The sequence below is a fragment of the Corvus moneduloides genome, chromosome 2 (genome assembly GCF_009650955.1).
Source record: "Corvus moneduloides isolate bCorMon1 chromosome 2, bCorMon1.pri, whole genome shotgun sequence".
In the NCBI taxonomy this organism is placed as follows: Eukaryota; Metazoa; Chordata; class Aves; order Passeriformes; family Corvidae; genus Corvus; species Corvus moneduloides.
The window spans coordinates 56,413,348-56,557,060 of NC_045477.1; the positions used below are offsets into that span (position 1 = coordinate 56,413,348).

Here is a 143,713-nt window from a genome sequence, read left to right on the forward strand (position 1 = left end):
CAAAAGCTTTGTGCTTGGTGTTCTTTCTTTTGTCTGTGGTTTGTAGCGGCAGTAGAATAACACAAAGGCTGAGATGACAAAGTGATTTGTCAATATGAAAATGTCCAAAATGTATTTTATTGTCTCGTACATGGACGATATCAATATGAGCAGCACCTCCCCAGGGAGCTCTGTCATATTGACTTAGCCACCAGGAGCTTGGGGTTGAAGTGAGAGGCAGTATTAAATTTTAACTACTCTTTAAATAACATTTTAAAAATCAATAATGAGGGTCCTGAACCCTCGGCTTTCCTATTACATTTGGTTTTGTTGTGGATGCCACGAAGATGAAGTTTTACCTGCTCTTTTTTACCCTTTTTATCTTGGTTCAAGAGAAGCATGTCTTCACTATTCCAAGGTAAATATCTACTGATGCTACTGGGCTTTTAGTGTGTGGTGCGTGGGACAGGGAAAGTATTGATGCAAAATAATTCTGAGTTGCATGAGAAAACATTTGTCAAAGGCTGACATATATTTATTGCCCTTGTAATTGGATACGTGGTTCAATTTAACATAAAGATGGTGGGGAAAATGAAATTATTTTAAGTCTTCTTTGCATCCATAAATCCTACATTTTTAATCATATTAAGACTACTCTTTTTGGTCTAAGTGCAAATCAATTCTGTTCATTCAGTACTTTTGAATGCCAATAAAGGGCATTTTGAAACTTAATGGGAAGAAATAATTTGCTTCATTTGCCTTAAAACAAGATCTTAAATGAATTACTTCTTGAGGTAGAAAGAGAAACCATTTCAGAAAGTGCTAACAATCTGTTTTCCTTCCAAAGCAGATTTTATGATGGTTTTCCAGGCATAAATCATTTTTGAATAACCATTTGGTATTTGCACAATGTTTCAGAAGCAGCTTTATTGTTACCTATCGATAAACTTCAGAAATGCCCTGAAACCAAATGCTTTCTTAAAATATGAGAACATATGTCAGAGATGAAGACAGGCAAAGTGCTTTTATTTTCTGCATCTACAACTCATTTAAAAACCTGAAATACTTTAATAAGTAGAACTAAAAGGGTAAGTTCCTCATGTAGTGATTTTAAGCAAGGCTGAGCAACCTAGGATTAACTACAACCTGCTCCCAGAACTAAAATACCTACACAAATAAAATGTGAATTATTTCTCATAGCTCTTCTGTGATTTTGCACCACTCTGCAGACTTATGAGAGGTGAACACCATTGAGTTCATGCCTTAAAAAAAGGGTATTTCCTCTCCCTTTGTGTTGCAATCATATTTTATTGTGGGTTGCTATGGAGGTGGGAGGGCTAAAGTAGGGGGAAACAAGCATGGTCTTAGGTGAATTCAGTGAAACAATATTGTTCTGTGCTACTTGAAGGTTTATTTATTTCATGTTTAAATAGAACACGGAGTATCTGACTCTCCAACAAGAATATGGCGTTTCCCACTGGAAAGCAGGAGCCCAACCCTCCCAGCCCAGTTATGAAAATGGCTAAAATAATGAGATTCATCTGACTATACGGAATTTTTACACAGCTCTGCATGGGAACAAGTCCCCTTCACCTTTCTGTACAGATAGTGGGGAAAAATATGTGTATTTAGAAGGCAATTCATTCCAGGTTAGCACACACATTTAAATTAGCTCAGGTTAACCAGACCCCTAAAGTGCCTGTTTCTTTATTATGAAAGTGCCTAGCTCAGACGAAGATATCAAACCAATCTAAAATAAACTGAAATGTATCTTACTCCCCTACAGGGTAAGACCTGAGTATTGTAGTGTGGGGATGGCAGCTGGACTTCTATTTACCAAGAAGTAAAAGGGAAAGGAAAAAGAGATGGGAAACAGTGACAGAGCCCAGTAAGACTCTGGCAGAAATTTGGAGGAAGGGAATGAGAAGGATCTTTTCAAGGACAAACTCAAAGAGCAATCAGGGAAGGAGGGTGTGAGAACAGAAAGAAAAGGGTGTGTTTAACATGACCTTGTCCAGCTGTACAGAGTCAGCAGGCAGGGCAAGAAAGCTGGGAGTAGAGCGTAGTTTCTGAGCTTGGTATAAGGGTAATAATTGAAGCTTTTGTCCGGGTGTTTCCTACAAAGAGTAGGGCAGAAGACAGATGAAAGAGGATATAACGCCAAATCAAAGCAAAGCAACTGAGAAGGGCAACAACTACAGTTTTGGCTATTAATACTCACCACACAGAAGTGCAGGGGCAGAATTTTGATCAGCTTATTCAGTGTATTCAGGTCCTATCACAAGAGCTAGAGAGGAATCTAACACTTGCTCAGTACTTACCCCACTCGGATGAAATATTTGTGCGACAAATGGTGGGGTACAAATACACATCAGCTTCCTCATTATGGTGCTCTCAGGCTGTGGGAATCATGCAATTAAATCAGATGCAGCAGGCCTTTTCTTGGCTTCTGTGTAAAAAGACTCCCTCAGCTATGGGAAGACAAATTCATTTACAAAGCAGCCTCAAACACACACCTCGGGGTGCACCTACCTAAAGAAATAGGCAAACTGCCAACCTTGCCTAGCCCTGATTGTTTTTTGATATTCTGTCAAATGATGGTGGTGGGAAAAATAGGGATGGCATGCTGTTGGTTCTGCATGAAAAACAACAGTGATTGCTTGGAGCCTGGCTAAAAGTAAAGATGAATCACCTGGTTGCCAGATGTTGTCAGGTTTCTGCTTGAAATCAGTCACAGCAACAAGCTGTGACAATCATGTTAGGATGCTTGAAAACCCTAGTTTTGAGAGCCCTGCCTGTTTTCTTTTCAGGACAGTCTTTGCAGACATGGCTGGCAGGGACTGACTTTGTGCCTGGTTTTTACAGTGCCACCAGTTCCACGTGATTAGATGGCTGAGAGACACCCCAGCCCAGGAAATGGAAATACGGGTCTGACATTCCCCGGAGTCTCCTTCTTCTACACACACAAGTTATTTTAATTTTCTATCTAATGCAATTTTTAACTACATGACTTGCAGGACACTGATGATCAGGGCTCAATGCAGAGTGCTACATTTTTCTTTCCAGAAAGTGAATTTCCCTTCTGTCACCCACAGTGGGGTCAGGCATGGAGTTGCTGGGAAGCACCATGTCATGTACAGCATGTCTGGACCATGGTTTTCGAACAGAAAGGGAATACAAGTTACTGGGCAAAGATGGGGAGGACAGTGGTGAAGACCATCTGAAACAATAGCTGGCAGAAGGACACAAAGAGGAGACCAGAAAAACTTGACTGAAGTAGGAATACACATCTACAAAACATCATGTTTGGCTTTTGCCAACCTGGGAGGGCTTTTGGCAGACTGGGAGGGCCGATGTCTCTGCTGAATGGTGACTGAGACTGAGAAACTCAGGGGACAGCAGGAGAGACGTCTTCCTGTTCTAGGCTAGTTTTCAACTGGTGCTGCTGCACTGTGGATTAGCTGGAGCTGGTGGCTGTGGTGCAGGTGCCAGCTCCCAGGAGTGATCTCAATGTCCTGCAGTAAATATTGGCTGCCAAATCCCTGCACCACCTCTTTCATGGATTTTACTGATTGGCAGATGCAGAGGCTGGAATTGGATTCAGCATCTTCACTATTGGATCGTCTTTGAGTTCATGGCAGCCAAGTCAGGGAAGATGAGATAGGTCAAGCCTGCTTCTTCACTTTTGCATGAACTGGAGCTGTTCCAAGTACCTGTGCTTTACCTAAATACCCTTGTTTTTCAGGGATGAAGTTCTATGGGCTCTCCCACAAACCGATGAACAAGTTGAAGCTCTTCAGGATTTACTGAACACCACTGAGGTAAACAGACTATTCTGTCTCCCCGAACTCTAGGCCAAATTTTCCCCCCAAGTTCCCTAACACTGCTTCTCCCTCCCAAGAAAGATCCAGCCCATTTCCATTCATTTGTTCTAATACATGAGCTCAGGAAACGCTTGGTTTTCATTTCTCTAATACCTTCTGATTTACATGACGAGACCCCTCCATAATGTTTCAGTGATTAATTATATCAGAGCTCACATTTCTGCAATTGGTTTTGTGTATTAAGGCACTGCAAAACTGGCAAACCACCAACACACAGTAAGTAGAAATATATTTGCTAGGGAACCTCAGCACTTTTGACCAGTGTGATCTTGACCTATACAGCTTGCACACCTTTGAAGATCAGAGCAGGATTTTTGTGGCATTTTTCTAAAAGTAGCATCTAGAAGATGTATTATTATTACTTCTGTGTTTCATTAGATTAAAGGGTTTTTAATTAAATTGAGACACTTGCCCAATCACACCCTCACAGTTTGAAGTCAACACTGCAACAAAAGTGTAGCCATTCCCTCAATCAACATAATTTACAGGATGATTGAGGATATGTTTCATATAACTGAAAGATTTTAAAGGTGTCTATGCCCAGTCTTCCTCTGTCTTTCTTGGCTCCTATTCATTTTATGCCCACCCCAAAATCCTTCTGCTGTCCCTACTAGCATCTTCTAATCATTCCCTTAAGTTCTTAGAAACATTTTGGTAACTTTCCTTGCTCTTTTCCACCTTCACAAGTTAACTCACAAATCCATTTCTTTTTCTGTACCAATATAAACCTATGCTCCTCCATTTTTTTTTTCTTTTTTTTACTACTGTAGTTATTCACTTTCTTGTACAGAGGATCCCAAGAAGTCAGGAAGAAGAACTCCAGCACATTCAGTGCAGAGAGGGCTTGTGGTGGTTTCTTCCAAGTCATTTATGGGAATATGCAAACCAAATATTTTTCATGGGTTATAAACCAGATAATTTGTTTCCATGACTATAAATTGGGCAAGCTATAAGAAGACAACAGAATGGGAATGGAAAGGGGAAGGGAAAAAGGAGGGGGAAGGGAAGACACAAACAGTATCTCCCAGCAAATTTTAATGGTTACCATTTATTGCTCAAACAATATTCCTCATGCAACTGCACCATAAAGGAAAAAAATAAGCCCTATTGTCTGGTGACTTCATGCTGTATGATACCCTAAAAATGCATCCAAGAATTACGTTGACTTTTTTCACACCCTAAATTTATGCCCAATTTACTGCTAACTGTCACCCCTAGATCTTTTTGTACTATTGGTTCTGAAGTTTCAGTCTTTTATTGAATATGTTGGCTTCTGATTTTATTACTGTAAAATATTTAATTTTACCAAGAAGAATCTCATTTTCTTATTTTTCTCCAATTTCTAATTTCTGTATTGCTTCTTCAACTTGACTTATATTCAAACCCCTTCTGGCACTTATTTCCTCCCTGATCAAAGTAATCAGAGAACACAACAACTACAAAAACTGGTCTGATCTTCATTAATTCTCCAAATACCCTCAGGGAATATAACTCTCAGCAGACTTGAAAGCATGTAACATAATAACCAGCTAAATATATCTATTATACTAGAAATACTATCTCAGAAAAGGTTATGTTCTTGCCTTTGTTCTTGATTTATGAATTTATGTGCAGAAGTCATTATAAACATTTCTTAAATACACACATTTCATTTCCAGAAGTAGCTGAATGCTACACATCACAAGGAACATTAAACTGCTTGTTATGAGTGGCCTCTTAAATTGGAAACATATGCTTTGGTTATTTTCAAAATGCTTATTAAATGTTAGTAAGAATATTTTTTCTGTCCTCAGTAAAAAAAAATTAAAATGTTTTTTGAAACTTTGTAGGTCATTCTCTGGCAACCTGTTGTGGTTGAAAACATCAAGAAGGACAGAGAAGTCCATTTCTATGTCAGGGCATCCAACATAAATAGCATAAAAGCTCAGTTAAGGCAACTGACCATCCAACACAAGTATGTATTTTTTAATCTGTTGTCATGAATGATTCTGTAAAGTTGTTTGTCATTTATTTAACAGGAGGTTGTGCTCTTCCTTTATTATTCAGAGTCTTGATAGAAGATGTTCAAGGAATTATTGAAAAACAGATTGTCAATGACACAGTCAATGCTCGCGGATCTTCTTCATACTATGAAAACTACCATTCAATGAAAGAAGTAAGCTGTTTTTGTTGTAAACATCTGTAGATGCAAAGAGTGAAATTTGTCTCATGGTTGGGAATGGAGATAAAGGGAGAGAAATCATCAATGGGTAATAATTACCACTGTATTGCTCAACAATTGAGTTCTATTTATTGTAATGCTTCCATAGAGAGAGAAAGAAGCAGCAGACAAAATCTCTCATACATGTATTGCTTCAAACTGTCATTCAAAGGCAGTCAACACAGAAGCAAAATGAAGTTTCAAAATAAACATGTAGATATTTGAAATGTGAAATCAATAATTTAAACAAATAGAACTGAAGAGGAATTTTAGGGCTACACTTGGACTGTGTTGTGACTGTATCTTACTGTTTGTTTTAGGAGAAATTAGAGTCAGGCAAGTAGTAAGTGGGTTGAATTATTAGTTTTTCTTACCCATCAGGTAAAGATTTTGGGAGGTAGAATGAATTTAAGTGTAGACCACTTTCAGGGATTAAGAAAAACAATAGAGAGAAGATCTACCTACTAACTTCACCCTTGCAGATATATCACTGGATGGAGCAAGTAGTGAAAGTCCACTCTGATCTCCTACAGAAAATATATATTGGATCATCCTATGAAAAGCGACCACTTTATGTTCTGAAGGTACAGCTGTGACTTACTGTAAAAACTTTCCAAGTAAGCAAATGATGGGTTTTGCTCAGGACACTTCCTTAAATCTATACCTACATTCCTATTTTTTGTGGTTTTTAGAAGTTTCCTAAGTCATTCTAGTATGATGCATTACCATTGCAAACAAATTTGACCAGATTACGTTCACTTTTCGGGTCACAAGGAAGTTATCACATCTAGGCCATTATCTAAAGGCATGCAATACTGGCACAGTGGATACCCATCTCTGTTGAAGATTAAGCCAATCTAGTTTGTTGCCCTGCATAGCTGAGGACAGGCTCACTTGACCTCAGGTCTTGCTGTTGTCTTGGTGTCTTTGTTAGGACTTTGCAAGCAGCCTGAATGTGGCTCTCTGACTGTATGCAAACAACCAATCCTGGCCCAGAATCAGTCTGATCTCTACCTACAAGACAGATGGTGCTTCTTCCATCTTGGTTACCTTTTTACTTCCACTTTTATGTTGTACCCTTTACAATGGTGACATTTGAATGCAATTTCTCTTTTGTCAGATTTCTAAAAGCAAGGAAAAATCAAAAAATGCCATATGGATTGACTGTGGTATCCACGCTAGAGAATGGATTTCTCCTGCTTTTTGCCTGTGGTTCATAGGGCATGTGAGTACATAATCACATCTGATTACTGTTTTCAAAGCAAAGCAAAAAATCTTGATGCCATTTACCTTCGTCCAGTTGTGTTCTAGGATCCATAAAGCCTTAATCCATTTACTCCCACAACACCAATACATGATATTTGTGTCTACACTGCAAGCATAGCAGTGTGTGTGTGTGTGTGTCAGTAGATAGGGAGAGTGTGTAGGAGAGAAACAGAAAGTCATAAGGAGTGAATGCAAAGGAGCTCAAATGTATTATCAAGTATGAAAGAAATTTCAAAGTATGTGCAGGAAATTCAACAGAGACATTTATCATTATGAATGGTCAGGGATAGAGAGGGCATGCCAGAAAAAGCACGTGTTTGGTGATCTACTAGGGCCACGTCCGTACTGCCACGTGGATTCCAGGAGTGGTCTTGGCTCTGAGTCACGCAGCACATGGTGACTTGTGTCCATATTACTGCATCTGGCACTGCCTGGAGCAGATCAGAACACACACAGAGTGAGCTCAAGCTGTCCTACAACCCTTGGCTCTTCCCTACATGCCTTCCTAGAGCAATTGGTATCCCACACTTGCCTGCTCCAGACATGGCATTGCGCCACACCAGCAATCCACTTGCTGTGATGCATCACCTACTCCTGTGTCTGTTGCTACTGCTCCTACTGACTCCATGTTTTTCATTTGTGCTCCTGTTTTTTTTCTGGATCTGCAGAGAATAAAGCCACATAAGCCCCCTTCTTCTGAAGGTACTATGCCTGCTAGTGACACCCTCATGTCAGACCTCCAGAACACGACCAAGAACATCCAGCCATAGTACCAGCTCCTGGAAACTAGAAAATCACTGATGGGATGAGCCTTTTGATTAATCACTGATGGGATGGGCTTAGAGTAACCAGCCTTGACATGTGGCTGCAGACAAACAGTCACATCTATTTTTAGTATCTTTAATATCTACACTGCTCAGGAGAGTGAACAAGGTGCACCCAAAGATACAACATCCACAGTTTGTACCTGGATTTTAAAATACAATGCCTTGGTCTTTTTGAACTTAAGGCATCTCTGCTCAACTCCTTATGCTGAGCTGCTGGCCCTGTCCCTGGTATGGACCAGGAAAAGGCTTCTAAGGCCTTTCTGGCCCAGACAGGGTTGCCCATCTTGCTCAGTTAATGTTCTGAGATATTATTTATTATTACTTTTTCACAAAAGCAAAGTTCACAGTAAAAATAAACTAGATGACACTGAGACTTCACAGTCACCAGTACTGTAGTAAGAGAAATAACATAGACAAGTCCTTGAAATACGAATTATGATTTGGGCATGATGGAACTAAATAATGATGACGTTGATAATAATAATTTAAAAATTAATAAATTTATTTATTTCTGTCATCAGTCACAACTATAAAAGCTCAATGCCTAAAAAATTTGAAAGGATATTGCAGGAGTTAAGGACAGATACAGCCAAAGGTACCTTGTGACCCACTGATAATCCCAGCTTTCAAGATTCCACTGGAAAGAAATGCATTTGCCCTTTTCATGCTGCTCCAAACAATTACTAGCTGTGCTGTCATTTTTCCAGTGACATGTCCCTGCAGCATTTTGCACAAGTAACAAGCTGAACATTTAGGTTCTCCATCCCTTTGATCTAATTTATATGGTTTAAATTCAAATTTTGTATCTATATCACTTCATGAAATAACATTTTAAAATCTGACATCAATACACATCTGCACATGTGCACTAAAATCATCAGCTCTCCCTAGCAAATCCTAGGCATTCTTTATAATGGGTCCACTTTTTATAATTAAATTTTATCGTTAAGAAAGATTGACATTTCTCATTTAGTCAAAGGAGGTCCATTGCCTGAGGAAAACCAGGAAGGATTTAAAATGAAAGAAGGTGATTTAAGTAAGGCATAAAGAAAAAAAAAGATGATTAAGGACTTAAGTCTATTCTAATAGTAACAAACCCACTTATCTAGATTAAAATTTATTTCTTTGTCCTGGACCAACAACGAGGTTACGTATCACTAAAGCCTTCAAAATAAGCTGTGAGGCGAAATTAGCAATGTAGATCTTACTGACTCTTGTCATACAGTTGCATTAAACTCACAATGCAATCAGAATAAATAATGTTATGTAAGGCAGCCATTTGAAATATTACTTGTAATTTTGGGGCTTGCTGTATTTTGGGCAGGAAGGAGGGTTCCTATTACTTATAAAAGGAGCAAAAGCTCAAACCTTCCTATTAATAGGCTTCAGTTCTATCTTATGACCACCCACTAACACTAAAGGACTGCAGTGTATCTGACTGACCATATCAATTTCTCCCTTTGGCACTCCTAAGCAGAGAGCTACTTTGTTATTTGGCAATTTCCATGGTGTGATGAGCCTTATCAGACTCATCAGACTTATCAGGTAGACTGCTCTGAAAATTTCACAATTATTTTACACATGCCACCAGGTACCTTTGTAGGAAGGTAAGAAAATCACAATTACAAATGCTTTTAGTAAGTCTCCTCCCCTGTGCTTTATAGGCAATCCATGTGCGTGAGAGAGATCAGACCATGACAACCCTTCTGGAGCACTTTGATTTCTACATCATGCCTGTGATAAACGTGGATGGCTATGAGTACACATGGAGCCACCCATCTGTATGTAGACCTTTTTTGACAGGTTGTGCAATGTACTGATTTGCTACTTCTGGGAACTATCACTGTGCATGGTTAGAGCATCGTCTTCATCCTGGAACTGCACACCACAAACTCTTATTCTGTCCTTGGAATTTCCGCATCTTTGCCCACAGAAAGTTGGATTTGGGCCCCTAAACTCACATACCAGGCCAAACTGTATGTCTTCTGCCCTCCTTCCACAGCCCAAATTCCACTGAAATCAGATGTGATCACTTCTTATCCTACCCAACACTTCATTTTATCATCCAGCCTTGATGGCAAGAAGATCGTGGTTTTAGAATCTTCCTTGGTCTCCACTAGCACATGACTGTAGAGGCACAAGTGAGAAGTCACATTTAACTAACCAGTGAGGTTAGTTGTGGACTTTTTCAGCATTTTTCTCTGAACAAGGCTTGTGTGTCTCTTTCCATAGAATCGTCTGTGGAGGAAAAGCCGCTCCGCGCACGGTAACAGCAAGTGCATTGGTACTGACATGAACAGGAATTTTGATGCACACTGGTGTGGTAGGACATAATTTTCTTCCTACTGTACCCCCGCCTCAATTTTGGCCTTTAAAATTCTTTATTTTGAAAACATTTTCATCTACCATTCCTCAAAGTTAATACAAAGACAAATGCAGCTGAGTATCTGTTATGAGCCAGTGAAAACTTTCCCAGCTTTAGATAATTCTTTTTGGGACTCAGGATTTTTCCTCCCCAGATGACACACCAATAACGTCTTCCCAGTGCAACAGAGCCCCTTGCACCACCCCATGACACACCTGGGGGAGGCTGTTGGTGGGAAGGAGGAAAGAGGGAAGAGATGGCCCTTGCCATGTCACCCAAGGCCTATTGCACTATCCAGCTGAGTAGATGCTCCACTGTGGTGTACAAATTGATCATCTCAGTCATCCTTCCATAATGCCTAGCTGAACAAGATTTTTTGGCCCTTAGTGTTTCATATGAAGACTATATCATATTTAATTACTGCAGGCACTTTAGTACTTGACAAGTTTTTTCAGTCTGCAGAATAGCTGCCTTAAAATGTTACCCTATAGATCAGATCTGACTTCACTCAGCGCTGACACTAAAGTCCTATATGGCTTTCAGTCATTCTAGACCATTGCTAAACCATCCACAGCTGTTTTTGCATTTTTTCCCTTAAACACTAAAGATCCTGACTGCTTCCAGAAAGTTGTTTGGTCTTATTCTGAAGACAGCAGAGTGGTGAATCCTATTTATCTTCTTGATAACTTGTTCCAGTGTCAAGTTAGACCTTAATTTTGATTTGTTTCCTTGGCTTCCCATTGGGACCTTGCTTTCCCACAAGATTAAATAATCATGTAGAATTGCCTTTTTCCTGTAGTACTTCTAGATTTGAAGATGTGATCTCAAAATCATGCGATGATTTTAAATGAAGCATATTCATGCTCTCCTCTAAGACTTTTTTATCCAGTCTTTGAATACTTTTTTTCTACACCTTCTCCTTGATTGTTTTTAGGCGTATCATAGGTGAGAAATCCTGGTAGGCTCTCAAAGATTTCTACGAGCATGCGAGTTCTTTCCATAGCATGGTGGAGTCCATGATTTCATGTGTATTAGCACCATACTCTGCTCTTTCATTAGATGAACAGAGATGAAGAAGGGAAGAAATAAAGGAGTAAAATTGTGCACTTTTTTTTGTTGTTAAAGGTACAGGAGCATCTCACTATGAATGCCATGAGACATACTGTGGACCCTACCCAGAGTCTGAGCCTGAAGTGAAAGCAGTGGCTCGCTTTGTCAGAGACCACAAAGACACCATTAAAGCCTACATAACCATGCACTCCTACTCCCAGTTGGTGTTGTTTCCATATTCTTACACTATGAACAAAAGCAAAGACCACGAGGAGCTGGTAAGTCTTCCCACCTCCTGCAGTTTCCCACTTATTTCAGAACTACTCACCCAGCTTGGTTAGTCTTGTGATGAGGGAGTCACTGCGCTGTGACAATCAAGATTTAGGAAATGACATTTTTCTTGATGTTCTTAACAACTTCAAAAAGTCTGGGCTCGTCTAGTGTGTTAAGTCAGCAAGCTGCTTCTAAAGACTATGGAAAAATGAAAATATTTATTCTGGATTGATTATACATCAACAGCACCTAATATGTTGCAGCTGCTGCTAAAAGAGCAGAATCCTGCTGTTCTGGACACCTTGAAAAGATATATATGTGCAAATTCCTCATTATGTTGTATGGTTTATACAAACTCTAAAATTAACTGGATGTGTGACTTGAAAACACCCTTCACATACCTAAGCAATGAGGTATTCTGGTGAACAGTTGCTACTTTTATTAAGGATTTTGCTAGGGATACTTATTTAAATTGGTCTTAATAGTAGGATGGAAAATATATCCTGCATATATAGAATTTTACATTCTTGAGCCACCAAACAACACAGTAAAAACTCTCACTGAAAACAGCAGAGTTCAAAATGGCACAGTTACTCTTTCCCTGTAAAGCAGAAAGAGGTGCACCGAGTCTGGGCATTTTAGTCTTCTTCATGGCTTAATAGTAGGGTTCTCTCAATTAAAATATTTCCCTGCCATATTTGTCAGTATTACTTAAATAAAGAGTGACTTGAATACTGCAGCAGAACAGAAAAAATATGAGACAAATGAGAACAAATGGTTTGACAATGGTTTACTGCCAGTAGTGAGGGTAAGGTCCCATCTATACTTTTTATCTGTCTACAGCAGAAATGCAATCTGTAGCATGGGCATATGCTGAAAACTTTTACCACATTCAGTGAGTTTTCTAGAAACTTTTATATGATTATTTAACTAATGTGAAATCCTGAGCACAGTGTAAGTAAATTCTAACTGTGTACAAATTAACTACTTTCACAAGGCCTTAAAGGTAATAATGTTTTGTTTAATTTCAGGAAAGTCTGGCACAGAAAGCAGCTAAAGCTATAAAGAGGACAACTTGGAAAACTTATAGACCTGGTGCTGGTGCACAAACAATCTGTAAGTATGACTTTACTGCAATGAAAGGCATGTCAGTGTATCCCTGCTGGCATCAGAAGACAGCTTTTGAACAGAAAAAGTTCTGGTTTCAGGCAATTTTTCTGTTTTCCCTTCCTCACACAGATTTAGCTCCTGGAGGGTCCGACGACTGGGCTTACGATCTTGGCATTAAATATTCTTTCACCTTTGAGCTTCGTGACACAGGAACTTATGGATTTTTGCTTCCTTCTCGAGAAATCAAGCCAACTTGCTTAGAAGCACTTTCTGCTGTCAAAGTGATAGCTCAACACGTTCTTCAAAATTTGTGATGTTGAGTAAATAATTTATTCCAGCATGACTGCACTTAGTTACTTACAAAAATGTAATTAAAAAGCTTGCACCTTTATTAAAATTCTTTCTATATAGGCAAAACCCCAGAATGACTGCATCCCCCTGTATCTGAGAACACATCAGTTTTTTTCAGCCATACTTATATGTATATATCTACAATGGTAGCTCACTGCACCACAAGTACAAAGAGAGAGCACAGTGTAAGGGGAAAATAGCACAGAGGTCCCACTAGATGGTGGGATCTCCAGGTGAATGAGTCTCCGACTGACACAGGGCATACTGGGCAGACTACATCCATAGAAGAGATTCCCACATTTAGGTAATTTGCATCATTATAGGATTTCGGTACAAGAAAACAACCCTACTTATCGCATCCACTGTGAAACAGGAAGGGTGGTCACAGCAAGGTGAGGACACGTAAGTGGCCAAACCACCAAGTGGGAGCTGCCCACAGGCTCCTCCACTACAGGCAGCCAAGTCCATTCACCCTCCAGCCAAGTGTTTGCTGCAGCACAACACTAGCCTGAAAACTTTGTAAGACCTTTGTAAGATGACACGACAAGGGACAATGCTTTTAAACCAAAATAGGGCAGGTTTAGATTAAGAAAGAAGGTTGTTTTACAATAAGGGTGGTGTGGCACTGGCACAGGTTGCCCAGAGAGGTGGTGGATGCCCCATCCCCGGAAACATTTATGGACAGGTTGGATGGGGCTCTGAGCAACCTAGTCTAGTTGAAGATCACAGAATAACAGAATCATTGAGGTTGGAAAAGACCTCTGAGATCACTCAGTCCAAGCTACAATCCAACATCACCCTGTCAATTAGAACAGGGCACTGAATGTTACGTACAATATTTCCTTAAACACCTGCAGCTACGGTGATTCCACCACCTCCCTAGCCATCCATCCCAATGTTTAATCCTCCTTTCCGCGAAGAATTTCTTTCTAATGCTCAACTTGAATCTCCCCTAGTGCAGCTTAAGACTATGTCTTCTCGTCCTCTCACTTGTTGCCAGAGAGACGAGACCGCCCCCACCTGGCTAAACCTTCTTTCAGGTGGTTGTAGAGTGGGAAAAGGTCACTTCCGAGCACCCTCCAGGCCAAACACCTCCAACTCCCTCCGCCACTCCCCATCGAACTGCTGCTCCAGAGCCTCCGCCAGCCACACTGCCACGCCCGTGAGGCGGAGCCGGGCGCCCTCCCCGCCCTCCCCCAAGATGGCGGCGCTGCCGCTTCCGCCCTTCCCGCCGTCGCCCTCCCAACTTCGACGTCACCGCCGTCGTCATCGTCGTCATCATCGGCGGCGGCGCGGGCGGCGCGAGGGCCGCCGGGAAGGGCGCGCGGAGGCGGTGGCGGCGGCGGCGCTCCCACGGCGGCTGTCCCGGCGCGCGGGGCGGGAGCGGCGGGTCCGCGGGGGCGCGCGCCGCTCCGCGCGCTCCTCCCCCTCCTGCCCGCGCCGCTCCGCGCTCAGGCCCGGGAGGACGGACCCCCCCCTCGCCCCCTCCCACCCTCTCCGCCCCGGGCGGCGGCGGAGGAGGCGGCGGGGAGCGGCGCGGCAGCGCAAGGAGCAGGTGAGTGCGGCGGGGCGGCCGCGGGCGCGGAGGGAGGGGCGGGGCGGGCCCCTGCGTCCCCTTCCCCCCCCCGGCCCTGGCCCGGGGCCGCCGGGCCTCGGGCGTGCTCGGCCTGCGGGGCGCCGCAGCGGGGAAGGGCCGCGCTCCCGCCCAGCGCGGGGCGCGGCTGGGGCGCACGGGGGCTCCCCGAGGAGGGGCGGGTGAACGCCCGGAGGCGCCATCCCGCCGTGTGCCCGGGGTGCCGTTCCCGTCGGTCCGTGGTCGTGCTGGAGTCTGCTTCCCATATACTCGGATATTGCCTGTTCGTGGGGGTTTTTCGGTTTGTTTTTGGTTTTGTTGGGGTTTTTTTCCCACTTTAGTAGTGCTCTTCTCCCACTTCCTGGCAGTAAAATAGCTTCTGCTTTATGTGCTCAAGAGGGTCTACTAATTTCGCTTGTATAAATTGACTCATCACCATTCCTTCAGGTAGCGGCTACAGCTAACTCTCATCCCTTCCAGAACTTGTAGCCGGGCATGTTGGGTTAGTGTGTTATGGATGGTCTACTTAGGGCCTCGCCTTTGACTTCTCGATGGACTCTCACTCCACCGTTGATTGCTTGTCAGCGTTCTGCAAGACTGTTTGAAGATCAGGTGTTTGGTTCTTAGTGGGTTAGCAACCAGGGCTTTGAGGGATCTTGGGCCGGTGATGAAACACTCACGGTTCCTCTGTGCAGACGGGGGTGGACAGACTCAGCCAATGTACCTGAAAACTAAAGAAGTGTAGCTTTATGCGGCTGTGCCCGAGATAATACACCTTGTTTCTCAGCATGTTTGCTGAGAGTGACAGCATGCTAATGTGCTGATCCAGCTCGCAGGCTGGAGGCAATGTGTATCCAACAAGCTGGATACTAAGGCAGAGTGAACTTGGACCCGTCTACGCCAGTCTGCACAGACTGTCCCTTAGTCTGGGGAAACATCTTCTTTGAGCATGAAGACTTTGTTAGACAAGGCATGGAATACTCTGTACTTCCTGATGTGGTACTGGGGCCTGATGTTTTTATTCACTTGTAGAAAGCCAACCATGATTTTATACTTGTGCAAACATAATTAGCAGTTGCTTATTGCTACTAATGGAGAAGTGTCATATGTTAAATTAGGGGGATAGGTTCAAGTTAGTATGGTGATGGGTTACCAACAAGGAGTTGTAAAAGTAAACTTGGATTAATTTCTAGTTTTGTGTCAAACAGGCTTCTTTGTGTGAGTATTTGATTGCTTTTTTGCACGGTTCATTGTGAATGTATTTTACCATTTTTAGTAATATTTTTAGGTAGTAAACCCATGGAACTCCTTCAAATATCACTGTTTTATTAGTGATGTGACATGGAAGTATTAACATTGAAATAAGACCCAAAATATTTTCAGGTAAAAGCTCTTCGTTGTAAAAAGTGCAGGGAACCATTCTCAAAGCTGTTAGTTAGTTTTCAACACATACTTAGTTTATCAAAGAGTGTTATAATGAGTTTGTATCTGAACTTCTGTAGGACTTGAAAGTAATTTCACTTGTTATTTGAAATGGCATATTATTTATTCCTTCACAGGTAGGATTTTCTGAAGTGATGCAATGCTTGTGTGTGGTGTGCGTGTGCAGACAGTGACATGCTTATGAGTGATGTCTTGGACTTCTTAAAGAGATTTTTATCTCCTTAAATGTTTTTTGGTTTTGAACTTTGCCTTTGTTCTGTTACATCTCAGTTTCTAGTTTTCCTGTAGAATCCTTCAGGATTCATTTTTTCAGGGGGCTGGATTAGGTTTTTCTAACAGAAAACCAGGTGTTTCAGATATCTCTTGATTATGACTTATGTAATACCATACTAATTTTGAAGAAAAATGTTAAGCATGCTTGACACCAAAATATAGGAGTACTGGTAATAAAAAATACAGAATTTCAGTGAATGCTGTGTCAGTCATATCATGCCTCATTGACTTCAGTTCATTGGTTAGTGCCCACTAGGTGCACTTACTTCTCTCAAGTTTGTCCACATTCTAGATGATTCATGTAAATAACACTCTGTGGTATGTTCTCCTTCAGATGGTAGTGTAATTAATGCCATTAACAGATTGTCTCTCACCCTGGGAAAGTTACTCCAGTTAAAGAATAGCATAGATGCATCTGTGAACGAGTTGTGCTAGTGTTACAATATTTCTAATTTATTGTAAAGGTTGTCATGGGTCTTACGCATGGAAAAGTGATAATTTACAGTTAAAATTTTAGGTATAGAATTTATTTTAGGAGGATAAAGTTAATTTTACTTGGTTTCAGAAATTTCATTCTGTTTCAGAAGTAGCAGAAAGTTCAGTGCCCCCAGGTAGAGTCAGCAATGTGATGTCATGTACCTGAAATAGAAAAGTGCTTCTACTTAGAAATTTTTTTTTTTTTTTTTTTTTTTTAATCCTGGTAGTAATTATTTGAAATGTATTGAATGATCTTGGCTCAGTCCACACTGGGACTCACTGCTGTCTAATCCCACATTAGTGTTTGATAAGGAGATGGCAATTCAGAGGCACAGACATCTGATGGAAAGTCACTGCACTGGCCATCAGAGTGGGATTGATAGCAGGACTGTGATCTTCAGTGGTAAAACAGTGGAAGGTGAAAATGTGTGGGAAGGGGAATCTTTATGGGATGTTCTATTTAAATTATTCTTGGTTGTCCATTAATGTGCAGTCTGAGAAATTTGGGAATTAAACACGTAATTTTTTCACCTCACAGTACTCGTTTATGAGCAAGGAACCTTCTCAGAAACACAAAACCTGTCATTATGCATCTGAGATTTTCAATACTGTTTTAGTAGTTTCTTTATTTTTCCAACTCACTTGGTCCTCGAAAAATGGAAATGGAACTGACTGCATTTTCAAATACAGTCTCTCAAATGCAATGTTTGACAAAGTGAAATTCCTCAGTTTACCTCAGAATAATGTGTCTGGACTCTAATCCCGCAGCCTTTGGTAACATCTACATTCACTTAGCAGTGGAATGTCTTGCAGTTCTCGTTGCATGAGTGAGGCCCTCATGTGATAATATGTGCATACAGAAAGTAATATGCTGTGCACTCACAGCATGCTGGGTTTGTTTCCTTAGAGTAATCGATCATGAAATATCTCTTCTGGTAATAAAGGATCTGTTGTTAATTGCAAACTGGTAGGTATGGGCCAGACTGTGAGGATAGAATTGACAGATTGCTACCTGAAATAGTGCAGGTTTTTGTTTCTTGGTTGAAGTATTGTTTTGGTTTTGTTTTGTTGGGGTTTTTTTTTTTTTTTTTTAAATAGGGGGTTTTACAAGGTTAGAAGATTCAGAGTTATTCTTAAGAATTCTTCTTAATTTCCTTATGCCAAAATACAGGGAAAAAGGCAGTTGGAATTAAATTATCTGTTCAGTTATGATGATGTTTCCCCCTTCATCCTCTCTATGTTTATAACTATGCTTAAGCGTAGTCATCATCGTAACTTCCTATACAAGTTAATTACAAAAAGGTACTATACACTGGGTAAAAATTACCATTTAAAATGAATGTTTTGCCTCTGTTTCTTAGAAAATAAAAGTACACTGGAATTGAGGCAAAATTAATGTAATTTTTCTGTATGGTGCTACGATGTCAGTGTGTACTGTACTTGCATATTAGATAGACTCATCTGTCCTTCATGTGTTGAACCCTCTCCCTATGCCATTGCCAGTGTCATTTATCTAACCCTTTTTATTTCAGATATGGCTCTTCTAACTGTAAATATTTAATCCAGATTAGTCATTTGTTATATGATTGTCTTACTAAAACCAGTTTTGCATGTGTCAGTTGATTTTTATATCCTCTATTAAAAGGGTGTGGCTGCGTGAAACTGTAGAAATTTAGTAGTATTTTTCTGAAATTCTGTGAGAATCCTGAAATGGAAGTATGCTCAGTTAGGTGAGATACAGTATATTTTTGCTTTCTAACTTTAATGGTTTATCCTGTCAGACTTTTTAACTATTGCTGCACATTGAGCTGTCCACAATGACTCCTAATTATTTTTCTCAGAAGACTGGACTAATTTGATCTCATCAAATATTTAGACAAAATCATTTCTCCTTGTGTGCATTGCATTATATTTCTTTGCATTTCATCTGCTGTTGTATTACTCAATTCTCTAACTCAGATCTTTCTGGAAATCGCTGTTCTCCACAGTTTTTACTAACCCAAATAATTTTATACTACTGGAAATTCTACTGTTTAACTGTCTGCTTCCACTAATTGACGTTAACCATTGTTTTTAATGTTTGGTGTACACCATATGGTTAACTTCTACCCTCCCTGAACATCTTGGTTAACGTCTTGATTATCTGAACCGTATTTATGAGATAAAATTCTTCAGATAATCAGAGGCTTGGAGAAGAAGTCAGTAGAGCAGAGCTCTACTGAGAAATCTCAAATACACAGTGTAAGCTTTCTTTCTTCCATTGTTTATAAAGGAGCTAAAGTGCTTCACAAGAGCTTCAGCACAGCATTTTGTTTGTAGAAAATGAACAGGTCTCAGACTCCTAGGGAAGTCTTGTCATGGAAATAACTGTAGGGTTCAGATAATGAAGTGTCCACGTTTATACATTATAATATTTTGTTTCTGTGAAATCTAACCTTACAATCTGGATACTGTGGGAGCATATTGCTGATCAGATGGTGAAAATGTGTATTAATCCTCTCTGGTGGATGTTTAAATGTGTATTCTTCTGGCTTTATGGATGAACTTTGTCATTTGTAACCTGTTTGTGTATGAGATAATAATTTAAGTGTGTGTGTGTGTGTGTGTTCTAAATGCGGTGACACGTGCTTAGGAGCAGAAGAGACAGCAATAGAGGAGTAGGAAATTAGTTTCTGGCTAATCATGATCTACTGATTAATGAGGGTGATGGCACATTGCAGCACAACAAAGAGGTGTTTTTTGAGCTGTATATAAATTATTGAGCACCTGGCAGATGTTCCCAAATTGATCTTATTTCTGTGTAGATCAAGTAGCATGTAAAGAATGGACAGTAGTTTTTGAGGCCCATTTTGCCCTTTTTGTACAATCTGTCTCTAGTGCTAAATATGTATGTTCCTTTTTTTTATTTAAATATGTTTGGTTTTTTTCTGTAACTCCTTCCTTTCTCAGGTAAGATAAATTATGGCTTCTTGTTTATCAAAGTTATACTGTGCTTCCTTTAAAATATATTTCTCTTAATGAGATGGAGCTACTTCTTGAGCAGCTTTGTGTATCATTGTTATGGAGTTGGAGGTTTTTTTTCTTAAACTCATATGAGTCCAAATAGTTGTAGGAATAAGACTGGTAACAAACACAGACTGTGGGTGATAGCAAGATGGTTTTCAGTAGGTTGTCATACGCAACAAAGGGGAAAAAAACGAAGCTTTCATTTTTTGAAATTTGTTTCAAAAACGGGAGCCATTTTTAGTGGTTGGAACTGGTTTCTGAGAGGTTGGTGAAATAACATTAAAGGTTCTATTCACTTTAAGTCACTTGAGTTCATGCACCAAAAATACATGATGAAAGAAAGCATCTGTCCTGTGTGGTGTTTACTGCCTAAATGAATAACATGTCATATCATCTTTCCCAAGGGGAAGCTGAAGAATCCAAAGCAGGTCATGAAATAAAATGAAAAATTATCATTATTGGTGTTCAGCTGACTAGTTCAAGTCAGAAGAATTCTTTGTTATTAGATACATTTCACTCATTTATGACTTCTTTTTCTTTCTTCATCGCCTCTGCAGCAACTCTTGCAATGTATATCATACTATTTTATTCATGTGAGTTCAGTGTCAATAGCCCCAAACTGAAGGATTTTACAGTTTTGCTTTTTTTTTTGGTTGAAGTAGTACAAAATGTCAAAAATTAGAAGGAAGGTCACAGTGGAAAATACCAAGACCATATCCGATAGCACATCCCGAAGACCCAGTGTGTTTGAAAGGCTTGGACCCAGCACTGGAAGTACTGCAGAGGTGAGTTGTAAAAGCATTCTTCTTTTCCTCCCCACCCCAGCATCTTCTTTTCCAGGCTTTATGTGGTGGGAAAGAGTAGCTCACAAGCACCAAATGCTCAGATGTTACTGATTGTTAAGTAAGGGTGAAAAGAACTCCTTAACGCATGGATATTCAACATGCTAATACTAGAATTTTCAAATACCGTGTGTTTCGCCAGCTTCTGGATAGAGCAGTAGTACTGTACATATTAATAATATTTCCACCAACCTAAATTTTTCTCTGCCAGACCTGATGCTCATTGTTGATTTTTTTTTTTTTTTAATCAATTATATTACTGGTGGACAGAAATTACAGATAAATGGGACTTAATGTGGAGTCATTTGTTTGTTCTGCCACACTCACACCAATGGTATTTCCAGAAAGGAGTGTGAAATTCACCCAGTAATGTCTGTCTCTTAGACACAGTGCCGTAACTGGCTGAAGACTGGCAACTGCCTCTATGGGAACACATGTAGATTCGTACATGGCCCTTCACCACGAGGTAAAGGCTATAGCAGCAGTTATAGAAGGTAAATCAAGAACTCACTTTGAATTCTTCACATGCTGTAGGAAAATAGCTTTTGCAACTCTGTCTTTTGTTGTTGTTTTTTTTTTTTTTTTTAAGTGAAATGCTGTGGTGTGCCTAATTGTATGTTACATCAATAACCAATTGCCTTATGAAGCTGCTTAAAACAATTATTTTGGCAATGTGCAGGATTTTTGTGTGTATACAGCTTTAAAAAAAATGAATGGAGTCCACTGGATGCAGATTAACTACTTATATTACTTGAAGTGGGAAGTTCAAGTACCTTAATACTTTTTTGTTTTGGTGTAGTGTCACTGCAGCTTTCTGGTGTACTTTTCTGTCCTGTACTAAAATGCTGGTTTGCAATTACTTACAGCAGTGCTCACACTCACAGCCCTTCTGCCTTTGCTATGTTGTGTGATGAATGTCTATCCTTTCTCTCCTGTTGTGAGAAAACGCTTCTCTTCAAAACATAGCTTTGTGACTTTATCTACCGGATATAGAAAAATATCCTGTATTGTAGGGGGAGATCCAAAAAGTTACCTCATTTTTCAAAAGAGAGTATTTTTTATTATGTCTTTTCATATGTTACTAAAATTAAATTTTTTTTTTCAACTGTCCTTCGTGTGGCATAACACCTAACTTAACTGAAACCAAGTATGGCAGTGAGCTTGTAACAGTCCTGCAGTAAAAGACAGAAAGATGTTATGGTTTTAGCATAGCACCTCTTTCTGTGAAGGCTTCACAGTTTACAAACAGCTGTCCTTCATAATGCCAGTATTACCTTTAGATTATGGATGGGTGCACTGAAGCATGAAAGGGTAAAGCAACAACAGGAAGGTTGGCATGAGGTTAGGGTTCTGTGTCTGGTTCTTTTTCCTATTCCTGTGGCATGCTCTTGGAATGATCTTGACTTTGCTTGTTTGGTCTTCCATTGCTTCTAAGGTGGTAGCAGCTGGGATACAAAGTACATCACTGAGTTTAATGTTTCTTTTGGTGTCTGAAAGATTTTACTCTGTTCTGCACTCAGTGTTCCAGATGAATAAAAGTAAGTGATTTACTGGTAGAGATTAAATTTTGAAACTGTTATAATGTCACTTTCTCCTTGCTTCCAGTGTTTGGAACGCTCAGTGCGTAGTTCTGCTTGGTCATTTGAAGAAAAGTGACATTTCTTTTAATGATTAAAGCTGTGTTTCTGCTTCACTGCCACCACTGACATTTAAGAAAAAATGTTGATTTCCTTCTTCTTATTGCTAGCTTTTTTATTAGGACTATATGGAAAAGTCAAAGGACAAATCTTCCTCCTTATTTGCTTGGCACATTCAGCATTTAATAGAGGTGGTTTTGAAACTAAAAAGGGGAAGGAAGCCCACCACCCCCACACACCCCCCAAAACAGACAAATGACAGAACTGTGCCTGTCTTCAAAAATTTCCACTAATAGCTTTTGGCCAGGCGTAGAAAAAGCTGGTACGTAATATGTACATAATGAAATGTTGGCATTTTCATGCCATTTAACGTTACAGAGATTTTCACAAATGTTATCCAGGCACTTCAAATGCAATTTTATTGGCTTCATGCAAGCCAAACTAATGCTGCTTCTGCATCAGTTCAGTTAAAGCAATACTCTTGTTCAGGTATCTGGGATAGCAAAATGGCAGCGTGTCTGCATGTGTTAGATGCAAACCTGCCATGGAAGTCTTGTCTGCTTTGCAAGTTGGGTAGGACAAAGCATGTCTTGCTGCCCTTCTGTCTTCATACATTCTGCTTCCAGTTCCCTACCTGTCTGCAGTAAATCCCATTGTTAATGGTTTTATCTGACCATAATGTCTCCCATAGTTAAAAACATCACCAGACAGTAGGAAAAGACTCTAAAGTGCAAAAAAGATTGTTCCATTTTATCATCAATGCTGCTTCTCACAGCATGAATTTTAATCTTGCTATAAAAATAAAACCTTGCATGTTTTTTACATAAAGCTTACCTGATGATAGTATTAAGAGTTCAGTATTAGACCTGCCAGTCTTCAAGACACCAGAAGTAAGGAGAAGCTCCTTACTAACTAAGAGCTGTGTGTAAACATGCTATCCCATGAGCAATTTTGCTCTCTTTCTGCACTTGTAGATTGTTGGTTAGTTGCTTGGCAGTTTCCTGGCTGGCTCCTTCATGCTCTGGTCAGGATCTGTGCCATTGTAGGATATTTTTCTTAGTCTTACTGATTCTCTTTATTTGGGATCATCACACTGCATTTAAAAACCAAACCAAGCCAGCAGTCATATTAGGAAATAATGTATGGATTTTGAAAGTTTCAAATACTGTAGTATGGAAAACTGGAAAACGGGACAATGTTTCTTGAGCAATTACGATATGTACATGATACACCGATAATGATCATCTGCCTCAATGCACACGTATGCTCTCACACAGCTACACAGAGATATCCTCAGGTAGGTGTGTTGCAAGGTGTGCCTGTTGCTGGATACTTGTTCCTGATACTGTAAGAAGTACAGGAGCAAATGGAGGCACTGTTATGAATGTACATTTCCTCAATGCTGTTGAACATGGGGAATGGAACTGTTGCAGGAAGTAATGCTGTTTAAAATCACTTAACTTCACTGCTTAGAATTTGAAATGAAGAAATTCTGCATTTTAGGCCTTATTTAAAAGATGGGCCCAGCTCAAAATATTAAAAAGGAATTGCATAATGCCTTTTGTTTGAGAGGTGCTGGCAGTTGCAGTCTAGCCACATCATCTTAAATTGCAGAGGTAAATTGTCTTGATCTGTTGAAGTTCAGCAGTGAGCATTACCTGGAATAACCAAAGATCCCTTTTGGAGTGGGCTGCGTGAAAGTTATGTAGAAAAGAATCTATGGTACACATAAAAAAAAAAAAAATCAGCTAATAGACCAGCTTGTTTTTCTGTGCATTTAGCCAAAGCATCTGAAAACAGTCACACCTTCTTGAGTAATTATTTCTTAAAATTCTACTAATTTTCAGTCCTATTTTATTGGAGTTATTGGAGGATTATGATGTCTTTGGGGGAAGAGAGATAGGGTGATTACCATGGCTTTGCTTTGGTGTTCTCCTAAAGCTGAAAAAAACTGACTCAGTATCAGCAAAAACAAACAAAAAACTGACCGACCAACCCCAGCCCTGAATGTGTACCTTTTTAATTTCTGTGTAGTTTTTCGTAATTTTTGTAATGTTTAAGTAGATTTGAATAATGTTTTAGCAAAATACCTTTTTTCAGCATGGGAGGGAAGAAGAAATTTATTCATTGAGGGTGCAATGGTTTGGATAGTTCTTTTTTTTTTTTTTTACTCCAGCCTATAATTTAAAAAAAAAAAAAGTATTAAAATATCAGATGTCAGTCTATAAGGTAAATGAGCTGCATTCAGTGCAAGTTCTCTTGCTTTTACTTTCAGCTAATGGAATTTTTTCCTGAAAGTGTTCCTCTTGAGGAACAGTATTACAAGTACATTATTGATAATCTTTCTGCCTCAACTTAATTTTCAGTTTCACTAATCCAAATCCTTTGTATTGTAGCTTAAATATTATTAAAAGTTAAGGTGTTGAATTGCACTTTAATGCTGAAAGACAGTTTATTTGTTGAGGTAGCCGATGGTTGGAATGCTTCAGAGTGCTTTGGTAATGGAAAGAATTACGTTTTTAATATGGGGGGAGGGGAAAAATACTTTGAATCATAACCTTTACGTAAACCCAGACACTTTCAAGATCATATAGTCTTGCATGCAAAGAAGGTAACTTGTTTATATTTGTATGCTGGATATTATTTGATCCTTAGTGATAAAAAAAGATCTCTACTCTTCTGTACATTTCCTCTGATCTAGATTGACCTGTACTTACAATTTCATGGACAATTAAATGCATTTAAAAATGAAGGCAGTCACTGGTCTTTTTCTCTGTAGGTCCTCATACATTTAACCTTATGGTGCAGTTTAAAGAATTAAATGTAGGAAACAGTGCAGAGGAGGAAATGGAAAAAATTACTTTTTCAAATATGTGCAGATTGAAAATGAAATGGTATTAATTTAAATTTTTGTATGCGTTGACTCTGAAAGACAGTTTACCCTTTATGTATTATGTGACAGGAAGAGTGGGAGAAATTACTTTTTCAATGGAAACTGATTCAGTCTGAAAAAAAAGAAATGCAAATTTCATTACTCATGTATTACATATAACTTTCCTAATCAAATAAGACAGCATTAATATCTCTTTATGATTCTTTAGTGTAAATTGATAGGCACAGATGTAGTACTTCTATACAACCATTTCACAAAAGACTCTATAATTACAGCTAACAGCCATCACAGAAGTACTAAACTCAGTATCAAGCCAAATGTATATGAAGAGAAAATTTGTTTTCTTGAACTGAAAGATCGTCTGAAACAGCTTCTGCATTCCCTTAGCTTGGGAATTTGTTTGAATCATAGAATCATGGAATGGTTTGGGTTGGAAGGGACCTTAAGGATCATCCAGTTCCAGCCCCCCCTGCCATGGGCAGGACACCTTCCATTAGACCGACCAGGTTGCTCAGGGCCCCGACCAATCTGGCCTTGAGCACTGCCAGGGATGGGGCATCCACAGCCTTTCCGGACAACCTGTGCCAGTGCCTCTCCAGTGCAATGGTTGTTCTCTTTTAACCCATAAGGGGTAAATGAACTCATGAATCCATACTAAGAGGTGACAAAATTATAGTAGTGTAGGATGTTCCTCTTCCCATTCCACATCACAGTAATATCTTTTACAGAAAATGTATCATAAAGGTGCATGACTAGTAGAGTTCATCCAGTACTTTGTAATTAAATAATGAAATAATTACATTGCTGCGAGATGGAAAATGGGAGAGGCCTCCAAGAGTTAAATTCTGGTTCATGGTCTTGCAATAGTGTTTTCCTGTGTGGCAGCCTCACCTAGACTATGGGAGGATGGTGCTTAGGTTCTGTTATCTCCACTTGCAGACTTCGTCTGCATTCAGAATTGTGCTTCTCTGTGACTGTCATGGCTAGTCTATAGTAGTTTGATTCTGCATTAATTGTGGTTTTAAATATATATATATGTAATATATATAGAGAGACACATAATATCTATAAAAATTGTTGCAGCTCAGATTATGGAGAAGGCTGAATCTTGAAATACTTGGTAGGAGCAGTTGTGAAACACATTTGCATGATGGTCAGAAAAAGGTTATTTATTCTGGATAGGATCACCTGACGCTGATCTAGAGTAGTAACTGAGTCATGCCACATATATATATATACAAGTAATTTTTTTCTTAGAGTCAAGTCTTCCTTGACTTTGTGAAAGAGTTGGGGTTTTTAGAATGCTTAAGCCCTTTAGAATGGAATGTTTTCTTACTCATCCACTTTGCCTCTGGGTGGGAGGTTTAGATCTTTCTGGATATACTAATAAAATATTAATTAAAAGACAGATCATATTCCTTTAAAAATAGTCCCATAGAACTGGTTATATTATGTTTCTGTATTATACAGGTCGCCAGAAAGACCCACTGGAGATCTTCGGGAAAGAATGAAGAACAAACGTCAAGATGTTGAGGCAGAGCCACAGAAACGAAGTACAGAGGAATCATCCTCTCCTGTTAGGGTAAGAGTGGAGTTTGCAGAACTCCAGAATCCCTCAGTAGCAATTGGGCAGTGTGTCCTACAAACCTTATTGTTGTGACTTGTAATATTGAAAATGTTTTAAGGACCTGGTCATTTTGTACATAGCAGATCACATTTTTTGTTATGAAGTGTCTTAACAATTGTACTGTTTTGCAATTTTATAGTGCTTTCTGGTCTTTTGGTTCCCAAAGATTTTATAAATCCCACAGATTTAAAATGTGTTATAAATACTGATAAACAGATATTTAATCACAGTGCAGACTCATTGATTATTACCAAGAAAGTGTATTAACCATTGTTTCAGTCGTCCACCATTTTTTCACCAACACTTATTCATATCCATTGTATACATGCATCTCGACTTAAGTTGTTCATCCCAAATTTGCTTTTGATGAAACCATGCAGTTACTATTGTGCTGGTTCCTTTTGCCTTCCTCCTCACATACTCATCAGGCACCTCAACTGCTCACTTAATAGATTTTGCAAAAAATTCATTATTGTTTTCATTTTGTAAACATCTTTCTGCAACCCTGTGGCCCTCAAATATAAAAATTTAATTATTTTTTGTGTTATCCATTCCTGATGTTGCAAACAAATAGGGATAGAGTTTGTAGTGTGACCCTGTACTTGTGTAGCAATAGCATCACTGTGTTCCTGCATCATGTTTAAGACCATCTTCATATGAATAATTTTTAAAAAATTTTATTTGTAAAAAATCAGTTTTGCTTCTGCAGGTATTAACAATATTCTATCATTTCCTCTTGGTCTGTTCCTACTTGCTGTGTAAAATGAATTTTTTATGTCAGCTGTAAATAAATCAGCAGCAGCTGCTATCATTAAATTTAACAGAATGGCTTACCTTCCAATCATGTTTTCAGTTGCTGTTAATTTGTGTAAACTCTCAATCTTTTTAATGAAATGTGTTTCTTTTATTTTCTATTAGTTTGAATAAACTGTTCAGTTATTGAGTACATGGTTGGTGGGAAATTTTTATTTTTTTCCAACCGTCATTAAAATTTGCTGTAACTTCTGTCCTGGTGCAACTCTGATTTTGATGTAATTCTTACTTTTGGTTAGTTAACCTTCTTGCTTTTTATAGTGTTCTAATAATGTGGTAATAAAATACTCTTAAACAACTAAAACCCAAGTGAAAGCAAACTGGAAGCAAGAATCTAAAGGAATTGGAGAATTAGTGGGTCTGTTAAAGTATCAAAGCATTATTTATAGATTAAGCACACGGCAGAGGAAAAAATGCTCTGCTTCAACCTCATAAAATGGAAGGTTGAGGAAACAGCTGCACTTTGTTTTAGTTCCATGGAGGCAACTCTCAAAATACAGGATATCAAAGAAAATATTCTGGAACAAATAGAAGGACAGTCGTCAAGAGTTGCTTTGCAGAGAACCAGGATATCTAAAAGGACAGAAGACTCGAGTGACTGAACTGCTAAGAAAAATCTTGCTCCATTGGTAGAGCTACTGTTATGGTGGAGATCTAATACGTGATGTTTCCATATTAAAGCTTTTGGGGTAGCAGCGGAGCTGGATAAGAAGACTTTGAAATGATGAAAGGTAGCTTGTTCCATAAGAAGTTTAATGATTTTGGTTAAAAAGAAAAAAAAGAGACTGATCAGAACGGTTCTTGCTGACAAAATCTGTACTTCACCAAGGCTACTAGACTGAAACTTCGATGAAGAGTAGTGGTTAAGAGAGAACTGCCTGACACAGGTCAAACCTGTTTAAAACAAGGCTTTTGAGGCATATGTATAGATAGTTAAAGAATAGCAGGTGTAATATTTTAGGTTTAGAAACTAGCTAAGGGGAAAATTTTAGATTAATTTGAAATTGAATTACACAGAGTGCTATGGTAATTCTTTTAAAGAACTATAACTTTAAAGGATGTAGAGAAAGTATTGGACATCCCAAATGTCAAACTTTGCAGAAGATTTGAAAACAGGACTTGAGATTACTGAAGTCTGAGGAATGCCACGGGGGTTGGAAAAGCTAGTTTTTGGCAGTACAATGGCAGATGAAACTTGGTGCAAGGTAACGCACAATGAAGAAAGCATTTAAAACAAAAAATGGATGAATTTTTTAAAAGTAACTGAAACCATGCAGTAGAAAAATAAGTTATTGTGGACAGCTCAATGAAACCATGTGTTCAAAGTGAAGTCACAGTTGTAGAAGCAAACACGCAGGTATATGAAAATGGAATAGAAAACGATAATACACTGTAGAAATTCGCGGTCCAATTTTATTTGAAGTGCTGTTTGGTTGTCGTCACCTGTATGAAAGAAAATACAGTCAAAGGTCTTCTTGAAGTGGGCAAAGAGGTGAGAAATAAACTGGAGAGACAAAAGGACATGGAACGAATGCATATAACGTATGTTTGAGGGAATGTGAGTTAGATGCGTCATATTCATACTTTATCCCAGTAGAAGGAGTGGCAAATTTGGAAATGACAAGGGGAAGTGCTATGTAAGTTATATATGATGATCCTACCTGATTCCTAGAAGATAGAGACACAAAGTTGAAGAGGTTCCACAAGTAGCTAAGACAGTATAACTAGTACAAAATCTTTTCAGAAGAGATTTTTTTATTCTTTGGAGACGTAAGATAACTAGTGCGATCTGTATGTATTTAGGAAGAAACTTCCTATATGGGCAGTTTATAGACTATATGCCTTTTTATTTCTTCATGCTTTGTACTATTATTTGCAGAGACAATATGCTGTGTTATGTGGACACCTACATTGAACTCAGTTTTTCTGTGTTTCTTGGATTTGTGTTTGGAATTACTTCAGCACTGTACGTTAGTGTATTAATTATTATACAAATAATTAGATAAGGTTCCTGCTGTTACTGTATTTAGTTGGAAATTTATATATTGAATTTTTCTCTGTGTTATGAGAAGACAGTTAAACTGGTGTGTATGAAGTCTTACCTAAAGTGTTAACCTCGAAGGTGTGTGTGATTTGGGAGAAGCAGTGGGAGGAACTTAATGTACATTTAGGAAGGTTTTCGTAAGGAATGTGTATCGCTTGTTTTATATCTGTGTTTTTTGTCACTGTAGCTTTTAACTATTTCCACTGGAAGTGGGACTCAGCATTGTCTTCCATCTCTTGAAATGGCAACAATACCTCCTAATGCCAGGGGAACTTCAGATTCATTTTCTTACATGTTTCTGTAGTGTGGTAGTAGTTTACACTGTAAAGGAATTATACCTAGAGCAAAGTAGTACTGTGCTTGCCCAAAAGGTTCTAGCTATAATATGTGTAGGTTACTGTAGGTTTAAAGGAATCTGTGCTTTGGAATGAGTTTATTTTGCTGCTGCATGTACTGTGCAACCTGATAAAGTTGAAACTGAGATTTCTGCAATGCAAGAATTGTAGGTTGTATGAGTCTTCGCTTCTTTCCATCGGTGTTGGCAAAATAACACTTCTTGGCTAGAAGCATGTTTTACAGATTAGATGAGTCCTTTTGTGCTTGGCCAGGATTTTCTGGCAGTAGTGGGAAATTTATTCAAGTAGACATCAAGTCTTATGCTGTAGAGTGCGATCACATGGGACATGGACCTTCAACTTAATTAGATATTAAATTAAATCTCACAGAAGTCAGCCATAACGTCATCTGTTTTTTCCCTTCCTTATGTGGCATCTCTCCTGAATATCACCATGAAACTGTAAACATCTATCCAACACCTGTTATGTTTAGTTGTGAGCGTGTACCTGAAAACAGCGTAGACAAATCTACTAAACTGTTGTTTCCTCTTAGGATAAGCTACAATACTTTTTTTTAGTAAATAAATACATAATGAGAGTCTGTTGGTTCTCGTCTAGTAAATGGCATTTTTTTCAGAGACTGCAGAGAAATAGTTAACAAATGTGACTGAAGTGGATATGCAGCATCTTGAAGTACAAGTGAAAGACATACTTTTGGCCTTTAGGAGCTTAACTTACTTTATTCTTGACTTGTTGAGGGAGAGACAAAAACCATGTAAAGAAGGTCTATAGGGATGTGAAGGAAGTATTTCATCCCCATAGTATGAAGGAATCAAATGTGTTATAACTGTAACAAGTAAAATAAAAGGAATATGTTGAGGATTTTTCAGTGAGAAAAATTAAGTATGTGTTTTAAACCATCATAACTTAAATTCTTGATTTGCATGTCCCAGGAAAAATATACTCAGTTTCTAAACTGATACTTGATTTTCAAGATGCAATGTTGTCAGAATATTTCTTCTTGACAACTAAACAACATTTAATGTAAAATACTATGCTTCCCCTATGTTCAGTATTTCAGTTTGATAGCTGTTTTTGTTCTCAGTTCTTCTGTAGAAATATGGTTGTGCCACTACTGAATCTTTCCACTGAAAGGAGAAAATACAGGCTCTTTCAAGATCCTTGTATTGGCTTGTAAGTTTGAAGAGGTAGGCATGAAACATACAGGTTGTGTAGTATTTTTAACAAGGGTTATTAAATTGGACTTGAAGCATGGACTTGCTGCACGTTCTTTGATGACAAGTTATTTGACGAATTGGCTTTGGGAAGTTTTTTTAAATCGGTATAGAAAGGTTGTCCTAATGTTCATGTTCCAGTTTGCTAGTAAGAGGTAGTGTTGAATTAATAGAAACTAGTACTCATATTTAAGAAATTATGGGTTTGTTAGTTTATATTGTAGGAATCAGTTGAAGTATATAGCAGAAGTACAAGTTTAGTAGAACAGGTGTGGCCTTCATGGAGGAGGGTAGGCTAGAAAAGTAAGAATAGTCTTAAGAAAAGAAAAGAATGGTTGCAGGGAAGGCTTGTTATACTTACAGATTTTTAGATCTCATCAGAGTCGTTTTCTTTTAAAGTAATTTGCTTTGGGGCGTAGTACATTTCTGGCCCTTAGACTGAAATGCCTTTAGTACATGTTGAGACGATGGCTTAGTGGATGTAGACTGGTCTGCAGCTGATGTCAGCAACCAACATGACTCAGTAAGTTATGACCTTCTGCATCATTTTAGAGATCTACATCATTAAACTAGAGATAAGTTTTTAACATTGTCGGTGAATAAAAAGGAATAGTTGAATTTTACTAGTTTTTGAGTGACTATCTGCAATTTTATGTTGTTTCCTTAATGTGTTTCTAAGGTGATGTTAAGTTTTTAAATTAAGTCAAGATGTAAGTCCCAATACGGAATAGCTAGTGAAATTCTCAGGCATCTCCTTTTCTTGGTGTAACTATCTCCCACATATCAACATGAAAGAATCCCCCAATAAAACAAAAGAAGGCACTATGAGAGGTGAGAACAACAGGGCTGTTCTGGTTTCCTATTTAATAAATTAACCTGAGATACTTCTAAGCTTGAATTTTCTTCTTTTGCTACAGTAGTGAAGAAACTTTGTCCTGTATTCCACTTGAGCCCAGGCAGATCATTTAGAGGCTGTTGCTTCAGCAGATGCAGAGGTGCAACTATATAGCTTTATACGGGAATTTAGCAGGGGGACAAGAGCGGCAGAGCATCAGTTGACTTGAAATTATCTTTTTTCGTGTAAGGATAGGCTCTGTCTTTCTTAGGTGTTCACAGGACCGTCTGCCACACAGAAAATAGGTGCCAATGCAGTAGTTAGACTTGTCTTGGAGACAGTGAAAGTCAAACGCAAAACTATCAATGGAACTTGATTCCATTGTGTTGCTTTAGAATTTTTCCCCCTTCTGCCAAGGGTCTCTGGGTTTTTTTTATTTTATTATCTCCTCCCCCTCCACATTCTTTATGTTCTGAAGAGTTAAATGGTTCCACTTCTGAGGCTCATCTGCCTTGCGTATAAATATTCTTATTTACAGCTGAGAATTCTTGCTCAAGCTGTTAAAATGGTACTCTTAAAAGTGTTCACGAAACTTCTGGTCTTTAGAACTTTATCTGTTCTTTCAGTGCCTATTTTAAATTTTATTCTCTGATGTGTGCTTGACTCTTGCCCTGCCTTTAAGCCTTCTTATTTTATGAATCCTTTCTTCTCTTTTCCACATCTGCTATTTGCATTCTGATTATATGAAATTGCGTTAAAACATGTAGCCTGTGGAGTCTCTGCTTGTTTAAGAAGGTATTTGTTCAACAGGCTAAAGGGGAAAATGTTTTTTGTACTATGAAAAAACCCCTGCCAAAATACCATGTAAAATACACCTGCTTCTTCAGGCTTCTTGTAAAATAAAGTTGTTTACTCTAATGCAGCATTTTTCCCTTTATAGAAAGAGTCGTCACGAGGAAGACATAGAGAAAAGGAGGATATCAAAATTACAAAGGAGCGAACGCCAGAAAGTGAAGAAGAAAATGGGGGTTGGGAAACAAATAGAGAAGGTATGTATAAGGTATTGAACTCAGTCCCCTAACGCCTCAAAGAACTGTGAGATTTCTAGGCTGTGTGTTAAGTGGAATGCTTCAAGATTTGGTTTCTAAGCAGAATATTTTCATGCAGTAGCCATTAATTTAATTTTTTTTTTGAGGAGAACAAACAAGTTTTCTGAGTTGGACTGCTACAGTGGTTAAATCAACTAGCTTTTAAAACACAGGGTTTTGGGGGTTTTTTCCTCTTTTGACTACTGAGGCAACAAGGAATTTAGGTGTAGTCTACTCCATGGTGAATCTTTCACATTAAGGTCACTAGATGAATCGAAGTTGCATATAAAGGAATTTTGGAACTGGTCAGTCTGAGAAGAAAGTGTAATTCCTTGGAATTCAAAAGTTAGCCGTTTTTGTTGCGTAATTTGTGATGGTCTAAACTGTCATTAACAAGGGCTCCATCTGAATGAGTATAATTACAGTTGAAGGTGGACATCAGTGAAATATTTATATTCTAAAAATACCTGAAAAATGCTAAGTGTCTTCCATTACCTTCTGTAGTCACTTTGGTATGAGTTGGTGGGTGGGAGTTTTTGGGTTTGAAAATTTTTTTAGTACTTACAAGGTGGTTTCATTGTTGATGTGGGCAGTTTTCTTCTCTCCTAAGTTCTGCTTTTGTTAGAGTCCAAGTTCACCTGCTAGTGATGTTACAGGAGCTTCTATTGAGCTGTGGTATTCCTTTAGTTTTTTCTAAGTGTCTGTGTTTCAGAAGTAGTTACAGTGTTGCAAGAAAAAAAAGGGCAATTCTCATCCCTTCTGAGGGAATTCAGGTATAATGAATGTATTTGCAATGAAGTGCACTGCAAGTTTTAGGATGGAGCTCCTTGGAAATGTCATTAACTAGGGAGCTTTTCAATATTGTGTGCTAGAAATGTTGCAGGTCCTGTTTTGCTGTGTCTTAAGCACAATACATGAATGGAAAAGTAGCCATAATATGTATTCACTCCTTAGTAGACTTTTTTTTGCACACTTTAAGAAAAATTGATCTATGACATGTATATATGGAAATAAAACCTGACTCAAAAATGTTTGAAACATAGAAACCATGAATTCTATATAAATATATAGTATTAATGTCTTAAGTCTTAGACACTGAGACTTTCATCTTGAGAATTCAGCTTTTTTTTCAAAATAGTGTCAATTTTTGGTACATGGATGAAGTAGAATTACTATCTGTTAAGTTCTAGGGAGTGCTATATAAGTAGGTGGATAGACTGGGAAAGAACCTATGTTATTAGGAACTGCACCTTTCTCTAAACTGCTCCCATGCATTCATGACAAATGAAGGCAATTTGTAGACTGAGTTTAATTCTTGCAAAACCTTTTATATAGTTCCTGTATGTAGGAAGGGAGCGAAAGCTAATAACTTTTTAATGAAGTCATCTTTTTGCTGACAGATATTTTCCCAAAATGCTTTTTGAGCATTAGACTTAAATAGCCATAAACAACATTAATGTAAACAGAGTGAGTAAATTAAATTTTCAATACGATTTCAGTTGCCAGGTTGGAAGCATATGATACTAATTGTGCATGATTTAATGAAAAAATGAGAGAAATAGCACTTTTTCTAATGTGAAAACCAAACAGTGATAATGTTTGGTTACAGTTTACATCTGGTTTTACAACCAGATGTAAACTCTTGAAGTGTGTGTTTATCTGATAAAAGGGTTCATACTGAACTCTTCTCTTATTTTAAAATCAATGTCTTCATGTAATTAAGTAAGTGTATCAATTGATTTGTAAGACATTGTATTAAATAAAACCTTCTAGTACCATGCATCACTATATAAATCTGTTTCATGTGATTTTCCCAGTTAAATAGTGCTCTTCATATTTTCAGTCTTTGTGAAGACACACAGTTTTAATTTTTTTTGTTATTTAAATATAACTAAGTGGTTTCCTATGTTTCTCTTCCTGATGAATGTCCGTGGAAGAAGTTAAGGTGTTTTTTTTAACGAAGTTTAAGAGTCTTAACTTCAGGTTGTATGGAACTAACTGGAGTTACTTCAGGTTTGCACACATAATTGGAGAAGAAATTTGACATTCATTCCTTGATCCATTCATGCAGTACTTAAAAGTCATGAAAATATTTATGCTTGGCATCCAGTATGCTAAATGTTATTGTTACCTTTTTCATAAGAAATTGTTTACTAATCTATTTACTTTTTTTTTTCTTTAAATAAAGACTCTGATAATGGAGATGTTAATTACGATTATGATCATGAGCTGTCTTTGGAAATGAAGCGCCAAAAGATTCAGAGAGAACTCATGAAATTGGAACAGGAAAACATGGAGAAACGAGAGGAAATAGTAATTAAAAAAGAGGTTTGTATTATGTAAATGTGAAATAGAAAAGACAAGTCATCAGCCACTTCATAGACTTCTAATTGTTTCCCATAAGACTTAAGGTGTTTGGGCTACAAATATACTATTGTGTTACATAATTGTAAGTAACTGGCACCTATATAATTAGTATGTGACTTGAGTATTAGAAGTGAGTATCTCATCAGTCATCCAGCACAATAACCGAGTTTTCTCCTTTGTGAAGTCAGCTATTAAATGACTAGGATTTAATGCATTTTAGTGATACAAAACAAATAAGATTTGTAACAGAGAGGACATAAAAAAGAAAACACAAGGCATTTGCCAATCTCATTTTCCAGCTTGCCTTGTAGTAACAAGTAAAGTAGAGTGACAAAGTTATAAGTGTTAGAAACCCTAAAATTTTGGGGAAGATTAAAAAAAATCTTCTAAGGATGTTTTTCTTTTTCAGACAAATATGAGTGTTAGTCGTGAGCATACTGATTTTAAACTTTCAGTTACAGTTTTTGTAATGTATTACAGAGTGCATCACCTTCTCTTCCTCCATGCTTTATCTGTTGTCTTCCTTTTATGGTGTTCTTTGCGAACAATGTGATTAGGTTGAAGTAGAGATGTATATGGTTAAGATCTCATACTCTCTCACTTGCTGAATTTACATATTTGACACATATATCGGCATACACTTACACATTTGAGCATCAATATCTTATTGGTTAACTGTATTCTTTCCCTCAAGATCTCTCCAGAGGTGGTTAGATCTAAATTATCACCATCGCCATCACCACGAAAGTCTAGCAAATCTCCAAAACGAAGGTCCAGTCCCAAATCATCATCTTCAGCTAGTAAGAAGGACAAGAAAGCATCTACTGTCTCTTCACCACTTTTGGATCAGCAGAGGTCAGTATGTAGATGCGTCTTGCAAGAGAATGAGAACAGAGAACCGCACTTATATTTATTACTGGAGTTTTCATAATTAATGTTTTCCATTTTCCTTGCTTTCAGTACCCTTGATTATATAACTTTGGGGGAAGGTCTCTAAATTGTGGATTGTGAATCATACAGAAAATGGTTATATGCATGTAGTTGTCAGTCGATTATTTTCATGGTTTACAAGCAGATCTTTTCCCTTTGAATGTCCAGAGTCTTTGGGAGGTGATGAGAAAATATAAAGCATTGAAAAGTGGGAAGCACTTTTGTTTGAAATGTTGTAGCCTGTGAAGCAGCCAGATCTCTAAACTGAAGTGGTTAAAATTTGACCAACTGCACATTCTGTTGGTATTGCATATTACTGTTCAAGAAATAATGTGTGACTTTCAAGGCGGGGAATTTCTCAGAATTCAGGATAGATAAACGAGGCATGGGGGAGGGCAGGGAAGAATTAAGGCTAAAATACGTAAAAATCACAGGATTTTAACTGAGTGCTGTGCCACCAAAGTCACTCTCCAAAACCTGTTTCTAAAGTTCTTGCTGGCCGCAAGACGTTCTGAATTGTTGTTTGCAGCTTTTAGATAGGAAAGAAATTACTGCAGCAGTGTAACCAGACACATCTGTATCTGCTAAGTGAAAATCCCCTTTAAAATAGGGGCAAAACAACATTGTTTCTGCTACCGGAATGGTATAGCGTGTGCTGGTGTGCTACTGATACTCCGTATGCAGTGATACCTAGTTGGCAGGGTTTATCTTAGTGGTAAATTATGTGGAAAAGATATACTACTTCATATTGTGAGTTGCATATTCAGGAGTATTTAGATGCTTCATCCTTCGTCTTTCAATTTAACGTTAACTTCCATCGGGTAGGTAACATTAAATTGAAAACATGAGTAGTTCAAGTGTGTATATGGTTGGGGGTATTTCATTGCAGAAGTGGGAGTCTAAACAGACAAGGTACTCTAGTGTTTGTCTTCTGTTGTATACAGTTCATATAAGGGCATTTTATATTTGAAAACTGGTTCTGTCTGAACAAGAGTAATTCCTGATTTTGTTCACTTCCTTCAGAAAAAAAGGCTATAAATCAAAGAGCTCAACATAAATTTTTACCATCTCTATTCACCCTTTGGTCAAGTTCAGCTACTGAATGGTGCTTGCTAATGGAGTTGGTGAATCCTGTCCTAAAAGCTTCAAGGCCTTTTATGTTATAATTTCCTGTCAACGTCTGAGAAATTACTGTTTGAAATAGTTGTCAGCTCTTCATTTTTACACCCACCCCGCACCCTGTTAATTTCTCTCTAGGAGTTCTAAAAGTAACCAGAGTAAAAAGAAAGGTCCTCGTACCCCTAGCCCTCCTCCTCCAGTACAAGAGGATACTCCCCTGGGGAAAAAACACAAAGAAAAACATAAAGCAAAAGAACGTTCAGAGGAAAAGGCAAGGGAGGTGAAAGAAAGAGGGCGTGACTTTGAAAGGCACAAGGAGAAAAAAGAGAAGCAGAGGTAAGTTACATTGCATTATCAGCTTTCAACTGTAAAGTAACCTTGCTTTTAAAGTTATCTTTTATAGAACACTGAATAATAAGGGTGGTTTTACCTGCTTTGCCAACAATCTTTTTGGTACTCATGAAGTATTTTCAGTGTGTTGTATAGATGGGTTGATAAACTATAACAGATTGGTAGGTTTTAATTACGTAACTTAGTAGGTCTGTAAAAGTGCCCCTTTTAAAGATTCATTACTTCTCAGGAATCTGGACCTTCCCCAGCGAAACAGGTTGTTCACCAAAATCCTTATCAAAGTCATTCACGTCTGATTGCCTGCTTTTCTGAAATCTTAAAGAGTACTAATATCTTTATAAGTTGGCAGTGTGCATTTAAACTCTCCCTAATCTTCAGTAGGTTAAACTATTTTTGAAGTAGTCAAAGACTACTGACACTTTAGAATTGCTTTTGCATATATGCGTATTTATATACTAAAATAAAAGGTGGACTACTATGACTATTCCATTATTTCCTGGAGCATACATGTCCACTTAAGCTGAAAGATATGCGATCTGCATTTTTATGGCATGTGTTTTCTTGATGAAAGTAGGGTACATGTTCTTAAGTCTTACTTTGTAAACTGGCATATCAAAGACTAAGGATTGGAAGAGCAGTGAATCGTGTATTTATAATTGATTAAATAAATTACATCATACTTACTTGAAAGTATTTTATTTCCCTCATGATTGCCCACTCCACTACTGGAAAGAAGTTGCAAGCAGTAGAAAAGGGTATTCTAGGTAGTGCTGAAAGGATTAAGACAGTACTTGTTTTATCATTGTACTATAATCAGGTATTGCTGTGGTGACTACTGCCTTATATTTCACTGTTGGATTTTAGTCTTTTTTTTTCAGTACATAATAAAAATGAAGTTGTAATGTCAAATCTCTCTGAGGTACAGTCAGTGAAATAGTTGAAGGTTTTGACAGATTACTTTCATTCACTTGTTACTGGGATTAGCCCTTAAGAATGTGTCTGAGCTCAAAACTGCTGAAATAAAGTTCTGATGTTACAGAAATTTTTAAATAAGGTAACAAAGTATTTCTAGTTGGTAAGAATTCTGTTTCACCACCACATGAAATATTAGGTAAAATTACAAGAAGATTTTTTTTGGTTTTACCATGTTCTAATTTTTACAGTTCAGTGTAGCAAGAAATTTAGTCCATATCTTGCATTTTTGAGTTGTGCTATCTTGAGGTAATTTCATATGTGAAATTATAGATGGAACAAATGATTGTGTAACATAGCTTTTGATAACGTAATCACAGGTTCTGTCTTGGAGGTGTTTGTAGTTTCTTAGAAATGTGCTAACGCCATCTTATCCCTGTTACACAAGCTGCTGTTTATGTTTTCCAGGGATCCCTCTGAAAGCTCCCGTAGACAGAAACGTTCTCCTAGTCCTGCGGATCACTCTGGCAGTAATTCTTCCCCTTCCAGGGAGTACTCACCACCCGCTGCAAGGCGAAGGCAAACCTCCCGAGCTCCAGCCAAGTCAACCACTCACAAACATAACTTCTCACCCTCTCGCAGGTGGGAGGTCAATTCTAGTTTGGAAACTTCCTCTGTTAGTTTGACTGCTTGTTTACGTGTCTGTTGTGAATATATTTGTGCTTCAAACTCTTCAACTCTGAGACTGTTTTTTTTTTTGCCTAGTTAATACATTGAGGGTACTTGTCATGTCAGGAACAGAAGTCACAGTGAAAGTTTCCATTTAGCACTTGCTCTCAAATGTTTTGTCCTCAGATAGAACTTCAGAAGTCTGATATGAGATATAGTCAGTCTGATCCTTCAGGAACTTTCTTCCTCCCTAACCTTCCCCTTCTTAAAAAGTAGAACATGGGAAAATCTTTAACCTTGGAGATGGGAAAGGAGCAGAGTTTCTCCATTCTAAAATGGGTAAAGTGATACTAAGGTCCTGGTCCTGGTTCTTTCTTGAGAAGCAGGCATAACTGGCTAAACAGTGATATGCAAAGCTTCTTGCAGGAAGCTTTAGGGAAGGTATCATATCTTTAGTTCTTGGGGCTTTAGAAAAAAATGTTTTACCACCCATTAAAAATGGAGTAGGCTCCTTATTTTGGTCTGAAAGAATGTAAGCTCAGGTTTAGAATGGCAGTGCTAAATACTACTGTAGTCCCATATTTGTATAATGGAAAGTGAGGCATTCTTATTTTCTGCACCTCTGGTTGAAGGGTGGGGGAAGCCCCAGACGTCATATATATTTCTGCATGCTGATGAAACAACCAAAATAAAACCCATTCATTCAGCAATCCAAAGAGTTGTAAGCAAACTGTTTGGCTTCTGTGGTGACTCAGTTCAGCTGGAACGCTGTTGGATTGTTTTATGGTAGATGTCACTGATGGACATTTTTACTATATTGGATTCTTCATAGGGAAGTGAGTTCCTCCTGGAGCAATAGGACAGACTCTGCAAAATACCTCTTGTTTTAACTTATTCCAGTGTCCTGGTTTCAGCTGGTATAGAGTTAATTTTCTTCCGAGGAGCTGCTGCAGTGCTGTGTTTTGGATTTAGCATGAGAATAATACTGATAAGACACAGATGTTTTAGTTGTTGCTAAGTAAAGCTTACCACAGTTTCCCACACCCTGCCAGTGAGCAGGTGCACAAGATGGTGGGAGGGAGCGTGGCCAGGACAGCTGACCTGGACCGGCCAAAAAGATACTCTGTACCATAGAACATCATGTTCAGTGTATAAACTGGGGGAGTTGGCCAGGAGCTGCCAGTTGCCCACAGGGACAGGCTGGGTATCAGTCGAGGTGAGCAACTGTGTTGTGCATCACTGTTTCTCTTGGTTTTCTTCTTTTTCTCTCTCTTTTTGTTATCTCCCTTTTCATTGCTGTTATTCTTGCAATCATTATTATATTTTATTTTATTTTACTTTTTAAACTGTTCTTATCTCGACCCACAGGCTTTACCTTTTTGCCATTCTCCTCCCCATCCTGCTGGAGGTGGGCAGGGGAGTGAGTGAGCAGCTGCCTGGTACTTAGTTGCTGGCTGGGTTTAAAGCATGACATCCAGTAGTTTGTTCATCACTGCCTGCTTGTATCAAGTGTTGTGCAAGGGAATATTAAGTAAGGAAGATAAATGGGCCTTCTGCTAGAAGCAGGGAAGGATATTTGAAATATTTTGTCTCCATACCATTGAAAGCCTTCCATGCAAGCCAATTTTGGTAACCCTGTGAAAATAGTGGTTTCACAGGGAAAAATAAATGTAGTCTTACTTTAAAGACAGTAAGTCATGAAAGTGTTTTGGATTCTGTCAGTCATATCTAGCCCTGACAGAATTTTACCTTGAGTGCTTTGGAAATTTTACTACTAATTCCTGGTCATCTGTTTCATTTGCATATGAATTGTCGTCTTAGAGGTATGCAGGCTACTTGTTTCCTCAGGAATAGTGAGATTTTTGAAGATATGTTGTCCAAGTGTGATTAAAAAGTGGCTTTTTAACTACTGCTCTTCTTGTCATCTCTGGAGTTTTGTGAAGTAGAAGGGAGTTGGGAGTTAAGGACAATATATATTTCATGAGAAAAGATACTTGCAAGTTACTTTGATCCTGATAATGGGAAAAAACCCCCACTACTGAGCCTAAAGACTTGAAGTGTGTTTTTGTCCATGTTGGTCATATTATGAGGAAATTTTTTACTGTTGTGTAAATTATCTTTAGTTAGTGATGGGATTTCAAAGATCAGAGATATTTAGTATACATTTTCTTATTCTATCAGATGTGAGTTTTCCACGTTTGTGTAAACATTCACATTTGCTCACATTTTAAGCAGCTATGCATATGGTTTTTCTGGATCTTAAGAACTGTTTAAAGATCAATCCTTACAATAAAACATGTTAGAAGTGTATAAGAAGGAGACGTTGTTGCTTTGTAAAAAAATTCAATGCTGTTGTAAACAAAAAATCCAAGTTACACATCATAAAAATTATCTCTGTAATTTTATTATGAACTCCAAAAAGGATTTTATATTGAAGAAAGCAATAGTCTTATTTGGGGATGGGAGAGAAGATAATGATTTTTTTTCTGACTCCTCCCTCCCTTCCCCTACATTCTGGTAGCTATGTAATACAATTTTGATTGGACAGATTTTTCCTGGGTTTTAAATAAATAATAATCATTTAAAGACAAGCATATTTTGAAAGCATATACTTGGCACCCTGGAGGGCAGCCAAGTTTGATGTTTTATAGAAACAGCATGTATTTTCAGCAGACAGAGGGTAGGGAATACACAACTTATTTTAATTGCTTTTTTGTACGGTGTGTTAAGAACCTTTCAAGTCAAATTGTTACACGTGTGCCTGTTTTAACTCTTCCTTGCAGGTCTGCTTCTCCATCAGGTCAGCATCATTCTCCCATATCCTCCAGACATCACTCCTCTTCCTCACAGTCAGGCTCCTCTGTTCAAAGACATTCTCCTTCCCCACACCGCAAAAGAACTCCTTCTCCATCCTATCAAAGGACAGCTTCCCCGCCTGCAAGGCGGTCATCTTCCCCCTATCCCCCCCACTCCTCCTCTCCACCTCAGAGGAAGCGAAGCCCTTCGAGACACCGATCTCCTGGAAGAGACAAGGGAAGACACGATCGTGATCGGACTTCACAGTCTCATGACAGGCGCCATGAAAGGCGGGATGGTATGAATGAAAAATAGCTCTTCAGAATCGTTTTTATTTGTTTGCAAATTGCATTTTGAAACTTGATTTTTCAAATTGTGGCATTGTCTGCACCAATCCCAGGGGATAGGGGGTGAAGAAAATACTGGCTGTGTTTTTTCTTCCTGTGCTGGTTGTGCTGATTGTGCTGTTTGCAGGTACTGTATATTAAAGTACCCCGGTAGAACTGCTTATGTAGGCTCAACTGGTTGTAAAGGTGCTGTAGGTATCTACAGAGGTGTTCCTTGTATCATGCAATGGTGGTGTCAGTAGGTGATTTTCACGGCAGGGTACTCCTAAGTAACTATTATTCTTTTCTATGAGGTGCCCAAATCCCGTCCCCACTGATTGCTGTCTACTGTCTTTGTAATTGACATTAAGTGAGGTGTGTGCAAAGAAACGGCCATTCCCTCTGGAAATCTGTAGAGCTGTTTCAATAATATGTGATGAGTAAGAATGCTGTTTGCCTTGACAGACGGATTACAAAGAGTACATATGTCAGCTCTATTTTTGACTGGCTGTAAACTTACCTTACTGTAGCACTAATATTACAAATATGTAATAAAAAAAGCCCCAGAACAACAAAAAAATAAAAACCCCAAACTCAAACCAGCAGATTTTAGCAGGTCATTGAGGCTTTACAGGTGGTCCAGATATACCACAAATTTTCTGGAAGTGTGTGTGTGTATAGAAAATAAGAGGAATTTATGATTGGAGGAGTAATAACCCTACCTTAACATTATTGAAGTGCGCTTGCTCTTTAGTATGTTTGACATTTATTGTTATTATACTTAATGTCTTTTGAATGGGTAAATATTTGTAGAGATCCATATTTACAATAAGATCTTTAAAGCTTACTAGATGTATAGATAGATAACCCAGCATGATCTTTACATATTAATTTTGATTCGCTAAGTGTATTTTGACTATGTTATTTTAGTCTTATTTGTGTGTTAAGTGTATGCTTGCTCTGATTAAGCTGGGTATATAACGTTCTTTTGAACATTTTACAGAAACAAGAGGGAAAAGAGAAAAAGAAAGAGAAACAAGAGACGATCGTGATTATGACCAAGAGCAGAGTACCTCCAGGGACCATAGAGATGACAGAGAGTCTCGTGATGGAAGAGATCGGAGGGACACAAGAGACACCAGAGATCGGCGGGAGCCACGGGAATCCAGAGATACTCGAGACTCCAGAGACACGCGGGATTATAGCAGGGATACCAAAGACAGTCGTGACCAGAGAGACTCGCGCTCCACACGAGACTCCCATGACTACAGAGACAGAGAGAGTCGTGATGCCCATAAAAAGGATGATCAGTATCAAGATGACTTGCGCAGCTATGGAAGATCCCATGGCAGAGAGGAGAGCTCTCGTGCTGAAACAAGGAATGACTCCAGGAGTGACTCCAGAAATGAGAGCAGAAGTGATAGGACTGGCAGAAGTCGAGGCAGAGGTCCAGAACTATCTGACAAAGGTATTGTGTAATTTAAAAAATTCATGTGTCTCCATCATTGAAGTTGGAATATTTGCATTCATACTGCCTTGTTTGATATTTGGGATGCAAGTACTGCCAAATAGTTCATGCTTTTAAAACTGTGTTCAATTCTGTTGTCATTAGATTAAAAGTGTTATTGAAATTTATAGCACTTCTATGTTCTCCATTCATTAAAGTGGCATATCACTGGTATTCTGCCATCTCATTTTGAAACAAAGCCTAACCCTTACATCACTCTATTTAATGTTTCTGCAGCCCTTGGTTTTCCCATTGGCTACAAACACAAGTAAGAGGCTGATGTGTACTGGAAAATTCGTAGGGGGTAGTGCGTTTCAAAGCCCCAGGCAACAGATTTTTTGTGCTCTTTCAAAAACAATTGCATGTCTTAGGTGTCTGAAAACCATCTTTCACACACACCCACCTCTCCCTGCCTCACCACCTTGCTTCATCCGATTTCCAAAATGTGTGACTTTAAAATGGTTTCTGAAGTCTGATGCATTTTAAATAATAATAATAATACTACTAACAACTTATAATAATCTATTTTTTATTTTGCTTTTTCAGGCTTGTGACATTTTCATTAGGGGAGTGATACACAGTTTTTACAGGGAGGATGATCTCTGCTTTCTCTGCCTATTCTTGCTGCACTGTCTGCTAGCTTACAGCCTACTCAGAAAAAATGTGAATTGGCTTTTGGACTGATATTTCTAGTCAGGAGACCTTGTACTATGACCACGGGATGATGATGTAGAAAGTCTTGATGTTGCAGTTTGGAAATAATGACTTTACAGTTAAAACATGTGAAATTTGAGTTGTTGGTTAAGTAGAGTTTGATGTTACAATCTTTATGTCTATGAGCAGCTAAGTCAAATTTATTAGATGTTGATACATCAGTTGATATAAGATATCAGCGGATTTCCTTACATGCGGAAGCTCATGTTTTGTGTTGCTACATCTCCATTAGGAAGTCGGGGGACTAGAGGATCCCAGGTTGATGGGCACAGCAGTAGCGGAAACTACCATGACAGCTGGGAATCGAGGAGTAGCTACGCTGATCGGGATCGCTATGACAGTCGGGATCAAGCACGAGATTCCTCCTTTGAAAGAAGACATGGTGAACGGGATAGACGTGACAACAGAGAAAGAGGTATTTTAATGTCTGGTTTTACACATCCATCTGTAGTCAAATGTGCGTCTGCATGAATGTGTGTGTTTCTCTTTCCTTCGTTTTTCTTCCTTGTTTCCCCCCACACCAATTCATAAGTAGCTCATCTGACACCACACGCTGACACTAGTCCTATTCTTGATACAACTTCTGTTACATATGTTCATTCATTGGCCTTGTATACATGAATACTGTTGCCTTTCCCCAGCCCTTTGGCTAGATTTTGGCATCTTCTGTGTTTATTCATCCAAGTAGTATTCAAACAAACTCAACTTCAAGGCAAGGGCTTTCATTGTACAACTTCATTGTAAAATGTTTTTGCCTCCTCCTCCACTTCATGTGCATAAGCACGTTAAGCTGAGAGTCCATGTAAGCTTGGAGTCATGATTGCGTTTCGTTACTGGTTCTGTTTGTTGGTATATAAACACTGTGCTTTTGTGCTGTAAATTGCTTGAGTGTGTTTTGGGGAAGGCCTAAACTAGACTGACAGTTATGGACTGCTTACTACTAAAGTAAGTGACAGTTTAAATTTATTATGAATTCAAAAATTTATTGTCTGGAGAGTTTAATAGTGATGAGTGCTTTGCTGTTGTCAATGATAGGTAGTAAGTGTTGATACCAGTGATCATGAAGAGAGCATGCATGACTTTTTTTTTTTACATAGTCAAATATTTTTTACATAGCAAGATGTCAGATTTCTGTACCAGCAAGTATACTGTGTTTGAAGGGTTGAAGGAACTTAGTAGCAGCTTACACTCTGGAATATATTTGTATTGCTCACCAATTAAGAGAACTGGAGGAGTCAGGGAAATAAAAATAGCATGAAAATTAAAAGAAGAGCTGTGAAGACTAAACATAAAATTATAGTGGGTTATTCTCTGTCTTGAGTTTTGATTTATGGGTGACAGATACATTCTAGCTGCTCTGTAATTTCAGTTTTTCAAAGAGATATTTTGCATGCCACTGTGAAAGATACTTTTTAGCCTATTGAAACTGTTGTTGCTTGTTCTTGTGAAAGGCTCTGCTTCAGTTTCTCATTTTCAAGGCAAGATTTCAACAAACCTAAGCTCCAGGCTTCCTTTTTCGTGTCAGCTGAAAAATCCTGAACACTGAATGTGTCCTGGGGGTTGGCTTTTGCAGTCTAGCTTTCATCTCTTTCATCTCCCCAGCCCAAATAAATCCTACATATATATAATGTAATTTTGTGCCCTCATATCCTAGCAAGTTCTTAATTTATTAAGAAAAACAAACATCCACCCCAAAAAAACCAAACCAAAACCCCAAGCCAAGAGGAAAACCTTGGAAATAAAAGCATGTAATCACAACAAAATAAATTTCTAGGAGAGAAGTTGCTTTGAATGGGTTGTATTTCCCATTGGGGGGGTGGGAAATATAAAGAGCATGAATTCAAAATATATAGTCTTCTTCCTTAAAAATTTAGATCACTTTTTGTAATAGTAAATCCTCAGAATTACAATTCAAGACGCTTTCCCTAATTAGACTACAGTTTTAATATCTGTCATTCTGAGAAAAATTGAGATATATTTTGGTTGGTACTTAGTTCTGTGATATGCAAGGGGTATGATTTTAAAATGCAAGCTTGCAAATTTGAGCTGTCTGTATTCAACTAAGGCAAACATGGGAGTGTTCCAAACAACCACTGGAACAGTACTTCAAAAAATGAAGTCACATAAGAAGTGCTGACTTACCTGCATTTAATTGTCTAATACATTTGCACTATTTGATTCACATAAGACTTTCATGTGGATGTTTTGTCACCAAAACTGACACAACAAATAGGAGTTACAGAACTTCTTTATAAAAATCTAATATTTAGTGTGCACAGTAAATCATATTACAGTGTTATAGGCCCATTAAAAGAATGTGAAACCTGTTCACGGAACCGATCATATGGATTGATGGTTTTACCTTTTACCTTTTTAAAGAGGCAGAAATGTCACTCAACTTTGCTTTTACTTTTACCTGGTAACAGGGGAGCACTAAATCATTGTTAATTCACTCAAGAGATGAAAATTGATTAAACTGATGGAAATGCATGTTTTATTGATTTAGTTCTGTCCAAACTCTGCCTGCTCACACCTAGTGGACATTGTCTCAATTTGTAGTGAGGTGCACTCTCAGCCTCAGAGTAATGGACTGAGAAATACCAACCTCTATTCATGCAATCTTTTTCCTCTTTTGTATGGTGCTTTTATATATATATTGTAGGAAAAAAGTTTTATTGATTTGTTGTGGCTCAAATACTACTAAGATGAGCATAGAAATTGGTATGAAGTAGTCAAAACCTATAGAAATACTCAAAAAATATCCACAGTACAATGAACAGTATGTAGATAAGTCTATGGAGAGTAAGTATAATTGGATAAATCAGATTTCACTGTCCTTCTGGGTCAGTCATTTTCTACGTGTTTAGTTTTTCCTCTGTCTCTAATCCACTGTCTGAACAACAACAAACTCAGATTCTAAGCTGTAAGACTCTGCAGTGAACACAAATAAAAATTTTTAGCAATTCTGCTTCCCCTATCTCATCCTTGCCTCTCCATGTCTTGTGGATTTGGTTGTGTTTCTGTGCAGGGATCTCTTCTGTGATGAGACAGCCCAGTATTTCTAATTTTGCAGAAACTTCTACTCTATGTTGTAAACAGCTTGAGTCCTTGTAAAGCACTTGACTCCTAATAGACTTAGGAAGTAAAATCTTTGTACAGAAGTCTAAACATACCTTATGCATGCCATTCCCTGCTTTTTAAGATCTTATACCAGATTTGGAAAGATTGGGTAATGCCATACTAATAGCTATACTGTGAGGCATACATTTGTCTTTTGAGGCCATTCAGAAAAATCTGGTAGAAAATTAAATATTTTTTTTGCAACTTTTGGTTAAATAAGTAAAGCCCACCTCCTAAATGTTGAAAAATTCTTTCAGAATTAGTTCTGCTTTTTGTCTTCCTTCCTCCCTAAAGGGAGTATTCAAATTTCTGCAGGGAGTTGCTTTTCATTTAATGCAAACCAAGATCTAGATTGTCAAGGCTCTTTTAGCGGAAGCAGTCTATATCTGTTCAGCACTTAGTAATCAAATCTGCTTCTGTTTGCAGATCAGAGAGCAGGCTCACCGGTACGACACCAAGGACGGAGTGATGATCTCGAGCGGGATGAGAGGAGAGAGGAGCGAAGGGTGGATCGGTCTGATGACAGGAGAGATGAAAGGGCCCGGGAGAGAGAGCGGGAAAGGGAGAGGGACCGAGAGAGGGAAAGAGAAAGAGACCGGGAAAGAGAGAGGGAGAAAGAAAGAGAGTTGGAAAGAGATCGTGCTCGGGAACGGGAGAGGGACAGAGAACGGGACAAAGACAGGGACCGTGAGCGGGACCGAGACAGAGATCATGACAGGGAGAGGGAACGAGAGAGGGAGAGGGAGAAGGAGCGGGAGCGAGAGCGGGAGGAACGCGAAAGGGAGCGAGAACGAGAGAGGGAACGGGAGCGGGAGCGTGAAAGGGAGAGAGGTCGAGACAGAGACAAAGAGAGAGACCGCCAGAGAGACTGGGATGACAAAGAAAAAGGAAGGGAAGACCGCAGGGATAAGAGAGAAGATATTCGAGAAGAAAGAGGCTCAAGAGATGTCCACGATGAAAGAAAATCCAAGTGAGTGGATCTAAATGTTTCTTCAGTCAAAGAAAGAAAAAAAAGGCAGTCTTTTACTGTTGAATTTGGTAAGTTAGTAGACAGGGGAGTATCTTAAGGAAGCAGACACCCTGTTTATGCCTAGGCTTGGTCTGGAGCTGTGTCTCCCCTGCATCTGTGTGGCACATGCTGGTAACCCCCAAATTCGTTCTATGCTGGTGTAGTCCAATGTTTTGTTAATGCTGAATCATGGATCTACTTGTGAGCTAAGAGTTGAGTCAGACAATGTAATTTTCCCTTCTAAGTATGCTTGCACTGTCTTGCCTTTAATAATACAGGCATTCATGGAAACAAAGTAGAAAACAGTGGTACATTTTGAAGCCTGAAATTCAAATAGCAGTTAACTAGGTCAGGGTTTGTGACTTTGTTAGTTAAATTTCTTTGGAGCATGCATTACCCTTTGCACTACTAAATTTCCAATACCAGAAGGCTACCAGTGAAGGCATGAACAATATCCCAAGTATATGTGTTGTGCTTCCTTTAAGTGCATAGCTATTACTTGGAATGACAACTTAGAAAATTACAGAACTTCATGGCATCTTTAAATATCTTCCGTTTGAGGTGCTTAGACGTCAGGGATTTGTATTGATGATAAACTCAAAGAATCCTGAAGAAATTTGATGGTGCATGTTCCTTCTGCAGGAAGCGTCACAGAAACGAAAGCAGTCCAAGTCCCCGTCAGTCACCCAAACGTCGCCGTGATCATTCTCCTGATAGTGATGCTTACAACAGTGGAGATGATAAAAGTAAGTGGGAGTGGGCTCTCTCTGCAGCTGGACCCAGCTTATCCTCTGTCCATGGAAAATAACTTGCAATTTTAAATAGAAAAAACATGGGGAAAGTTTTGTAAGTGTTCCCCATATTTTTATGAGCACTACCATTTTTCTTCATCTTTGTCATTTATCTTCATTTTGTCACTATATATTATGTCTGCCAGGTGATAGTGACTTCCACATCTGTTTAAGATGCATGTTTACCAAATTGGAAATTGTCTGTTGCTGCTGCAGCAGTGGAAAAGCATAAGAAATCTAACTGAAGTAATGGGTTATGTGTTTTACTGGACACTTTCTTTGGCATGGAGAAGACAGCAAATGCTCACACGTTCTCCTTCCTACACAATAAAAGCACATTCTTTTTCACATTTTGCAGATGAAAAGCACAGGCTCCTGAGCCAGGTTGTGCGGCCACAGGAATCCCGGTCACTGAGTCCCTCTCACGTCACAGAGGAGCGGCAGAGCCGCTGGAAAGAAGAAGAGCGAAAATCGGACAGAAAGGAAAGTTCCCGACGCTATGAAGAACCAGAGTTTAAAGAGAGGATTTCTTCAGCAGATAAGCAAAGAGAGCAGCCGGATGCTTCAGAAGGCTCCCGGTCCAGGGTTCAGGAAAGTCTTGGACACCGTCCTTCTGAGGAAAGAGATGCTTCTGATAGAATGCATGATGACAGCAAGAAGAAGTCTAAGATACAGAAAAAGGCCACAAAGAAGAAGAAAGATGATGACAGTGGGGTGGAAAGGTATGCTAATGAATCAACAACTGAGGAAAGCCAGGTCTTTTCCCCTAAGAAAGGTCAGAAAAGGAAAAATGTGGAGAAAAAGCGGAAGAGATCCAAGGGTGATTCTGAAGTTTCTGACGAAGAAATTGTTCCACATCATAAAAAGAAAAAAGGCCCAAGAACCCCGCCTGTAACTAAAGAAGAATTGGTTGAAGAACCACCTGAGAAAGCTGTAGCAGAAGTCCCCACAAAAAGAGAAGATACCACATTTAGTGACTGGTCAGATGAAGATGTTCCTGAACGTGGTGACATTGTTGTTCCAGAAAGAAGCACTGAGGATTCCCATAGGAAAAGTCACAGGACAAGGGGAGAAAAGGTGGAAGCCCCTCATGTTACTATAGAGGATGGACCACACCGTAAGCCTGTGGACCAGAAGCGCAGCAGCAGCCTCGGTAGCAATCGGAGCCATGCCTCAAGCAGGCTTAGATCCCCCTCCAATGAGTCAGCGCATCGCAGTGGAGATGATCAGACTGGACGGAAGAGGATCCTGCACAGTAGCTCTAGGGATAGGGATAGGGACAGGGAGAGGGAGAAGAAAAGCTTAGAAATCACTGAAAGAAAGTCCAGAATTGACCAGTTGAAACGAGGGGAACCCAGTCGCAGCACATCTTCAGGTAATGAGATGCATTTTAGTGAGACTGACCTATCATTCTGTGTACAAATCCTAAATTGTTCTTGGATGGCTCTAATTAGTGTAACAGGAGAGGGAGGTGCTGTCTGCCTTTCACTGTAAAACGAGAAGGAATTAAGATTCCTGCAAGTGTTAACATATTTGAAAAGCTGATTCTCAGTGGGCAGGATTACCATTTTGTTTACACCAAAACATTCAGTTGGATTTGGTTCATGCTGTCTGGGGAATAAAGTAATTTGTAGGACAAAAAAAACTCATAGAGGAAATGCTTGTGCTAACAGAACATTGAGGTAGTTTTATCATCTAAATAATGTTCTTTAATTCATTATTTGCATTGATTTTGGTATGGAAATTCCTGAAATTATGCAAAATTAGGTAAATTTTTCATGGTTCCTGTTAGGCATACTTTCAATGCACATGGAAATCATCTTTGTTGCAAATCAAAATAGTCACTTTTTTAAAATGTGTGTAGTTGCTGTGAAAAAAAAAATAGGTAAAATGTTTTAAAACTGAAACAGCATCAATACAAAAATGTCTTCTTCCAAAAACATTTTGGCTCTCTGTTCTCCTCATTGCTACATGCCTGAAATTATTTTTCTGAATTCATCATTTGTTAACTAAGGCATTCTTAGCTTTTAGAAGACATGTTTTAAAAATTTTGAATTTTGAGACAATTCTTTTTTCTTTTTTTTCCCCCCAAGCCTAAATTTCTGAGTTAAGATTGTGTACTTTCTGTTGGTTTCCATCATAGTAGAAACAGCCACTAAAGTTCTTTTTTGGAAGTGGGAGAAGTTACCCCGTTTCTAAGTAAGGTTAAATCTTCTAAGGCAATCTGAAAGCTTTATTAATTGGAAGATGATGCTTTTGGGAAGTGTATTTTCATACCCAAATCTTTAAAATGCTTTGGTCTGGTAAAGTAGTGTTGTATTTATGTGTCACAGTCATGCTTATATTTATGATCTTTCGTGCAGATCGTCAGGATTCAAGAAGCCACAGTTCAAGAAGAAGTTCCCCTGAGTCAGATCGTCAGGTTCATTCCAGATCCGGGTCCTTTGACAGCAGGGAAAGGCTTCAGGAGCGAGATCGGCATGAACATGATCGAGAACGAGAGCGAGATAGGAGAGAGGGGAGACAGAGAGACTGGGACCGAGATGTGGACAAAGAGTGGCCAAGGAGCCGGGAACGAGAGAGACTCAGGGAGCGAGAGAGGGATAGGGACAAAAGACGGGAGCTGGAGAGGGAGAGAGACCGACAGCTGCCTGATACTGCTGAGAGAACTCTTGACATCTCCTCTCAAAAGGAGTCAACAAAGCACAGTGAAACAAAACTGGACAGAGATCACGAAAAAGAGTTTGATGGTATTTGCCGGGATTCAGCAGCTTCAGAGAAGGAAAAAACAGACAAAGATTTAGGACCTTTACAAGGCTTTGAAGATGGAAATGAGGCTGAAAAGGTAGAGAGTTTAGAAGGTGAGCTATTCTGGGAAAGAACCTGGACTAACAAATACTTTATTTTTTCTCTTTTAGCATAGTGCTGAACTGAGCTATATTAGAATAATTTTCTACTGAAAGCCTTATTGGCTTCAACTTCTCTACTGTGGAAGCAGACAATGAGAGAGATATCTGATGAGCATCTTCCTTAGTGTTAATTGTGTTAGTGCTGTTTCTTAATTTCTAAAGAAGTCTTGAGGCAAAGAAGCATAAATTATCTGAGATATAATTTCACCAAAATGTAATGTTTCTGAATAGGCAAGTTACTAAAAGATAACACCAACATTTGATTGGCTTGTTACATCATTGTAAGACCTATTTCTTACTTTGGAAGTGACAGTTAATGAGTGGGGGGGGAAAAAAAAGTGTGGACTCGGAACAGGTTTTTGGGTTTTTTTTCTGCCAGAGCCCAATTACCATAGAAATGGTTGTCTAATTAGTAGGTGAAACATATGTATGGCTTAGCACAATAGTCCAAAAATAGCTTTCCTGAGGTAATCTTAAGAAGTGCAGCTTCAGTTTGCTGGTCTTAATGGTACTGGGGAAAGCATGCTTAGAATTGATAAATAAAGTCAGCAAGGGGCAAACACTGACAAACTCCTAAGAGTTTGTCACATGAATTAGAAACTTGAACTTTGCAAGAATAGGGAGTTGGGGAGTGCTTTTATATGAACAACATAAAAGAAACAAGGGTCTAAATCCAGAGTAACTGGTGTATGTTACAGTTATGCTCATTGTGTTTGCCATTCTTAGTACCTGTAGTGTTCATTGTTAATTTGGGCAGTTAAATGCTGTCTCAAGAGGATGGTGAGGAATATTTAGTACTTATGTCTCCTACCTGATTACTCACAAAGTGGTCTTTAGGTTTGAGAGACCCTATTGAGAAAGTTTCATTTAAGGAGATTATCTGTGGAGTGGAAGCACTTGACAAAAATAGTATTTGAAGTGAGCCTGGAAAAGTCTGCTTTTGCTACAATAGACAGAATTAACAATTTTTAAACTAGAGGAAAAGCATGGTACGATAAATCTTAGAGTACAATGTGGTATCTGCAGAAAAGAGGTAATAAAAGGCCATTTTTGGATACATTACCAGTTTCCAAGAGGGCACCTGTAACCAAACAGGCTGTGCAGGTTAAATGTGTTCTTAGTTCCAGCCTTTCAGCATACTTGTTTTAATGTGTATTCTTTTGTCTGTTTTTCAGAGGTTGTGTTCTAAATTCTCTGCAGGTTATCATCTGTAGGGAGTTATGGTATATTTAGGATTTTAAAATTTTTTTTAGAAAAATCTATTTTGTAAAATATAAGATGGCATTCCATTTTATTAAAGTGTACTGTTAACAGCATGGTTATGATTTTCTAAGGTTTAGTGTACTTCATTGTCTTTCATTACTTTGTAACTCCTGTTTACATTGCTCCGTTCAGCTGGTGTGTTGAGTTTTTCATGCAGAATTAATATAAAAACACATTTCCACAAAAGAGTGGTAAAAGTAATGATTGGATTATACTCTAGAAATTATCAAACTTTGTCTTGAAATTCAGAATGTAAAGTATTTTTTAAAAAAATTATATATTGAGAGCTATGAATTATGATTTTATATTTTTTAATACAGTTAATTGTTAATGGGTCCAGTCATGTAGTACTGGAGGACTAGTGTATCTGGTAAATCAGTATGGATGCAGAAGATGGATCTTACAGGCCATGAATATTTGAAGTACTAAGTACCATTTCCAAATCTGATGATATTAGGGAGGTATCTGGTATTTAGTTGGCCAAATTACTGTAGTGTATTGTCTAACAAAATGTGTCAGAATATCATTAAATTATCTTAGTGTTTTGAACCTTAATGTGTTTTCTTTAGGAGTGGGCTTAAATAATGCCTCAGATGCTATATGCTTCCTCCAAAGCATTGCCACATGGTCTGAGTAGTTTGTTTATGCTCTGCTGGCACATCTTTCACTTGGTTTTTCCTTGCTGATTTTTAGGTTAGTTGAGGTGGCTATTTTTTTCTTCCCCTGCAAAAGCAAACTTAAAAAAAAAACCCCAAAGAATAGGGGAAAACTTAAAATGGAAGCAGCTTCACTTCTGGCTTAAGGGAGCTGGAAGATACCAGAATAGTCATCCACACAGGAGGATCCCTGTAAATTCTGTCCTGTTTGTGTGGCACGACTCATTGCTAGTACCCATGTTGGAGAACCATAAGCCTGAGTTTAGAGCAATAGGATTTTTAAGTGCTTGAGTCAGATCTTTCAATCTTGGAGATGAGAGAATGTTCCTTTTGTGAACTGCAAAATTCAGTGTTTGTCTTGTGTTCACAGGTCCTAAGGAGTATGTTTCCACATACAGCACAGGTATTTGTGTATGCAGATAGTATGTGGATGGATAGGAGGGGTAACAACTAAAAGAAGTTTGGCATGGCTTTCTAAAAACTCTTCTTGTGACTGCCACAAAGAATCTAAAATTTTGTACATAATTGTTTCATTCAGGATACCTGTTGCCTTTTTGTATTTTGGAGTTTTGTTACTTCTTTTAGGAGTTTGGACTGAATCCTGATTTTGGATTAGTGTGCTAAAGCATCTGAAAGATTTGTGGCACTAACTTAGATTTTTATAAACTATTTATTATTATAAACTACATGTCAGATATCAGATAATCAACATGTATGTTGTGAAAATGGCCTTATCTGAGCAGTTTGACTAATACTGCACCAAAAAAGTGACCAGTGTATATAAAATTCAAACTACCACATTGTGTATGGGAGGAATAACTTCACTGTTTCTGTGGGTTAATACCAGCTTTTATGTTGAATCATACTTGTTCCTAAAAGCTAACAGTTTAGTTTGCTAAACCTTTGTCTTCAGGCAGTGTACAACATGTTTAGAAAACAAATACGATTGCTTTAAAGCTACCGTGTCTGTGTCTGTAGGAGGAGAGGATGAAGCCAAGACTAACGATGTGCAGTCACTGGGGTCTGGTGCTGGAGAATACGAGCCAATCAGTGATGATGAACTGGATGAAATTCTGGCAGGTGATGCTGAAAAGCGTGAGGATCAACAGGAAGATGAGAAGATGCCTGGTAAAAGTATATCAACCCCCCTTTGTGATTATTTGAATAGAAGGATTAGATCAGTGTACATATAATGCTGTTGTGATGTTGACAGTATTTCTGAATTAGGAGTGCAGTCTATGAGCAGATTCTGTCTGTGCTTGAATGCTTTCCAAGTGCTCTGGGAAGAATGGAGTTGTCTCGTTGTCCTAAGTTCAGCTGAGTATCCTGGGCTGTGTGAACTAGCTTTCTAAAGCATTTAATTTGAATCTGCCTTAGTATGTTCAGTTGTACTGTGACTTTTGTGAATGTATAAGTAATATGTCCAAACCTGCTGGCTAAACAGGGTCTGAGCAACTTTTCACAAAGGGATTGCAGTAAAAATGAAGCAGAGTATTAGGCAGGGGTTGGGGTTTTTTAATCCATTCAGCTTTGCGTTTCTATTTCTTTTTGTATTTCTCCTATTTTCCACCCATCCAAGTGAGTTTTGACATTCTTACCTGAAGGGTCCAAGAGGACAACAGAACAATGTTCATCTAATATATGTATTGCTTTCAGGAGACAGCTGTGTGCGCAGCATGTGAAATTAATCAACTGTGGTAAGGGGTGATGATGTGATAACTCATTCTCTGTCAATGTTTTTGCAGATCCAGTGGATGTTATAGATGTAGACTGGTCCAGTCTTATGCCAAAGCAGCCGAAAGAACCACGTGAGCCTGGGGCTGCACTCTTAAAATTCACACCAGGTGCTGTTATGTTGAGAGTTGGCATTTCCAAGCGATTGGCAGGACCAGAGCTCTTCACCAAAATAAAAGAGACTTGCCAGAGAGTCTTAGAAAAACCTAAAGGTAATTTCTGCAGGGATTAAACTGTCTTTTGTGTATAGTGAAAAAGTCCTTATGAAATGTGCATCAGTTCGTTATTTTAGGTTTCAAAGACCACAGAAAGTATATAATGAGTATTGTGTGAAAATTACAGAAATATGATACAGCAGCATGTTAGTCAGATTAGTGTTTTAATTCCAGCAATGGTGAGGAGGTCTAAATTAAAAAAACAAAACAAAATTGTTTTTATCTTGGGGTAATATTCTTTTTGGGAGACCATTCACACTTTCCTAGCCTTATGTGAACAACATAAAAGAAACAAGAGTCTAAATCCAGAGTAACTGGTGTGTGTTATGGTTATGCTTATTATGTTTGTCATTCTGAGTAAGAATTACCTGTAGTGTTCATTGTTAATTTGGGCAGTTAAATCAAATGCTGTCTCAAGAGGATGGTATCACCAATTTCTTAGAGAGCAAAGTATCTTTTCCAGTGAACTAGTAGTAGTATTTCAAGAAAGAAATAAGATTTCTTATTTTCATTCTGAGGATCCTTCCTAGAATTCATAGATAGGAGTTTTGGATCAGAATGAAGGCACTAAGTGGAATCTGTATGTTATACCTCTACTAAAAATGGGAAATTCAACAATTTTTACAGGTTTGGAATTTGGATAAAGTATGTGTCACAAGACCTGCATGATAAATGGGATGGGCCTGAATTGTACTGGTGCTGCTTACTGCAATTCTGAGTGTAAGCAGGGCTTTTTCATGAGAAAGAATACTAATTTTTCTGTTTCACATCCCAGGAGCCAGTTGAGCTACTTGCAACAACTTGCATGGTAGAATGGTTCTTTTAGGACTGTGAAACATTTGCTATTTCTATAAGATCTCTATGCAGATTATTGCAGCATCGAAATGTTAGAGAATTGTGGCTTATAAATAATAGTATCTGCAGAGCTCATGGGTTTTTTTACTCTCTAAATTCTAGTTCTTAATTTGAAACAATACCTTTCACTTTACATTATTCTTTACATCGTTGTCTTGTTAACCTCACAGTCTCAGATAAGTGGGGGGGAAAAAAAATCCAAAACTTCTCTTAGCTGTGCTAATCTCTATCAATGTCACTCCTTGCTTGAGCCATTTAAATCATATAATTATATTAACTGGGAGCTGTTACTACTGCTCCTATTTTTCTTTTTCTTTGAGTCAAATAAAATATTGAGTCTTCCTGAGTATACAAACTGATATAGAAAAGGTATGAACTATGTCTCTCCCTGTAAGCTCTAATTTTGCTGTGTACTTCAGCACTTCTTACCAGGGATTCCTTGCAACAGCAACTGCGCTGCAGGATCACTCCACCTGTCTGTTTAAAATGATACCCGAAATAATCTCAGCAATCCTTGCATGCTTCCCTAGAAATAAAGTCTTTAGTGATAATAGGAGGCTCTCCAGCACTGCCTCTGGACTGTCTTAAGTGTACTAGGATTTAGCATAACTTTGCTCTGGAGAGGAAGGGGGATTTGAAGTGCCTCTCTTGATTTCCCTTTGGTGTGTGCAGTCTCTCACACATCAGTTCCTACACTGCCAAGTGTAGGCTTTCAAGTGTATGCACTTCCTGTGCAGTCTGCCAGGTGAATGTTCTCTGTATAGAGATTACACAGCTACAGCACATATATTTTCTAAAGAAAAGCACAAATAACGGTGTCCTGAAAGCTGAAAGAATCGGAGCTAGATGTGTTCAGTGTGTGAAACAGTGAAAAAGTAGCATTTTCACTTTGGACTTTGTGGTGGTATAATTTGTCTCCCTGTCTTATTCCTGAGGTTGGTGTTCCCTTCCTTGTTCTTGTGGAGGAACAAATTGAAAAATTTCTGGTAATACTATTAAGTGCAGAAAGAAAGGAAATGACACCTTGTTTCAGGGTGTGCTTTTAAAATTATTTTTTCTTTGGAAAGAAAAATCTCTATGTGATGGTATCGAGATTTGTGGCTGACTTGCCCTCTATTATATGCAATTGTTCCTTTAAGGATATGGACATGCTTACTTGCCTGATATTCTCAGCAAGCATCTGGCACCTGAGAAGACTCTGCAAGCTGTCCATGTTACCTTTGAAGTGGCCTTTTTGTGTCTTGACACTTATTTCCATTTTTTGATTGTCCATTGAGATTGTCTTTGACTTCAGTGCAGTTCTCTTTAACCTGCCCTTCATTTAGTGCAACTTTCTTGTTTCTTTTCACCTTGTTTAAAAACTTGTATAAAAACTACTGATCTTCATCCAAATTCTGAGTGGTTTAAAAAATGCATTTTTGTCCTCTTCTGCATTCATTCTGCCAAACTGCCGGAGCAGTCTTTGCTTTTAGATGCTGTGTTTTCCCCCGGGTTCTTGCCATCTTGAGTGAGGCATTAAATTCTCTGCTGAACACCCAGCTTTACTATATAGAGGCAGCTGGATTGGACTCAGCCACATACCTTTCCAGCTTTTTTTCTATTACATGATAATGTTCCTAATTATTGTAAAAGGGCTGTAAACCAATGAGCTGTGGTCCACCCCGTGCGTTCTTTTTGTCTTTGCATTTCATAGAAGCAGACTTGTTGGCAAACATGAGTCACCTCAGAATCTGTCTTTTCTAAAAGTGTTTTTTCTGCATGCTATTTCTTCTGGTAAATGTATTGAAGGACTGGTCCTGTCACCTTGAGTACTGTTAAATGCTTTAGGTGAGCTGGTAGGAAGGGGTAGTCCTTTGGCATCTGCTGACCTGTTCCCCAGGTTCATCCACCACAAGTGAAAGAATTATTCTAGATAGTTGTGTTTCACTTCTGTATAGCCATGCAAAAACAGTGTTGACACTGGGAGAGTTACGTGATGTCTTGCAAAGAAGTGGAACTTAGGTACTTTATGATTAATGCAAGTGGTAAACAAACAGCTTTTGTCCGTCACACATCTGACCATAAATCATACCCCATCTTCTGTCCAAAGCTGTCACTCAATTTTTAGGCTTCCCAGTGATTGCTGTCTTAATATTGCTTTCCAGCACTGAAACTAAATACAAGGGTATTCATCCTTCCCTTTAAATGGTGAAGGATTTATTCATGTTATTTTATAAACTCAAATACTCTTTTTTTCCCAAACCTTGATATTGTTTAGAAGGCAGAAATACAAATAGTTATATTTTCATATTACTGTATGTTGCTGTTCAAAAATGCCATATATATATTGATCTGTGCAAATCTCAATTCTTTCTAGATGCAGAAAACCTTTTTGAACATGACCTGGGAGCACTGAACATGGCTGCACTTCGCCGAAAAGAAGAGAGAGCAGGTCTTCTCAGCAATCTGGGTCCTTGCTGCAAAGCACTGTGCTTCCGCAGGGATTCTGCAATTCGTAAGCAGCTCATGAAGAACGAAAAGGCAGGTGGTCTGCTTACAGTGCTTGGTCGAGGTGTGATGGAAACACAGATTCCCCTAAGCAGAGCATTTCTCTTGGGAGATAATTTTTGTGTTTGTTGTTCGGAAGCAGGTCCAGTCCTTTAAATAATAAACACTTTTATTTAGAGAGGTTATAGGATGTTTATCTTTTAGGTAGAATGAGAGATTAATTTAAGTTTGAGACTAGAGCTAGGTTCTGTTTCTTATCATTTTGGGGTTTAAATTCAGGAGATACATTTTCTATATTTAAAGGATACATAATAGAAATAATTAGGTAAAATACGATTTCAAAGGTAATTGTTTAATAACTTTCCTGCTTATGATTCCATGTGAGAATCCAAGTTAAAATTAAAACTTCTTGTATGCTAGTAGAAAAATCATTAATTCTCCAAGTCTTTTCTAGTGGTATGATTAGTATGATTAAACCTCTAATTACTGAGAGTACTTGAGGTTAATTTGGTGTTACAAGACATTGTTTTCAGGTCTTCCTTTTTTTTAATTTAATTTCTAATTTCAACAGGGTGCAACGAAACAAACTTACACAAATTCCGCAGCAATGGACAGTGACTTGTTACGGTTGAGCCTACGGTTATTCAAACGAAAGACTGTGTGCCAAGTTCCCGGGCAGGAAAAGACAGAGGACAGCAAAATTCCACAGCCAGCTCTCCAGCAGGAAGTCTGTGTGACTTGAGGAAATGGCTGCAGTGGCGCTTCCTAGTTAATTTCTCACTACCAGTGTTGGTGTTGCTGTTTAGAACTGGTGGTTGGAAAGCAGCTGTAGAAGATGGAAGGAAATACTCCATTTGTACACAGTTAAGAATATTGGGTTTAGATGTGAATAGGAGTTAAAAATTAAGACTTCTGTGTGAAGGTCTCTGCAACTTTTGTAATATTGAACCTTACACTGTAACATAAACCTGTTTTATGGTGCATCAAGTGTAATAATGTGAAGATGTCTGGATTTAGCAGTTTATAACATCAACTGATATTAAACTGAGGAAAACCATCTGTGTATCTTTTTCCTTATTATGAATGGGTATTTCCACCATCACCTTGGTCCCTCAGTACACATCTTGAATTTGTTACATAGGTGGGAGTCTGTTTGCCTCCCTTTTCCAAATCTCTTTCTTATCACAGTAGCCTCTGGTGTGGATTGAGACCAAAGTCTAGCTCTTTTCCATCTTTAACATAGATTTCCTTTAATGTAATTTCTGGACACGAAAACCTAGTCCCATCAGTTAAGGCTCCCTTTCTTGTTGATGGAAGAGAAAGTTAAAAAAAAAAAAACCAAAACAACCCAAAACCAACCACTTCAAGATTTATGCAAGATTTATGAGCAGTTTTAGGTGTCTGTATTTATGAGACTAACTGCATTTTGGAAATGCTGGCTGCTTTCAAAATGGACTAACTAGTGCATATTGAAAAACACCTGAAGGACAGCACAGTCACTGGTCACAGCCAGCAGGGCTTTGCGTGGGAGCCTGCTTTTCAAACCCGATTTCCTTTTACAGCAAAGTAACCCACCTGGTTGATCAAAGGAAGCTAGTTGATGTAATCTTTCTGGATTTCAGTAAAGCTTTTTATACTGTTTCTCACAGTATCCTTCTGGATAAAATGCCTGGCACACAGCTGGATAAATGCACCATGCAATGGGTGAGCAGCTGGCTCATGGGTCAGGTACACAGGGCTATAGTGCATGGGGTGACATCAGAGTGGTGCCCTGTCACTAGTGGGGTTCCATGGGGCTCCATCCTCAGCCCTGTGCTCTTCTTCATTAAGGGCTAAGTAAGCTTACCAGTGATACTAAGTTGGGAGGAGCTCCTGATTCCCTGGAAGGTAGAGGGGCTCTGAAGAGAGACCTCAATAAATTAGAGATGGGCAATCACCAAACATACGAAGTTCAACAAGGGCAAATGCCAGATTCTGCACAGGGGATGGGGCAGCCCTGGATGTATGGACAGACTGGGGAATGAGGGGCTGGAGAGCAGTGCTGTGGAAAGGGACCTGGGGGTCCAGGTGGATGGCAGGTTGAACATGAGTCAGCAGTGCCCTGGCAGCCAGGAGGGTCAACCCTGTCCTGGGATGCATCAGGCACAACATCGCCAGCTGGGCAAGGGAGGGGATTGTCCCGCTCTGCTCTGCACTTGGGCAGCCTCACCTTGAGTCCTGGGGACAGTTTTGGGTGCCACAGTATAAGAAAGACATGGAGCTGTTAGATCGTCCAGAGGAGGGCAGTGATGATGGTGAAGGGCCTGAACGGAAAGTCCTATGAGCAGCAGCTGAGGTGGTCCTTTGGTCTGTTCAGCCTGGAGGAGACTGAGGGGAGACCTCATTGTGGTCTTCAGCATCCTCACGAGGGGAAGAGGAGGGGCAGGCACTGATCTCTCTGGTGACCAGTGACAGGACCAGGGGAAGCAGCATGAAGCTGAGGCAGGGGAGGTTTGGGTTGGATATCAGGAAAAGGTTCTTCACCCGGAGGGTGGTTGGGCACTGGAACAGGCTCCCCAGGGAAGTGGTCACAGCATCAAGCATGACCGAGTTCAAGAAGTATTTGGACAATGCTCTGAGGCACATGGTGTGACTCCTGGGGTGTCCTGTGCAGGGCCAGGAGTTCGACTTTGATGATTCCTGTGGGTCCCTTCCAACTCAGGTTGTTCTGTGATGTATTTTACATTCTGTTAATTATCAGGGCAGATCAATCCTATGCAGCAGCCTGAGGATGTTTCACAGTTGCTGAGTTGCTGGATCTTAGCCGTAGAGGCAGTGACCAATGATGGTTTTGCCGATTATTAAGATTTCAGAGGTGTGTTAGGGACTTGTCATGCCTGGGCTCAATTTTTTAAGAATTGTTTTCTTGTGTGGGATCTTTGGATCAAACCAGTAAGGTATCTTTAGGTAGTCTGTGGTGTCCTCCATATGAAACCAAGACTTCTAAAACCTCAGACTAAGTCTCTGTATACATCTCTATACTTTCCTGTCTTTAAACCTGAACTGTTGCTTTGAATTCTGCTCATAGAGGATGGAAAAAAAAATCCATAGCTATACCTTGATACTGGCTTGCTGCAGAGCAGCTTGTTTTCATTGTTGTCATTCAGGATGAAAATGAGTTACAAACCACTAAATTTTTTGACAGTTGGTTTATATCAGTTTCTTATCCTATTTCTCCACTTGGAACCAGCACACTGAGGTGGGATTTTGAGTGTGCTGTCTAACAGCAGATCTGTCTCACAGCAGATCTGTCTTACAGCTCTGTGATTGCTGACAGTTGTATTGGCTTCAGGCAAAGGCCTAACTGTGAATAGCAATTCAGTTCAAATATGGAGATTTCTTACTATAATGCTTTCTGTAACACCTAGTACCTAAGGGTTCAGTAAGATGTTTGTACACTACGTTTAAAGAATTGTTGAAGAAGACATGAGGGAGTTTTTATTTCTGTTTTTAGTTCTATTTTTTTAAGTACCCACACAGGAGTGTATAGTACTCATATCAAATATAAATGACATGGGAAATCTCTTATTAAACTGTGTGACTCAGGCAAAACTATTTTTATGTTTTTCACTTGCTGGACATTTTTATCTTGCTAACTATTATTTTTAATGTCATTGGTGATTTTATATATGCTTACAAAAAAAAAATGTCTTAAACACTGTAGTTCCTGAGCAAGAGTTAACCAATTCTATTCAGCATTTAAATGTTCTCACCTGTTTTATAGCTACAATAATGCTGCCTTTAAGCTGAAAGTATTACATCATCGCTACCAATTATGCTAAAGCCTATTTTAACCTCTGTCTCTGAAAGCCATAAAAATGTTTGATAGCTAGAAACAGCCTTATCTAAGACCACAGTACACAAAATAGATTAATGGTGTGGCATTTAATTACACTGTGCTTTAAATGCTCTTCCTGTGAAACAGCCAAGGTGTATATGTGCACTTAGTTTGGAGAAGAATATTTCACATTACCCTAGGAAATGCAAAATAAAGTAGGTCTGATGGGCTGCTATGAGCATCTCCTGAAGTGATAGTGTCCCATCAAAGCCAGTGCTGACCTGTACCATCATTTGTTGGTATTATGCAAAGAGCAGTGCTGAAATTGCCTCTTACACATCTTTGTTTTAATTCAATTTGCAGCACTTATGACTGCAGGAGTATGTTACAGTACTGGCAGAAAATATACAAGTTCCTATGGGAAGCACTAAGATTTTTTTCAAGCATTTCCCATCACCTGGCAGGAATTACTGTACAGGTAGAGCTGTACAAATGTGAAGGTCCTGTGTATGAGTATTTTGGTTTCCATCATTTTAACTAAAAGTAATGTTTAGTTTGCAGGGAATATAAGTTAAAAACCGTCATCAGGTAATTTTATGATAGCTTTAAGAAAAGGAGAATTGCTCACATCCCAATTTCAGAAAAAGGCATGAAACTTATCTGAATTGCAGACTTTGCTTTAGGAACTCCTATCTTAGGACCTTGCACACGTTCCCTGTGTTGATCAGCATTCCTCCAATGGGTCCTTTTGCATCTCTTCCTTTCTCCCCATTTCTCTCCTAGCTTGATTTTGTGTGGAAAAAGAGTGGGTGGAAAAATTTTAGTCCATTTCACATTTTGGAAGGCTTCAGTAGGGTACACAAGAGTCTGTAATATTTCAGGCAGTGGGGCTGAACGTGTGCCTTGGGTGCCCTTTTGTGCTACGGCTTCAAGTGTGAAAACACGGAGAAGCATCTCTCCCTACTCAGTTTCTCCTTTTAAGCTGTGGCAGCAACTTTAAAGCGGTCCCTGAACCAGATTAGAGATGTCTGCCCTCTCTGCTGCTAAGCCCATGCTGTGCCTAGTTGGATGATAAATTAGTTTTAAGCATCCCTGAGGTGCTACTGGCACGTGGCGCTGCAGAGCAACGAGCTGTGCCTGTGCTGGTGGAGGAACCAGGCTTTCTCCCTGGTGAAATGCTGGGCCCAGCTCCTGCAGCCGGAATGGATTCACAGGCAGAGCAGATTTTTAGAGCCTCGAGATACAAATGGGACTATGACCTGTACCTTGGGGTAGTGTCACATTCATTATCTCAGAGTACTTTAGGGCTACTGCTGCTTCAGCTAGTGGAGGGAGATAGGGATTTTGACAGTGGGCCATCTGCGCAGTGTACTCAAAAGGCAGAGTTTAAACAATTTTGCTAAATAAAGGCTTTTATTTGAATTGTCTTGATGCAGTTGTGTTCTCCCTTTTCTGCTGTAGGGATGCCCTTCAGCAGGGAACAGGCTGGCTTGAGCTGTTCTGCCTCTACGAGGCAGGACACAGCCTATGTGTTCAATTCCATTTGCTACCAGCTAAAAGAGTTCAGGAACCTCTTGTTTTGCAGTAGCAGTCAAAGTCTGTTTTACAAAGGGTTTGTACTGTACAGGTCTTAGTTTTAATGCCAGTTGGAGGCCCAAGGAGATGGTACCAAATGCTTGCTCTCGGTGCACACATTATAACATAAGTAAGGGATTGTGGGCAGTGTGGGTGTCCAAGGTTTTTTGGATGCAGTTTCAGGAAACAGCTTGAGAATGGCAAATGAACTGTTAAAATAATAATAAAAAGGTCTAAACAAAGCCCTAAACTCCAAAGTAAAGCAATGTGACCAAACAGCAGGATTTGAAGAGTTTCTTCAACAACTAGCCTCCAGAAAATTTGAAAATTTGTCCCATCGAACTCAAAAAAGGAGACCAATCATGTGGGAGAGACAAGTGCTAAAATAGTATTTAGTGGCCAAATGCCTAGAGTTTTATGGAAGAAGACTGGTTTTGTACTGAACAGCCAGTGTTATTGCCTCTGCCCTATCAGCAGGGATCAACTGATGAAAGAGGGAAGATAAACATCTTCTGGGAATGCTTAATTTCATAATACTTGCTTTCACTGCTGGGGATGCATCTGCCACAGGCTTGCTTTCTTTCCTTAGTGATGAAGTTGAGGTATTACCTATAAAGAGTGAAGTGTCAGAATACATGTTAGTACAAACTGCTGAGGCACAGAGCAGTGTGCTGCTGGATTTTAAGTGTATGTTCATGTGTGAAATGTTTGTGATGGTTGCAGGCATGCAGTTCCTAACCAAGGGAAGACTGAAGCAATGGGTTTTGGATGAGGATTTTAAGAAAGCTTGCAGCTTTTTGTGGAATGGAAAGTGTTCTTTCTCATTGGCTTAGTGATTCAATTCATTGTTTGGATATATTATGGGTATGAGGAATGCTTGGGGCACTGCATGGAAAGTACTTGAGGAAGGGAATAACAGAAATGGGGCACAATTTGAGTAGCATGGGTTGTAGTTTTCAGCCTGGGAGTGTGGCTTCACACTCCTAGAAGCCAGGAGGTCACTCATCAGAATGATGGAGGCAGAAGGATCTAGGTGTGCTAAGTGAGCACATGAAGCACTGGGGAAATAGCTCTGGAACCAGGCCATGTGGCTGTAACATGGCTCCAGATGGGTGTTTGCAGCAGGGAGAGGAGTGGTTTTACTACTCTGTGTAGTACCTGCAGATTCTTACCTGGTCTGCCTCCCTATGCTTTCAGAAGCTGGATTCAACCTACAGACGCAAGGAGCCCTGGAAATGAGAAGCATGGAATATGAATTCTGTCTTCTGAAAAACTGAGAAAGTGAGAAATGGGGAGAAAAACTGAAGGTCAGCAAAAGAACGGGTGGGCCATATGTACTTTTAAGATGCCCATATGTACTTTCAAGACGGCTACTGGGACCTGAATAGGTGCACACAAGATTTACCTCCTCTCTGAGTTGCAAAGGTGCTTTGTGCCAGCCCAAAACACGCAGTTGGCTCTGTCTTAGACATCGTGCCTGCATCTGTGCCTTGCACGCTCACAGAAAATGTGCTAGCAAGAGGTTTCAAAGGACTTCTGAAACGTCTCACACAAGGTTAGTAGGAAAAAATTAAGCTGCAGTGAGAGGAGAATAAAGGAATGACATGAATTTAAAATTAACTAGAAAACAGAAGGTAAAATAGAGGATTAAACGATCACGTCTCATCACAAACAACTCACAGTGGGTGACCTCCCTGTACATTTGTGATTTGGGAAGGAACTGACTGAGAAGCAAGATGAGAAAATTTGCGAATCACGTTTACAACCGGAGGGAAACCCAAAGAGATGTGTTTGCTGCCATGTAGCCCATTCATTTAGCTCATTTCAAGTCCTTCTGCCAGTCAGCATCAAGATGTCCAAAGTGACTCTATTTGGTTTGCATGGCATGGGTTTGGTCACAGGGGTCTACACGGATGGATTCTGTGAGAAGCTGCCAGAAGCTTTGCCCATGTCCAGCAGAGCCAGTGCCAGCCGGCTCCAGGACAGACCCTCCACTGGCCAAGGCTGGGCCCAGCAGTGACATTGGTAGCACCTCTGGGATAGCAGAGTTAAGAAGAGGGAGGAAAAAAATCTGTGCCGTTGTAGATGGAGTGATAATATATGAGAGTCACCAAGGTCAGTGGAGAAGGAGGGGCAGGAGGTGCCCCAAGCGCCGGAGCTGAGATTCCCCTGCAGCCCCTGGTGCAGACCACGGGGAGGCAGCTGTGCCCCTGCAGCCCATGGGTGTCCTTGGGGAAGCAAAGATCCACCTGCAGCATGTGGAAGAGCCCACACAAGAGCAGAGGGATGCCCAAAGGAGGCTGTGATCCTGTGGGAAGTCCATTCTGGAGCACGGTTCTGGCAAGACCTGTGGTCCTGTGCAGAGAAAAGCCCACTCTGGAGCAGGTTTGCTGGCAGGACTTGTTGTACTGTGGGGACCCACACTGGAGCAGTTCTTGAAGGACTGCAGCCCATGGGAAAATCTCATGTTGGAGAAGTTCATGGAGGACTGTCTTCTATGGGAGGACCCCACACTGGAGCAGGGGAAGAGTGTGATTCCTTCCTCTGAGGGACAAGAAGCAGCAGAGACGGACAAGAAGCATGTGGTGAATGGACCACAGCCCCCATTCTCCATTCATCAGTTTCACTGAGGTGGGGAAGAATTCAAGAGTAAAGTTAAGCCCAGGAAGAAGGGAAGACTGGCAGGTAGGTGTTCTGAGACTTGGGGTTTACTCCTCATTACTCTACTCTGATAATAAGTTAAATAAATTTTCCCAAACTGTTTTGCCCATGACAGTAATTGGTGACTGATCTCTCTCTGTCCTTATCTTGTCCCACAAGCCTTTAATTATATTTTCTCTCACCTGTCAAGCTGTGGGAAGTGAATTGAGTGGCTTAGGTGGGCACTTGGTGTCCAGCCAGGGCCAACCCACCATATTGACATATCACTGAAGCAGAAAATTTAATCAATGTCTATACCTTGTAGTGCCATAAGTTTGTGGTATCGGTGCCAGAAGGAAACATATAGTTCACAGAAAAACTCAATCTGATGTAGAGAGATATGTGTAAAGCCAAAAATAGAAGAATATGCAGAAAAAATAATGTATGCAGAGGTAGAAACTGCACTATGAGTAGGTTGCTAATGCAAGAAAGGTTATTGCAAAGCAGGTGAGAACTTGGGGAAGACACGTAAGATCTTATATCAAAGATATTAAAACTCTTGGGACTATGCCCTTAGAAAGGAAAGGAGTAATAGTAGATACTATTAAATTATGTGAAGTAGTGGTCCAGAAGAAGAAGCATGGAAGATACTTTTTTTCTCCTCCTATGACAAAGCTCAGTTGAAATTCAGTAAAATTGAAGAGTGGCAGAACTGAACAATGAAATAGAAATTCTTGTTTTCCTCACAGTGGCTAATTATGTTTAGAGTTCAAGCTGTAGAACTTGGCAGAAGAGAAAACTGACCAAAACTTTCAAACGCATGCTGTGAGCATATACAGCTGTTTCTGGGAGGTAAACTAAGACTGTGTCTAAACCAGCTTCTAATATGAATTTTTACACAGTGGGGGAGGCTGTCAGGCATTGTGAGATCCTGGTATCCAGCAGTTTGTTTCTGTGTGAGCAAGCTGTCCTAACTCCTGAAATGGGATAGCTGCCTGTTGGGAAAAGTCCCTGACCCAGCTGCCAAATCACACAGGGCATTTGATTGGGAAAAATTCATATTGGGGTGGGCCAGGCTTCATCACACAGTTGTTCAGACTCAGACAGTCATGTTCCTGTGTTTGGGAACTGTCCTGGACATGTCTGAATCTTTCAGGGTGTCATATGTGTGGGGTTAAACTCCCCATCTCTTGGAGACTGTAAGAACTGCTGATCAGGCTATGTCAGCCTGTATCTAGCTCTGGTAGAAAATAGGAGACTCTGATGGCTTTTGAATTTTCCTTTGAGGTGTCTGGTTAGGACGACTGTAAAAGGGAGATAAATTGACAGATAACATGCCTCACTGTGACATTTTTCCTGCATGATCTGAATTTCTATTTTTTTTTTCTTTAGGGAAATGGCTTTTTTGCCAGCTTATCCAAAAGCAAGTTGTGCAAATAATAAATGCACTGTTAAATTCACACTTAGCAGCAACTATTCTGTTCTCCACTTCCCCAAACAGTGGTACCCCTCTTTGAAAATCTCATCTGATGCATGAACTGTCAAAACGTAAACGGGCAACTGTGACTTCTCTGCTGTCTGCTCTGGAATGATAGCATAATCTATTTGCTGTATTCATGCCTTTAATTTCCATTTTTATTGCTATAATCTCACCCACTTTTTTTTCTTTCTTAGTGCACAAATTATGAAGATGGACTTGCCTATTCATCAGCAGAGTCTAAAGCGCTTGCAGTGTGTGATGCACAATCCTGTCTTGTTGTTTGGTCTAGTTAATGCTGCTTTCATAACTACACATAAAAAATGGGAGTGCTTCCTGATGACAACTTGGTGTAAATCATTGCATCCTCTGGCCCAAGTGGAAGCATGGAACCTTAGCAGAGGTTGTGAGAAACAGTGCTTTTAAAACATTTTTAAACCTTTGAAAAACAGAGTTGTTCTGTTTTGCACAGGTTTGAATGAACACATGAGCCTTTTTCTGAAACATAGGACTGATGGCGTCCCCTCTACATAGAAATTTCATCATGGGAAGGTTACCTAACCACAAGATTTGTTCGTAAGAAAACACTCAAATTAGGGTCCCATTTCAGCACTGTTTTAGGAACAATTTAATACAGCTCAAATACCATAAGAGCATAAATCAGCCTGATTTTGCTTAAATTGCTGGAGCCTATAACAAGATGTATTGGGTAGTTAATAACCAGGGCAACTGGATAGAGAATTTGAGAGTCAGACTTTTTTTTTCTGGCAACAGGCATATATCAGTTCCAGGCTCCGCTCAGCCATGCACATCTGGATAGAAAGGAAAGATCACATTTATGTATGGGAGATTCAACTCTAATTTTCACCTGTATAAACCAATGTGAAGTGTGAAGAGAATGACATGATAAAATTGATGTACTACCGAAGTGATAAATCCAATATCTGGAAAGATGTTTTCCTTCCCTGCTTGCTTCTGAACCGTAGAAATTGGTTTTCAGCTCTTCACCCGAGAACAGCAGAGGAGGATTTATCATGTGGGGTTATTTTTTTCTTTAGAAGAATTTTGTGTTGCTCTAAAAGTACCTAATCACTGCAGTATTGATTTCTGTATCAAAAAGGGAATATTAGTTAAAGAGCAGGAGTTTTCTTGGCTTTTGTCCCTGATTGTTACTGGAATACATATAGATATGTATTTACTACAGTTTCCAGAGGGTAATTTGTCTGATCTAGCCATGGAACACAGGCAGTGGAGTTACTGCCATCATCAAAAGCCTGTGGAGTGCCCCGGTGGTCTTGGTGCCATGCAGGGGCTGTGGGCTCAGTGTGCTGCTCCTGGCCGTGTACAGCTCCAGTGAAAAGCACCAACATGTTGGCCACGGCCCCATGGGGCTGTGGCACCTCAGGTTGCCTGTGGGCAGAGGTATCCTAAACATGTTTGCAATCAGCATCTTTAGGAGGATTTACGTGATGTCCCTGTTTCTAAGCATGGCATAAAAGCACAAGGTCCGCAGCTACAAAAGAAATATTTTATCTGTAGACATTAATCTGATAAATGCTGACATGGTCCCATAAAGGGATGGAGGAGAAATCAATGTAACCCTAAATTAATTTGAATTGTTGGGGTTTTTTCCTCTTCCTTTTTCAAGACTAGAGTAGTTTTGTGATTCATTGATCAAGAGCTGGGAAAGTTTCTTTCCAGGCTTACAAAATTAAATTTCATGCAGCTTTTGACCTGGATTAGTGGTGGACAGAGCAATATATAGCCTGATCCCAATTATTTCTTAGCTGTCACCACTGGCCCGCTCCATCCCTCTGCTGCTGGCTATGCTGCTGTTTGTGGGCTGGCAGCTGCACAGAAGCTTGCTGGAAAAGGAGTCATGAAATGGAGTCTTGGAAGAGTTATTAGATGGCAATAGAAAGCTATTGTAAACAAAAACATTCCAAAAGCCAGCAGAAGTCTTAGGCATGTTTAAAAATACATTGTAAAGAATATTGCAAAGACCATTTTAGAGATATAGTTATCTTCAGTACGGCCTTCTTTCTAATTGAGTCTTAGACCCCCACTGGTTAAATGACTGGCTTTCTATCTACACGGTTAAATTTCCTTTTTGTTCTTTTTCCAGATAACAATTTATGAACACTGCTCCTGCTACAAATCTTGAAGCACAATTTATATTGACAATAAAACCTTTAACAATTGCTAAAACAGTTAACCAGCACGCTAGAACATTCCCCATCATAGATCTAGCCTTAGGAAGTTAACTAACAAACATGTTATTAACCACTGATGAGGAGCTGTTTGGAAGAGATCATTGCTTAATTAATCTTTGTACTGAGCTAATAAGAGTGTTAAATGGGCCTCTCTGTTGAACTGGGTTGTTAATACAGATTGCAAGTTCCCTCAGGGGGAAATCTGAGGCCAATATAACATTAAAGTTAGCCATCCAACAAAGAAGATATTTTAGGCATTAAAAATAAGAAAGCCAAACATCTCCATTAATAATGTCGTAGGATTCGGTGGCTGTGTATGTATGACTGAGTGTACGTGTGTGTATGAATTACTGTGCTCCTTCCTCTTCTGGTAAGAAAGCTTTGTCAAAAATCTTATTTAGATTCAGTGTTTTTCATCACTGTTCTGTTGTGGCATAAATTAAACTTGTCACACTTATCTGTAGGAGGCAGGTTCCGCTGATCAGGAAGGCAGAATCTGACGCGAACTCTAATGTCATCTGCTTATCCTAAAAAGACAAACAAGATCAAAAATCTCTTCATATTAATGAGCTGGATAAACCTTCTGCTTGATAAAATGTGGTGCCACAGTAAAAGGCAGTGTGACCAGATTGCCCTTGTGCTTCACAGCATTTTTAGCAGTGAGTGCTCAGGTTTTAGCCACGGAGCAAGGCGCCCATACTTAATATTAAACATTTGTTTTGGAAGGCATTATAATTCCTGGCACGAGAAGTTACCTACTGCCTTGAGCTCCCTTTTAACACACACGTTACATCTTTTGGGAGAAGAAAAAGATTCCATAAAAACAAAGGCTGGAAAGGAATAATTTGTCCTTGAACGTCTGGTGTTAGTAATTCAGAAAGGATATCGGTCTGTCACTAGAGTCACTTCCCCGGCAGTCCCTGTCCCTCGTGAGAACAACTTCCACCCATACACCCATCTCAGAGGTGTTGATTCTGTGTGTGCCTCCATCCCATGATCTGAATATCACACTCAGTGTGTGCTTACATTTGTTTTGTATGAAACGATCTCAAAAAGGACTAGGCAGAGAATTTATAACATGAAAGTGGCAATATGACAAAAATGCATTCATGCATACCTGTATTTTTGATGTTTGGGTTTTATCTTGCCTGAATTCTTTCTGACTTCATGTTTAATATACTGCACACACCCCCTTGGCAAAGCCTGAGCGTGTCTAGACGAGATGAAATCCTTGTGTGCCTGACTCCTCTGTGACCAGCCTCTGACATCTCACAGGTTTCCTTCGTGGTCTTTTGCTAGACTGCTAAGAGTCTTGCACTTAGGGAATGTGGTCATAGCACAGATCATTGCTTAGTGGTCTGTGGACAGGTTTCTCTATGTTCTCTATGTTGTCTCTAATGCATCACATTGAAGCACCAAGGCTAAAATTTCTTGATTAGCAAACCCTTGGAGACCTCTAAATATTGCTTCACTTCATTACTACTGCAAAATGATCAATATGCCTCACCAAAATTAACTGTACATTGGACATCTCCCTTGCCTGATTACTGTGCATATTTTATTCCTCAAGGATAATGGAGGTTTGTTCCCAGCCAAGACATTATCCTGGTTGTAGGCACAGCTGCAGAGTCTCTCTGTGCCTGTGGTCTTTTTGGGAATGGGCCATGGCTGCTGGTCAGTAATAGTCTGTATGTGTGCACATGATTTCTGTTTGGTCAGTATGAGCTGAAATTCATAAATGGTAAGTGAGTGATTAGAATAACATACCCCTGTGCTTTTTTAAACATCAGGATGAGGGCTGTAATAACTCACTCCTGACTGTCTACAGCACATGTTCACAAACCGGAGATGTTTTCTACCCCTCATTTCATGCTGACCTTTTAATGCAGTCACCGAAGCTAATCTCACTCATACAACATCATATTGGCTGCAATGCAAACATTGGTTTTGTTACAAATAATTAATATTGCTCTAGTCAGACATTTTCTCATTTATTATTTCCAGTTGCTTCATGGTTATTAAACAGACACATTTCAAGTGTGGACAAGTGTCCATGATGATATACAGAGGTCTGTTAAGTGGAAAACTTGGAGGTGCCTTTGTATTACTCAGATCCCTGAGGAATACTGCTGTGGTCATGCTGTCTTCAAAGATATATTTGACCTATCCTTGATATGCTCTGCTAAAGGTTAGAATAAATATGCATGTTTTCTATGCTTATTAAGCAAAACTCTAGACATTAAGAGAACATGAGAGGAGCTTCCATTGGTCTCCCAACTAACACAGTAAATTGCTCATGCTGGATGCACCTGCCTGCCTCAGCTCCACTCATCCATGCTGCTCTTTTTCCATACATGCATTCATAGAAATCCATTTGCATGGAAATACAGCTCACTAGTTAAGCCTTTGCATTGTAAATCCAGCTTTAATATTACCAGCAGTGCTGCTCCCTGCTGTGCATCAAGGTCCAGTGCTCCCCACTGTGCATCAAGGTCCAGTAAGCCACTCTTTCACATTGTGGGTTGTGGGACCCATTCCATGTCCTGTGTCTTCCAGGCTCTTGCTTTCCATTTTCCCTTCTTCCATGAGCAATACCAGGTCCCCTCTTCTGCAGTGGAGGCCAGCTGACCTGCTGCAGTAAGTGCAGGAACCTTCTAGACACAACACCACAAACTTGTTCATGGGATGTTCTCAGTAAAATTTCCTTATGAGTGTTATTCTTGCAGGATCCTTTCTGTACAGAGGGAGTTAGATCCCAAGTGAGTGTGAGCTTCAGTGCAGAGGTCTAAGTGACTAGGTCAGAGAGTGCAAAGCCTCATCCCCCCCCAGCTCACCACCACATCCTAACCTTTGGTCCTAACCATTATCAGCTGGGTCTGAACAGGGACAGTGCTTGGGAAGAGAGGGAAGGAAAGATGAAAAGGAACAGCAAGTGACAAGAGTACAAACAAATGACTGAAAAAAGAAGTGCAAGAGTTAGAAAATTATAGAGCAGATACTGTTAAATTTTTATTCATCAGGTAGCAAAAATCTACACAGTGAAAAATAATTTGCTTTCCAGGACAGACCTAACTCCCAACAAAGTTGTGTTGAATTCAGGGAATTAAGTGAAAAAATACTGTGTTTTTAACCAGTAAAAATCTGAACACCTGCAAGAGACGGTCCGAAGATCCCTCATCTGCCTCACGATCATCGCCAAGGACAGAGACTGAGCACAGGAGTCCTGGCCTGGCTGAGGTGGGGTGTCTGCCAAGTGTTTTGCCTGCAGGTGTGCCCACTGGGAACTGGTACGCATTCCTGAGGAAAATTAGTGCAGGTCACGGTGGACTGCACCGTTCTTGCTGCCCAGGACTGCGCTGAAGCGGAAAGGAATGACCTGTCCTGTACGTCTGTCCTGTACCTGTTTCCCAAAGCAACGGGCCCCATAACAGTGGTTGCCAATTTCCCCACTTCTTGGCCAGTTGCCCCTCGCTTTTGAAAAGGACTATAAAGGGACTTTCTAAAATAACTGAGATGAGGTCTCCCCATGGAAAGAAGATGAATCTATTGGTGGAAGACCACAAGGACTTAGTCTCATCCATTGGTAGCTATTCCCCCCCCTTTTCTTCCTCTCTACCCCTTTTACTTTGCTTTCTTAATCTCTCCGTCTTTCTCTCGCCTACCGCGTTACCGTGTTGTGGGCACTTAATAAAGGTGCACTGTTCTGATTAAAACTGAAATCCCTTGTGTCCTTTTGCACTCTGAGATCAATAAATGAACCATCACGCCCCTCGCTTGTATTAGCGGATTGTGACAACGCCATGATCAGGAATCCAGCTAAGGATAATCTTCAACTCCAGTAGTCCTGTTTGTCCAGGACAGGTCTCCCCCTTTCCCTCTTTGCTGCCAGACCCTGATATTTCATTTTCTCAGTTGCTCAGGACACTCTTTTGTTTCCAACCACAGCCCAACCACTGCAACAGTGGTCCCCTGTTCCCTTTCCCCTCTCCTGTTTGGGTATGCTCCCACTACTGCTGTGACCTTCAGAGCTGATGTATGAAACATCTCTGCAGGATCCCCTGACACTGAGCATGAGGCTGGGCAATAAAATGAGGAATTATCAGGCATTTACATTCTGAAGTTAATGATGAGGAGTGTGAGCCTTCTGAACATCTGTTTCCTTTGTTTCCAAAGGGGCCTTCAGTTTACTCCTGGTTCTCACCGATGTGCTGTTGCCATTAACCATCAGTCAGCAGTGCCCTGCACCCCCAGGGATGGGTTGTGGAATGAACCTCCTCTAAATTGTGGTGCATCTCAGTTTTGAGGGGATGATTGTAACAGCCATGAGGTTTGGAAACAGCTGGAGACCCCTGTAAGGATGATGAGAGAAACACAGGGAGAGCTGTGCTGTCCTCAGGTCTGGAGCTGGACTCGGGGCTGCACAAACAGGAAGTTGTTCTCCAAGTGGTTGTGGTATCTGCCCCAGGGCACCACTGTCCTGTCTCCTCTGCTATGTCCTAGGCTGGCAACTGTCACCCAGGGAAGAACAAAGACCTGACCTGAGGGTGAGAGAAGAGCCAGAAACTTCAGAAATTGTAAATTTCCAGAGGGAAAAAATGAGAGGGAAAACATAGTAGGACAAAAGCCCCAGGACTGAGAGTGTACGGGAAAAAAAGTAGAGATTGATGAAGGGAAACTCTGGGTAATGACCACTGTTTGGAAATGGACTTGATGGACATAGAGGCAGAATTTTGGTCCCCAGTAAAACACAGGCAAGGGGGAAGCTACCAAAGAGCAGCCATCTCCTGATCCCTGAGTGAAGAGGGCAAATGGGGAGCCCTGGCACACTGTCAGGGTGTCAGAGCAAAATGTAGAATGGACTCTTTACGGAATAAAATGCCTGAGTGGATTACAAAGGCAAATATAGCAACAAATCTTCCAGGTGCCCCTGCCTTTGACTTTCAAAGCCTTATAAGAGGGCACATTGTTCAGCTGTTACACCCCTCTCTGCTTTAGTGGCACTGGAAGTAACCTTCCCCTCCCAGAGTCCCCCACTTTATTGCCTTTAATAACCTTGTGAAGGGTAATGAAGCATTTCAAGTTTTGCATCAAGCTGACTGGTGTAGTGGGGGTGGGAAAGGGGGGCTTTGGGACATTGGGTCAAGGTTTTGAGATGCCTTTGAGCAGGCCCTGGGGTGGGAAAGAGGCATCCCAAGGCTCAGCCCTGGGGTCAGGGTGCTTCTGCTGCAGTTTCAGCTGAGAAAACCCCCCCACTCCATTCAGTGCCAGCTCCCCATCCTTTCCCAAATTCTCCTTAGTCCCTCTGTGACTTCTGTGTGGAAATTTTGGCCTGAAACAGCACAAGGGCACAGGATGGAGGGAGGGGTCATGTGAGCCTCACACCTGCTGCCCACTCACAGGAAGAGCTAGAGGTGAGTTTTATCATTCCCTCTTGCCAGAAGAGTTCCCCCATGCCAAAATCTAAGCACAATAAGGGCTGAGGGAAGCTTTAAAGGCCTGATGCCAAAAGTGACTTTCATTATGTATCGCGCTGCTCGCGGTCATCCAAGTGCTGCAATGCTGGTCCATCCGCGATATTGGATCTGTGACAGCTGGATTCAGGGTGGAGCTGTGGGAAGCCTCTGTGGTTTACCAAATAACAGGGAGAGACAGGAAAATCAACATGTCACACGGCGTCTGCAGGCAGTCCGGTGAATTTAACCAGCTCCACATTTTTTAGCATTTGTGTTGAATTTGCTTGGCATTTGAAAACAGACAGACTTTCAGGCTTGCAGCCACTTTCAGACTAAACACCCCACATCACTCTGTCCTCCCCATCCTATGCTGAGATGCTCTTCTGCCCTGCACAGATTGTCTGATGAGGATTTGGTTCCAAAATGGTGCCTCCAACATAGTGTTGTAATAGAACATTTTTCTCTTTTTTTGGCTGTTTCCCTTTTAAAGCAAGGTAACCAAGAAACCCCAATTTGCACCCAGTAACACTGATTGCATTAAGAAGTTAAGTCCATCAAGTTCCCAGTGACACTTTCTGTCTGTGAGTTTCAGATAAAGATGGGGAACTAAAGTAGCTTAATGGATTAAAGGAATTGCCTTCCCCACCTAGACACCTCGGCTGGAATCCGATTTTGGTGCTCAAGTGTGATTGCTCATTTGCTTCAGGGGAGGGAGGTGGGGACAGATCACCTGAATTTGCATGGTCATCTGGCAGGGGTGGCAGTCACTGAGACTGGGGCCATTGGCTCCCTGCAAGTTGTTCCCCTGCCAGATGCTCTCCCCACATGGGATTTCCCTACTGTTAAAAAATTTAGTCCCCATTGGCATGAAATAACTACCCCTCACAGCAAATGTGGAGAAGCTTTTCCCACTATGGAATACACTGTGACAAATTCTGCTAAATTCACGTTCATGGAGAGTGGTGTTCAGACAGAGGAGGTGCTAAATGGTTAACCTTTCCATCAGACCAGGCAATGGCTCTGGCTGTGAAAGCACCAGTAATTTACCTTCCATTAAGATGCTGCAGCTTCTCCTCTATTTGAAGGCTGCAAGAAATTGTTTTCTAAATAATAAGACTTTCTCTGTAAAAAAATATCATAGGTAATGGAAAGATTAAAACAGGGGTTGAGACACCACCAATCTATATATTCAATCAATGTCAAATGCTTTATGCAGTCATTCTCTGCTTCCTGATATGTTACTAGGACCGTACCAGAAAGCTCAGGAGAATTTCCAGGAATTGCTGCTATTTTAACTTTCTTTTTTTATTATTTGAGCTTTGAGGTCCAGAACAGAATAATTGAAAGTTGTCCAAATGACTGAGATCAGTGGAAAATCTTGCAGAGAATCCATGACTTTTGGTTTACAGTCCTAGGGCCACTTTCAAAGGAGCAACACAACTCTCAGGGCTCTTCCTTTCACTCCTCAGTGTGGCTGTAATAAAAGTGAACTTTCTTAAAGGATCTGTTTGTTTCTATGTGCAGTTGAAGCCCATCATTCCTGATATACCAAGACATCCCAGAACGCCTGTTGTGATGTGTCCTGGAGGGTCATCTCTTATTTGTTGTCTTCTCCAAGGTGGGACATCACAATTTTGTCTGGTGACAGCACAATGCAATCTTCACAAGCAGAAGATTTCTCCAAGATAGTCAGATTTTGATTAGGAAGAACAGAAGCAGCCATGCTGAATCTGAACCATCAATATCCCCTTTTCCAGACTTCTTTTTTTCCCATATAATATCTAGGAAAACAGTCTATGAGAACAGTAGGGAAGAGGAAACCCCTTCTATACCTTGGCAAACAGAAGCTGGTCCCACACTGCTGGTTGAGGCACAAGTGAAACACAGCGTTTCATTGGAATGATGCATCCGCATGGCAGAGGAGAGAGACAGAAATACCACTTAATGTCGGATTAATCCGACACGATTTAATAAAAAGGCATAAAGGAACACAGTCGTCACTTACCATCGGATTTAAAACACTTTGTGTGTAAGCCGTCCATTTAAACCCTCTTAACACGCTCTCTTGCTAGCATTTGCTACAGATCCCAGTTTTTGCTGCCTCTCTCTTCTGGGCTTTTGCTGACCCAACTCCCATTGAAATGTGATTCAAGCAGAAAAATGGGTTGAAAGCTGCTACAAAGGGGTTCCACTTCTCTCCTATCTCAGTATTTTCTGTAAGAGTCTAGAAGAAGACTGACCTTGACATAGGACACAGTGTCATTGCCCCTTCCCTTTTCTACGTGGTGTAACAGCTACTCTCTCTTGTGAGGATGCAGGAAGAAGCCTGCTCTGCAGCCCTAAACAAGGGAGAAGTTTTCCTTGACACTGAATTGAGCAAATAGGATACGAAATTTTTCCTGGGTCCTATCCACAGGGTTGATTCTAGGCTCCAGCCAGAGCTGATGGGGGTCTTTTTTTCCCCATGGAATAAGGGGCTTTTCTTGTCTGTGCTGATGTTTTTTCAAGTTTCTCCATGAGAAACCCGTAGGTTACAAAACGGAAACATTTGGGACTTTCTTGGCAGTCAAAACTTTTCAGATAATGAAAAAATCATTAAAATAATTAAAAATATAAATAAATTAAAATAATCATGTTCTTGAAAATGTGTATTGAGTGCAAAAGCTGTTTTTCACTGTAAAACATCAGGGACAATTTTCTTCTCCAGTCTATCAGATCTAGTCACACGTAAGCCTTAGCTTCTTTCTTACCCTGTTCCATTTCCATTTATTTTGCCTCCTTCCCTGCAAATGCTCTTCTCCATCTCTGCCAGCAACAGGGGTGGTGCTACGGTCGATGGGTCAGCATGTGGTCAAAGGGTCAGGGCTCCCTGGTTCAGTCCCTGCTGAAGGCTCACAGCATCACTTAAGTGTCCCGGAGACTAGTGGGGTTTTGTGGTGCTCTGGTGTCAGGGGAAAATGACCTAATGGATCCCCCATTTACTTCTGACTCTAGGAGGCAGGAGAAGGCTGGAGCTGGAAACGGGAGTAGAGCACTGAAATTAGGGAAGCTTCCAGGCCCTGCCCAGACTTCTGCTGTAGGCAGCAATGGGTCACTCTACCCCTGTGTCTGTCTGCAAAGGGACACTCTCACACTCACCGTTGACCCACTCCCCTGCCCTGTCCCCTGCACTGTCACATAAAGATCCCTGGGATCCTCTGCTGGAATATCAATGTGCAATGACAATATTACCAGGATATGTGTGTCTGCCTTACTCAGACCTGGTTAATTAGGATCCACTAGCTAAAGAAATTGCTATTTACCCCAGTCAGCTACCAAATACAGTTTATTTAATTTGAAAAAGGCAAATATCCTGGTGGAGGATATCAGAGGGTTAAGAGGCAGCAGTGACTAAGTTATTGCAAACTGATGTAGTGCCCTGAGGGTACCTCTGCTGGTAACAAAGTGCATCTCGAACAGATCTGACTGTGCTACAGCCCAGCAAAGTGAAGTGGAGTGGATCTGTCCCAGGTTACCTGCAAATGAGACTGACACTCTAACACAAATCAACACACATCAGGGCTCCCATTACATTAATCACAAAGCTTTGGAAAGCCATCTTAGAAGGACTTTCTCCTCTTCAGGAGAAATTAGTTGGTGGGATCTGAAAACAGTGGAAAAATCAGATATACAAGAAGAAAAAGCCTTTTAAATTCTTTTATTTGCTTACCTTTCTCATGATGGAAACCAGTAATACTAGCAACAGCTGCTGAGTGTGAATTAATCTGGATGCTGTGTTCCTCCTCCCCCACTTTCCTTTCCCTGGCCTTTGAGGTAGAGAAGTCCATCTCACCCATGGATGTGGCCACACCCAGACAAGCCACAGGAGGCAAGAAATCATCACTCCAAGACTGGCAGTAGGGGATGAAGGGGATGGTGATAGTGAAACGTGCACAGGCTGGGAAAGGTTGGATTTCCCAGGGGGCTTGACCATGTTAGGTCTGAGTGCTCCTGCAGGTGACATTAAGGTGCCATGCACCCAGGCTCGCTCTGTGCCTAATCTTCCTGTAGGGATGCTGTCCCCAAGCCCACACCTCTTCCCTCCTGCTGAATGGCTTCAGCCCCAGGCAGGCTCAGACAGGGACCAAAGGGCCAAGAGACACAGGGCAGCCAAGCCTCCTCCAGTGGTGTTTTGGAGGAACAAAAATGTGTCTATTTTCTTTGCTAAAAGGAAGTAGATTTAGGAGCCAAGATCACCAGAGGGGTGAGGTCCTCCATCATGAATTTGTCCCACTTGTGCTTGTGCATTGGGACATCTCACCCTCAGCAGGCACAGCAGAAATGGAGACCAGGTGGCAACCCCTGGGGCTGCATGCTGGATCAGGGGACAAATGATACTGAGATTCAAAAAATTGAAAAATAAAAATGCAAGGAAAAAAATTCCCAAACTGAACTTTCAGAGTGCAATTTGTCCCAGCTTCTCCTTTCTTATGATGGGCCATGGGTGGAACATAGGTGTTCTTCGAGGCAAGATGACTCCTCTTGGACTTTGATTCAAAGCCACCATGCCAGGAGGCAGAAGGGTGAAGATGCTGCTTCAGCCTTGTCCTCCAGCTCTGCTACTTCGCATTTCAGATGCAGGGGCATGGTTTATAACCTAATTCCAAAAAACAAGGGCTTGGCATCTATTTTTTATGCTTTGTTAAGTAGCTGCTTGGATTTTTACGATTCAACTTATATTTGTGGGGTTTTTGGTTGTGCGCAGCCATCGAACAGTGACATTAAATAAAAAGTGGAGTCTCTTTATTGATTTTCTTTTGGCTAAAAATAAACATGTCATATATAATCGAGATGTACGCTGCTTGTAGATAGTAGAGAAGACATTTCTAAAACTATTGAGAGAAATAATTAAACTGAATATGTTCTAGCCACCTTTCTGAATCATTCAAACAGGGAAGTTTACACCCATAAAAGGTTGATACTCCTTCTGGCAAACTTTTAATGCAATCGTTTGGTTTGTACATTAAATGCCTGGCATATTTCAACCCTGGAGATAAATGAATCTCAGTGGGATTGCTGAGTAATTAAGAAAAGTGTGTCTGATAGCCTTGCTTCATATGGAGAGGTGAAATAACACCGTGAGAGTCAGCTGATGATTTGATATCTTTACATTAAAAAAAAAAAAACCAAGACAAACCCTGAGGCATGCCATTGTTATGCTGTGTGACAGGGATTGCTTTCAAACAAGTTGTGTTTTCAGTGTTAGCTGTATCATGGTTCTTAAATTGCCATTTAAAATGTAAACCAGTGTGCATTCTGGAAGGAAGCCTCCTGAGACCCCCTGAGCCGGAGCATGGTGGTCTCAAGGCCAGAGGTCAGGGCTCATCTGCTCACTAGGGCTTTCCTTGATTGAGGGCGACAGCTCAGTGGGAAAGTGGCAGTGGTGGAAGGGCTTGAGGAGGAGCAGTTTGCTGTCCACCAGCTAATTACTGGCAAGAGATCTGCAGGAGCTGTTGATTTTCTAGTAATAGGTCAAGATATAGTCAGGATGGTCTTGCTAACTTGCTTTAGGATTTTGTGTTGGGCCATATGGATGCTCAGTTTTACTGAGGGCTTAGACTTCTGGTAAAAACTATCAAAAACCATCTGAAACACTGAGCCCCCAAAGGAAGGAAATCAGGCCTTGAATTATTGCTTGAGTGTGGTGTGCCATGAGGAGCAACGCAGGCAGTTTTGTCCCAGTGCTACTGCACACAAATCACACTGGGAAGGCTCCCTCAGCTGTTACTGCCAGCAGAGGGATGTTTTCACATGGAGACATTTAACTCAAAGTAGTCGCTTTGCTGGAAAAACCTTGGAGAGCAGGCTCTGGGAATTTTCCCTCCGGCATAAGGCAGCAGAGCTACAGCCCAGGCCAGAAGCTTTCAGTCTGGGTCTCTGCTGGCTGCCCGAGGTCAGGCTCTGCTTGCCCCTTGGGAGTTGGCTGTATCACAGCCAGGAACGCATGGTGTCAGCTGGGATTTGCGCTGACAATATTGCTCTTGGTTTCAATGCGTGTCCTCCAGCATGAAAAGCATTCCAGGAAGGAGGTGGCTGTATCCCCAGAGATGATAACTGATCTTGTAGTGAAAAACATTAGTTATTCTCTGAAAACAGAGCCACCATCAAGACATTATGCAATTAGGACCATTGCCCCTTTAAATTATTGTTTTCCACTAAAAGATACTGTTATTATTGGTGGAGAGGTGGCTGCAGGAGCAGTCCAGTTGACAATTGTGTCTGAGAGCAGGGGACAGAAGCACCTGTTTATTGGCTATATAAATCAAATTAATTTAGTTAAATTTACAAATACAGGAAGAAAAGCAATAAGGTCTGTCATGTGGCTGTGCCCCAAAACAGGCAACACTGTCAGTATTGAAACTGCTCTCCCCAGGGAAACCAAGGATGTGACGTGGCTGCAAGTATTCATTTGGTTGTTGTCATTTCCAGTGCTACATATTTTAAATTTACTTCAAGCACTGTTGAAAGCCTATACTAGAGAGGAATTACCTGCCCAGAGGGACTCTGGGTGACATACCCACCAGCACGAACGGAAGTTGTGCTGTCTTGCTCCAAGGAAATAATGAATTAAGGGTTTATAACCAAGGTTAATAACTCCAGATATATCTCCTTCTACCACACAAGGAAAGTGAATTATTTATAGGCACATCTCCTGCCCCCCCTATCTCTCACCTTCTGCCCCTCTCCACTGCTTTACCAACATCCTCTGCCCGGTCCATGACTCCAGCCACATTTAAAGCACAGCACAGCATTGCGCTTCCACCTGGGATGCAAAGAAGAGGCAAAAAGAGGTCACATTTGGACAACCCTCCCCAGCATTTCTTGCCATGTTATTTGCCATGTTATCCAAGGCCAGATGGGTTGTGTGATGCGGATCCTGGACGCCTCAGCCTGTGTCTGGCTTGTGAGATGCTAATCCAGGGGCACAGGGAGACACAGTTCCTGCAGATCGTAGCCCAGAGGGAGCTGGGTGGCTTCCACTGCCCTGGGTACCTGGTGATGGCAATCACTGGTCTGCTTCATCTCTGCTGACATCAGCATAATTGCAAGGGTACCTTCAGCTGAAGAATTGCAAGGGTATATTCAGCCCCAGAATTTGTTTCAGGGAGGACTGAAACTGAGGGGGGCCACCTCGGTTTTTTCCTCATGAGATTATCCTGAGGGTGAAATAAATAGTCTAAGAGTGAAGTTTTGCCATCAGATACCTGTCTACAAATGCCACTGGTGTCATGGGAGCACCACATGTGAGCACAGGAAGAGAATCTGATCCTCCAGGTGAGGCCCTTCTTCTTCAGCACCTTTTTTTGTGTGCAGCTTCTGGGCAGATGAGCCCCTGCATTGTCTCTGATCTGTGTGGACTCAACCTAAGCTACACGTAGGCTGGAAAAATGCCACCAGCTGCCAGGATGCCTTTGGTACTTGTGCAAATGTGGAAGGACACGTTCCAAGCAAGCTGTTCCTGGGTGCAGCTCATGCAGGATGGGCGCCTCTGGTGATACGCTGGGACATGGCAATCATCCTAACAGCACTTGGCACTGAGTGCTGCCTCTCGTCCTCATCGCTCCCCAGTCCCTGTGCCATTAGCTAATTGAGCTCTGCAGCAGTGCCTCAGAAACACTGCCTTTGGCAGGAACATTTTTCAAACGACTAAATACAAATTTGGAAAGGCTACATGTGCCTCTTGGCCAGTGGTCACCAGTGAGATCTGCCAGCCCTTAGATGGCAGGAGCTGGGGAGACCCTCAGATAGTGAAGGTGGCCCCTGGTCTCACCAGGACCACAAGGAAAGATACTGCTGTAATTTGTCCCAGAGAGTCACATGAAAAAGGGTTTGAAACTTAGAAAAGGGGTCTGAAATTTAGAGACTTGTCCAAACAGTCCCAGCCCAAATAATTTATCATTCATGTGACCCAGAAAAGCAGGAACTTCATTCTGTCTTGCTGAGTTTTTTGGATACAGCCCTCCACCTCTTTTTCTCCATGACCTCCTCCTTGGTGGGGGAGTGGGGAACAGCAGTACCTGGTTCATAAGGGCTCCTCTGCAGCCCCAAAAAGCTTCTCCCCCTTTGACCTGAGCACAGCAAGTCTCTCTCCTTCTTGCTGCCTGTCCGTCCTTTGCACGTACCTGTGCGTGTGTCTCTGTGTCTCTTTTAAAGCAGTTGGACTGATAAAAAAAAAAAAAAAGCCCACTGGGACTCTGTCAGGCTCCTAGGGAGGCCCCCAGCATCCTGATTACACACCAGCCCTGGAGCTGAGAGCACACCAAGGAGATTATAGGGCGTCAGCTGCGCTGCCGCCAGCCTGCGTTGCGTCTGCTACTTTCCCCATCTCAGCACAGCTCTGGGAGCAAAGACAGGGGCCAGAGACAGCCTCACAGGCAGGCCTCCCAGTCATGGAAAAGTTCTCATCCCTTAAAACCTCCTCAGAGTTAGAGGCTACCTCTGAACAAGCCACTGCTCATGCTGTCGGCAGGAAAAGGAGCCTCCTCCATCCATCACTTCTGTTTCCAGGAGCTTTTTCTCTCCAACGCAAGGCAACTGAGGCAGATACGGTCCATCCACCCAGCCGGTGTGGCCTGGGGCAGCAGAAGTCTCTGGTGGGCACTGTTAGGCTGGCAATTGAAAGCAATAGGTCTTTATGGTAATTTGGGCACCCGGCAACCACTATGAATAGGAAATGATGGCAGTTACTTTATCTAGTAACAGCATGAAAATGTGAAGTGTCTTTATTGAGCTGCTGGCTTGCTGGTGAGAGTTAAAGGAGATGCTCTCTCGGGTGTAACATTTGCAGAGAACTGGCATGAGATACTGCCATAAACTTCTCCATTAATAAGCGAGCAGAGGGAGGCAGAGAATACCTAATGCAGCCGTGTGAAAGGACAAAATTAAGATGGTAGAAGCAGCAACATTTTTCCCTTGGGAGCAGGTGTATCCCAAAGAGAAATGAAGAATTTCTCCCTTGACCCAACAGCTAGAAAACTCATGTACTGCTAATATTTATATAGAAAGGATGGCTTTGAAAGGAGTAAAAGAAAAACACATCTTGCCACATCAGTGTCCTCCTATACCAGCAAGAAAGCATGATGATTTTCTGAAGTCAGAAGCTCATGCAGGAAAATAATTCAGACTGAAAATACGATAAAAAATGCTAGTGGTGAAGATTAGCAGGAGATGCCACTGGTCTCCTTCATGGGAATCTTCAAACCCAGGCTTTTTGGGAAGGATGGGGTCCAACCAAAGCACAAAGCAGTCAGTGTGAAGTGACATGTGCTTTACAGGCTGGAGGGCTACAACACTTGACACAGTTGTAAAAGTTGCTACTTCTAAAAGGCTCTGATTCCCTATGGATGTGCCCTCCAATGCCCCAAGATGACAGCTGTAGGTGCTTAGGGAATGCCAGGAGAATGGGCAGCAGGTGGTCCCTGCCCACAAGCCAACTCAAAATGCCATCTCCTGTAGCTGCTGCTGGGGACAGGGTTCTGGGCTGGAGGGATCATTGCACTGAGCTAGTGAGACTGTTATGTTCTTGCCTAAAAGATAACACAGGAAAATGATAACAGTGCAAACACCTCTCCTCAAAACCTCCTGTGAGACCTGGGAGAGCACATAAAACTTGGTACATTAAGTTTGCATCCAAAGGATGCAGAAAACTGCCTGATGTCCCAGACAGGTGTCAGGTTAGATTGGCCTGGCTCCTTTCTCAGGGAAACACAAATAGTGGAGCCAGAGTACGTCCTGCATCAGCCAGCCTTGCCAGAAATCCTACTACCACTCAGAAGCATGGGAGCACAGGCAGGCTGGTAAGGTGTCTGTATGGACAATTGTGATAGCCTGAGCAGCATCTGCTCTCCTGTTCTTGGGATAAAGACTAGTGCTGATGTTGTCCCAGGCAGGTTAGGTTTCCCCTATAGCTGTTGGAGAGAGAAAGAGAAAGCAGTGTGTAGGAAGGTCACCCCCAAAAGTGCCCAGTCAGAAAGTCAACAAATCTGGTTAAAACCCAAAATCTCATGTTGGGTTTGGACGGAGCAATACATCTCCCAGGCTATCATCCTGCCAAGTCACACAGTGCCTGGACACCTGAGGTTTCCCATGAGTGTTCTCCTTTCACCTTGGCAGCTTGGACTGAAAAACTGGAAAGCTTTTGCTGCTGCAGTCAGTTTTTGTGTCTGGCTGACCCTATTACTGTGCAAACCTGATGCTGCCGCAGCCGCAGCTCAGCTGTTAGAGCATTATACTCCCACGGGTATTACAGTGATGCCACTTGAGCTGCTAACTTGGCAAAATCTGGATCCTAATGGAGGTTTAGCTCATGGACTTCTGCTGCTTCCCACCTGTCTGTTACAGAATTAACCATCTTGGAAATAAAGGCTGCAGTCACCAGAAATTTGCAACCAGCAGTGAAATGGGATTCACCAAGCGCCCCTTGCAGGTGAACTTGTTTCTCCTCTCTCTGGCTGCATCCATACAGCTAAAAAATGACAGCAAGGACCTGCTCTGTGGTGTGAGGCCAGGCAGGGCAGCAGACCTTGCATCCCCAAGCCTGGATGAGACCACCACAAACTCAAATTAATGGAGTTATGCTGGTCCACAGCCTCTGTGTGTGAAAGAGGAAGAAAGAACTGGATCCACACCTGCACACCAGACCATGCTGCTGATCCTTTGTTTGCAAGAGAAGTTGCTTGCACAGCCAGCTGCTGTGTCTTGGTGGATGTAGGGTCCCTCGTCAAGCAGGTGCTAAAAGTCCTGTGTTGAAATGCAATAAGCAGGTGCTGTATGGGGGTCTCTGGACAAATAATGGGCAGTAAAATATTTTCCAGATGTGCCACCATGAATGTGAGCTCATGCACTGAACATGAGCCACCTTCAGATGCACTGAATGCTCATTTTCATCCTTCCCCACAGATAGTGATGGCAGACAGATGCTCCTCAGAAAGTCACATGTAGCAAGTATGATGGGCACGTATGCACACAGGGATTTGGGCACTGCAGAGGTCCTTCACCCATCCTTGAATGTGGTCTTTTTTTTGGAGAACAACAACCTTTTTTGTGCACCAGCCCAGAGGCATGGATGCATTTTCAGGTTGAAGATGCTCCTATGCGCCTGTGGGGTCAGGGATACCTCTCCTGCCAACCCTGGAAGGCAGCTGGGTCTCAAGAGGAGTGGATCACGGAATTGCCAGAGCCCTGAGGTTAGCAGGACAGCAGGGATGGGGGTTCCATCTCTGCTGCCCATGGATATAGTGGTGCTCCCCCAACTCTAGGCATTTAGTCAATAGTCAAACAGAAATGATCTCCAGGGATTCGGGTGGCAATGACCAGTGTAAGTAGCATTACTTAGCTTTAGCCCATTTTGGGCTTTGATGGCGAGTACTTGGACTGGTAACTTGCAGACAGAAATTTCCTGGTATCAAGAATTGTGCAGCTACCAACTACAAATCAGGAAAAAACAAACAATAAATAGCTGGATGCTCACAGTTACTTTGGGAACAGAGAGAGAAAGAATACATTTAAGCAAATCGATTCACTCACTTGTCCTCAAGTCTGTCTGAAAATATTCTCAAAGTGTCACTCAGCACTGCAAAAATTATCTCCTCATTTACAACCAAATGTTAAGGACTGAGGGATACATATTCCTCCAATCCTTAATGTTTTTTGGGGGTTGTGTAATCAGCTGTTCCAGCATTCACAATTTTCACGTATTTATCTACTCAGGCCTCCTTTTCCTTTTTCTTCTTTTTTTTTTTTTTTTTTATGCACAGCCTCTCTGCAGTCTGGCCGAGCCAGGATTGCAGTATTGATTTAGGAAGAGGCAGTTTTGACAATACAGTCCCAGGCTAATTCCCGCGCTGTACGGGGGCTGCTCTGTCTGCAGCAGCAGCCTCACCCCCAGCGTGGGGCTCACAATTAAAAAGAGGAAAAAAATGAAAGAAAAGCTACTTTTCTCTGTTCTGCTTTGAAGGGAAAAAGGATTACCAAGGCTAAATAAGCCATCTGAGTACTTAGCTAGCAAGCCTAAATAGCACCCTGATAGGAAGTTCTGGCAGAGAGCTAATTAAATTAACTCACTTTGATTTATTAACAAGCAGAGCAACATCTCACACAGGATTGTCCCACGAAATGAATGTGCTTTCTGATTCCTTCAGCTGCTTCAGCGCAGTCACCTCCCAGAAAACCCGGTTATGGGGACTCAAGTTTAATGAGACTCAATGGCTCGAGAAGGATCCCTGCCCACCAACAGAGATACGCACTGGTAATAATACCTAAAAGCATGTTTATTTTTGTTGCACATCCCTAATTCCTTTTTAATGCCTAGGACTATCTAATGGCTAATTCGTAATTTCCTGCTCACCGATATGCAGATGAATGACAAGCAAAAGCCTTCTGCATGTTTAATTATTGTGTTGATTTAGAAGCCACTTTTCCCTCGGTGCAAGTTTCTCTGTGTGTGTGTGCTCTCATGCATCACGTATTTCATTATTTTTAGAAGCATGCTCTGTGCCTTTTTATGCTCCCATAGTTCCAGCATCCAATAATTACCATGTTTTGTGTCCAACAGACCTGATCCACCAGCAAGTGTAAATCAGGAAAACATTGCTGTCTCTAAATGGAGTTATTCCAAGTGACACCAGACCTGAGACCTGACCTCTCCTATTTTCAATGATGGGAAAAATGTTATTTGTGTGCTGGGACCCTTGTGAAGTAGCAGAATATAAAATTTAGAAAACTTCAGAGCAGTGAAAATCCAAATTGAAGCCTGTGAAAGCACAGACGAGAATCTATTTATGTAGCAAGCTCTACTTCTGCTTAACCCCTGCAAGGAACTGTAACTCTCTTTGCACATTCGAATTTTCTCCCTCAGTAAAATATAGTCTGCTTAACCTATTTTTGCTACTTTCTCACAGTTTCACTGGAGGGGTTCTTCCCTACGCCTTACATGTAGCTTTGCTATCCGAGAACTCCTTTGTTAAATTAAGGCAATTAATAAATGGAGATGTTAAGCAATCAATTTTGCCTGCATATCTCCACAGCCTTACGTATGACTGGCTGTAATCACAAGATAAATGCAATGTGCTGATGTATGGTAATGTTCAATAATACATTCTCCACCAGGCTCTATTCATCAGGGAGTTTCTGGAGGGGAGGCATTTGTTATTGGCTGTCTCCGGACCTCAAGGATAACATTTCTGTCCTTTCCATTGGCCGCCCCGCTGCTGCAAGCCTCTTCCCGTCTTATTTTGATGATGAATATGAAGGCATGCTAAGCTGTGCCGGAGAGTAGCTCTCGCCGACTACACTCCCACCCCGGGCTCAAGGACTCCAGAGCTCCGCGGCTGCTTCCCCTGCCCACTGCCAGCAGCAGCAGCAGCAGCGGCAACAGAAGCAGCAGCAGCAGCAGCAGCAACGTCAAAAGTTGTGATGCTTTTCTTCACCCAGTGCTTTGGGGCTGTGTTAGATCTTATTCACCTGCGGTTTCAGCACTACAAGGCAAAGAGGGTTTTCTCAGCTGCCGGGCAACTTGTCTGCGTCGTCAACCCAACACACAGCCTCAAGGTGAGTTAAAAATATATTTTCTCTTCTAACATCTCCTCGTCTTCCCCAACACCGGCACCCGCGATTCTCCACAGGGAATGAAATTATGCTCTGGCAGCAAGGGGAGAGTGCTATTAACACACTGCAGCCCTGGCAGAGGGGATATTTGCATTGTCTGAATGCATGATTCCCTTTGGAGCAAGAGAGAAGCAACCCACCGCTCCGAGTGACCGTGGGAAGTCGCGGCTCCCCCTCCCCGAAGTTTCCTCATCAATTTCACCCACATAATGAGCATGCATGTTGCAAGCATTTAGTAAAAATGATTGGAAAAGTTGGTTGGATGAATTAACGTCCCTTTTTAGTAGAAGGATGCTGTGTGGTCTCCCAGGCTGACACCCCAGCACAGAGGGATGCTGCCAGGCAGTGGGGAACAGGAGGAGGGGGGGTGGCAGCAGAGGGATCTCCTCTGCTGCTCTCTGCTCGTTCAGGGGAAAACCGGCTGTTTCTGTCTCCTGAGGGGACTCTGAAGGCATTCCTCTGGCGCTGAAACTGTCCTTAAGCTGTTTGCAAGGTGAATCTATTTTAGGAGGGAGAATACATTTGCTCTAATGCGAAACTATTTATAGTCCCCATAAAAACATTTCTTTTACTTGCACAGTTCTGAATTTTCACTGACAAAGTGTCAACAGCTCCATCTATACCAGAGCCTTCATGTTTGTAGTAGAGAAGGAGCAGCAGGGGGAGAAAGCAATCAGGAGGCTTTAATTACTTTATCACACTAGTGAATGACCAACTTTAATGAAGTGGCTTCTGTTTTGTGAGAAGTCCTTGCTGACCTGACTTGTGAGGTAACTCCGCTATCCTGGTGCAAGCTCAGAAATTAATTTCATTCAGGACAACTTATTTTTGGCTCTGCAAGAGTCCCTGTGAGGTACTTGGAGGGCTTGCAGGAGGCATCTTTCCCGAGCTCCTGGTCCCTGGGACGTCCATTGATGGGGTAAATCCCTCTTCAGAGCATCACCTCACAAAAAAAGGGCATGTTTCCCACAGTCATCTTTCCCGTCTCAGGCTGTGCTCAGGAAGGAAGAGATGGTTTCTAGCAGGGTGCCGGCTCCGGGAGGATTTTCCCGCAAGGCTGTGCTCTGAGCACTGCCGGCTGGGGCAGGCACTCCCAGGGGATGAACCGCTTGCGTGCAGGCTCCCGTCTCCCGGCATCAGGGTCCGCACAAGATAGGTTAAAAACACACAGCCCTGTCATTATCTGAAAAGGTCCGGTTGTCTGAATGGGTAAAAAAAATAGCTGCATTCCTAAGTGCACAGGGAAATTTTGTAAGTGAATTCTTCTGTGCTCAACCCCTTTTATGTGATGGTCTCCCTCTACTTTCATTTATTTTAATTGTTATTTTAATTATTAAAAAAAAAAAAGTGAGCAGAAAAAAGACTGTCAACACACATCAGATCCCAACACAATTTCAGTGCCAGTGAAACTGTCTGATAAGGTCCCATAAGAACACATGGGGGTGACTATTGCTCCACTATTACCTAAGACTAGACTCAAGTTTATAATTTCAGGTCCTGCTGAGTTGCAGGTTTGTTACTGTAGGAGCTGCAGCTGTGTTAAACACATAGGGCATTTCATTTTACAAAAATCCCCCATGGCCAAGCTCTTCACTGCTCAGACCCAAAGCCCGGCAGAGAGACGAACAATCTCAGTACTGCCTTGGCAGCATTTGAATGTAGGCATTGGAAGCAAAACTCTCTTGAAAATAAACAGGACCCTTTAGGAAAAGGTCTGGGGTGTCAGTGAAGCCCCAGTAAGAATTGTCTTGACCTGGGTGGGAATTGCTCCCCCGAGAAGGTTGCACTGGGAACCCAATGGCACAGGTGTCTCCACAGGAGCCTGTTGAGACACCATTCAGACGAACAAGCTGACAAGAAACACTCTGCTCTGATAAACCCCTCTGACTGTAGAGTGAAACATGCTGTGCAAGTGGTCCCAAGTTACCCAGCTCACATCCAGCCACATAAATACAGTGGGCTTTAGCTCTGATATGCTCCCCAGGTGTTCAGCTTTCCTCCAGCTGCGTAGGGAATGCATCACCACTTTATGACAGCATCCAGAGGAGATGTGGGGATCGAGTCCCTTTGTGCCCAGCATGACACAAACAGTTGTCCACCCATAGCAGCCTGTGGGCCAACTGGAGCCAGCTGGCTCTGGGCAAGCAAGGCACTGTGTCCAAAAACTGGTGTCAGAGTCAACCCAGGTGAACCTGCTCCTCAGCATGCCAATTTCTCTCCCAGGGATGCACAGGGAGGCTGTGGTTGCTCTCAAAAGACATCTAAGGGACCATGAAATGTGAAAGGGCCACACTTATTCCTCTGTGGTGGTTTACAGTGTTATGACTACTTTGACATTTTGTAGTCTATTATTTCTAGCTGGGTCTTTTCAGCTGTAACATTTTGTTGACAGCCCCCAAATCTATCTTAACAATTGACACGTGGAGTGAAAACTGTATTAAGGTTCGTGGTCGATGAACACAAACCTGCTAGGAAACAAGGACTGGGAGCAATGTCATTTCTCTCCCTTTTCTTCAAGGCTTAAATGTTTGTGGTTATCCAGAACTGTAAGCCCTTTGCAAGGGGATTACTTTATTCTGTATCTCCACAGCACTGGTGCAAGGGGGCTCCTGGCTGACTGGGGCAAATGATAAATGGCAGGCATCACACTCCAGTGTGATTATGCACGTTGACATCCTTCACACAGGTCAGGTCTTCAATCAGTGCCAACGCACATAATTTCATTAAAGTCAAATTGCTGCAGGACCTCTATTCTCACTCCTTCCACCCGAGGGAGTGCTCAGGGATGGTAGTGGGATTCAGCTCACACTGTGGAGGATTTGTGGCTGGTGATCACGTGTGTGTGTCAGAGATTTGGCACCACGGAAAGCACTCAGTGAGCAGCGGAGCACAGGGGAGACCTGGTACCCTCCAGGGAAGGTTGCACCAGCTTCTGCTGTCACAGAGCTGCAGCCAGACCAAAGGGGCTCTCCTGTAAAGTTATGCCAGAATGCTGCCATCATCATCACAGCCTGGACCTCTGACAATGACCAGAGCCCATCACTTATCTCTTCTTTTAGGAGAGGTCCAGAGGTTGGTAGTGAAGCACACACTTAGACAGAAACCCGTGTATTTCTTCCCACTGAAAGGCTCATTAAAAGGGAAGGCTGATGAACATTTCTGTGTTTCTTAAAGGGCAAGATGGTAAAAGTATCAGCACAGACACCTCTATTGATCTGCTGCTATTTTCCCTGCACGTGACAGGCTGACATGGGTGGCTCTAAGAAGGAAAGACAATTTTGCAACTGTCCCCCTTGGTTTTGTCAGTTTGGCAGGAGAATGAATGGGAGGGGGTGTTTGTTTCAGAACCTTTGTCCCTCTTGCTGCTTTCTGCTCTTTGTCCTCCCACAAAGCTTTCCCAGACATAGCAGCAGTGTCTTACAGTGCTGTGCTATGCTGGGATCAAAATTCACTTGCCAAGCAGAGAAAACCACTTATTTACCACACTTCTACAGGTCACCTTTGTCCTCAGTCATATTATATCCATTACCTTGTAACCTGTCTTCCTCCAAGCATGTGGTCAACCTCACATCTTCCCTTGGAGAGGCACAGCCAGGTAACAGAGCTCTCCAGCCAAGAGGCTGCTCCCTCCAAGGCCATAATGATTAAAGGAGCGACACTTATGCTGTTTGCTGCAGGTCCCAGCATGCAGAGAAAGTTTTAAGGTGCTCCACGCACATGGAAGAAATGGGCAGGCTTTTCTGATCCTGCACAGGTGAGGCTCAGTGAATTCCTGTACATTTTCCCCCTGTTAATAGCAATTCTCCCCAGAACCGCAAACTGGGAAGAAGGTGAAGTTGGGGGGGGGATGCGTTTCCTCACTCCTTAGCATCAGTCCCTGTCCCAATAACCAGCCTCACACAGCAGGGGACTGCAGTGCAATCACATCCCAGACAGGTGCTGATGCTTCATGAGATGCTACATATGGCTGGGTGAAACAGATCTTCCTCATTAAAGGAGTTACTAGCTTTTTACACACAACTTTTAACTCTTTGGGGAGTGTGAAAACTGTTCTTGTAAATAGTAAAAAAGTGTGTTTACAGTAAAACCACCAATCCCCACCTCTGCAGGGCTTCAAGGAACTTGTCCAGTTACGAAAAAAGCACATTCAAACAAGGTCATAAAATAGTTCAATCTTATATTCTAAAAGGGTTGTAACACAATTTATGGGTCCAAACTGTCTTTCAGCTAGTTTTCAAAGCAACAAGCAAATCTGCTCTGACTTAGGGAAGGGATTTGAATCCTGTTACAACAGTTTGGCTCTGCATGCAGGGGCCAGCCAAATAGCATTGTAATCCACTTTATCCCCAGGAGGATTAAAGTGCTATGGTGCATTAGACCCCCATGAGCTCTATTTATTTGGTGCAAGGGAGGAGAGCGACTCTAAAACCTGCTGCTAACAACCCCCAGATGTCCTGTGCCACTGTCTCAGCCCAGACAACCACAAGTCTCCCATGCAGGGCTGTGATTTGGGGACAAAGTGGTGTCTGGCCCCAATGTCCAGCAGGATTGTGACAGCTTCGGTGAGAGAATCTGTGAAACGCTCTTCTGCCTGCAAACCCAGGCTCCTGGTAAGGTGCCTGTTTTCCATCCCAGCTGTGGGCCAGGGCTGTGTGAGCACTGGGCACCTCAGATTTAAAATCCTTTTGCAGGGATGTGGATAGCAGCAGGCAGTGCTTTGTCACCCCTCCTTCAGCCCTGCCTCTGTTTGAAGGGATTCCAGTTGGCCCTGAGCACCCTGGAAGCCTCGGTCTGTCCTGAGAAGTGAGTTTGAGAGTGCCCTGCAGAGGGGAGGCACAGCACACTCTGGCAGCTCTCCCTGGGGGGTCTCCATTCCCTGCTGCTTCCTGGTGCCAGGATCCCCTCTCTCCAGTAAGCCATTAACCTTAAGCCTGCAGACCCATTCACCTGCACGACCCACGGACGACGGCAAAGGGCAGCACAGGCTTCACTCCCAGAGCGCTGCAAAGCAGGACAGCTCCGAGCCTCTGCGTGGTCTCACAGAATAACAATTACCATGTCTCTGTGGGAGAGGGAGGGACAGAGCCCCCACCTCAGAAGTTTCTGTTTTAATAGGCTCTGGCTTCCTTCTCCTCTACTCCCAGCCCAAATCCACTGTGGAAAATTAATTACCACTGTTAACTGGTCCTGCCTGTTATGCTACAGCTCTGGAGGTGGGATAGAGTGGGCAAGTGCTGAGTCCTTTCCTACCCACATTTGATTTTGAGAGTGAATTTGAGGCACAAGGGGAAATGGTTTTAAACTGAAGGAGGATCGATTTAGATTAGATATAACAAATAAGGGTTTTTTATGATAGGGGTGGTGAAACACTGGCAGTTTTCCCAGAGAGGTGGTGGATGCCCTGTACCTGGAAATATTCAAGGCCAGGTTGGACAGGGCTCTCAGCAGCCTGATCTCGTTGAAGATGTCCCTACTTATTGCAGTGGTGTTGAACTAATGACCTTTAAAAGGTCCCTTCCAACTCAAACTATTCTAGGATTCTCTGATTCTATATTAAATCTGACCTGGTTGCAGGACATTTGAAGTCAGATGTTATCAATGGAAGACAGTGCTGTTATTTTAATATTAGAGAAATGCCTCTCCCCTTGACAGGATGTTTGACAGCAGGGTGAGGAGTGGCCTTCAGGCACTGCCACATACTGCTTTGTAATCCACCCACTCTGATATGGCTCACTATATTAGGAATCTCTCAGTGCAGCCCTTCAGGTTAGACATAATAGCCCAGGTAATTCTCTCTGGAGAAATACTGTCCCAAAGGGATTGCTGTGACTAACACAGAGGGTGCAGAGGAAAAAGGGTGTTTTAATATAAGCCTTGATTACATTAAATCAGTGGCAAGGTCTCAGTCTGCTTCCCAGCAGATGGAAATCACACTGATATGATGCTGCAAGTCTCACTGAATATGCTGCAAGTCTCAGGTGCTGAAATGACCTAGGTCAGGTTCCCATGAATTTTGCTTCAAAGTCAGAATTTACAGAGAGGATAATTTTTGTTTAACCCTTAAGATTCTCACCTGGTACCAAAGAACTCCCAGCATATGTAGCTGGGTGACACATGAAACCTTCATTTTTTTTCTCAGAAACAATCTGAGAAGTAATTAAAGTAATTCAAGAAATTGAGTTTAAAGTAATCCAAGAAATCTTAAGTAATCTAAGAAACTGAGTTTAAAGAAAGTACATTGGATCCCAAGAGCTCTGGTAAAATGAGGGAGAGGAGCTGCTGTGTCTGTGCCCTGCCTTCCTGGGACTTTGGTGCTTCCTATGTTGTTTAAAAGCCCGTAATTCTTGTTCTGCGTGGCTCAGAGTTGAGACTTCGTGTCTCCTTTGGCACCTCCAAAGTCTTCCCCTCACAACAGGCAACTGGCATCCCTCAGCTGAATGCACAAGAGATAAAAACTGAATCCTGCAATAATTTCACAGGGTGGCAGTGGGGGAAAGACCATCTTTATGCAGCTTTACTGGGAACTGGGTGAGGAAGTGAGGAGCAAGGGAGGACACAGCTATGCTCTTCTGGCTGCATGAGGTTGGGGTGTCAAGGCCTGCTGGTCCCCTGGCATGGTGGGAGCAATGACCATGGGAGCAATGACCACAATGGGTTGCCCTTGGCACCTCCTGTGGCATTGCCACTGGCACATGGCCCAGCATGGTACGGAGCCATGGCTCTCTTTGGAGCCCCTGGAGGTGGGTGCCAGGCAGCACAAGAGCCACCAAGAAGGAGGGAATTCCTGTGGAGAGCTGAACAAGATTTAGGCAATACACTGGGCCTACTTTTGCTGTGATTTTTTGCAACAGAATTGAGCAGAGCTGAGCCACTTCAACTTCTGATGAAGCTGGGGGAAGCCACTTGGCTCTAGCTGAACGTGACAGCAACTTTCCAGCCCACCTCTGTATGCATGTGGTGTATTTGGAAATAAAAAGCATGGATGTTCAGACATTAAACACTTTATCAGACTGCATTATTTTTCCTTCTTTCCATAGCTTGCCTCTTTTTGTTAAGTATCTTTTCTTCTCTGCTATTGTTCCTTTTCATGCTGCCCATTCCCTGCTGTACCAAAGTCTTAAAGCAAAAGATTCTCCTCCTCTGTCATTCAGTAACCTAATTTGGGCCTTTTCTTGCTCCTGCTGAAAGGAAAGCATCACTAACTTCGCTGCAACTTTGGATGTCTTATTTTCCTCTAAGCTCTTTCAGAAGAAATCACAATCATTCTATCCTTGATGCCACCAATGTCCCTACTGATAGATGAAGTCTCATTTTAACATGGTCATGGGCAGAGGAGAGCTACAAAAAGATGAGGAGAGCTACAAAAAGCAGTGAAATATTGTGTCACCAGCCGTGGATGCAGCTGGCGAGGGAGCAAGGGCTTTACATGCCTGCAAAACTTAATTGGCATCATGCACTGGACGGGGGCTTGAGCAAGCAGGTCCAGCTGAAGGAGCCACAGCACTTGTTGTCCACCCAGCATAGTGAGCCATGGAAATGATCCCACCAGCTCCCAGAAGAGAATATCTTCCCTCTGCTTTGGTGTGGCAAAGCAAATCCACTTTCAGCCGGGATTTAAGCTGGCAGTTTTATGTGTGCACTGCCAAAGTGCACCAAAGCACACATTCCTTCTGCTTCCATGCTGCAAGAGCAAGCAGTTGGGCAGGGCAGTGGCTCAGCTGTGTTTCAGAACCTCACACAAAGCTCTTACCCCTTGGGATTATTGAGGGCTGTGCTGAATGGAAAAATTTCACTTGTGCATGGAGACTTCCTGAAAATTGCTCTGGGTGACCTGCTGCTAATAACCACCTGCAGTACTCCTGCTCAGCTCTCCCACAGCATTCTCCAAAGAGGGAAGAGCATCTTGGCACTGCCAATAGATTCCTGACACATGTGCTGTGTACAACTGGAAGTACTTTTATTTATTTAGAGGCATTTCAGAGCATCTTATATAACATTAATGGATTTATCTTTAGCTCTCCCCTTTCGTCTCAGCAATACCGTGAAAGCGTCACTGGAGGAGAACAGCAGAGAGCTCTGAGTACTTTGTGGGTTTATTTTGGTGTTCTTTTTTTAAAAGAAAGAAATGTTTGAAAAAACTTTGGGAAGAAATTAACCACCTATTTCCATACCAGATGCAGTGCTTTCTGTTCTAGTCTTTTCTTCCAGAGCAATTTCATTCTGAACTGGTCCAAACTGAAACTCTTTTTCACTTCCAGATTGGCCTCACCAGTAAAAAATAAATCATTTGAACAGCTTTAGTATTTCACAAATGGAAATATTAGGGTTCAGAGTAGCTGATGAAGTGCCCATCAGCCCCTCGTAAATGCACAGCTGAGAAGAGACACAGGTCCTTGTGAATATTTTAAACACAAGATCACACACTCTTTCACATCAAATGCCAGCTGAAATGTAAAGAGAAACAGAGAAATGGAGCATAAATAAGACAAAAAAATATTAAATTGGTAACATCTCCTTGTGCAGAACACAAATGCTACAGATGAGCAAGCAGGCGGATGCTACAGAGCAGAAAACCACATCAGCAGAGGATGAAAATGTTCTTCCACTCTTTGGAACCACCATGTGGAAAATAAGCAAAGTAATAAGCATAAAAATGGAGTAAATGGCCACCACACAGGGATTACATAGGACAGCTGGGGTAAGGGGATGGCTACAGTCACCTTCAGGCTTTGTGAAAATGAGAGGCTAAAATGGGAACAGCAGGATGGTGGCAAGTGGGGTGATCATGGCAGTACCCCAGCCTCAGCAGGAGCACTCAGGGGTTTAGTGGCAAGCACATGCACAGGTAGAAAAATATGGATGTTTTGCAGGATCAGACACTTACTCAGACATACTTATTCTGAAAATTATCAAACTCGATCCAGCAAAAGACAGTATGAAAAACCTGCTGGAGTTCAGCAGACTTAGCCACCTCTTTTGAAGGGTGCAGGGCAGACTGAAGACATCCTCCTCCCCAATAGGGATGCCTGAGTCCTGTATTCCAATGTCTTCTCAGCTGAGGACACCTGGTTGCACACAGGGATGTGCTATCTCTGCTGGTTGGACTCCCCTGGTATGAAAAGGCACATCACAGGGGAGCCAGGCTTTGCTTGTGGGGCAGTACTGTGAGTTCCCTGCTTTTTCTGCCTGAGAGCTGAGGTTCTCTCTGTGGTGCAACATCCTTAGGAGACTAGGATCAGTGAGATTCCTCATTCTCAAAGAAAGACTGTTTTTCTTGCCACCAACAATCAAAGAAGCTGGAAGACTAGCTTGGGATGGATAAGTCATTTTTGTCTAGCTGAAGTTAAATTAAATGAACCCCACTGATACCCTGCAGTTCCTTTGACACATGCAAAAGGAAAACCAAGCAGGATAGTTGTCTCCTTAAGACAAATCCAGAAGTTTAGGCACAGTAACACCAAATATTATATTCGCTATTTAACACAGGTTCAGGTAAGACTATTTTCTTTCCACTCCAGAAAAGAGAGCTTTTAGGGAGATTTCAGATATAGCAAAAAAAGGTCTGGCAACATAACTGCATGCTGAGAGCTTTCAATTTATTTCTACTAGAAGGAACTCATCACCAGGAAAAAAAGTAGGGAATTCGTTTTTGGACTAGTTGCTGACAGAGAATTTCAGGCAAAGTAAGTGAATAAAGCATGGATTTTGATACCATTGCCAGGTAAGACAGAGGGACAAAGGGCACCTGCCTGGTAGATAAGCTGAACATGAGCCAGCAGTGTACCCTTGGGGCAAAGACCAGCCTCATCCTGGGCTGTGCTAGCAGGACTGCAAACCAGCTGCAGTGCAACTTGTGAGATCACATCCAGACTGCTGAGTCCCTCTGGGGTTTCCTACCCCCAAAAAGGTACTGGCACAGAGGAGTGAGCCCACTGAGGGGTACCAAGCTGGTCAGGAGGCTGGAGCACAGGCTGGACAAGGAGAGGCTGAGGGCTGTGCTGGCTCAGCCTGGGAAAGTAATACAGTTAACTAATGGGATTGGATAGAGAAAACAGAGCTGGTCTCCTCCCACTAATGCACACTGTAAGGACAACAAGGACCAGATATAAACCGAAGCATTTTTGACTAGTTATGAGGCCAAAAATCCTTTCCATGGGAGTGGTGAGGCACTAGCACATGCTGCCCAGAGAGCCTCTGCCATCTTTGTTGTTAGAGATGAGATCTTGATGGGACTTCGAGCAACCTGACCTGTTTTTGCAGTTGATTGTCCTTTGATCAGAAGTTGGACAACTCAATGCCCAGAAATCCTTCCCACCTGAATTTTTCTGACCCTGCAATACTGTATAAAAACAAAATTTGGTGTGAACAGGGAGGTGCAGCAGTGTAAGGGTGTCGTGAGCAATCTTTGAATGTTTGCCCCAACAATGGCCAAACCAAAGTAATATCAGAAAAATATATCTGAAAAGAATGAAGAAGGCAGACAGAAGGTCATGTGGGACACACTCAGGAATACAAGGATCAGCACAGGAGTGACACGAGTGAAAAAAGCATGGACCTATGCCAGTTACATGAGTATCTGGTAATTTAAACTCATCACAAATGCAAATCCTCATGGTGGGCCAAAGCCCAGAGACATCACCAGCTAATTAAATCAGTCTGGATTGGAAAGGAGGTCACTGTGGCAGATGAGGGATGGCAAAAGAGAGCAAGACATACTCCAAAACATGCTTTGGGATAAGCATCCTTATTGGTAATTACAAGCAATATTAAATAAACCCTGAAGGTGAGAAGACAGATTGTTCAACATCTATCAGAAAAGACTTTGCATCAAGGCACAAGTGTAAACATGTTCTGAAAGAGTGCTGAGTGGAGAAAATAATACGGAGCAAGTCACATGGAGAATATAATCCACTGGGACAAATCTTCCTCTCATTCTCCTTATGGGATGGCTTACAGCAGAAAAAAATTTTCCTGGGCTTATTCAACTAACTGCTTCATGATTACTTTCCCCCTATGGAAGGATCCCTGATGCTTCAGACCCACTTTTGGATGTGCAAGCTGTGTTAATTAGCTGTGCAAAGAGGCAAAAAGCAGAGAGGTTACTTAGGTAGTGTCGTTTCTGTTCCCTGACTGGATTCTGGGTCTGCTCGCAGGCTCAGTGGAGTCTGTTTCTGTTTGTCTTTTATCACTGAAAGCCAGAGGTGTGGCACGGATTTTGGTGACTTAGGATAAGATAGCATCACTATCTGGTGAGGAAATGCTGACTTGTCTAGCCTTTTTAGGCCAGCTCATGTTTTGCAGTATGGAAGTCTGTAGGTGACCTGTGTTTTGCTGGGGGAGCCTTGTTGGAGTAAAATATTGCCATTCCCCATGACTTGGTTGGCCCTTTAAAGGCTTTCATAGCCCTGGTGTAGCAGCAGCAGAGGGGGAAACAAAGCTTGGTCTTCACACCACCCCAAACCACTTCAGAGGCCTTTGTGTGTTTATTGAACTAGTTTGCATTTGTATGTCAGACTAGAGAGACAGCTGAAATGCAGGCACATGTTCTCCTTTGCTGCCTTGGCAGTGGCTGTGTTGGTCCTGGAATCAGAAATGTCCTAGGCCACCACAGCAAGCTTCACCATAAGGCATCTCACAGGAGCCCAAGATACAGGTCCTTCAGAAATGTTTTGTTTCAGGTTTGTTGGCTTTGGAGATACATTCACATCTTATTTTCTCTCCTCACATTCCTGCAACATAATTGTGATGTGGTCAGGATCTTGTCTGTCTCATTCAGTTTCCTCTCTGCCAGCACTCTGGCAAATTTGGGGATGCCTTTACCCCCGTTAAGCAGTGTCCCATATAAATATTTTCCTCAAGACATTGACCCAGGTTTAAACTTCTCATTATTTAAGAGAAGTGAGTGGCTTCAGGGAGTGGCTGAAAATACAAGTTTTTCACAGCCACATGCCAACTTCAGCAGAGTGCAAACTCAAAGAAGGCAGCAATGCAGCAGGAACACATTCCTTACAAGTAGGCATGTGTCTACCTGCAGACAATTCATGCAATGCCCAGGTCAAGATTTAAACTGTGTCAGGAAAACAGATGAAAATGCTTGCAGTAACTCACCATCACTTCTTCTGGTTCTCCCCATACAGCCAAACTGGAATCCTTTGTCCAATTACACTTCCTGCCTGGAATCTCAAGGGTATAAATCACAAGGGAAATGATACAGCTTAAAGAGAAAATGAAACTTTTACTGAGTTTCATCTGCCATAGAAAATATTTTTTAAAAGAGACTCAAAAATATTAAGGTCATGAATGGTTGCACAAATATAACCACTGATTTGTAAATAACTGGTTATAAAGACTGAATTTTGTTTCAGGCTGTTGGTAAAAGATGAAGGCTCTATCAGAAAACAGATCTGAAAGCAGCTTAATCTCCAGAAGCTTCACAAGGCAACTGGAGATAATTTACACTTGCAGCCAAACATGAGCTTACTGGTGAAGTATCTCTTAATAAGCTTTTAATGATTTTTTAATAATAAACCAGTGATTAGAAAAGAACATCCCAGTTCCCAGATAAATCCAGGCTGTGTCTGGGTATTTTGCTTATTTCCTGCTTTAACTAAAGCAACTTGAATTTGCCAGAGGCCAATGAGCAGCCAGTAGCAAGAGAACTCAGTCTGATGAAGCAGATGTTGGGAAAGGGAAAACATTTTCATTACTCACTCATAGGGAAAATCTGCCAAAAGCAGCCTTTCAGCATTTTTTGTAATAGTAACTTTTGCTTCTTGGCTTTTAGAAGAAACTTGGAGATCAAGTAGCTTCTGAGTTATTTTTTGTGGAAAAGGATGTTGAGGGTCTCTACAGGCAAGTCACGCAGTGGGTTGCAGCCTCCTCCAGTCCTGGATGACCCATAATTACAGCTCAGGTGCTCCAGGAAGACCTGTGCCACCTAGTACTTGCAAATAGCTGAGTGTTAAAAGCTGAGCAAGAATCTACTCCAGCCCTCTGCAGCCAAGAAGTTCTACAACTTAGGTCTGTTTTTGTGGATAATCTGTTTCCCTGATGGGGAACAACCCTACATCTTGGTGGGCATCACCAAGATTTCCCCAAGACTCATCTGTCTGTTCCTGAGTTCATGGGCAAAGTCAGCCTGAGCTCCCTGGAGAGCCCTCAGGGATGAGGGACTCAGTGCTCTGAGCCCAGGTTACAGGGAACTGTGTCAGAGAGCTTGCTGTGCTTTCCTCTCTACCCAAAGCTGCCTTTCCCCTCCATGTACAAACAGAGCCTTTGGGCATACCAACAGCCCTGGCAGGCTGTCTGTCTCCTGCTGCTCTAAGTCTTGGAGCTGGGGTGCAAGAATGGATGGAGCAGAGATGCAGCAGAGCTGGATATGAGCCAGGCTGAGCCTACGGGATAAATAGATGCATCAGATGGGTCCTGCACCTGAGCTAAGAAGCCCTGCACAGGAGACAGGATCTGTTCAACACAGCATCCTGCCAAGGCCGTGTGGTCTATCTGCCTCCAAACCTGACAGGCCTATCCATGTGCTGCAGCACTCCATCATGCTCCTGGATCTGTGGGAGCCATCATCTAGCTGGAATTCTCTGCAGGAGTTCATGTCTTTGGTTTGTCTCTCTGTAAATTAGGTGAGGGACAATATTCCTTGATATCAGTTAAGTGGTTTGGGGTGGAAGCCAAAATAGTTAAATCTCCTGGTGTAGGTTAACCTCCTGTGTGTGTGCAAAGGGCCCATCTGCAAAACTGATGCTGTTGCCATAAGTACTATGAAGTTGCCAATCTTTTTGGTGTCAGTAAGGCCAAAGGATACACTACTGATCTCACCGCTGTAAATAGGTAAGAAACAAAATGAGAATGCTGAAGCTTAACTGTAGCCATCTAAGTTTACTTTTTTTTTTTACCTTAATCCCTTAATGATGATTACAATGTAAGTAGAAAATATAAAGCATTTTAGGAGCATTAGAGGGCTCATTAATCCACGGTTAATATGCAGCCACCACTGAGAAGGAATGAAGCAATCATGCCGCCTCAGCATTGCGCAGTATGGCATCGCTGCCCGGCTTCAGGAGGGAGGCAGAGGACGCCCCCTCAGCCTGGCACCTTAGGAGGAGGCAGAGGTGGACAGAAAATGATGGTTTGAAGTAGACAGCACAAGGCACACACAGCCCCCTAACCTCCCTTGTCATCATGCGTTGAGGTTTGGGGACAGATCTGTGCCAACATCTTGACTTTTTTCTCTAACAAAGACAGCAAAGTTGGCACTTTTTTTTTTCAGCTTCCAACCTGAGTAAAATTAAGCCACTTAGTTCGAGGTTGAAGGCAGTACTCTGGGAAAGCATATGTCAGTGCAGCAGCCTCTGTGTTTTTCCCTGGTGAAGGCAAGACCCCAGGGATGTCAATCATAAATCATCTAGACTTCATCACACTGATGATCTGATAAAAAAATAAATGTTTGGAAGTATTCACCAGCCTTATCTTCACTGATAAACAAAAATGGTCTTCATCACTTTGGGTTTTCTTGGTGGTTCCCTGTGCACAACAGTGATAAGACTGTGTCTCGTTCAGTCCTAAGTATCGTGAGTTCCCAGACCTGAAGAAAAAGCAGAAGTCTGTGTCTGCTGTGCAGCCACCCAGTCTCTGGGCTTTAATTCTGGAAAGGGGAGTTAATTCTCATACAACATGTCCAAATATCAAATGGAAAATAAAAAAAGTTTTCAGCTCAGTGATCTTCAGGAGGTTCTAAACTGGCAGAAAATTCAAGGGTGTATTGTGCACTGACTTAGGACAGGGCCGAACAAGAATGGAGGGGCATATCGGGCAACAGTAGATGTATGTGTACTACACACTCAAAGACAAGATCTTTCTTTGTCCTGCAGGGAACTTAATTTTCCTGATACCTGTCACCATAGCAAATGAGTAGCGAGGCTGTCACAGTTCCATATGATATTTTTTCATGCATTATCTTCATTTTCAGTGTGCAAGGTAAGGCTAAGGCCAACTGGGATGCAATACAGTGTCATGGCCAAATCTCCAAAGGGAGGTGGTTGCCCTAGTTGTAAAGCAAAGAGAGGAGTAAGAGCAGGAAGCCTTTAGTTTTGATGGGCTTACCCTTCAAACACTGTCCCTAAGGTGAAGAAGGAAATAAATTTTTGTGCTCAAGGGGTAAATCCTTCCCTGAACAAAAACAGCAGGGGTGCAGGGCCTCCCGATGTCTCAAGCCTGCATCCGCGCCCTGTGGCTCACACATGGGTGCTACCCTGGTGGGAAGTGACCTGTGGTGTTCTGCAGGATTAGCAACCACCCCAGACTTCATGGCCAGGGAACAGAGAGTGGGGACAGGTCACCTTCAAAACGTAACACCTGTTGGTGTGACCCAGCCCACTGCAGGGCTGGGGCAGCGAGATGCCAATCAATCCCAGCCCCATCCCTGGATCGAGTTTCCCCAAGACACAGACTCGGAGGGTGGGTCGAGGGGCGGCTCAGAAGCCTAAGCCGCACCCCCTGGGCGGTGCCCGGGTCCAAGCCACCTCCCCCGGTTCGGGAAAATTCTCGGTTACTCGGTTGTTCGCTGGTTCTCTGTTATAACTCCCGCCTCTCGGTTTCCCCCAGTGGTTCTTGTTACATGGAATCCTCCCCCGGCTTGTAACTCATTGGTTGTTTCCCCCTTTCCCCGCGGTTTTCAAACTCCCTATAAAAATGAGGACGAGGCTCGGGGAAAGATCCCATCGCATTCCATCCCTTCCTAGCTTGTTCGGGTTGCGAAACTTCTGACAATAAACCTGTTAGAAGCCTGACCAGAACAGCCTCTCTCTTCCTTTACCTCCGAGCTAACGTGAGCCGATCCCATCGGCTCCTGCCGTGTTTCCTCGGCAAAGAAGCCAGCGAGCTCAGCCAGCAGCTCCCTTCTTGATGCCGAAGTTGCTTCTGCGACGCACAGAAGTAACGCAGCCGGACTCTCTCTGACCTGGGGCATGCCAGAGCTCCTGCCACGAGCTCCAGAACTGCGTTAAACACCTTGCTGCAGACCAGCCCCCCACTTCCTGCTCTGTGCTGCCCTTGTTGCTAACGTGGGTGTGTCTTCTGCGCCTACACTAATCCAAGAGCTATGCCCAGGGAACCAATGAATGCCATACCTTTATGTGATGCTCCTGATTTTCCAGAAGTTTTATCTAAGAATAATCTATTGATGTTATTTAATTGCCATAAAGCAGCTGCCTTATAGCATCCAGAATATATCTATTTGCCTTAATTTTGCAGTATGGTAATTAACTACCAACAAATGATTTAAAACATATTTACAGAGGGAAATGTCAGAGATGCATTATTTTTTCATGCCCAGTAAATGCACTCACAATAACCAATTTGGTATTTAATTAACTCACTTATGAGCTCACCTATGTGAAATATTACTTCAGGGAACATGCTGGCTGTGATGCTTAGGCAGGCTCTCAGAGGGAGAATGCACCAGCTGCAGGTCAGCAACAATTTTTTCCTTTGTTATGTTGGGGCGTTTTGCTGTTTTTATGGGCTTAATGAAGTTATGGCCTTCACATCATTTCAAAGTTAAACTATTAAATGTACAGAAAATCAATATGTGATAGAACAATGTTCATTAAGCAAACTATAAATCAACTCTTCTGTAGATAAAGCAGGTACCCAAAGCTTTCGGAAAGCTGCTGGCCCATCATGATCAAAGGAGAGGAGACCGTTACCATGAACAGCACATTCTGTGTGAGAGACCTGGGTTAAGTAATACGTACACACTGACAGATACTAATTAGGAAGGGAATTTACACCCATCGGGACCTAGCAACAGTGTGGTCCTTCTAGTGTTCCTTCTGCTGTAACTCCCTGAACAAGACGAAAACTGTACAAAATTAAATGACTCTTCCATTTCTGCTCCGATTTGAAACCCCACTGACATAGCACAGGTTGAAGATTTGGTGAGGGTACAGTGACATTTTCTTGCCTAGCAGACATAAATTCATGTCCTTTAAAACTAGAAGAGGTTCTTATGGCAACGTACCCAGGCAAGCTGCACAAATCCAAAACAAAGATCCTTCCCCAGAAGCTGAAGGCCATAACTTCAGCTCCCAGATGTCTTTTAGAAAGTCCTCTGGTTTAGACACAATGACTTTAGTCAATAGAGATCACATGTCTATGGGCAAAATATGATATTTTTAGAAATGGTACTGTCAGCAGAAAAAAAAAAGGCTACATTTGATTACCTTGGAAGGCTTTGGGAAAGCTGGGAAGATGTTGCTCAGGGTTTTCTTTTTCCTGAATGTTAACAAAATAGCAGCAAAGTTTGTACCAATTAGGTATAGCTTTGCAATAGGCTTACATTCCCTTGGTGTTTACTGCATCAGCCTGCTCCCTCCGCATCCCCTTTTCCCTGTGCTCTTCTCCCTACCAGCTTTTGCAGGTGCAGTTACAGCTCATCTTGACTGCTGGATCAGCACTTTCTGCCCTCTGAGACTTTGTGAAAGTCACCCCAGCTTGCAAACCTTCTGACTGATGCTTCAGCACTCTGTAAAAGCCAGCAACGTCTGCACACACCACTTACCCCCACAGCAGAGTCCAGCTCTCCCCACTGCTTTCCCAAAGGCAGCTGCAGCATTCTGCCCCTGCCCCATTTCACCAGACTGGAATTTTACTTTTCCCCCAGTCACCTCCTGACCCATCCAGCTGGCTTCCCCATCCAGGAGAGGGCAGAGAATGCTCTCCCTGCGGAGCATCTCCTCCTGCAGGTTCCTGAAACATCCCTGGTTACCCCATATCACAGGGATCAGCTGTGGGCTTTCTGCTCCCTTCACCCTGGCCTTACCAGCCTGGCAGAATTAAAATGCCTTAATGCTACTTCTGTTCTAATTAAATATTGAAGCCCCTGTTTCAGGGGACTGGGACTAGATATTCTGGTACTTTTTTTTTTTTTTACCTGCAGTATGGAGTCTGTGGCTCATTGGTCTGGAAAATATTGTGCTTGTCTTTGGAAAATAGCCAGGCTTCCATAAAATGTCCCTCAAGTAGAAACTCCCAGTAGGCTTATAAATATTGTCACCTGCATTTTAGAGCTGGAAAAACCAAGGCCTTTCTTAAGTTAAAGCAAGATCTGCAACACAGAAAAGAGAAAATTCCAGTCTCTTCTTTTTTCATTAAGATGTTCTCAGTAATTTTGTGGAATGAGAGATGAAATCTTCTGAAGTTAGGGAAAGTCTCACGGGCTCAGCGCTTAGAGGTTCACACCTCCCATTAGCTGAAAGAGGGGACTTTTTTTAAAGCTGATCAAAATACATTTGATGTTGAAGTTACAGAAAGCCATTAATTATCCTGGTTTTGGAGATAATCAGTCCAGGCACCTGTTACATGCAACAAACAGCAATACAGTGCTAAAAAAAGAAGAAAATTAAATGTAAACTGATAGCATTTATAGTTAGGAAAAGGTGTCCTTTGAAGCACAAACACTATTCCTTATCTCACCCGGAAGTCCATGGGCTTTGTGAGAACGTCCCAGCTCCTGGCAGGCCTGTTTTGCTAGCCCAAGCAGTCTAGAAAATAAATAAAGTTACTTTCAAGTCTGTGCTGCATCATCTCAAGATTGTACTAAACTTGTTATACAAAATAGAAAAAAATGAAGACACTGTTGAGTGCCTGAGGGCGAAAGTGCAAATTTCATGCAAGATGCCTCTGTTTGTCCCCAAGGGCAGTGCTTGGGCAGTGCCTGTGGGATGCTGCCTTCCAGCTGTGCCTCTGCTGGTGCTGGTCATGCAGGGGAGACCTACAAAAAATGCCTTCTGTTAAGAGGAAGAGAGAAGTTTTGATTGAATTAAGTCTGTGGTAGAATTTACTTAGGATTAAATTGCAGCTAAGTTTTATGTTCCTTTTGAACGACTGGGAAAACGTTGTGTTCATTTCATTTATCCACCTTTGAATCAGAAATGGAGAATGGATAGTCCAAGTGGGAGATGGTTTCAGTGCCAAAATGTAGGGACTGATTTTGTTCTCTTCCCTGTGGATGGGCAGGTAACAATCTCAAGGCATGAAAGGTGCATGGCAGCAGCTCTGGAGCTCAGCCTGGCTCTTTGGCCATTCTGCAGACTGAGCTCCCTGGAGAGCAGCAGAGTAATTGTCCTGGAAGTAGACAAATCTGCATTTCTCTCATCACCCGAACACAAAAAAACTGATGATAGTGCAAGGTTTCTACTTTTCTCCTGTCTTTTTCTTGCTCTTAGTATAGCCAAGTGGTCTGCTGTTAATGGACATGCATCAAACTGCTTGAGACAGCATGTTCAGCACTGGGAGCAGGAAATAATCATTTCAGGGCCACTGCTAAGAAAACCTGTCGAAGTGTCTTGGGGCAGAGTGAAAATCTAGTACTTGGGGATTAATTATCTGGAATTTAATGAGGCCAAAAGCTAGGTAGCAATTAAATGTCTGTAGATGGAGAGAGTAGTTTCATAAAAGACTTCAGTGGTGAGGCTGGCTTAAAATATTTTGCTCTCCCATCTCAGGCTGTTACCAATAATACTGGCTTTAGGGATGTGCTGTGAACCAGACTGCTGAAGGGATCTGCATTGCAAACTCTTTTGGGGGATTATATGTGAGGTGTGACATTTCAAAATTAGACTCAGGTTTCTGCCGAATTGCAGGAAAGAAGGAGATGTGTGTGTGTGTGTGTGTGTGTGTGCAGGCAGCACATATGCCCTCACAAACATCAACATAAATGCGTTGCAGAAGTAATGTTTGCACAGTATCAACATCTAAGATTGGTGGGTTATGTGTAAATAAAAGAGGCATGGGAAGTAACCTCTGTCCTGAAGCTAAATACAAATGACTTTTTCAGCTGGTTAGGGTTAGCTCCCAGCACAGCAATTTCACCTTGGAGAGGCATAGCTAGGGTGGTGCAAAGAGAACCAGGGAGTGAACTGATTGTTCAGGTGTGTGGATGAGCAGGAGTTTTATTTTTTTATGTACACATATGCATAAAAGGAGGGTGATTTTTAACAGTAAACTATACTTTGATAAGTCAGCAGGAAGTCCTATTTTCTTTCTAATTTATGTTAAGCCATGATCATACCGCTGTACTCAGCACTGGTGAAGCTGCACCTTGAATCCTGTGTACAGTTCTAGACCCCTCACTACAAGGAATACTTTGGGGGGCTGGAGCTTGTCCAGAGAAAGGCAACAGAGCTGGGGAAGGGTCTGGAGCACAAGTCTGATGAGGAGCCGCTGAGGAAGCTGGGGATGTTTAGCCTGAAGAAAAGGAGGCTCAGGGGGGATCTTATTGCTCTCTACAACTGCCTGAAAGGAGGGTGGAGACAGATGGGGGTCAGTCTCTTCTCCCCGGTATCAAGAGACAGAACAAGAGGAAATGGCTTCAAGTTGTGCCAGGGGAGGTTTAGATTGGATAGTAGGAAAAACTTCTGCCCTAAAAGTGTAGTCAAGCATTGGAACAGGCTGCCCAGGGAAGTGGTTGGGTCACCATCTCTGGAGGTATTTAAGGAGATGTAGATGTGGTGTTTAGGGATGTGCTTTCATGGCAGTCTTGGCAGTGCTGGGTTAATGGTTGGACTCGATGATATTAAAAGTCTTTTCTAATTTAAACAATTTAGTGCTTCTAAGAAATATGTGCACAGTTCCCATCTACTGCTTTTAAGAGAAACGTTGCACAGTAAAACTCTTGACCACTGTATGACCTGCCATACAGGTGTCTATGTGACATTAGCCAAAATCCAGTCCTATGCTGTTTCATCCAGTCCAGTTTTTCTGCAGAGTTCACGTTTCCCTCTGAGTACAATAACAACATCAGTTATTGCTGTTGGAGCGAGCAGATCAGACACGCTCCCTGGCATCTCCATACAACATATTAATTCTGATTATGTAAAATATTACAACAATTACTGCATCAAACAAGATGCAAACAACAGGATTAAAATGCTATGGCATGACACATATAATATGAAATTATAGACACATTACCTGACTAGGTATGTGTGTATATATTAATTTGCATAAGGGACCTAGGAAAAGATTTGCAGCATCAAAGATCATTTCATTTTTTAAATCAGGAATCAGAATATAGCCACTCTGGGCTTGAGCAGAGCCCTTTCTTGCCACTTAAAAAAAGACTGATGGTTTTCTTACAGCCATGGATCAGCTCTCCATCACATATTTTGTTTTTTAAAGCTGTAATGAGATCAGACATAGCTCAGCTTTCCTTAACTCTCCGTGGGCTTGTACCAACGCAGATGTTCATTAAGAAGAGATAATGGTTTAAAAGCTCTAATTTTGTTACCCTCTCTGCCATCTAAACTGATCCTAATGTGATTAGGAAAGTCCTTTCTTACTTAGGCAGGGTCAATTTGTCTCCGAGGAGGTAGGGAACGGAGACATTGAGGGTGCCAGCGCTGGCTCCGTGCTCAGAAATGTTATCGTGGCGGCAAGCAGGCTTGTTAATGCTGTGTCCTTCATCACATCCTAAGGCAGGGGAGGGCAAGTCACTTCAGTCTTTCCTTATTTATCTGCATTTATCTGGAAGCAATGGGCCGCCACATTTCCACAAGTGCATTTTATACAGAAAGAGGCTCCTAAACCTGGTCACTGAGGTTGCACCATCACATCTGATCTATCACAGCTTCACCTCAGTGCTGTGGAGGAGCACAAGAAACCAGTGCACCGAGAGCAAGCTGCAGAAGTGTTGGCACAACATATTTGGCTTCCAGAGTTCCTAAGATTTTCATGTCACACAGAACCAGACAAGAAGTTAAAGCAGTCATAAAGAAAGTTTAGCTTAAGGTCAGAAAACACCAGGGTGCTCCCATGTTGGAACCCTGGATTCTGAGAGTTTCAGCCTGTCAGTGCTGAGAGGCAGTGATCCTCAGAAGTACACTGTATTCGATCCAAAACCCTGGGAAAAGTTTCCTAAATTGTGTGATAACACTGAGGTTGTTTCTGTGTAATTAAAAGTTATATCACTGGGTGAAATATGTAGAAATGCAGAAAATTAGGTTTAGAAGATATAGGTAATAATAGGTTACAATATGGAGGATTTTGGGTGTGGATTTATGTCTTCTTTCTTCTCCTTCTTCACAAATCTGAATGTTCTGTCATTGGGTCAAAAGTACCGCACTGCAGAACATGAAAAGTTAGTAATTGGATTGTAAGTAAAAACATATCTCATAATTGGTTAGTTTAGACTTTAAAAAGCTTGGAAAATTAAAACTCACGGCCATTTTCCACCCTGCCAACAAAGAGGCACATGCTGTGCAGCTGTGTTACTGATAAGATATAATAAACAACTAAGTCTGAACAAGAATACTCGCTCTCCTGCGAGTCTCAATCCAAACTCTGAGTAAAAGAACTCGGAATGTAAAAGAAAAAGAAGTAAAAGTGATACTCCCACACTGTGAGGAGGCTGTGTGAAATAATAATAGCAACTGAAACAGGGAGAAAGTTCTAAAGCCCTGTTGCTGCAGTGTTGGCCAATGGGCCAAGATTTGGCTGCAAGTACAGGGAACATCATGGGCAGCAAGTTGCAGGCTGCAGGGTCTGTGTGGGCTGTGGGGTCAAGAGAGTTTCAGAGCTATGTGCCACAGAGTGGGGAGGGATCAGCAGGGAGGGAAGGGCAGAGCTGTAGGATGAAGCCCATTGGAGTAGATACACGTGATACAAGTGATGCTGAACGTACCTGTGGTCAGGCCACATCAGCTCTGTTTTGGGACAGCCTCACACCAAGGGTGTATATGGAAGGGTTAGAGAGAAGAGCAGTTCTCTCCTGCTGCGTTCACCTACAGCAGGCCTGGGTGGAGAGAAACACCGCTAAGCTTTCATATGGGCATTCTCATCTGGCTCTGGCGTGTAAATCACCACTTCCCTCCTCTGTAGTTCCCCATCAGATGTCACAAACAAACTAATTTCCAAAAGATGGCGTTACTCTATTCCTACTGCAGTTGCTCCACTTCAGGCTTTTTTGCCCTTTGTGGTGGGGTAACCCTGTCCAGCAGCTAAGCACCTGCAATCTGCTTGCTTACTCCTCACCAGCAGGATGGGGGAAAGAATCAGAGTGAGAAAAACTGAAATCTTGAGCTAAAGACAGTCTAATAAGAGAAAAAAGAGAGAAAACAAAGAATGGGTAATGCAAATACAGTCACTTGCCGCCTCCCACCAGCAAACCAGTGTCCAGCCGGTCTCCAAGCAAAGACTACTTTGAAAAGAATACCCTCTCCCCAATTTATTGACGAATATGACATTCCAGAATGTGCATTTGATCAATTGGGGTCACCTGTCCTGTCTGTGTCCCTTCCCAAGTTCTCGACCAACCCCAATAAACTTGTTGGGAGGAAGCAGAGTGATAAACAGAAACCTTGATGTTGTGCAAGAACTTCTCAGCAATAACTAAAATGTTTGTCTTTGGCCAGCACATTGATTTGTGTTCTGGTCACAAATCCAAAGTCCGGCACCAGAAGGGCTTCTGTGAAGAAAGTTAATTCCATTCAAGTTGGATGCAGTACTCCTTATTTGATTTCACTCCACACTCTCAGTGACTCCCGCCTTCTTGCACACTGCTCTTTTCTGGTGCCAAATATAGAAGATGCCTGACTAGATGGAGAGCCCCATTTCACCCAGTGGAGAGAAATAGGCATGCCTAGAGCAGATGCAAAAGCAGATCACAAGGTGAGTCCGTGCTATTTACTTTGACTGTTGGGAGGTCCTATATTGACTAGATAATGGGCAGATGTCTGTGAACCTCAGATGTCAGGTAAGGTGAATCAAACTTGTTGTCTCTGAACCCTTTCAGTGATGTCAAAACTTTGAGACATAGAACACAAAGCTTTAACCAGATTTCTCTTTTTGAGATCGTAGACACTCTAGCCCAATAGACTGTTGCCTTCCACTACCAGAATTGTCCACATCTTCAAAGATATTTTGAGTGGCTCTTACTAAAATCTGAATGTTTGCCCTTAAAGAGTCCACAGCATCATGTACTACATACATCACTTTCCATGTGTGTACAGGTAAAATACAACTTTGGCTGTGTTTTTTACCCATATGCCTTTGTGGTAAACTTCAACACCAACAAATAACAATGGAAGTGTTTCATTCTCATTAGGTGGAGACATGACAACAATTAAGAGGGAGGACAAGAACAAAGAAAGCAGATTTCCCTCTACTGGTCATGCTGGCTTTATGTACTGGAGAGAGGAAACAGTAACTGTCCCTTTCTAGGTCACTTTGTTCAGGCACCTTTTGCTATGTACAGAGAGATCCTGTAAGCAGAATACCCACAACTTTGAAGTATAACACAGTTATTTATTTGTTGGAACAGACAAGGGATAGCTGGGATTTAATGTGTTGCCAGGCTAAGCATTAGAATGCTCAGTGCCTTCGTAAGACACTTGAAGAATCCTTGCTGGGCAAGTAGTCAGCCATCAGACAGGGAAGGTTTGCACTTGTGACACATTCTCAGTGCTGCTGAGTTTCCAGTTTCCAAATCTCTTTGTTGCCATCTAGGATTTTATATCTTCCCAAGGTGGTGCTTTTCTTCTTGAATCCTGGAGTTGCTACCTATCTACCTGCCCCTACAGAGCAGAGTAATTCTCTGTAGTCAATAGACTGAGATACCCCACGTTTTCAGTGGTCCCCTAGTAAATAGGGGATGGATAAATTCCCATGAGGGATGCTGGCTTAGTCAGTGTGGGAGAAAATTGTGCTATTTCCTTTATCTGTTCATGAACATGACCAGCTGGGGACCCAGGGCAGGATCTATCTCCTAAAATACAATTAGAGGCTATTTGGTCACTGACTCCAAAAGACTCATCTGATCACTTAGAGACAATAAGAGCTGCTACCGTACACCAAAGCTGCCACTGAAAATATGTAAATGTACCCAGTGTGCCTCTTTGCCCAGGGCTGATGTCCCTGGACCATCTCGTTCAGCCCTGTGTCTCCCACTTGTACCTCCCCAGGTGCAAAATCAAATAATCTCATGCTCCCCAATGGACTAGATCCTGTATTTAATTTTTGGGTGTACCCAGCACAGACTGACAGTCTAGAGGACAGGAAAAGACACAGTTCCCTAGCAGCAGCTTTCAGTCTGTGTTTCATCCATTGCTTACAGAGCAACTTAACAAATAAGAAGTTTCTCTCAAAAGAGAGGGAGCTGCATCTCCCACGGAAGTGCCCTAGTGGTGAAACAGATTGAAGCAGGGATCCCCTTCCACTCTTTCTGTTGAAGCAAGGTCGTCATACAGGCAAAAACACAAGCATCTTGGGATAGAAGAAATATGATTCCATACCTATGTCTCTTATGGAAACAGTGAACCACAGCATGTTTTTTCTGTCTCCTGTAAAACACAATCCACAGAAACTAGGGCTCAATCCTAAATTTATCTTCCTTCACATCAGCACACAAACTGTGAAAGCCTCTGCTGTCCCCATGTCTCCCTGTTCGTAGCAGCTCAGCTCTGTGGAATGGCTGCAGTGGATCTGTTCTGGCTTTGTTCAGCTAAGAATTTGGGTTTATGTGGTTCACCCTTTCTATACAGTGTTTTTTCAAGGTACCTGTCATGCTCAGTGCCGGAGAAAAAACAATAGCAGAAATAATGAGGGTGGCACAACAGTAAAGCAGCCAAGTGAGAAATGGACCACTCCGGTGCAAATGGGACTCATTCCGGCCACTCAGCATCTGCCCTTTTCCCAGGAGCCGCAGCTCCGCTACCAGTGATGTCTACAAAACCTTGAGGTGCCTCCACTGAATCATGATGTCACCTGCCCGCAGCTGAGCATGTTCAACTGAGTGTGACCCCTCACCAGGTGTCTGCAGTTGTGTGGATGGGATTTGGATATATAATGAGAAGCTAAGTTTACTTGAGATACCCTTGCTCCAGAGTGTCGATATCAGGAAACAAATGACATGACAGGAAATAATGCACTCCTATGACTACAGTATACACTTAAAATTAATTCCCTGTAACTGAAACTGATGGTTCACATAAATCTCACTCTACTTTTAAGCTAGGACATAACCTCTGCTTAATTGATATTCGTGCTTGAAGACGAAGAAATCAATTTGGCATGTTCAAGGAGACTTTTGGTTTTTTGCATAGAAAGTCTTTCCCTGGTAAATGAGTTCATCTTTTTATAGGCTCAGTTTTGTGAAACAGAAGATTCACCTTTAATAGTTACACGCATAGATGTAGCCTTTCTTGGTAGGTTTGGAAACCAAAACACCTTTTGGATGCACCTTTTTCAAGGTCAAATGCCTGGGTCTATGTAAACTTGCACATTCAGTTCCCATTCTTTCTCTCACTTTCTCACTACTCCAGGGTGAGATGCCCATTGGTAAGTGTTTATCGCTGTGCACACGATCAAGCCCTGCGGAGGCACCTGCTGAAATGGGGGTACGAGACTTCCATTCCCATTTTATTGTTCTTTAACCACTTTAACATCCTCAGATTCAGGTGAAAGTGAACAAATTAGGTGGGAAAGCTCATTTTAACATCAAGCCTGCAGTGTGGGCATATCAGCATTAAAAAATACAATGTGTGAGAAAGCTCAGCCCCATTTCTGACTGACTGGAGTTTGGATGTGGTTAGCAATGCATGCTCACAAGCACGCCCTTCCTTAAAGCTCTGAACCAAGCAAGTGGAAGAGCAAGGAGTCTGTGCTAGATTTTGAAATGAGCTTGTACAGCAGGTTTGGTGCATGGTTATCACGCCTTGTTACACGCACTGCCTCATGTCCTACAATTTATGTGCTAAGTATTTCTAATATAGCAACTGCATTGATTTCAAGGGCAGTTTGCAAAGTGGTGTGATTCTGCAGCTGACAGGGAAGGTAAAACCTGAATGCCCTCTTCTAGACATAGAAGGGCTGCAGTACGGCTGAGGAGTTGAAATCAGTCCAAAAGAGCTGCTGACAAAATGTGCTCTTGAAGGAAGAGAGGTTTTTTACATAGTGCATTATGAAAACAAACACATACCTGACATGCAACTGCATCTTGACATAAGATGCCAAAAGAAGAAGCCTTTCACAGGAAAGTGCTTATTATTTTCACTTTCAAATGACCAAGTGCTTAGGAAAAGTGTCAAAAGAAGTCCCTGAAGGCTGACAGTCTCTGTGGAGCCATTAACCTTCAAGAGCTTGGGAAGCAGGACACAAACTCCCCTGATGTGGATTTTTACCTCTCGCCTGCACATGCTGAGCCACCTCTGGGTGTGGGAAATTCAGATGTGTTCCACTCAACTCCCTTTACAGGCAATGGACAGAAATAACCAAGTGAAACCAGACTCAGGACAATGCCAGACCAAACTGGGAAGTAAGTTTAGCTGTAACTCTGCCACTCTATGGCTACAGATGGTTTAGCTCAATCCTGATGCTATTCCATGCAGTCTTTTCTAAATTTTCCACCTGCATTCCTTTAACTGCAGTCATCTGTGTAAGGTCAGTAGCAAGGAGCTCCAGCAAAAGGACATTTGCAAGTCAGTTTAGGCTAATACCACTGTCACCAATGTTCATTTTCACATGCGACTCTTAAAAAAGAGTTGTAGGTTACCTTGCTGCCTATTTTAATGCAAAGAATTCTTCTTAACACTCTTTTTAACCTCAGTTTCTCATCCTGAAACATTCATTCTCCTCTCATCTTCTACCAGTGTCACCCTAATGTCCACCATCTGGAGCTGTGACTATGCCTCCCCTTTGCTGTTCTCTTACTGTCCTTTCTACTTCATTGCCTGAGTTACATGACTTGAAAAATAGTAGTCAGACATCACTGTCACCTGGGCTTGGCACCTTTCTAAGTACAAAGGAAATTAAATATTGAGCGGTAAGAAGTGACTGTGAAATGTGGATCAGTATGGCAGATCACCAGAATGCTGAGGGCCTTGAATTACAAGGGTTTTTTTCCTTAAACCATTCTCATTTCACAAGACCATCTATGTATGCACTCTGTACGCAAGGGCACTACCAGGCCCACAGCACTTAACACAGCACCCAGTCTTCTCCACAGTCTATTAATTTGGATGATCTCTGGCTGGTTCAAGCCACAGCTGTTTCAGACCCTGTACAGCTCTGCTGCTGCTGATTGCCATTCTGGTGAAAGGAAGAAAGCAGCATGGGTCTTCTCCTCCATTTACTTAATGTATCCTCAATAACATTGCCCCGTAATATATCTGTTACAATCAATACTTGATATAATTTTAGCGAATGGTGCTGGAGCAAGCCCGAAAGCTAAAGCAAATCTTCATGTAAAATAGGCAGCAGAAATAAATGGGGAGAAAGCTCATGTGGAAAGCAAAGTAGAAGTGGTACTTTCTGTGTCTGCAGATTTGCTCTGTGACAGTGCGGACAGACCTCTAGGAGTGAAAGACAATGGGACAGTTTTCCATCTTAAGACTGGAACAACAAAACAACAACAAGTCAACTAATGACTATTAGTTGATTAAGTGGCAGGCAATTATTACAATTTTCTTTCCTTCAGTATGTGAGACAAGGCCAGGGTACTGTGTCACACAATTTAGAAAGGCTGGAGAGTCAGGGTAGATTGCAGGGAGGAGAGCAATGCTGTTGGATCAGGGAAGGCTGATCCAGGGTGCAGCTGGAGCACAGGCTCAGACCAGGGTGGGTGCTGCTGTGCAGGTGTGATGGCTCCACAATCTGTCTGGGGGCAGGAGGGTCTGAGAAGAAGCCAAATATGTGTGTCTTGAGCTTGAGACTGTGCAGAATTCCTAGGGTCTAATTTTGCCTTCACACAGCTCAAAGTCAGGTTATCCATTCTTCAATATTTCCCCTAAATCTTGGAAGCTATTGGTTTCCCTGCACTGAGGATGCTTTCGAAGGAGACCAGCTTTGTTACTTGACAGCAGGGACTGGTCTTCAATCAGCATCAGGCTAAGAACACAGGAGTCTGTCACGGTGGCTGCTGTTGGGAGCAAACTGTCCTATGCACTTACCTCCTTTTGATTCAAAACCTCCTTGGTGGGCAATTTAGCTGCAGGCAATGACAGAGGGAAAAGGGCCAAGTAAGCACATGGCTAACTGCTGCTTTGCCTCTATGAATTCCGGTATGTGGCAGCTAGATTGCACTTCCAGGTAGCAATGGGAGGAAGCCTGTGCAAGTGGAAAGTCCTGCTAGGCTCTACAGTTTGGGCCCACAGCTCGAGGTCCTGTTGGCACTGAGCTTTTCCCACATGTAATTCTAGAAAGAGCCTGTGGTAAAGGCAGTGTTCATCTCATTATCAATTCAATTTTTGTCATAGCCCTGCTAGGCTCTTAATTTCTTGTGTTAAAACAACAGATGAGATGACCCAACTGCAATCTCTAATAGGTATCATGGGTCAGTAATCATTCATTTGTTATAGTGCATCTCACTCAAAGGACAGAGATGAAAATTTGTCGTCCTAATGGCAAGAGCTGTAAATTAGTTTTATTTCACTGTTAAATCTAGAGGCCTGAAAATTAAGATGACCAGCCCTTAGCTGGGAAGAAAATGTGTCAGCTCAAGGGATTTTCTGCATTAGGCAAATAGGCAGCTCATAATCACCCATTAAACAGTCTCAGTGGCTGTGTCCTGACACCCTTGCTACTCAGAGTCTGAGTGACTCTCCTGATATACTGAACGTGGTGAAACTTTGCAAGCCCGATGTCCACTTGTGGGCCAGTGACCCCAGCTCCATTTCCCAGCCATGGAAGAGAAGTGAACATCTCCTGCAGGTGCTCAGGGTAATTTCATTTTTCCCTGGACACATTCAAGACAGGGATGACGAATTTCTCTGTGAAGGTACATCTTATCTCTGTTATTAAGGGAGCTTCAGATGAGCAGGTCAGATTTGAACATGTTGATCTTTTAGACATATACATTTAGATGAGGCAAATTCTGCCCAAAATTTAGCCAGTTGTTTGTCACAGGTGGTTCTTCTGCTGAATATTACCTTTATCCTCGAAGTCTTTGCAAACCCCGTGGGTCTAAAAGATATTATTCTGAATTAGCATGGACTCACTGTGGATTTGGAAATTACAGGGTAAGCCACCACTGCACACTTATAGGGTACAAAGGAGGGAAAAGAAGGGGTTTAAAAACAGATGGAAGCTCTGTTGACAGGGGCATAAAGGTACCTAACAGCCTTCACTGAGCAAGAAGCTGCTGGTGAAGTTGTAGAAACAGTTGAGTAGTTCTTCCTGGGAGTGTGGGTGTCCCTCTTACAGTCACTTCACCCATTCTTCATGCTTTTGTCAAGACAGACTGCACAAAACACCACACAGCCATTCCTGCTTGTTAAGCCTGATCCTGGAGGGCTGCCCGGAGCTCTCCCAGCCCTATCTGAAACCAGCAGGGGATACATTACTCACCCCGACTGACGCAGTTCCTTGCAGGAAAGCCGTGCTGTTCACTGCAGGGTCGCATCCCAACAGGGAGCAGGGATTGCAGCAGGAATCTCAGTGGCCTGAGGGCACCCTCAGAGGGTACTGAGGCTGTTGCCCTCTCTCGCATCTGTCTCAGTGTGAGAGATGGGGAGCAGATGTTCCCTCCGTCCCATCCCTGAGAAACTACACTTCCTCTGTGCAGCCCTTTGGGAAGAAGGAGAGAAGTTTGTCCTGGGAAGGAAAGGCTGAAACATCTTCAGAGTGATGAAATGAGTGGTCTCATTTATAACGTCACACAGAAAGCTCTCTAAAAAGCTCTCTAAAGAAAGCTGAAAATAAATTTTAAAAATCTACCCCACTGTCAAATCCTCAAAACCCATAAGTGTATCAGAATAGTTGTAAAATTACTCACTTTTATGATGTGCAAGTTATAGAGTACTGTACATCCAGACAAGTTTATAAGAACAGTTTTAAGCTGCCTGCATGGGGAGGACCTGGCTGAAGTTAAAACATAAAACCTTGCCACAAGAAAAGTGAGGGTGTGAGGAGGGACATCAAAGAGTGAGAATGGCTTTGAATAAGGAAAGTGGCCCGCTGTCCCCTTTTCCTGGTGCTACACTTGCACTGAAGTAGGGAATTTTAGAATGGAGAACCAGAGAGACCAGGGCTGATAGAAAGAGCCTGTGGTGCTGCAGCCAGAGCTGCACAGTCTATGCTAATGGATTTCTGACTTCAAAAATAACTAGACTCTAGGGACTGCAGCTCTGCTGGGTAATGGGTCTCTCACCTCTGATTGTGCCTGTTTTCCCCATGAACAACCTCATCATTCCCTGGTGATATCCAATCAGTAAGCCTCACCTCAAAGCCTGGTAAAATCACAGAGCAGATCCTCCTGGAAGATGTCAAAACCTGTGGAAGGCAGGGGTGTGATTAGAGACTGCTCAAATGGCTTCACCAAAGACAAATCATGCCTGAATATTTTGGTAGCTTTCCTAAATGGAGTGACTGCATCAGCAGACAAGGGAAGAGCTATGGTTGCCATCTATTTCAGCTTCTCTAAGGCTCTTGATACAATCCCCCGCAATATCCTTACCTCTAAGTTGGAGAGCGGTACAGGGTTGACAGATGGACGGTTAGATGGATAAGGAATTGACTGGAGGGCAGCATCTAAAGAGTAACAGTCAATGGATCAATATCCAAGTGGAAACCAGTAATGACTGGTGTGTCCCACAAGGGTCCATCCTGGGACCAATACTATTTAATATCTTCATCAATGATGTAGGCAGTGGGATCACTGCACCCTCAGCAAGTTTGCAGAGGACATCAAGCTGAGTGGTGCCATTGATTCACTTGAGGGAAGAGATGTTATCCAAAGGGACCTTGACAGGCTTGAGGAGTAGGGCCTTGTGAATCTCATGAAGTTCAAGTGCAAGGCCCTGCACCTGGGTCAGGTCAGTCCCAGGTATCAATACAGGCTGAGTGGTGGATGGGTTTGGAGCAGTCCTGTGGAAAAGGACTTGGGGGTACCTGTCCATATAAAGTCAGATATGACTCAGCAATATGCACTTGCAGCCCAGAAGGCCGACCATATCCTGGTCTATATAAACACAAACATGACCAGCAGGTCAGAAGAGGTGATTCTGCCCATCTACTCCACTCTTGTGAGACCCTACCGGGAATATTGCATCGGGCTCTGGGGGTTCCCAGCACGAGAAGGATGTGAACTGGTTAGAGCAGATCCAAAGGAGGGCTATGAAGGTGATCAGAGGGCTGGAGCAATTCTCCTGTGAAGACAGGCTGAAAGAGATGGGGTTGGAGAAGAGAATGCTTCAGGGAGATCTGATCGCAGCTTTTCAGTTTATAACAGAGGCTGATAAAAGCAATGAAGAGACATTTTTTACCAAGGCCTGTAGTAACAGGACAAGAAATAAGAGTTTTAAACTGAAGGAGGGCAAGTCTAGATTAGACATAATGAAGAAAATCTTTACTGTGATTGTGAGACAGGGGAACAGGTTGTCCAGAGAAGCTGTGGGTATACCCCATCCCTGGAATTATTGATGGCCAGTTTGGATGGGACTTCGAGAAACCTAGTCTAGTGACAGATGTCACTGTCCATGGCAGGGTATTGGGACTAGATGATCTTCAAAGGTCCCTTCTACCCCAAACCATCTGTGGTTCTGTGGTCCTACACTCCCTCTTGCTGCTGGCACAGGAGGTCAGAAGGCAGGTGCCAGCAAGCTAGGGGATGCCAGGGCATTCCCCTGAAAACAGCAGTGCTGCAGGAGGCGCAGCATGGAGACTGACTGACTCAACCTCTCCTGGATTGGATAGACAGTAACTTTCCATAAGCAGGAATATTAACTTAGAAGATCGTTGTGGATTTTAGTTTTATTTTTTTGGGGTTTTTTGGATTTTTTAACAAAATCCTTTAAACTTCCACTCTTTTAATAGCGATGGAACATTGTCTTCTCTGGCTAAGCTGAACCTTCCTTTCTGTTCTTTCTTTCTACCTGCATCCTCCCCATGGAAAGAAAACTTCTAGAAGAGCTATTCTTTGAGAATTTGAGGGGGAGGATGAAGAAGGAACAGGCTATGATTTACACAAAATTAAAAGAAGTATTTGAGACACAAACCAAGTGTTCCCAGAGAAATGCCCCTTTCCTTGCTGCAAAGAATATATCAATGAAGAATTCGCATATATTACACAAACTAAATTAATTTATCCAGACTTGCCATTTGTTTTTCATGCCCAAAGCTAACAGCTCACATGGATTTTCTGGGTTGTTTTGTGATTTTTTCCCCTTTCTTAAGCTTGACTACACAAATTCAAGACAAACTTTCATCTGGCAGTGGAATAAGAATGAATTTTGGATCGTCCTGTAACAGGGAGACTTTTCTTTCAGTGACACACTTACACACAAGGTACCCAGAGCAAGAGCAAGGTGAAGGTCATTAGTGGAGAAGAGGCAGAGATGTGCAGGGGAACGGAGAGTTACTCTGAGCTGGAAATAATTTATTTCCCCCTCTTCTATAACCTGAGTGTGACCCCCACCACACCAGGCCATTGTGGGTGGGTTTGAAATGCCATTGCTTGCTGGAACCAGCAATGCCTCAGCAAGAGGGAGACAGGCATGACTTTAAGACACCCTTGCATTTCCTCAGAAACAGCCCTCATGAGAAAGTCTTAACTAAAAATGTCGGTGTTTTATGGCTCATACATTGCTCAGTGACTACTACAGAGGTGTATACACAGGCACAGCCTGAGAGACAGGACAGGGAGACAGGGTTGGCAGCCCTGTGCTCCCTCCCAGCCCAGTGTCTGCACTTCCTTGTGACCTGTCTGGCACAGGCTTAGTTGCACATTGCCCTGTGACAGCTGTCAGAGCAATGTGACATAGACCACAGAGCAAATCCTTGGCCAGAGGGGTGCATAGATGGGGTTGGAGACACTGGTCCCAGCAAGAGAGGCTGCGGGCTTGCTCAACAACCACCACGTCATCCCTTCTCTCCTTCCAGCAGACTGGTAATGTTTGTGCCTTCCTTTGGCACTCCTGGGATGCATCTCTGAAAGAGCAGTTAATGGATTTACATGCCATGTAATTGTGATAGCTGGAGATCATCTGATGGAAGGGGAGAATTTTGATTTTCTCAGGGTGGATTTGCTCTAATTATCTCAGATGACACCAGCAAATCTGCTTCTCTTGGAGACATGCTGTTACTGTAGTAACTTGTAAATGAATATCAAATGACGAGTTATTTAGAGGCAGTCTGAACTGCTAAGTTTATGAGCACAGTGGGCAATAATTTCTTCTTTCTTTTTTTTTTTTTTTAATTCTTTTCCATATTAATTTATTTTTCAGTGTGAATGTAAACCACAAAATCAACAGGCCAGATATAGGGCTCTTGTGAACTCTGCCTTCCCTATCAGACAGAGCAGATGCAGCTTGGAAGCGCTTTATCACTTTACTTTTAATTAAAGCCTACAATGGTTTTGCATTTTGTGAGCAGGCTTTATCCAAAATACAAAGTGGATAAAGGATGAAGCAAATCTTCAGATAACTCTGCGTTTTTGATTATCTCTTTCGTACATATGCGGGCTTCTCACTCTCTCACCCAGAGCCAGGATCAGCAGTGTCTCATGAGCAAGCTGCTGATAAACAGTAGTTGCACCCTGCCCTTCTGGAGAAAGAGCTGGTAGTGTGTTCCTTGGCTTCTGATACTTGCCTTGTGCGGCCAAAGGGGATGGCATTTAGAGGCATCACTTTTGCTTAAATCAAGGCATAAAATCTTCTTCTAGTCCAAAGAAAAGATGGTAAATATCTGCATGCCCCAGTGCATCAGCAGTTGCAATGCAGCATCAGACACACTGTGCTATGGTTTGCTGTCCCTGCACTGCACCCAGTCCTAAAATGCAGCGGAGAGAATACAAGTTGCAAGTCAGGTCCCAAGGGCATGTCCCACCCTCCAGCGTAACTTTTTATTTTGACTAGCAATTAACTGCCGGATGCTCCACAGGAATTGCCCATGCACATGGTTTTGCCTGTATCTACTCTGTGTATTTTATTTCTCAAAGAGAGCATGGAAAGTGATCTCAGGTGAGATCCATCAAACACAACAGCTAAATAGGGATCATTTTCCTGGGTGTCCATGACCCTGCTGCAGCATTGGCTGGGAGCCAGCAAGGTGGTTCATCTCCCTTCAGTTTGAAACATGGGAAGTTTTGGTGTCCATCTGGGCTTGAAAGGGTTCATCAAACGTAGTTTTGAAGTTGGAGAGATGGAAAGCATGACCTTGCTCCAGCCAACCATGGGTCTCTCTCAGAAAGCGTCTATGGACTGAAATGTTTTAGTGTGGATCCTGTTTATATTTCATTATAATTACATTGTTTTCAATATATTGAAGAAAGTTGAGTTTATGGAAGTTTTTTGCTTGCACTTCAGGAGTGCATGACAGTTAATGCTGAAAAAAAAGATTTTTGAAAAGAAAGCAGGAGGATTTAATTTGAGAATAACATCTCTCTTTCCACCTGGGATACATTTAAAATGCTGAATCATAGATTTGCTAGATCTATCACAAAACCAGTGGGTTTTTTTCCAAAATACCTCTATACATATGTGGCTTCATCTAAAAGTTAGGTTCGTCTGATAGAGACAAGTGTGTTGTGCAGCATGGACATGTATTAAAGCTGTATTTTCTCTTCATGCTCAGAGGTGTGTAATTAGCATGAGGACAGCCATTCACACATCCTGTGCGCTGTGTCACCAAGTCGAGCCTGATTATTTTGCAAAGTGAGATTAGTAAAATGAGCTTGAAGTTGTCCTCTCACTGCCATTTGATAGTAGGGAAAACAAACCCTTCCTCTGCCAAAGCTGCAACTAATATTCAGTACTTAAGAAATTCAACTGATGCATTCATAATGAACAGGATTTTGTGTAATTAAAATTTTAAATAAATCCCCAACATGAGCCCTGGCTTGGATTTCTTAATTTCAGATATGAAAGTACAGCTTTTGACAAAATAAGTTGAGGGGGTTGGGTTTTTTCTTCTTTTCTTTCATCTGAAAGATTTAAAAAACCTCATTAGCATATTAAAAAAGAGCAGAAGATAAATTAAATGGAGACCAGGATTAAAAGACTCACTACTTTCTTCATGTCACCTTTATAGTTCTTTTGAGCTTCTGTCCCTGTGAGGTGGGTGTAAGTAACGTGGAGGTGGATGTTAGTGGGTGGCAAAGCTTTTGTGAGGCAGAAAGAAGCTGAGGATTAGAAAATTATTTGAGGCAGTTTCCATACAGATGAGAAGAAGCAGTCAGTCCCTGAGAAGCCAAGAAAGAGGAGGAAGACAGTAAGAAAACTGAATAAATGGCACATTTCACTGGCAAAGAAAATGCCGATTTGTTTCAGCAGAAACCCTAGAAGTTGCCACGGTTGCTTCAAGTTGCTGTAAACCCTGCAAGCTGCTCACTCAAAGCAATCCCACAGCTACAGGCCAGGGCCCCTCCTTGTCTGCAGAAATCTTTAGGTCAAAAATCCACTGCGGTCTCACGGCTCATTTCCAGTTGCTTGCCTACCTACAGGGTGACTGCATCTCTTGTTGTTCCTTGTCACAGGCAGGGTGGTGGAGGAGATGAGGTAAATAATAGCACGTTATTAAGGAGTTCGTGTAGCTGTGAGGAAGCCCGCCTTGCCAAGACTCAGACCTGATTTGCAGGTAGTCAAATCACTTGTAGCTGCAGCTAAGGTTAATGGAGGGTGGATTTTGAAAATATCAAGTGCTCTAGGAGGCAGTTCTACTATGAAAAATCAGGGATTGGGTGATATAAGATGGACAACAAAATATGGTCAGTACACTTAGATATTTAATCTCTCTGTGCCTAAATTCTTTGACCCCAAAGTGAGAAATAATACTGCCATTTTACCTACCATAACCCAGCCAAGAAAGATGTGGATGAAGAGGAAAGAGTTTGAATACATGGAAGGAGTAGTTTCCTCTTGGGAGGAAGATTAGTTTGCAGTGTCTCAGGGTGTGCTAAGGTTGGACTGCGGTAGAGAGGGAGCACTGTCTTCTGGTTTGTGCTGGAGTGTCCAGTGGCTTTATTTACATCTTTGCAGTTTTCTATGTGGCCCTGCTCAGAAGCCCTACTGTGGTGGCCTTCAGACAACACCACTGACTGCCCCAAGCAAAGAGCCCAGTGAATGAGTGAATTAATGAGTGTTTGCAAAGTGTTTGTGACCCCTGGAGAAAATGCAGTTGCATGGGTGTGAAGTGTCTGGAAAAGGATGATTATTTGCAGCACCTGCTTTGCTGTCAGAAACCCTTATTTACTGGGCAGTGAACCAGCCCCTGTCCTCCTTCCTTGGGGTGTTCTTGGCACGCATTGGCGCTGTTCACAGGGATGCAAAAGGCTGATTTTTGCACATTACACGCATTACAGTAAGTAAAAGTATGAATGAGGCATCCAGGTTTCCAGTACAACAGTGAGGAACACTGGAAAGTGCTGAAAGGTGACACTTAACCTTTACTCTGAAGACCTGAGCAATGTTTATTCTTTTACAATGTGGTGGTGCTACTCACCCTCCTTATATTCCAGGTCATCAGTGTCCAGGCCCTTCCCCATGGGATGGGAGGATTGCTTGTAACCCTTTCTCACTCTGCACTGTTTATTTTGAGCAAACTCACCATTTTCAAGCCAGAACTTCAATGGCAGGGCATTTGGCTGCTCAGGGCAGCAGCTGCATTTGCTCTCTCTGCTGAAGCTGTGCCAATGCACAGTAGAGAAGCAGGGCTTGAGGGATGGTGGTGTATCCAGTGCCTGCACCCCACAGGGCCGTGAGCTCAACCAGCAGAAGTGCAGTGTGGGTTGCTTAGTCTGTTTCCACTATTTTCGCCATAGCTGACCTGAAGACTTCACTAGTTCAAACACAAAAGGTCTCTGAGGGCATAAGGAGCAATAGCAAAGCCCTTTCTCATGGGTGGGTGCCTCAGCTTGGCTGCTGCAGACTCTGATATGTGTTTGTGTATTCTTTACCTCTTGGAGATCTTTAACTCTTGGATCTACCCTTTATCCTTTCCCTGAATTTTCTATCCTGTCATTGGAGTTGTAATGATGGTAGGGAGCCGTGGATTTACACCCTCATGTGAACAGGCATCCATTTCTCTCTCCATGGGCTGCATTGTCTCTGGCGCAGCAGGAGAAGCCCGCAGAGGTACAGCTCTTTCCTGACTAAAATAAGGTTGTCCTTCTGTTTCTGGTCTAGAAACCAGTAAAACATCTGTGGGTCTGTGCTGAGGGTGGGTTTGGTCCTGTCTGCATGTAGAGAGGGTGTCCAGGGGATGTTCCTTCAGCACCTCTTGGAATCAAATGAATTGCACTCCAGGGCTCTGCATGGGCTGTAAAAGGAGCGGATAGTCTTCAGAGTTAGGGACCTACTCTTCAGACATCAAAGGTAGAACAAATGTGTCACATCTAAAGCAATTTGCTGCATTTTTAGCAGAAAACCTGTGTCCCAGTCCAAATCTAGTCATCGTTTGGCTGGGGGCTTTTTCCATAAGAAAAGCACCGTGTGTTTATAAATTGCTCTTTGCCAAATTACTCGTTCTTAAAAAGAGCTGCTCTGTAATAAGCTTCATCATTAAAAAGAAATTTTTCTATGAGCAGCAGAGCCTGGTTTCCTGTGGTTTGGTGCCTCGTAGTGAGATTATGTTGTGTCTAATGAGGAGCACTCTGGCTGAAGCCTTTTCTCCTGTTCATAAAGACACTGTCTCATGTGGGTTCTCTGGTGTCTATAATCCATTTGGGACCTGCCATTGTTTAGGTTCACTCCTATCTGTCAATGTAATACTGCCCACGTGGCAAGCTGTTCCTCCCTGGAGACATGAAAGGGTCATACTTCTCTACCCTGGTGCCTCTTCTCTCAGACATGGTTGAAAATTAAAGCATTTGAGAATTCCATCCCATCATTCAATTTGATTGAAACTGGCCAACAGGCTAAAAGATAATTGAGAGTAATACTGGACTGACACAACAATATAATAAACCTAATTTTATTAGGTAATCGGGCAATAAATAGTAGAAAGTAAACACTGGAGCAGATTAAACATGGAATAACTGTTCATAAATATTTATTCAAGCATTTAAATACACTCAAGGTGACCATTTATTGCCTGTTTTGAATTTCAATTTTAGCATTTCAATTCACAGCCATATGAATGACCAAGAAGAGCACAAACACCCTGATAGTTACACTCATACCTCAAAAGTAAATGTAAAATAATACTTTTCTCTGAGGCTTCTTCTTTTTTTTCTGTGAAAGGGAATTATTAAATGTTTCTTTCAAAATAATACAAATTTAGAATTTTGAAACAGGAGTGTTGAACAATTCAGAAGCCAGATTTTGAAGATGGTTCTTACCAAGTCAGAGAATAAAAATAGATCACATGGTTTGTGCTGGGTTTCCAGAATTTTCAATAAACCTGAACTGAACAAAGTTAGACCAGAAATCCTTTGTTGAAGTGATTTGTGGAAATATTTCAGAAATGTGAGTTGTGAAAGGGAATTCACAGTTATGTTTACACACATAAACGTTCATTAGTTTAGGAAAGAAGAAAGATATATTGTTTAAGTTGCTCATTGTAATTTATTTTTCCAGTACCTGAGCCATAGAAACATGTTTGTCATAAAGAGATTTTTGAAGATATTTGTATTTTCTTACCTTGGATGCAGTTTAGATGAATGAGCTACCATGCTCCCCATGCTTCTCAAATTAGGAGGATGCATTTCTAAATTCAATTACATCCTCAGTGGAAATGGTTTCTCTGACTCTGGTAATCTTTGGAGAAGAATTATATACAGTCTATAAAGCTTCAAATTTCAAAACCTAATTTTGAATGTTAGTCAAGAGGTTAATTTAAGATTCATCTTCCAAAAGGGGAGTTAAATAAAACTGATAGAAGGCTGGAACTTGTCGAGTGGCTAAGAGGTTTATCAGCATGTGAGTATGAGTTCATTAGTTTTAATTAGTATAATCACTAATGTTGCATTAACAGTTTGGTGAGAGAAGGTAATTGCTCACACCCACTGTATTAGATTGGGAGATTAAAATTCATTTTATGAGGCAATTAGCATTTCAGGGATTTTTTTTAAAAGGCTTTTATGATCTGCCATTGCAGTAGCCTCCTTCACCAAAAAGAGTTTAAATTAACCATAACTTTCATCCTAATGGGATGCAAAAATTAATGTAGAATTAAGTGTGAACCAGTAATCCCACTGCGATAAGCAGGCAGCTAAAGCCACAAACCTTGATTAGTTTATAATGACCTGTTTTATTTCCCAGACCATGATAGTCATTTATCTGTCCTCAATTCATTATCTTCTTTGAAAGTTTATATTCTTGAATTTTATACAGCAAAACAAATAAAATATGAGGAAGGGAAAAGTAGAACAGTACTACTGAAGTAATAATTGTCAAAAGAAAAAAGCTGCCAGTTTCAATAGTAAGGCTTAACTAGTCAATTATTCTTCATATCAAATGCCAGAGGAAGAAGAAAAAGCTCCCTTTGACATCCAGTGCCTTGGGAAGAGACATGAATTTCACAGCAACAGCAATCACAACCCTGCTCTATCCATCACGTCCTTTGGCAGCTACTGACACAATGAGAATGGATGGAATTGTCATCCTGGTTGGCAAGGAAGCCCTGGTCATCTGAGAGTTAGGACAGTTTACCCAAGAGATTGCCTTCCAAAACATCCTGTAAAGAAATGTACGGGTTCTGGTGGGAAAAACTGCTTACAGCAAGGCTGTACTGAAAGGCTTCATGGTATCCATAACGAGATGAGACAACGCACCCTTTGCAGCAAATCTACCACCTGTTACATTGGATTATGCTTGGCCCTATATAAAACAAATCTCTGCTCAAGAATCCCAAATCTGCTATGACTTGGATGTGGCATGGAGGAGAACAACTGCTAAGTGTTAGAACGATAATATAGTTCATGTCATTTTGGGTACATATATTAGAATGAGGGGACGTGGAGCGGTATTTAGGGAATTACATTTATCTTCCTAGGACATGTGCTAAAGCAAAATGTACATATATGTGTACGTACTCCTATTAATGGATATAAGAGATGTACCCTTGTAAGAGGAGTTCAGAGAGAAAAAATGCTTAAACAGCCAAAGTTTAGGCATAATTAGGCAGACTGGATCTCAGTCTCTCTGGCATCAGCTGGTGTCACCTTTAGAAGGTGAACTACTCCAGCTAAGGTCTGAGTCCTGCACTCTAAGGGATGCCTCACTCTACAGGCTGCAGAGACAGTCCCAGGTAACCAGGTTTTTGTCTTGGGTGGCTGAAGTAAATACTTAAAATTGGGTAAGATGAATCATGACCAGCATGCCTGTGCCTTAGGGTTTGTCTATGCACACAGTTACTGTGGGGAGACATTACTCTTCCTGAACAACATTACATGTGAATACACTTTTGGCTGAGTAAGACTTATTTCCCTTCAACAACATCCACTTGAGAGAGGCAGAGCAGGTTGCTTTTTAGTCCTCACGTGGAATTCTTCTGCAAGAGCTGCTGCCTTTTTAGCAGGCTGCCCCACATTAATCCAAATTTAACTTAGTATAAAAATGCCCTAAATTTGCCATCCAATCACCTTTGAGAATAATTCAAGATTTATGGTGGTAAGAGCATCGATTAGGCACAAATGCATTGACCGAAAAAAATAGTGATGGTATCATATACAACAAAAACTGACATTTATTTCACAAATTATGGATGTAATAAAGCCTATTGTTTCAGGAAAAATGCCTGTATTTGCCCGTATGTTTCATTAAAGAATAATAATGCCATACATATTTCATTCCCTTGTTCTGAGCAGCGAGAGTCTTAACTCTATAAAATGCCCCATGCTGTCCTTGCTTTGTTGGGTTGTTTTTTCCTTTTAATCAGATTTTTCCGCCTGAACTAATGAAATCACTCTTTAAACACATACATCATTTTCATTTGAAGTGACTTATCATGACGCAAACAGTTTGTCTCTTCTCCTGGAGAAGAAGGCAACTGCCTTCTCCTGTTGCTGTGCAGATCCAGGTCAGGACTGCTTCTGATCCTCGGAGTGCTGAGTTCCCTGCATTCCCACTGATGCTGCCTTAGGTGGAGTATGGATGACTGATGTCTGTGGGGTCTGCACCTTGCATATCTGCGCTGGTTTCTGGCCCACTTGCTCTCACATGTAATTTCTCTCTTCCCGTAGTATGCACCGACCCGCTGTGCGGCTGCGCAGGTGTCCACGGAGCAAGGCATCCTTCCTCCCTGCCATCACCACGAAGCAGTGCACGACCCCCAGCTGGTTCCCTGCACGTGCCCGCTCTTCTCCTGCCAGTGGGAAGGGCACCTGGAGGTGGTGGTGTCCCACTTGAGGCAGACCCACCGCATCAACATCCTTCAGGGCGCAGAGATTGTCTTCCTGGCCACAGACATGCACCTGCCCGCACCCACGGACTGGATCATCATGCACTCTTGCCTTGGCCACCAGTTTCTGCTGGTCCTCAGGAAGCAGGAGAAGTACGAGGGCCACCCCCAGTTCTTCGCCACGATGATGCTGATCGGCACACCCACCCAAGCCGACAACTTCACCTACCGGCTGGAGCTCAACAGGAATCAGAGGCGCCTCAAGTGGGAGGCGACCCCCAGGTCGATACTGGAGTGTGTTGACTCTGTCATTTCAGATGGGGATTGCCTTGTGCTGAACACTTCCCTGGCTCAACTCTTTTCTGACAACGGAAGCCTAGCAATAGGAATTGCAATAACCACCAGCAAAGCGCACAGCTCTGAAGCTGAAATGTGAGGGGGAGGAGGAAGAGGAGGAGGAACAACAGCAACAACAATGGTGCTCTAGCTGCCTTCTGAGAGCCAGAACTCATGGACTTTTTGGGGGGGGTCTCAGGTCTTTTATGGTATTTAGTACTCGTCCACAGTGGGCATTATGTAAACATCCCGTGGTTACGGTCCCTGTGTCATGTATTTACTGTTTTGCTAATACAATTTTATGAGAAATTTTAAAGAGGCTAATCAATTTATTGTCATCCTCCAGCAGCACTGGAAACAACACTTGTTAATGAAAAGTGCCCCAGGGTGACTCACAGAAACCTTTGGTCTGACCATGCTATGCAAATACGTTTCCTTCGCTGCCTACCTAACTGGCAGGAGGACCCTGTGCCTGATGAAAGGTCAAGTACTCTGCTAAGGGACAAGAGCACCCAGGTTTCCATATTAGCGATGGTGATTTGACTTCTATACTGTGGGCACAACCAAGCCCTGTGAGAGCTGGCAGTTTCAGAGCTCCCTTCGGCTTCTGAGGAAACAACTTCACCACCCAAAGAGTGAAAGATTAGAAGAAGAAGTCACCCCTTCTGCTGAGCAGGGGGCTGGGAAGCCTCATCCTGCATTAAATCAGGAATGACAGCTAGTGGGGTGGTCACTGTCAGCATAGTTAAAACTCACCCTTGTATCATAAACAGCAGGGAGAGGTTGCTAGACGGTCTGGCCATAGGATGGATATAACCATACCCAGCCATTGGGGCATTCACCTTTTTAGTTGCTATTTCCTTAAGCATTCAAAAAGAGATTTTCAGATAATAAAAATACAAGAAGGGTCCTAAGCTGGGTACTGATCTTGCTATTGAATTCTGTGCCAGTTAGACCCTCAGTTTGTGCTGCTAAACATTGATTTAAAGCAATATAGACAGAATATCTGTTTGTAAATTGGCTTTGAGATTTGAAATGCACTCCTTTAAAAAGAAACTCAATGTTTTCTCCCTTCCATACATCTTGCAGAGGGAAGAGTGAGGGGCGACTGTCACTTTCTTCTCCTGAGGGTATTTCACAAACAGCAATGGTCACAAAAAGACACAACTTTCTCCCTTGGATGGTTCCTTGGGGGAGAGTTGGAGGCAGGTGTTGGCCATCTCCTGTCACCCATTCCCATCTGCAGTCAGGCCTGTTTCCTCCACAGTCAACAGCAGCGGTGAAATCCCACTGCGGTAGGTGACGTGTTAAAGGAAGGGGCTCAACAGATAGTGTGACACATGAGAAGCATGGGAAACTGTCTTTTCCTGTTTTCCCTTCTGTCTGTGTGTGGCTGTGGTCTGGCTGCTCCTGAATGCTTTTTCAAGAAACATCTGGTGGGTTGGGTCAATTAGTAGCTAGAGAGACTGAGGCTCATAGCTTGAGTCCCTTGGAAAACCAAGGAGAGGGGGGAGACAAGCTAAGAACAGTCCTTCAGTGTTTCAAAATGCATCTCACTCTAGATTTGGGTAGGCAAAAACACTGGCGCTGATCTCTCCTACCAGTTGCTCTCCTGAGAATTATTATAAATGATGCATGACGTAAAATGAATTGCAGTTTTCCTGAGATGAATGCCACGCGGGTAAATGTCTTCTGAGGCATAGATGCACCTCACCTCCTTACCTGGATTTTCACAGCAGGTCAGAGAAGGGTCTCTTCAACAGGCTGCTCATGGCCACAGAAGCTGAGGTCTGAGGAAGTCTCAGTCTCTGTAAGAATGCACTGGAGCACAGCTTCCCAACTCTCCCAGCTCAGAATGTAGGGGGCTGAGGGTGGCATACTGATTTGCAGCGCTTCCCTGGAACACACAGGCTTCAGAGTGGCTGGCTTTTCCCTGTGATGTTAAATATTCAGAACCAGCAAATGCTGCCCTTTCCCTAAATGATAGCAATAAATAAATCATTGGTGTTTTTGTGGACTGAAACTGGCTTCTCCAGCTCCTCTAACAGTTATTCTGCTGCTGAATTAAAACAAAGCAAAAGCAATTAAACCTCAATAAAAGCAGTTCCTCTAGCTTTAACTTCCTGAGCTCTCTGTACACTGGGCTAGAGACCAAATGTAATGATGCTTTTGTACTGAGCACAAGTTCTAGGGGGAGGTATATTCCTTAGTTATTCATTTTTTCAGTCTACCTACTTCTTGTTAGTTGGCACCTTTTTTTCTTTAAATATCTACTGAAATGTAGGTATTTTGGGGCATGGTCCTTGCCAAAGGACCAGTGTATTTCTGGCAGGATGAGTGTGACAGTACCAGCTCTCTGGAATGGGTATCTCCATCTCTTGCCATCACCCTAGTTTTGAAGGTGACACAGTGGAAATGTGACCTCCCCAACATAACCTTCCTCGCATCCCATGTGTTCTTCTTCCAGAGCTTTCTTGTGGCCACACCAACAGTTCAGCTTTTCTATTTCCTTTTCAGTCTTCTCCCCTCATCTGATAGCTGCCTTTCTCATCCCATTCTCAAGCTCTTAACTGTGGTTTCACCCTTTGACTTGCAGAGCCCATGGCACTTCTTGCCTTCTCACACTTGTGCCTGCTGTATGCCATTGTTTAAATTGTCCTCACTGCTTTCTGAAGCCAACCAAGTAACCTCATTTATCAGCTTTCTCCACATCTGCAAAGACCCAGCTTTGGCAGGGATTTCAGAAGTCCAGATATATGGAGTACTGATGAAAATCTGTCCAGTAAGACCCCCAGTAAAGAAAAGGAGGATATATTTTGGGGAGAAATGAGACATTGTTGCCTAAATCCAGCTTTCATAGGCATCTCAACATGAAGTGCAAATGTGTTAAGGTATATTTAAGGACTTTCTACCATAGAAGACATTCTAATTCTGTCATAATTCAAAGTCTGTGAGCAACCTTATATGGCCATAAAGCAAAGGTGAAGCAAATATTCTGCATGGTAGGACATAAATCCTAAAACACTGGCAAGTAGGATCAACAAGGAAATTCAGTTTGCATGCATTCTTTCAGTGCTCATGCTATAACACTTTTTACAGCTCTGCTTATGGTTGAAAGGCAGATGAAGCTGGGCTGAAATCAGGGCTTCTAAAACTAATTTTGTACTCTAATATTTTGCATCTTTATAATGCATTAAATCTGAATTCCTGCCTTCTTGCCCACATCTCTTTGAAGTACGGAAGTACCCTTCATGTGGTGACGGAGAAAATGAGATCTTGCAAAATTGCTATGCAGCTGTTGCAAAATTCTGTTTTCCTACCTACCTGAGAGTGGCTTTCCATCTTTGTTTTGGTGGGGTTTCAGTTGTTTTTTTTTTGGTTTTTTACATAGACAAAATACTGGCTTTGGGTTTGGAGTTTTATTTTTAGGATTTTTATATATCTCTGTTCACCGATGGATTTTCTTGTGCTTAGTTTAGTAAATTGCAACAATAATTTCATCAGGCTGAGACAGAGGGATTGCTACCAGACCCACTAGAAAACCTACTTTGGTTCTTCTGCACTATCCATCAGACACCGTGTGAATGTTAATGTCAGATCTGCAGTAAAACAGCATTAGTGCTTTCAGCTCAATCCCATTATGAATTAAGCTCACACCATATACCCACGACTCCTTATAAATCAGCTGAAGCATCCTGAGTCTCATCATCTTGAAGATGACGAAGGATCTTGCTGTGCCAGTGCTGGCTGTAAGGCTTGTTGAGAAGTAGGGTAGTAGTCCTCTTCTCACTGGACTTGATATCACACCCTCTTTTTCATACCATCCTTATGAACATAGGGCGGTAAACTACTGAAGGAACAAGAGGTGGTAGATTCTGGACGAGTTAGGGTTATAGCAAAATGAGTCACTAAAAATAAATTGCTGGATGCTACTGCGTGGCTCTCTCTTTTGTGCATCAGAGGAACTAAATCCAATTGACAGTACTGTTGCATAGGTGATTTATCTGCTTTTCTAGCCCAACACACACTTAGAAAACATTTTGATTGGAGAAAAGTCTGTCAGAACAGACTCAGATGTGCTTCTTCTGCAATTGAATCAGAAACACCTTCTCACATGGAAGAGCTGCAGAGTTTGAACTGTTCAGACACAAGCATAAGTTCTTAATTTTTTTTTAGTCCAATAAACTCTGCCTTCTCACACCATCAGAGTGATGGGTAGAAAACAAAGATTGCCACATGTCATCACCAGAACTCTTCATACAAAAATATGATTCATCTTCTGCACAGATGAGCCTGCAGAAACAGAGAGGGTTTCACAGCAGGGCAGCACCTCAGGCTCCAGAGGCATGCACATAGAGCTGAGGGCAGAGCTCGTCCTCCAGACAGAAACTACTCAGCAGGAACCCCTCGGAGTGCGGTCACAGCAGGGGCTGCCAGAAAAATGATCAGACCTCCTGGCATAGCAAATAGTGCAAGTTAAGGCTCTGTGTAGAGACATTTCTCTTCGCATCAGCACCTTCTACCCAGCTGCAGGGTCTCTCCTCTCCTGTGAACCTCTGGAGCAGTGCAAGTGATCAGATCAGCTGGGTCTGCATGTGAATGGTCCTGCACAATGATGCTGCATTGTGAGTGCAAACACCCAGCCACAGTCCTGCCAGACGGCTCCTTTGGCTTTGGTGGGTACCCAGCTACCTGCAGCTGCTAATGATTTCTCTGAGTCCTGACACCCAAGGGTTTTGCTGTCTTTCACCTGCATAGCTCCCACCAGGAGAGGAAAGTACTTGCTGAAAACCACACAAAAAGTCTTCGGCAGAACATCATGTTAAACCTCTACCTCACACCCCTGGCTAGGACTACAACCACTCATTCTTTCTCTCTCCACACAGGCAATAGACTAATGCATAGCTTTCATATCTCCCTCTGGGCTCTGCCACTCCAGAAAACACATGTGAAAGATTAGCAGGCAGTGATCACCTTCAGGAGAAGGATGAGGACTAACTTTCACTGCAAAGATGGCTCTTCTCACAGTACTTACGCAAAAGGATGCCAGGCTCCAAGAAAGAGACTAGCAAACTATAGTGGAAGCCAAATGGGAAACACCAATTGCAAAGCCTGCTGTCCTTCAACCGGAATGGGCTTTGTCTTCCAGGTAGGGAAAATCCTCCTGAGATGTTGCCTATCTGAATGCATCACTTAATCTTGTAGAAAGCTCCAGGACAGAGAGGAAATTTTGCTGCTAGAAATTGCATCAAGTAACCTTATTGAAGATAAATGGCTTTGAATTTTCATAGCAACAGTGATGAAGTGCTTCAACATCCATGCAGTACAGACTGAAAAATCAGAGCTTTTAGACAAAGAAATAAGCTTATTCAAATGCAAACATGAGCCTTAGGACAGAGTTTTCAGGTGATCTTAAAAGCACTTTTCTTATTGCTGAGACTGGATGTCTGCAGAGCAAGAGATATTTCACTGCCAGCCAGGTCCTATTGGCTTGAGTTCAAGAAAAACTCAGATATTCTTTGTTTCTCTGCTAAATGAAACCACTTAAAAAAGTAAAGCGAACACTGTCATGTACAAAACAAGTCTGGAAAGGATCTTTGTTTTCAGACCAGACTGCCTGGAGAACAGACTGTGGGGAAAGCACTACATGTCCCACCTGTTCAAGGTGAACACAGACTGGCAAGCACAGACTATGTAGAGATTTTCTTTGTGTTGCAATCTCTGCTTCAGCCACTGAAGATAACAGCTGCCAAGCAGCTGGCTTGGAGCCTTTGATGACTCTGAAACTGTTCTCTACATATCTACAAATACCGACTTTTAGGCTGAGATGGTTTCAGGGCACAAAACAGCAAGGCTCCACGGGGGCTCTGCAAGGCTCATCAACATGAATGCATAGAAGGGATGCAGCAAGCCTTATGTCTTTGCCTCTACCTTTCACAGCAGGGCCACTAGATACATCCACAGGGATCAGTCTGGGTCTTTCCTAACGAACTGTGGCAAATGGCTAGGCCACAAAACTGGATGCTACCATTCTGGAGTGGTTCAGTTTAACAGCAGCCAAAATCAGTGTGAGTTCCTCCCTTAGCTTTGAGAATTAGAACAGGATCTGGCACATCACAAACATTAGGCCCTTTCTTATCTCCATCAGATGTTTCCTATTTCAGGATACAGGTTCCTCTCTGGCTTCTGACAATGACAATAGACTACAAAATATGGCTAGGTGCTACCACAACTTCCACAGTACAGTTCTGATCCAGAGAGAGACCTCTGGGAATCACAGTAATATAAATGAATAATTGTATAATATACTAACATAAAATAATAACACAGTGAGGGCTGATAACATCTTTAAAAATAGCAGCTGATACTGAAAGGGGTCATTACTCAAAGTGAGCTTCAGGAGAGGCCTGTGTTTTAGCCTAACTGAGATGTGGAAGGAGATATCCAGAAGAGTGACAGTCTCAGGGCTACCCTGGTTATTCAAAGAAATGCTGAACAAAAAAAAAAAATCAGCTACAAGAGTCCTGAGTGAAACAGAAATATATTGCTGTTGCCTCTGGGCAGCACTTTCTTGTGGAATGTGTCCTTGGAAAAGGAATTCTGGTAAGCAGAGAGGGTTGAGCTTTGGCATGTCACAGCTGCTGCTCTGTCACTTCCAGAGTTTTCACAAAGAAATATTTAATCAGGACTCCAAAAAAAAAAAAAGAATATAAATATCCACTGGATGGTGTGACTAGTGTGAGAGCTGCCAAGGAGATTTATCCAGCTTCTTCTGGATAAGCCTCCACACAACTCCTCTGCTGGATTGGCAGAAGAGAGGGACAGCCCCAGGTCTGAGAACGACTGGCAGACTGTAAATTGTTCTTGCAATTGTACAGTGACTGTGTGTGATAAACTCCCACACTGAAAACCAGTGAAGATTAAACCTGGGCCCTCCAGCAGTGTATGTCTGCACTGGCTGATGCTGACGGCCAGACTGTGGATTATGGCAAGCTCATCGGCGTTACATCCTGCTATGCAGGACTGACATATGTTGGTGGTTGTGTCTACACTGAGAAGTCATGTTGAAAAAGTATTTCTGCATGAGTTTTGTCCTTAGTGTATGGAGGCCAAGCTCGTAATCATACTGTCTGTGCTGGATCACACCTCACCCATGCCTCCCGATTGCTCTTCTCTCAGCTGGAAACCTGGATGAACCAGAGCTGAATCAGCAGCCATGGAGATCTCCAGGAACTGGGGCCTGCAGTGAAGCACCACAGGGGTGTTCATCCTGGAGGGCCCATGGCTGTGCACGGAGAGAAACACCAAAGAGCACAGACTCAAATACAGAGAAATCTTTGTATGCAAGCCATAACGTCATGTTTCCACATATCAGGCAATTTACTTCTGCAAAACACACTCATCTACACCCAAACTGCAACCTAAGTGAAAGTCCTGCCATGACTTACAAAGTTTTCATATGCAGTGGTGGTTGCACTTCCCATTCAGCCTCGAAAGCTGGCAGGGGAGATGGGCCACACTCTGGGCTCTCAGTTCCTCTATGACATGACTGCTTTCCTCTATAGGCACAGCATAGCTCTTCTCCAGACTTAATCATACTCCCCTAGGTGCGGACTTGCTGCAGAAACCCCCCTGCACCATCTCCCATGAGATCAGAATGATCCTTCCCAGCCCCAGACCCGTAAAGCAGTTATGTTCACACTGCTTCTGCTGTGAGGTCTGTGATCTGACTACAGCACGAGCCAGCACAAGCATCAGAAGCCATCCTGCCATAACACTCCCACCACTTTGCCAGGTTAAGACACTTGTTCAGCCATGGTGGGTCAGCTGCCCATCCTGGAGCTAAATTAACCCTACAGATTGCACTCACCTACAAGGCTGATATTTTGCCTAACAAAAGAAACCCCATTCTCCTCTCCTGTTTGCCTTGAGCAGACACAACAGCCAGTTCTAGAGATAGGTCTGAACCATCACAGCTAAGCTAGAAGCCACTTTGCAGGTGAAAATTGACAGTGGTACAAATGATACCAAAATTTAATTCAGGTACAAGGACTAGTGGACTTCATGAGCAGCTCAAAGCAAGAATGGGGAATGCTGATAGTAGTTACGGTAAATGTGGATTATGGTAACATGTCCAAATGCAAAGGGGACAGGAAAAAGGCACTCCTAGGTCAAGAGGTTTTTCTGGAGCAACCTTTAGTTTTGGTGATAATGCCCTGGCAGAAGGCTGACACAGCTTGGCTTTTAGACCAGTCAGGTTGGGCAGCAGCCAAGAACAGCTCTTACTCATTACATGTAAACTGAGCAAATTGCTCAGGGAAGAGAGTCAATAAACATGGAGCCTCATGGCACAGTTTTCCCAGAGTGACCTTTCAAAGTATAATTGCATGTTAAAAGACTCGATGGGAGTTGTCTCTGATCAGAGAAGCACTAATCGGACTGGACTGGGGACTTATTTGTAGTCAAGTGGAAGTGTGTCGGCAAAGGGCTGTGTAGTTAGAGACTGCTTTTGGCTAGCTCCCATGTGAGGCCGTGATCAGGAGAGCTTCAAAAATTTTTGGCCTCAGGTCCTCTAGGGAAAGGAAGAAATAACAATGGTGATGCTGGGAAGCATCTTCATTATCACCAAAATACCTATGGCTTACTGCTCTCTTCTCATCCAGAGATGATAACCACATTCAGATCACTTCATCTAGGGGAGATTTTGATCATGTTCAGGAGATGCACGATCCTGAGCATGGTCCTCAGCCCCTTGGACCACAGTCTTCAGGCTGCAGCTCCAGCTCAGTGTCATGGGGTACAGGGTCAGCACCCATGAGAAGAGCTGGCTGTCCTCTCATTACCCCACCCCCATGCTTCTTCCCTGGCAAGCAGCCTTGCCGCAGCCCAAACACCCCACAAAATCCTTATTCCTCCAGCGGTAGCAATCTCATCCCCTTCCAATGCTTAAAGGCCCTCTCTTTAATTCCTTTAAAATGAATGTTTTCCAGCTGAAAAAGTGAACCCAAACCACTTCTGTATTATGTCAACATAATTACACAAGTATTCATATCCCCAGAGGGTTAGGGGATCCTGGGTTTCTCGTCAGCTTTGTGTTAGATGCCACATGTCACAACACAGTGTCATTTCCCAGGACAGACACATTTAACCCTAAGGCAAACTAGCGCGAGGCATCGCAAATCACGCAGCAGTCGGAAAACCAGCAAGAGACTGAGAGACATCCTCCCAGTTTCAGTGAGTTAGAAAGAGGCATCAAGGAGTGCACTAAGGAGTGCTTGGAGCTGGGCTGGCAAGGTGAGCACCCCTGGAACTCGGCAGAGGACTATGGAGGAGAGGGTTTCCTGGAAGGTGACTACTGCATGGTTAATGACAGTTCAGGTCACTTAACCCAAACGCTTAGATTAACCTCTGAGAGGATGAGGTGTGTCCATCTCTGAGCATCAATGACAGAATTGCAAAAGCCCATTTCTTCTTTCAAAATCAAGCAGTATCACTGTGCTATTACGTCAAGAAAATGAATCCTTCGAGAAATTGAAACTGTTCTTTTTTTGGATGAACAGTGCAAGGCTGACCCTTAGAGAACCATAGAATTATTTAGGTTGGAATAGACCTCTAAGATCATTGAGTCCAGCCATTAACCCAACACTGCCAAGGCCACCACTAAACCATGTCCCTAAGCGCCGCATCTACACCTCTTTTAAATACCTCCAGAGATGAGGACTCAATCACTTCCAATGGGCAGTCTGTTCCAATGCTTTACCACACTTCACATGAAGAAATTATTCCTGTTGTCCAACCTGAACTTTCCCTGGGGCAATTTGAGGCTTTGTCCTATTGCCCTGTCACTGGTTTCCAGGGAGAAGAGACCAACCCCCACCTGGCTAAACCTCCTTTTAGGCAGTTGTAGAAGTGATAAGATCACTCCTGGGCCTCCTTTTCTCCAGACTGAACAACCCCAATTCCCTCAGCCAGTCCTCATAGGACTCGTGCTCCAAACCCTTCCCCAGCTCCATTGCCCTTGTCTGGACATGCTCCAGCACCTCAGAGTCCTTCTTATAGTGAGGGGCCCAGAACTGAACACAGGATTCAAAGTGTGCCCTCACCAGTGCCAAGAGCAGGGGAA

At 42.1% G+C, this 143,713-nt stretch overlaps 3 protein-coding genes across 9 annotated transcripts; all 3 read left to right on the forward strand.

The window, feature by feature from the left end:
- Positions 1-291: 291 nt before the first annotated feature.
- CPB2 (carboxypeptidase B2) lies at positions 292-13,371 on the forward strand. 3 transcript variants are annotated; one of them, XM_032099773.1, is made up of 12 exons: positions 305-397; positions 2,845-2,947; positions 3,725-3,800; positions 5,693-5,817; positions 5,910-6,018; positions 6,546-6,647; positions 7,184-7,288; positions 9,821-9,937; positions 10,389-10,479; positions 11,647-11,849; positions 12,876-12,960; positions 13,084-13,371. In XM_032099773.1, the coding sequence occupies exons 2-12, from the start codon at positions 2,868-2,870 to the stop codon at positions 13,266-13,268; spliced, it is 1,278 nt and encodes a 425-aa protein (XP_031955664.1). In that variant the 5' UTR covers positions 305-397; positions 2,845-2,867; the 3' UTR covers positions 13,269-13,371. The 3 variants fall into 3 exon arrangements, with proteins under 3 accessions (XP_031955665.1, XP_031955666.1, XP_031955664.1); XM_032099774.1 differs by lacking the exon at positions 2,845-2,947 and having other exon boundaries at positions 292-397; XM_032099775.1 differs by lacking the exon at positions 6,546-6,647 and having other exon boundaries at positions 304-397.
- A 1,386-nt stretch (positions 13,372-14,757) lies between these two features.
- Positions 14,758-61,213, forward strand: ZC3H13 (zinc finger CCCH-type containing 13). Of its 4 annotated transcripts, none has more exons than XM_032099777.1 (20): positions 14,758-14,860; positions 20,740-20,862; positions 21,304-21,413; positions 26,920-27,031; positions 33,279-33,387; positions 35,615-35,754; positions 36,488-36,648; positions 37,981-38,178; positions 39,574-39,747; positions 42,558-42,868; positions 43,900-44,364; positions 45,350-45,532; positions 48,664-49,207; positions 49,889-49,992; positions 50,396-51,412; positions 52,401-52,898; positions 55,844-55,999; positions 56,611-56,811; positions 60,026-60,189; positions 60,728-61,213. In XM_032099777.1, the coding sequence occupies exons 2-20, from the start codon at positions 20,746-20,748 to the stop codon at positions 60,896-60,898; spliced, it is 4,935 nt and encodes a 1,644-aa protein (XP_031955668.1). In that variant the 5' UTR covers positions 14,758-14,860; positions 20,740-20,745; the 3' UTR covers positions 60,899-61,213. The 4 variants fall into 4 exon arrangements, with proteins under 4 accessions (XP_031955668.1, XP_031955667.1, XP_031955670.1 ...); XM_032099776.1 differs by having other exon boundaries at positions 14,759-14,860; positions 20,737-20,862; XM_032099779.1 differs by having other exon boundaries at positions 14,759-14,860; positions 20,737-20,862; positions 55,844-55,993.
- A 28,111-nt stretch (positions 61,214-89,324) lies between these two features.
- SIAH3 (siah E3 ubiquitin protein ligase family member 3) lies at positions 89,325-133,906 on the forward strand. Of its 2 annotated transcripts, none has more exons than XM_032099781.1 (3): positions 89,325-89,617; positions 89,924-90,918; positions 133,097-133,906. In XM_032099781.1, the coding sequence occupies exons 2-3, from the start codon at positions 90,784-90,786 to the stop codon at positions 133,688-133,690; spliced, it is 729 nt and encodes a 242-aa protein (XP_031955672.1). In that variant the 5' UTR covers positions 89,325-89,617; positions 89,924-90,783; the 3' UTR covers positions 133,691-133,906. The 2 variants fall into 2 exon arrangements, with proteins under 2 accessions (XP_031955672.1, XP_031955673.1); XM_032099782.1 differs by having other exon boundaries at positions 90,478-90,918.
- Positions 133,907-143,713: the final 9,807 nt, after the last annotated feature.

What these genes read in the sequence shown, in the direction of transcription:
- ZC3H13 (XM_032099777.1), top strand. Translation starts at nt 20,746, where the DNA reads ATGTCAAAAATTAGAAGGAAGGTCACAGTGGAAAATACCAAGACCATA. An exon ending in ACGTGACAACAGAGAAAGAG is followed by an intron (nt 45,533 to 48,663) that starts GTATTTTAATGT and finishes TTCTGTTTGCAG; the next exon opens with ATCAGAGAGCAGGCTCACCG. An exon ending in TGAGAAGATGCCTGGTAAAA is followed by an intron (nt 56,000 to 56,610) that starts GTATATCAACCC and finishes ATGTTTTTGCAG; the next exon opens with ATCCAGTGGATGTTATAGAT.
- SIAH3 (XM_032099781.1), top strand. Translation starts at nt 90,784, where the DNA reads ATGCTTTTCTTCACCCAGTGCTTTGGGGCTGTGTTAGATCTTATTCAC. An exon ending in ACCCAACACACAGCCTCAAG is followed by an intron (nt 90,919 to 133,096) that starts GTGAGTTAAAAA and finishes CTCTTCCCGTAG; the next exon opens with TATGCACCGACCCGCTGTGC.
- CPB2 (XM_032099773.1), top strand. Translation starts at nt 2,868, where the DNA reads ATGGCTGAGAGACACCCCAGCCCAGGAAATGGAAATACGGGTCTGACA. An exon ending in TCCTTCTTCTACACACACAA is followed by an intron (nt 2,948 to 3,724) that starts GTTATTTTAATT and finishes CTTGTTTTTCAG; the next exon opens with GGATGAAGTTCTATGGGCTC. An exon ending in ATTTACTGAACACCACTGAG is followed by an intron (nt 3,801 to 5,692) that starts GTAAACAGACTA and finishes GAAACTTTGTAG; the next exon opens with GTCATTCTCTGGCAACCTGT.